This window comes from Budorcas taxicolor, chromosome 7, assembly GCF_023091745.1.
Source record: "Budorcas taxicolor isolate Tak-1 chromosome 7, Takin1.1, whole genome shotgun sequence".
Classification (NCBI taxonomy): Eukaryota; Metazoa; Chordata; class Mammalia; order Artiodactyla; family Bovidae; genus Budorcas; species Budorcas taxicolor.
This window is the reverse complement of record NC_068916.1, coordinates 5,227,046-5,370,707: the sequence shown is the minus strand read 5'-3', so window position 1 is coordinate 5,370,707 and position 143,662 is coordinate 5,227,046. Positions and strand designations below refer to the sequence as shown.

Genomic DNA, 143,662 nt, shown 5'->3' with positions numbered 1-143,662 from the left:
ATCAAGAAGGCAGAGGGCTGAAGAACTGATTCTTTTGAATTGTGGTACTGGAAAAAACTCTTGAGAATCTTTTGGACTGCAAGGAGATTGAAAGGTTGTTGCTGAGCCATGAAAGATGCTGGGATTCTTGGCCTTTGGGGGAGAGGAATTTGATCCAGGGCCAGTGACAAGGCTTGATCACTCAGAGTTTCTGTGTAATAAAGTTTTATTAAAGTATAAAAGATATAGAGAAAGCTTCTGACATAGACATCAGAAGGGGGCAGAAAGAATGCCTCCCTGCTAGCCTTTAGCAGCATGTTATATACCTATCAGCAGGCTGCTAATTAGAGAAAGGAAATATCTCAAAACTCAGAGTGGCACAGACCCCTCACCCACAACATGCATTTTGAGATAACATTGGCACAAGGTGAGTTGTCCCAGGCAATAAGACGATTGACGTGGATCTTGAACAAAGGCGGGTTTCCAAGCAAATACATAGTTTCGTTAATATAGATTAGGAGAACAATTGTATGAATAAAACATACTGGTTTGTTGAGCCCTTACAGGTTCTGAGTCTTAAGCGAACCGACTTCGTGTCGGACTCTGTGCGACCCCATCGCAGCCCACCAATCCCCTGTCCCTGGGATTCTCCAGGCAATAACACTGGAGTGGGTTGCCATTTCTTTCTCCAATGCATGAAAGTGAAAAGTGAAAGTGAAGTCTCTCAGTCGTGTCCGACTCTTAGCGACCCCATGGACTGCAGCCCACCAGGCTCCTCCATTCATGGGATTTTCCAGGCAAGAGTACTGCAGTGGGTGAAGAAAGGCAGAGTCTAGGGTAAATACATAGTTCATTAACATAGCTTAAGAAAAACATTTCCATAAGAAAAACGCATTGGTCAGCTCAAGATCTGAGAAAAGTTAAGTTCAGGTGGAACCAGGAGTCATCATGGCAACACAGAATTTTAAGAGAAACTTCCTTTTAGTTTTGTATAGAGAAGGAAAAAATCTGACACTTGTAGTTTGTTTCCTCCTACTGCTAAAGAGAGAGAGAAAAAATGTCTGACACTTGCAGCCTCTTTCCTCAGTTTGGAGACCCCTAGCCTTCCTGCCTGTTACATTCTCAGAGATCAAACCAGTCAATCCTGAAGGAATCAGCCCTGAATAGTCACTGGAAGGACTGATGCTCCAATATTTTGGCCACCTGATGCAAAGAGGTGAATCACTGGAGAAGACCTTTATGCTGGGAAAGATTCACGGCAAAAGGAGAAGAGGGCAGCGGACGGTAAGATAGTTAGATAGCATCACTGACTCAATGGACATGAGTTAGAGTAAACTCTGGTAGATAGCAAAGGAAAGGGAAGCCTGGTGTGCAGAAATCAAGACAGTTGCAAGGAGTCAGACACAACTTAGAGACTAAGCAACATAACTTTTGATGCTATTGTAAGCGATATCTTTTTAAGTTTCATTGTAAACTACTGGTTTTATGTATAACTTACTGCCTCAAGTCTTATAAATTCCAGTAATGAATTTACTGTGTGTTTCAGATTTTCTGTGTAATGTCATATAACATGTGAACGATAGTTTTGCTTCTTTCGTATTTTATTTCTTTCAGTTGCCATACTGAGTGGGCTATAGTTTCTAGAACTGAGACAGTAACAGGCAGGAAGGCTAAGGGCCCCAGTCAGAGGAAACAGACTGCAAATGTCAGACATTTTTTTTATCTCTCTCTTAAGTGGCAGAAGGAAACACACTACAAGTGTCAAAGACTTTTTTTCCCTTCTCTATATGCAATTAAAAGGAACTTTCTTGGGAATTCCCTGGTGGTCCAGTGGGTAAGACTCTCAGCTCCCAGGGCAGGGGGCCCAGGTTCGATCCCTGGTCAGGGAGCTAGATCTCACATGCTACAACTAAGACCCAGAGCAGCCAAATAAATAAATAAAAATTAAAAAAAAAAAAAAGGCAGTTTCTTTTAAAATTCTGTGTTGCCATGATGACACCTGGTTCCACCTGAACTTAACTTTTCTCAGACCTTGAGCTGACCAATGCGGTTTTTCTTATGGAAATGTTTTTCTTAAGCTATGTTAATGAACTATGTATTTACCCTACACTCTGTTTTTCTTCAAGTCCATTCTGCCTAAGACTCAGAACTGATAATGGCTCAACAAACCAGTGTATTTCACTCATGGAAATGTTCTCTTAAGCTATGTTAATGAGACTGTATTTGTTTGGAAATCTGCCTTTCATCAAGATTCATATCAATGGTTTCATGGCCAAGGATGACTCCTCACCTTGTGCCAATGCTATCTCAAAACGCATGCTGTGGATGAGAGGCCTGGTGCCACTCTCTGAATTTTGAGACATTTCCTTTCTCTAATTAGCACCTTGCTAATAGGTATATAACTTCTTGCTAACAACTAGCAAGGGGGTACTCTTTCTGCCCCCTTCTGATGTCTATGTCAGAAGCTTTCTCTCTTTTATAGTTTAATAAAACTTTATTACACAAAAGCTCTGAGCAATCAAGCCTTGTCACTGGCCCCAGACTGAATTCCTCTCCTCTGGAGGCCAAGAATCCTGGCATCTTTCATGGCTCATTGCAACAGCCTTTCAGAACAATGTTAATATAAAAGAGCCAAAGTAGAGGGCCATCAGCAAAAGTTGACTCAGCAGGGAACTCCAAGCCCATATCCCCCCAACCCATGTAAACATAAAAAAAAACCAGAAACTAACTGAAATAACCATATGAAAGCTCTGCAAAACAGTAGATCTACGAAGAAAAAAAAAAGAAAACTCAGTCAAAGAGAAAGCCACATTTGAAATCATGGGAAATTTTGTGGGTTTTACTTACCCTTGCCCCATCCCTGTCTCATTTTAGCAAAATCTTTGCCTGGAGTAGCCAATTCCCTTGCTCCAACATAGTGGGAACAAAGGAGCTTTTATTGTAAAGTTCCACCCTGTCTGAGGGCTGCCCAAAGTACTGGGCTCTGTCCTGTCTATCTCAGAACACAGGTGAGGAGAAGTGGCAGGCACTGCTCATGGAAGATGTGGGTGGACTACCCATAGACTACCCATAGACACTTGGGGCAAGACATTAAGGATAGAAACATAAGATAGACCATCTAAAACTCTGAGGAGAGGCTGTGGTTGTCCTTGTTCAGTTCAACTCTTTGCAACCTCATGGACACGAAGACATTTGCACATTAGGATCCTCTGTCCTCCACTATTTCCTGGAGTTTGCTCAGATTCTTCTTGATTGATACAGTGATGCTATCTAACCATCTTATACTCTGCCACCCCCTTCTCCTTTTCCCTTTGTCTTTCCCAGCATCAGGCTTCTTTTCCAATGAGTCAGCTTTTTGCATCAGATGGACAAAGTATCGGAGCTCAGCAACAGTGTTTCCAATGAATATTGAGGCTTGATTGCTATTAGGAGTGACTGGTTTGGTGTCCTTGCAGTCCAAGTGACTCTCAAGAGTCTTCTTGAGCACCACAGTTTAAAAGCAACTATTCTTCCACACTCGGCCTTCTTTAATGACCAGCTCTCATATTCATATGCAACTATAGGAAGAACCATAGCGTTGACTTATATGGACCTTTGCTGGCAAAATGATGTCTCTACTTTTTAATACACTGGCTAGTTTTGTTGTAACTTTCTTTCCAAGGAACAGTTCGTTCAGTTCATTCTCTCAGTTGTGTCTGACTCCACTTTGTCTGACTCCAGGTAGCTCTTGACTTCCTACTTTTGCATTCCAGTCACCTATAATGAAAAGGACATCTTTTTTGGGTATTAGTTCTAGGAGGTCTTGTAGGTCTTCATAGAACTGTTCAACCTCAGCTTCTTCAGTATTCCTGGTTGGGGGCATAGACTTGGATTACGGTGATATTGAATGGGTTGCCTTGGAGACGAACAGAGTTCATTCTTTCATTTTTGAGACTGCATCCAAGTACTGCATTTCAGACTCTTCTGTTGACTATGCTGGCTACTCCATTTCTTCTAAGAATTCTTGCCCACAGTAGTAGATATAATGGTCATTTGAGTTAAATTCACCCAATCCAGTCTGTTTAAGTTGACTGATTCCTGAAAGGTTGATGTTCACTCTTGCCATTTCCTGTTTTACCACTTCCAATTTACCTTGATTCATGGACCTAACATTCCAGGTTCCTATGCAATATTGCTCTTTACAGAATCAGACTTTATTTCTATCACCAGCCACATCCACAACTGGGTGTTGTTTTAGCTTTGGCTCCATCTCTTCATTCTTTCTGGAGTTATTTCTCCACTCTTCTCCAGTAGCATATTGGGCACCTACCCACCTGGGGATTTTGGCTTTCAGTGTATTATCTTTTTGCCTTTTCATAAACTGTACATGGGGTTCTCAAGGCAAGAATACTGAAATGGTTTGCTATTTCCTTCTCCACTGGACCATGTCTTGTCAGAACTCTCCACCATGACCCGTCCGTCTTGGGTGGCCCTACATGGCATGGCACACAGTTTCATTGAGTTAGACAAGGCTGTGGTCCATGTGATCAGTTTTTATTAGTTTTCTGTGATTGTGGTTTTCATTCTTCTGCCCTCTGATGGATAAGGATAAGAGGCTTGTGGAAGCTTCCTGATGGGAGAGACTGACTGAGGGGAAAACTGGGCTTCCCTGATATCTCAGTTGGTAAAGAATCCAAGGAACAAGTGCCTTTTAATATCATGGGTGTATTCACCATCTGCAGTGTTTTTGGAGCTCAAGAAAATAAAGTCCTTCACCATTTCCAATTTTTTCTCTTCTATTTTCATGAAGGGATGGGACCAGATGTGATGATCTTCATTTTTGAATGTTGAGTTTTAAGCCAACTTTTCCACTCTCCTCTTTCAACTTCATCAAGAGGCTGTTTAGTTCCTCTCTACTTTCTGCCATAAGAGTGATGTCATCTGCATATCTGAAGTTATTGGCATATTTCCCAGCAATCTTGATTCCAGCTTGTGCTTCATCCAACTGGGCATTTCACATAATGTACTCTGTGTAGAAGTTAAATAAGCAGGGTGACGATATACAGCCTTGACATACTCCTTTCCCAGTTTGGAACCAGTCTGTTGTTCTATGTCCAGTTATGACTGTTGCTTGTTGACCCACATAGAGTTTTCTCAGGAGGCAGGTAAGGAATTCCTATCTCTTAAGAACTTCCCATAATTTGTTGTGATCCACATAGTCAAAGGCTTTAGTGAGTCAATGAAGCAGAAGTAAATGCTTTTCTGGAACTCCTTTACTTTCTCCATGACTCAGCCAAAGTTGGCAATTTAATCTCTGGTTCCTTTGCCTCTTTGAAAACCAGCTTGCACATCTGGACATTCTTGGTTCACATACTGCTATCAGTTCAGTTCAGTTCAGTTCAGTTCAGTTCACTCACTCAGTCGTGTCCAACTCTTTGTGACCCCATGATTCGCAGCATGCCAGGCCTCCCTGTCCATCACCAACTTCCGGAGTTCACTCAGACTCACGTCCATCGAGTCAGTGATGCCATCCAGCCATCTCATCCTCGGTCGTCCCCTTCTCCTCCTGCCTCCAATCCCTCCCAGCATCAGAATCTTTTCCAATGAGTCAACTCTTTGCGTGAGGTGGTCAAACTTCTGGAGTTTCAGCTTCAGCATCATTCCTTCCAAAAAAATCCCAGGGTTAATCTCCTTCAGAATGGACTGGTTGGATCTCCTTGCAGTCCAAGCGACTCTCAAGAGTCTTCTCCAACACCACAGTTGAAAAGCATCATTCTTTGGCGCTCAGCTTTCTTCACAGTCCAACTCTCACATCCACACATAACCACTGGAAAAACCATAGCCTTGACTAGACGGACCTTTGTTGGCAAAGTAATGTCTCTGCTTTTGAATATGCTATCTAGGTTGGTTATAACTTTTCTTCCAAGGAGTAAGCGTCTTTTAATTTCATGGCTGCAGTCACTATCTGCTGTGATTTTGAAGCCCCCCCCCCCCCCCCCCCCCCCCCCGCCCAAGTAAAGTCTGACACTGTTTCTACAGTTTCCCCATCTATTTCACATGAAGTGATGGGACCAGATGCCATAGCCTGACTCAAAAAATTTTGAGCATAACCTAGCTAGCATGTGAAATTAGTGCAATTGCATGGTAGTTTGAACATTCTTTGGCATTGCCTTTCTTTGGGATTGGGATGAAAACTGACTTTTCTCAGTTCTGTGGCCACTCATGAGTTTTCCAAATTTGCTGACATATTGAGTACAGCAGTTTCACAGCATCGTCTTTTAGGATTTGAAATAGCTCAGCTGGAATTCCATCACCTCCACTAGCTTTGTTCATTGTAATGCTTCCTAAGGCCCACTTGACTTCACAGCCCAGGATGTTTGGCTCTAGGTGAGTGAGCCAAGTCATTGAGACCTTTCCTGTATAGTTCTGTGTATTCTTGCCACCTTGTCTTAATCTCATCTGCTTCTCTTAGGTCCTTACCTTTTCTGTCCTTTATTGTGCCCATTCTTGCATGAAATGTTTCCTTGATCTCTCCAGTTTTCTAGAAGGCATCCCTAGTCTTCCCCATTCTATTGTTTTCCTCTGTGTACTTTTTCTTTTTTAAATTTTTTTGGTTTATAACTACCCTTTCATTTTATTTAATTAATTTATTTATTTTCTTGTATTGGTTTTCCCATACATCACCATGTATCTGTCACAGGTATACACGTGTTCCCCATCCTGAACCCCCCTCCCTCCTCCCTCCCCATACCATCCCTCTGGGTCATCCCAGTGCACCAGCCCCAAGCATTATTCATTTAAAAAGGCTTTTTATCTCTCCTGCTATTCTCTGGAATTTTGCATTCAGTTGGGTGTATCTTCTCCTTTCTCCCTTGCCTTTTGCTCCTCAGCTATTTGTAAAGCCTCCTCAGATAACTACTTTGCCTTCTTGCATTTCTTTTTCTTGGGGATGGTTTCGTCACCAACTCCTATGCAATGTTAGGAGTCGCTGTCCATAGTTCTTCAGGCACTCTGTCTACCATAACTAATCACTTGAATCTATTTGTCACTTCTGTATAATCACAAGAGATTTGATTTAGGTCAGACCTGAATGGCCTAGTGGTTTTCCCTATTTTCTTCCATTTAAGCTTGAATTTTGAAATAAGGAGTTCATGACCTGAGCCACAGTCTCCTTCAGGTCTTGTTTTTGCTAACTGTATAGAGCTTCTCCATTTTTGGCTGCAAAGGACATAATCAATCTGATATTCATATTGACAATCTGGTGATGTCCATGTGTAGAGTCTTCCCTTGGGTTGTTGGAAAAGGGTGTTTACTATGACCAGTGTGTTCTCTTGACAAAACTCTGCTAGCCTTTGCCCTGCATCATTTTGTACTCCAAGACCACACTTCCCTGTTACTCCAGGTATCTCTTGACTTCCTACTTTTGTATTCCAGTCCCCTATAATGAAAAAGACATCTTTTTTGGTGTTAGTTCTAGGAGGTCTTGTAGGTCTTTGTAGAATTGGTCAGCTTCATCTTCAGAATCAGTGTTTAGGACATAGATTTTCATTACTGTGATGTTGAAAGGTTTGCCTTGGAAACGAACTGAGATCATTCTCTCATTTCTGAGATTGCATCCAAGTACTGCATTGTGGACTCTTCTGTTGACTATGAGGGCTACTCCATTTCCTGTGGAGGGTTCTTGCCCATGGTAGTAGATATAATGGTCATCTGAATTAAATTCACTAATTCCTGTTCATTTTAGTTCACTGATTCCAAACATGTCAATGTTCACTCTTGCGATCTCCTGCTTGACTATGTTCAATTCATCTTGATTCATAGACCTAACAATCCAGGTTTCTATGCAATATTGTTCTTTACAGCATCGGACTTTACTTTCACCAGCAGACACATCCACAACTGCATGTTGTGTCCTCTCTGGCCTTGCTGCTTCATTCTTTCTGGAGCTGTTAGTAACTGCCTCTGCTCTTTCCCAGTAGTACACTGGATACCTTCTGACCTGTGGGGCCCATTTTCTGGTGTCATATATTTTTTCCTTTTCATACTGGTCATGGGGTTGTCTTGGCAAGAGTACTGCAGTGGGTTACCATGTCCTCCTCCAGTGGACCATGTTTTGTCAGAACTTTCCACTATGACCCATTGGTCTTGAGTGGCCCTGCCCAGCATGGCTCATAGCTTCACTGAATTATGCAAGCCCCTTTGCCATTACAAGAGTGTAATAGATTAAGGGGTGACTGCAATTAGCCTTGGGAAATCAGTACATTTAAAAGCAGCTGAGAAAGCAACACAAGGCTCAACCGAGATTCATGTGCACAGGAGACATAAAAGGATCTTAAGTTTTCACCTCCATCTGATTCCTAGGCTGAGAGCAAGCCAGATAATTAGTAAAGGACTTCCCTATCACAGATCCAGTCTGCAAAGACTGGGACTGGTGACTAATTTCTTGTTTTGCTCCGTCCCCCCCCCCCCCCCCCCCAAAGGGTAATTGCTTTACAAAGTTGTGGTGGTCTCTATCGTATATCAATATGAATCGGTCATAATTTTATCAAAGGGCAGACACACTGCAACCATAATCACGGAAAGCTAGCCAATCTGATCACATGGACCACAGCCTTGTCTAACTCAATGAAACTAAGCCATGCCATGTGGGGCCACCCAAGACGGATGGGTCATGGTGGAGAGGTCTGACAGATTGTGGTCCACTGGAGAAGGGAATGGCAAACCACTTCAGTGTTCTTGCCTTGAGAACCCCATGAACAGTAGGAAAAGGCAAAATGATAGGATACTGAAAGAGGAACTCCAGGTGCCCAACATGCTACTGGAGATCAGTGAGGAACGAATCAAGGGAAGGAGCAAAAGCAAAAACAGCACCCAGTTGTGGATTGACTGGTGATAGAAGCAAGGTCCAATGCTGTAAAGAGCAATATTGCATAGGAACCTGGACTGTTAGGTCAATGAATCAAGGCAAATTGGAAATGGTGAAACAGGAGATGGCAAGAGTGAATGTCGACATTCTAGGAATCAGCAAACTAAGATGGACTGGAATGGGTGAATTTAACTCAGATGACCATTATATCTACTACTGTGGGCAAGAATCCCTTAGAAGAAATGGGGTAACCATCATAGTCAACAAAAAAGTCTGAAATGCAGTACTTGGATGCAATCTCCAAAACAACAGAATGATCTCAGTTCATTTCCAAGGCAAACCATTCAATATCACGGTGATCCAAGCCTATGCCCCAACCAGTAACACTGAAGGAGCTGAAGTTGAATGGTTCTATGAAGACCTATAAGATCTTTTAAAACTAACACCCCTGAAAGATGTCCTTTTCATTATGGGGGACTGGAATGCAAAAGTAGGAAGTCAAGAAACACCCGAGTAATAGGCAAATTTGGCCTTGGAATATGGAATGAAGCAGGACAAAGGCTAACAGAGTTTTGCCAGGAGAACGCACTGGTCATAGCAAACACCCTCTTCCAACAATGCAAGCGAAGACTCTATACATCACCAGATGGTCAACACCGAAATCTGATTGATTATATTCTTTGCAGCCAAAGATGGAGAAGCTCTATACAGTCAGCAAAAACAAGATCCGGAGCTGACTGTGGCTCAGATCATGAACTCCTTATTGCCAAGTTCAGACTTAAATTGAAGAAAGTAGGGAAAACCACGAGACTATTCAGGTATGACCTAAATCAAATCCCTTATGGTTGGAAGTGAGAAATAGATTTAAGGGACTAGATCTGATAGATAGAGTGCCTGAGGAACTATGGACGGAGGTTCATGACATTGTACAGGAGACAGGGATCAAGACCATCCCCATGGAAAAGAAATGCAAAAAAGCAAAATGGCCGTCTGGGGAGGCCTTACAAATAGCTGTGAAAAGAAGAGAAGCAAAAAGCAAAGGAGAAAAGGAAAGCTATAAGCATCTGAATGCAGAGTTCCAAAGACTAGCAAGGAGAGATAAGAAAGCATTCCTCAGCGACCAGTGCAAAGAAATAGAGGAAAAGAACAGAATGGGAAAGACTAGAGATCTCTTCAAGAACATTAGAGATACCAAGGGAACATTTCATGCAAATATGGACTCAATAAAGGACAGAAATTGTATGGACCTAACAGAAGCAGAAGATATTAAGAAGACATGTCAAGAATACACAGAAGAACTGTACAAAAGAGATCTTCACAACCAAGGTAATCACAATGGTGTGATCACTCACCTAGAGCCAGGCATCCTGGAATGTGAAGTCAAGTGAGCCTTAGAAATCATCACTACGAACAAAGCTAGTGGAGGTGATGGAATTCCAGTTGAGCTATTTCAAATCCTAAAAGATGATGCTGTGAAAGTGCTGCACTCAATATGCCAGCAAATCTGGAAAACTCAGTAGTGGCCACAGGAGTGGAAAAGGTCAGTTTTCATTCCAATCCCAAAGAAAGGCAATGTCAAAGAATGCTCAAACTACTGCACAATTGCACTCATCTCACATGCTAGTAAAGTAATGCTCAAAATTCTGCAAGCCAGGCTTCAGCAATATGTGAACCATGAAATTCCAGATGTTCAAGCTGGTTTTAGAAAAGGCAGAGGAACCAGAGATCAAATTGCCAACATCTGCTGGATCATGAAAAAAGCAAGAGAGTTCCAGAAAAACATCTATTTCTGCTTTATTGACTATGCCAAAGCCTTTGACTGCGTGGGTCACAATAAACTGGAAAATTCTGAGCGAGATGGGAATACCAGACCACCTGACCTGCCTCTTGAGAAACCTATATGCAGGTCAGGAAGCAACAGTTAGAACTGGACATGGAACAACAGACTGGTTCCAAAGAGGAAAAGGAGTGCGTCAAGGCTGTATATTGCCACCTGCTTATTTAACTTCTATGCAGAGGACATCATGAGAAACGTTGGGAAGAAGCATAAAGTGGAATCAAGATTGCCGGGAGAAATATCAATAACCTCAAATATGCAGATGACACCACCGTTATGGCAGAAAGTGAAGAGGAACTAAAAAGCCTGCTGATGAAAGTGAAAGAGGAGAGTGAAAAAGTTGGCTTTAAGCTCACCATTCAGAAAACGAAGGTCATGGCATCTGGTTCCATCACTTCATGGGAAATAGTTGGGGAAACAGTGGAAACAGTGTCAGACTTTACTTTGGGGGGCTCAAAATCACTGCAGATGGTGACTGCAGCCATGAAGTTAAAAGACGCTTACTCCTTGGAAGAAAAGTTATGACCAACCTAGATAGCATATTCAAAAGCAGAGATATTACTTTGCCAACAAAGGTCTGTCTAGTCAAGGCTCTGGTTTTTCCAGTGGTCATGTATGGATGTGAGAGTTGGACTGTGAAGAAAGCTGAGTGCTGAAGAATTGATCCTTTTGACTGTGGTGTTGGAGAAGACTCTTGCGAGTCCCTCGGACTGCAAGGAGATCCAACAGTCCGTCCTAAAGGATACCAGTCTTGGGTGTTCATTGGAAGGGCTGATGCTGAGGCTGAAACTCCCAATCTTTGGCCACCTCATGCAAAGAGTTGACTCATTGGAAAAGACTCTGAAGCTGGGGGGGTTTAGGGGCAGGTGGAGAAGGGTTCGACAAAGGATGAGATGAATGGATGGCATTACCTACTCAACGCACATGAGTTTGGGTGAACTCCGGGAGTTGGTGATGGACAGGGAGGCCTGGTGTGCTGCAATTCATGGGGTCGCAAAGAGTCAGACACGACTGAGTGACTGAACTGAACTGAACTGAATTGATATATATAATATCCCTTCCCTCTTGAGCCTCCACCACCTGCCCCCCGATACCACCCCTCTTGACCATCACAGACTGACAACCTGGGCTCCCTGTGCTAATCAGCAGCTTCCTACTAGCTATCTACAGCTATCTGTTTTACACATTGTAGTGTATACCTGGCATCACTGACTCAATGGACGTGAACTGGAGCAAGCTGCAGGAGATGGTGAAGGACAGGAAAACCTGGTGTGCTGTAGTCCATGGGGTCACAAAGAGTCAGACACGACTGAGCGACTGAACAGTGACAATGACAAGTGTATGCACGTCAGTGCTACTCTCTCAATTTTTCTTATCCTCCTTCTCCCACTGTGCCCACCAGACCTCTGGTTTTTTTTTTTTTTTTTAATTTTGAAAAAAGACAAATAAGTATTAAAGAGCAGTTTTAGGTTCACAGAAAGATTGAGAGGAAGATAGAATAATTTTTCACTTATTTTCTACACCAATGTATCATAGCTTCCCTCAACATCATTTGCCACAGTGGTATGTTTGTTACAACTGATAAACCTACAGTGACATCCCACTTGCTCAAATTCTGTAGTTTACTTTAGGGTTAACTCTTGGTTTTGTATATTCTATAGGTTTGAACAAATATGTAATGAATGACATATCTATGGTTACAGAGTAGCTTCACAGCTTTAAATCCCCTGTGCTCTGCCTGTTTATCTCTCCCTGTCCCCTAACTGGCAACCACTGATATTTTCACTGTTTCCATAGTTTTGCCTTTTCTAGAATGTCACAGAGTTGGCATCACACAGTATGAAGCCATTTCAAACTGGCTCCTTTCATTTTGTAATACACATTTATGTTTCCTCTGCATCTTTTTGTGACTTCATTATGACTTGATTTTGTTCACTGAGTTTTAAAGCTGAATGATATTCCATTGTCTGAATGTACCATATTTTTTTTTACCTTTTCACCTACTGAAGAGCATCTATATTGCTTACGAGTTTTGGCAATTATTAATACAGCTGCTCTAAATGGCCAAGTGCGAGTTTTTGTGTGGACATAGCTTTCAAATTCTCTTTTGAGCATGACTCTTTGGTCATATGAATAAGGAAATGGCAACCCACTCCAGTATTCTTGCCTGGGAAACACCATGGACAGAGGAGCCTGGCAGGCTATAGTCCATGGGGTCATGAAGAGTCAAGCATGACTGAATGACTATTACTTTCACACTTGGATCATATGGTAAGAGTATGTTTAGTTTTGTAAGAAACTACTAAACTGTCTTCTAAAATGGCTGTCCCACTTTGCATTCCCTTCAGCAAAATATGAGACTTCCTCTTGCTCCACATCCTTGACAGCATTTGGTATTGTCAGTGTTCTGGATTTTGGCCATTCTAATAGGCATGTGAAGGAACCTCATTGTTATTTTAATATACATTTCCTTAATGACATGTGATGTAGCGCATATGATGATCTTTTCACATGCGTATTTGCCATATATCTTCATATGCTTATTTGCCATAAAAGTCTTTGGCCCATTTTAAAAAATCTTATTATTTTCCTACTACTGAGCTTTAATGGTCTTTGTATATTTTGGATAATATCTGATAAGTCCTTTGTGAGGATTTCCTCCCATTCTATGACTTTTATTTTCATTAGATTGATGGTGGCTTTCACAGAACAGACATTAAAAAAAATTATATTATTTTTGGCTATACTAGGTCTTCATTGCTGCATGCAGGCTTTCCCTAGGTGCAGCAAGCGAGGGCTACTCTTCATTGCAGTGTGTGGGCCTCTCATTGTGGTGGCTTCTCTTGGTGCAGAGCACAGACTCGAGGTATGCTTCGGTAGTTGCGGTACTCAGGGTCAGTAATTATGGCCCGTGGGCTATAGTTGCTCTGTGGAATGTGGAATCTTCCTGGGCCAGGGATTGAACCCATGTCTCCTGCACTGGCAGGTGAATTCTTATGCACTGTACCATCAGAGCAGACATTTTTAATTGTGATGAAGTCCAACTTTACAATTATTTCTGTCATTGATCATGTCTATGGTGTTGTATCTAAGGTTATTACCTTACCCAAGGTCGTCTAGGTTTTCTCCTATGTTATCTTTAAAAATTTTACATTTTGTGCTTTCATATAGGTTGATTTTGAGTTGATTTTTGTGAAGGATGTAAGATCTGTGTCTAGATTCATTTTATTTGTGCATGTGTGGATGTTCAGTTCTTCAGCACCATTTGTTGAAGAGACTGTCATTGCTCCACTGTATTTCCCTTGCTCTTTGTCAAACATCAATTGGCTGTATTTATGTGGGATTTCAAGAGTGAACATCAACATTTTAGAAGTCAGTGAACTAAAATGGACTGGAATGGGTGAATTTAACACAGATGTCCATTATATCGACTACTGTGGGGAAGAATCCCTTAGAAGAAATGGAGTAGCCATCATAGTCAACAAAAGAGTCCAAAAGTCAGTACTTGGATGCAATGTCAAAAATGACAGAATGACCTCTGTTTGTTTCCAAGGCAAACCATTCCATATCATAGTAATCCAAGTCTATGCCCCAACCAGAAATGCTGAAGAAGCTGAAGTTGAACAGTTCTGTGAAGACCTACAAGACTGTCTAGAACTAAGACCCAAAAAAGATGTCCTCTTCATTATAGGGGACTAGAATACAAAAGAAGGAAGTTAAGAGCCCCCTGGAGTAACAGGCAAATTTGGCCTTGGAGTACAAACAAAGCAGGTCAAAGGCTAACAGCATTTTCCAAAGAGAATGCACTGATCATAGCAAACACCCTCTTCCAACAACACAAGAGAAGACTCTACACATGGGCATCACCAGATGGTCAATACTGCAATCAGATGGATTATATTCTTTGCAGCCAAACATGGAGAAATTCTATACAGTCAGCAAAAACAAGACTGGGAGCTGACTGTGGCTCAGATCATGAACTCCTTATCGGCAAATTCAGACTTAAATTGAGGAAAGTAGGGAAAACCACTAGACCGTTCAGGTATGACCTAAATCAAATCCCTTATGAAGCAACAAATAGATTCAAGGGATTAGACCTGATAGACAGCGTCTGAAGAACTATAGATGGAGGTTCATGACATTGTACAGGAGGCAGTAATCAAAACCATTCCCAAGATAAAGAAATGTAAAAAGGCAAAACGGTTGTCTAATGAGGCCTTGCAAATAGATGAGAAAAGAAGAGAAGCTAAAGGCAAAGGAGAAAAGGAAAGATATAAGCATCTGAATGCAGAGTTCCAAAGGATAGCAAGGAGATACAAGAAAGCCTTCCTCAGTGATCAATGCAAAGAAATACAGGAAAACAATAGAATGGGAAAGACTACTGATCTCTTCAAGAATATTAGAGATAACCAAGGAAACGTTTCATGTGAAAATGAGCACAATAAAGGACAGAAATGGTATGGACCAAACAGAAGCAGAAGATATTAAGAAGAGGTGGCAAGAATACACAGAAGAACTGTACAAAAAAGATCTTAATAACCCAGATAACCACGATGATGTGATCATTCACCTAGAGCCAGGCATCTTGGAATGTGAAGTCAAGTGGGCCTTAGGAAGCATCACTATGAACAAAGCTAGTGGAAGTGGTGGAATTCCAGTTGACCTATTTCAAATCCTAAAAGATGATGCTGTGAAAATGCTGTATTCAATGTGCCAGCAAACCTGGAAAATGCAGCAGTGGCCACAGGACTGGAAAAGATCAGTTTTCCAGTCATTCCAAAGGTCATTCCAACCCCAAAGAAAGGCAATGCCAAAGAATGTTCAAACAGCTGTACAACTGCAATCATCTTACACGCTAGCAAACTAATGCTCAAAATTCTCCAAGCCAGACTTCAACAGTACTCAAACCGTGAACTTCCAGATGTTCAAGCCGGATTTCGAAAAGGCAGAGGAACCAGACATCAAATTGCAAACATCCACTGGATCATCGAGAAAGCAAGAGAGTTCCAGAAAAACATCTACTTTGGCTTTATTGATGAGAGGGTAACAGGCAGGAAGGCCAGGATTCTCCAAACGCAGAAAATAGCCTGCAAGTGTCAGACATTTTTATCTCTCTTAAGTGGGAGGAAGAAACAAACTAGCGATATTTTTCCTTCTCTATACAAATTTAAAAAGAGGTTTCTCTTAAAATACTGGGTTGCCATAATGACACCTGGTTTCATCTGAAGTTAACTTTTTTCAAACCTAGAGATAACCAATGCCTTTTTCTTATGAAAATGTTTGTCTTAAGCTATGCCAATGTACTATGCATTTACCCCAAACTCTGTCTTCAAGTCGGTTCTGCCTTTTGGCTCAGAACCTACATGACAAACCAGCATGTTATACTCAGATATTGTTCCTCCAATCTATGTAAATGAAACTATTTGTATGGTGATCTGCCCTTCTTCAGGATTCAAGTTAATCATTTTATGGCCCAGGATGAACCATTTGGTACCAAGATTATCCCAAAATGCATCTTATGAGTGAGGGGCCTGGTGCCATTCTGAGTTTTAAGACATTCCTTTCTTTCATTAACAGACTGCTAGTGACTATATTTCTGCCTTATTGACTATGCCAAAGCCTTTGACTGTGTGGATCACAATTAACTGTGGTAAATTCTGAATGAGATGGGAATACCAGACCACCTGACCTGCCTCTTGATAAACCTATATGCAGGTCAGGAAGCAACAGTTAGAACTGGACATGGAACAACAGACTGGTTCCAAATAGGAAAAGGAATACGTCAAGGCTGTGTATTGTCACCCTGCTTATTTAACTTATATGCAGAGTACATCATGAGAAACGCTAGACTGGAAGAAACATAAGCTGGAATCAAGATTGCTGGGAGAAATATCAATAACCTCAGGTATGCAGATGACACCACCCTTATGGCAGAAAGTGAAGAGGAACTAAAAAGTCTGTTGATGAAAGTGAAAGAGGAGAGTGAAAAAGTTGGCTTAAAGCTCAACATTCAGAAAATGAAGATCATGGCATCTGGTCCCATCACTTCATGGGAAATAGATGGGGAAACAGTGGAAACAGTGTCAGACTTTATTTTTTGGGGCTCCAAAATAACTGCAGATGGTGATTGCAGCCATGAAATTAAAAGACACTTACTCCTTGGAAGGAAAGTTATGACCAACCTAGATAGCATATTTAAAAGCAGAGACATTACTTTACCGACTAAGGTCTGTCTAGTTAAGGCTATGGTTTTTCCAGTGGTCATGTATGGATGTGAGAGTTGGACTGTGAAGAAGGCTGAGCACTGGAGAATTGATGCTTTTGAACTGTGGTGTTGGAGAAGACTCTTGAGAGTCCCTTGGACTGCAAGGAGATCCAACCAGTCCATTCTGAAGATTAGCCCTGGGATTTCTTTGGAAGGAATGATGCTAAAGCTGAAACTCCAGTACTTTGGCCACCTCATGAGAAGAGTTGACTCATTGAAAAAGACCCTGATGTTGGGAGGGATTGGGGGCAGGAGGAGAAGGGGACGACAGAGGATGAAATGGCTGGATGGCATCACTGGCTCAATGGACATGATTCTGAGTAAACTCCCGGAGTTGGTGATGGACAGGGAGGCCTGGCATGCTGTGATTCTAGGGGTTGCAAAGAGTTGGACACGACTGAGTGACTGAACTGAACTGAACTGAGTGACTATATAACATCCAGCTGAAGACTAGCAGGGGAGTACTCTTTCTGCCCCCTTCTGATGCTTATGTCAGAAGATTTCTCTATCTCCTTTATACTTTAATAAAACTTTATTACACAAAAGCTCTGAGCAATCAAGCCTCATCTCTGGCCCCGGATTGAATTCTTCTCCTCCGGGGGCCAAGAATCCCAGCGTCTTTGCGTGATTCAACCTCAACCTTTCATTGACTATGTCAAATCCTTTGACTCTGTGGATCATAACAAACTCTGGAAAATTCTTCAAGATATGGGATTGCCAGACCACCTGACCTGCCTCTTGAGAAATCCGTATGCAAGTCAAGTAGCAAAAGTGAGAACTGGACATGGAACAACAGACTGGTTCCAAATTGGGAAAGGAGTACATCAAGGCTGTATATTGTCACTCTGCTTATTTAACTTCTATGCAGAGTACATCATGAGAAACGCTGGACTGGAAGAAGCACAAGCTGGAATCAAGATTGCCGGGAGAAATATCAATAACCTCAGATACACAGATGACACCACCCTTATGGCACAAAGGAAAGAAGAACTAGAGAGCCTTTTGATGAAAGTGAAAGAGGAGAGTGAAAGAGTTGTTCAACATTCAGAAAACTAAGATCATGGAGTCCGGTCCCAACACTTCATGGCAAATAGATGGGGAAACAATGGAAACAGTGACAGACTTTATTTTTGGGGCTCCAAAATCACTGCAGATGGTGACTGAAGCCATGAAATTAAAAAGTGCTTGCTCCTTGGAAGAAAAGCTGTGACCAACCTAGATATCATATTAAAAAGCAGAGATACTCCTTTACCAACAAAGGTCTGTCTAGTCAAAGCTATGGTTTTTCAAGTAGTCATATATGGATGTGACAGTTGGACCATAAAGAAAGCTGAGCGCCAAAGAATTGATGCTTTTGAACTGTGGTGTTGGAGAAGACTCTTGACAGTCCCTTGGACTGCAAGGGGATCCAACCAGTCAATCGTAAAAGAAATCAATCGTGAATATTCATTGGAAGGTCTGATGCTGAAGCTGAAACTCCAATACTTTGGCCTCCTGATGCGAAAAAATGACTCAATGGAAAAGACCCTGATCCTGGACAAGATTGGAGGTGGGAGGAGAAGCGGATGACAGAAGATGAGATGGTTGAATGGCATCACTGGCACGATGGACATGAGTTTGAGTAGGCTCTGGGAGTTGGTGATGGACAGGGAAGCCTGGCGTGCTGCTGTCCATAGGGTCGCAAAGAGTCGGACACAACTGAGCGACTGAACTGAACTGATGTGAGATTTCTATCATATTTCATTGATTCCCTTCTTTCACTAAAATGATGCTATATGGTTACTGTAGTTTACACATGCACATCTTGCTTTATTGTGCTTTGAAAGTGAAAGTGAAGTCGCTTAGTCTTGTCTGACTCTTTGCAGCCCCATGGGCTGTAGCCTACCAGGCTTCTCAGTCCATGGGATTTTCCAGGCAAGAGACCTGGAGTGGGTTCCCATTCCCTTCTCCAGGGGATCTTCACGACCCTGGGGTCAAACCCGGATCTCCCACATTGTAGGCAGATGCTTTACCCTCTGAGCCACCAGGGAAGCCCCCTACAAGAGAATGTACTTACCATCTAGAGAAAGTGAAAGTTGCTCAGTCATGTCTGACTCTTTGCGACCTCATGGACTCTCCAGTCCATGGAATTCTCCAGGCCAGAATACTGGAGTGGGTAGCCTTTCCCTTCTCCAGGGGATCTTCCCAACCCAGGGATGGAACCCAGGTCTCCCGCATTGCAGGAGGATTCTTTACCAGCTGAGCCACAGGGGAAGCAGTTTATTGCAATTTGCAGATATTTTTATTTTTTACAAATTGAAGGTTTGTGGCAACACTGACTGAAGCAAGTCTATCAGTGGCATTTTTCCAACAGCATTTGCACACTTTGGATCTGTCACATTTTGGTAATTTTCACAATATTTCAATTCATTATTAATTCACATATTCATTATGATTATATTTGTTATGGAGATCCCTGATTAGTGACATTTAATATTACCATTGCAAAAAGATTATGAATTATTGGAGGCCCAGATGATGATTAGCATTTTTTAGCAATAAAGTATTTTTTACTTACATTATTTACATTTTTTAGACACAATGTTATTGCAGACTTTTGGACTACAGTATAATGTAAACATAACTTTTATGTACACTGGAGAACAATAAAAGTTCATGTGACTTACTTTATTGTAGTATTCAGTTTATTGCTAGGGTCTGTAATATCTGAGATATGCCTGTTGTAAGTCTTTAAGTCAGGTAGCATCAGTCTTCAAACTATTCTTCTCCTTCAATAGTCTGTTAGCTATTCTGGATCGTAAGCCTTTCCATATAAAGTTCATAATCAGCTTATTAATATGCACAAAATAATTTGCAGTGAGATTGCATTGAATCTATAGATCAATCTGGGAAGAACTGATAACTTGACAGTATTCAATCTTTCTATCAATGAACTGAACAAGAAATATTTCTCCATTTATTTAGTTCTTCACTAATTTTGTTCATCAGAGTTTTATAGTTTTTTTCACACAGATATTACACGTATTTTGTTAGATTTATACCTTGGTATTTCATTTTGGGGATGTTAATATAAATGGTATTATATCTTTAATCTCAAAGTTCGTGAGTTCGTTGCTGGTATAGAGGCAAGCAGTTGCCTTTTGTATGTTAACCACACATCCTGTAATCCTGCTGCAGTTGCTTATTCTACGAGCTGTTTGTTATTTCTTCCAGATTTTCTACATAGATGGTCATGTTGGGGGAGATCATCAAGAGGATGTGACTGCTAATTGACCTATGAACAGGAATCAGGTGATCAGAGGCTCCTTAACCTCTCCCCTGTCCTTGGAAGGTATGTTCCACCTACTATTTCCACACCAGCAGCCACTTCAAGGATGCAGCCTTGAGAGAGTAGTGTGTTGTTGAGACCATCTGAACTGGATGTGTGACTAGACCCTATTGTAGGACTTCTCTGGTGGTTCAGTGGTTAAAAATCCACCTGTCAATGCAGGGGACACTGGTTTGACTTCTGGTCCAGGAAGATTCTACGTGCCATGGCACAACTGAGCCATCACACCACAACTACTGAAGCCAGACCATGTTAGAGGCTGTGATCTGCAACAAGAGAAGCCGCCATAATGAGAAGCCTACTCATCGCAACTAGAGAGTAGCTCCCAATTGCCACAACTATAGAAAGCCCACGCAGAGCAACAGAGACCCACCACAGCCAATAAATAAATAAATAAATAATAATTTAAAGGCCTCTCTACAAATTTTTAAGATTGTGGCAGGAGGATGGAAAGATCTACTTGTCTTGAGACTGACAAAGACAAACCTTGTATGTAAGCCCCTTTATTTATTAAAACTGCCTCCTACTAGCCATCCAGCTGCTCAGCATAGCTGGATGACATGCCCGGTGCCCTGGTTGTCCCAATGCTGGTCCTTGTTGAGCGTGTAAACCTTCACTGGCCATGGGATGTCGGTCAATGTGTGGCTAGGGGACAAGGAAAAGACCCTGGTGGAGTGGCTGGGAAGGGGGTCTGGGAAAAGCTGGAGCTGATGTTGGAGGACACCCAGGAGTGGAGGGCACCCTGGCCTTACCTCTGCCCACCCTGGAACCTGTCCACCACCCAGGAGTCACTGCCTGCCCGTGGAGCCATTCTGCCACCCAGGAGTCTATGTCTGCCCACGGAGCTGATCCGCCAGTGGTGGTGGCAGACCCACCACAGGGAGACCAACGCAGAGGAGAGGCCGGGGTACTGTCCACTCCTAGGTGGTGGATTGGCTCCAGGTCGGGCAGTTCGTAAGGCCAGGGTGCCCCCTCGGATGCTCCTGGCATCGTCCAACACTGGCTCCAGCCTTCTCCAGACTTGCTTCCCAGCCACTCCCGCAGGGGCTTTTCTTGACCCCCAGGTATATGTCGACTGACACACTTCAGCCGTGAAGATTTTCACACTCAACAAGGACCAGCATTGGGACAACCAGGGCACTGGGCATGTCATCGAGCTACAATGAGTAGCTGAAAGGTATGTCCCTGTTCAGTTCAGTTCAGTTCAGTCAGCAGAGTCCGACTCTTTGCGACCCCATGAATCAACATCTGCAGTGATTTTGGAGCCCCCCAAAATAAAGTCAGCTACAATGAGTGGCTGAAAGGTATGTCCCTGTTCAGTTCACTTCAGTTCAGTTCAGTTCAGTTCATTTCAGTCACTCAGTAGAGTCCAACTCTTTGCAACCCCATGAATCACCATCTGCAGTGATTTTGGAGCCCCCCAAAATAAAGTCAGCCACTGTTTCCACTGCTTCCCCATCTATTTCCCATGAAGTGATGGGACCGGATGCCATGATCTTCGTTTTCTGAATGTTGAGCTTTAAGCCAACTTTTTCACTCACTTCTTTCACTTTCATCAAGAGACTTTTTAGTTCCTCTTCACTTTCTGCCATAAGGGTGGTGTCATCTGCATACCTGAGGTTATTGATATTTCTCCCAGCAATCTTGATTCCAGCTTGTGCTTTTTCCAGCCCAGCATTTCTCATGATGTACTCTGTATATAAGTTTAATAAGCAGGGTGACAATACACAGCCTTGACGCACTCCTTTTCCTATTTGGAACCAGTCTGTTGTTCCATGTCCAGTTCTAACTGTTGCTTCCTGATCTGCATATAGGTTTCTCAAGAGGCAGGTCAGGTGGTCTGGTATTCCCATCTCTCTCAGAATTTTCCACAGTTTATTGTGACCCACACAGTCAAAGGCATAGTTAATAAAGCAGAAATAAATGTTTTTCTGGAACTCTTTTGCTTTTTCGATGATCCACCAGATGTTGGCAATTTGATCTCTGGTTCCTCTGCCTTTTCTAAAACCAGCTTGAACATCTGGAAGTTCATGGTTCACATATTGCTGAAGCCTGGCTTGGAGAATTTTGAGCGTTACTTTACTAGCATGTGAGATGAGTGCAATTGTGCAGTAGTTTGAGCATTCTTTGGCATTGCCTTTCTTTGGGATTGGAATGAAAACTGACCTTTTCCAGTCCTGTGGCCACTGCTGAGTTTCCCAAATTTGCTGGCATATTGAGTGCAGCACTTTCACAGCATCATCTTTTAGGATTTGAAATAGCTCAACCAGGATTCCATCACCTCTACTAGCTTTGTTCGTAGTGATGCTTTCAAAGGCCCACTTGACTTCACATTCCAGGATGACCGGCTCTAGGTGAGTGATCACACCATAGTGATTATCTGGGTCATGAAGATTTTTTTTACCATTCTGTGTCTTCTTGCTCTTCTTAATATCTTCTGCTTCTGTTAGGTCCATACCATTTCTGTCCTTTATCGATCGAGCCCATCTTTGCATGAAATGTTCCCTTGGTGCCTCTAGTTTTCTTGAAGATATTAGTCTGCTGCTGCTGCTGCTAAGTCGCTTCAGTAGTGTCCGACTCTGTGTGACCCCATGAAGTGACCCCCACCAGGCTCCCCCATCCCTGGGATTCTCCAGGCAAGAACACTGGAGTGGGTCACCATTTCCTTCTCTAATGCACAAAAGTGAAAAGTGAAAGTGAAGTCGCTCAGTCATGTCCGACTCTTAGTGACCCCATGGACTGCAGCCTACCAGGCTCCTCCATCCATGGGATTTTCCAGGCAAGCGTACTGGAGTGGGGTGCCATCGCCTTCTCCAAGATATTAGTCTAGGGTGTCCCAATTTCCCAGACTTGGCCTTGGTTGCTGGGATTTCAGGTTGACCACTTATCAGTCTTGCGGTATCATGGAACTTGGCCTTGTCCACCAGGTCTTGGGGTTCGCCAGCTGTCAATCTCTGGCATCCTAGACTTGGCTTTGGATGGCAAGGGTATTGAGTTGACTAGCTTACTCTCCAAGGCATCCAAGAATTGGCTACCAGCATTGGGTTATTGACTCCATTGGTTGTCCATCCCAAACATTTCAGCCTTTTCATATTTGTTTTCCAGTGTCAGGTTGCTGTATCAACTAACTGCGTCCTAGGCATCTTGGTTGTCTCAGACTTGGCCATGAAGAGTGGGTTGCCTGGTTAACCAGCTATCTGTTCAGAGGATCCTGGATTTGGTTTCTCAGTGGGCTGCCAGGTCAAACAGCTGTCCATTTGGGGGTTCCCAAATGTTGCATTGGGAGAAGGCAATGGCACCCCACTCCAGTACTTTTGCCTGGAAAATCCCATGGACGGAGGAGGCTGGTAGGCTGCAGTCCATGCGGTCTCGAAGAGCTGGACACAACTGAGCAACTTCACTGTCACTTTTCACCTTCATGCATTTGAGAAGGAAATTGCAACCCACTCCAGTGTTCTTGCCTGGAGAATCTCAGGGACGGGGGAGCCTGGTGGGCTGCCGTCTATGGGGTCGCATAAAGTCGGACACTACTGAAGCGACTTAGCAGCAGCAGCAGCAAACGTGGCATTTTGCATCTGTCTGCCAGGTCAACCAACTGTCTACCCCTAGATCACTTGGCCTCTGGCACTTGCTGTCAGGTTGACCATCTGTTCCTCCAGGATCCAAGACTTGGCCTCTAGCATTGGTCTGCCACATCATCCACCTATCTGACCCAGGATGTCATAGACTTAGCCTCATATATTAGGCTTCTGGGTCTACCAGCTGTTAATTTGTGGCAACCCAGACATGGCTTGCTGGGTCAAACAGCTGTTTGTTCAGGGTTTCCCAGTCTTGGTCTTGAATGCCAGTGTGCTGGGGTGACCAACTGTTCATCTCAGGCATCCTTGACTTGTCCTTTAGCATCACGCTTGTGGGTTGAACATCTGTCCAACTTAGTGATGTCCATGCATCACTGACTGGCCTCAAACACTGAGCTGCCAAGTCAACCTGCTGTCTATTTGTAAGGTCCCAGCCTTGGCCAATATTTTGGTCACCTGATGCAAATAGCTGTCTTATTGGAAAAGACTCTGATGCTGGGAAAGATTGAAGGAAGGAGAAGAGGGCATCAGAGGAGAGATGGCTGGATGGCATCACTGATGTAATGGACATGAACTTGGGCAAACTAGGAGATGGTGAGGGACAGGGAGTGCTGCAGTCCATGGAGTCACGAAGAGTTTGACTTAACTGGGCAACTGAACAACAACAAGCCTTGGCTTAGGGTGTTGACCTACTATGTTGACTAGCTGTCCCTTACGGAGGTTCCTGATTTGATCTCCATGGTTGCAATGCTGGGTCAACTGACTGTCAGTCCAAGGTTTTCTGGACTATGCCTCAAGCACTGAGCTTCTGAGTTGACCAGCTGTCTGTTTGGGGTGGCCCAGAATTAGCTTTGGTTGCCAGACTGCCTGACTGACAAGTTGTTTATTTCAGGCATTCCAGATGTCCCAGATTTAGTCTTAAGGCTCCAGGTTGCAGAGTCAATCAGCTGTTCTTTTCAGACATCCCAGATTTTGCCTTGGGTGCTGGGGTGACCAAATATTCATCCTAGAAGAGCCAGGCTTGACCTTGGGGGGTGGTAGCCAAGTCAACTAGCTGTTCATTCAGGAACTTGGCACCAGGCTACTGAACTGTCCAATTATTCATCCCAGGTGACCTGAGCTTGGCCTTGGATTCCAAGCTTCCAGCTCAATTAAGTGTCCATTTCAGACTTTCCAGATTGACCTCTGGTGTCAGGCTGGCAGGCCCACCAACTCCTTGATCCAGGTATCCCAAAATTGGTCTCAGGTATCACTCTGCCAAGTAACTAGCTGTCTTGTAGGGCATCCTGGATTTGGCCTCAAGTGTCAAGTTTCTGGATCAACCAGATATGAATCCCAGGCATCCCATGTCTAGTACTCAGACTCGGCCTAGCGTACTAGACTGTCAAGTAAACCAGCTGACAATCCTAGGAATCCCCGACTTGACATCAGGCACTGGGCTGCCGGGTTGATTTGTTATTCATCTTGGATGTCTCATGTGTCTTGGAAGGTCCCAGACTTTGCCTTGGGCACTGAGTTGTCAGGTCAAGCTATCACTGGTATCTCAGGTTTCCTGAACTCACCCTTGGACATTGTTGGTCAACCAGTGTCCTGGACTTGGCCTCTAGTGCCAGATTTCAGTTGATCATCTGTATGTCTTGGCCTCTCAGACTTGATCTTGGGTGCTGGATCATCCAGCCCTTTGTCCTAGGTGTTCTAGACTTGACCTTGGGCACTGAGCTGCTGTGCCTACCAATTGTTTTCCCCAGGCCTCCCAGACTTGGATTTGGGTGTTAGTCTTCTGGTTTGAAGAGCTGTTCATCCTGGGCACCCTAAACTTAGCCTTGGCCATCAGGTTGCTGGGTTGGCCTTCCCTTTCCAGGGTGTCCCAGACTTGGTCTTTTGTGTCAGGCTGCCATGTCAACAACCAATCTAAAGTCTCAGGCATCCTGACCTTGACCTGTAATACTAATGTGCCAGACCAGCTGTCCTTCACAGGAGTCCTGGAGTTGGCCTCAGGCATTAAGCTGCCGTGTTGACCTTTTGTCTGACCCGATCATCCTAGACTTGGCCTCAAGCACCTGGCTACTAGCTCAGTCACCTGTCTTTCTAAAGTGTTTCAGCCTTGGCCTTGGCCTAGGATGCCTACCTTCTGGGTTGACTAGCTGTCTGTCTGAGGTATCAGTGACTTGTCCTCAGGTTCTGAGTTGCCATTCAATTAATTTCTATAACAGTTGTCTCAGATTGACCTTGGCTGGAAATAAAGATGTTTATAACAAGCTACTTGCAAGGTGCCTTCAGTACAGTGTTCTTTCAATGAATTAAATAATACCCATTTTGTAATGCATGTGGTGAAATGTTTGAGACTTCAAATGGTTTTTAAACAGTCACTGAAATCTGCAATCGGTATAGTGTTCCATCAGTAAATGGAAGTGTTATCCATTCTATAATGCCTGTAGTGAAGTATTTAAGGGACTTGAAATAAAGGTGTTTCTAGAAGCTACTTACAAGCTGTGTTCCAAAGAGTGTTTTGTTAATGGAAGTGATATTCTGTAATGTGTGAAGTGTTTATAGAAACTTGAAATTGTTTCTAAACCTAACCCTGACCCTAATTCAAATCCCTAACCCCCAATCCATCTCCAAATCTAAAATCTAATCCAAACTTTGACTCTTCTCCTGATCCTAACCCTACGCTCAAAGCCAAAACCTGACCCTGACTTTGACCCTATTATTAATTCTGACCCTAACCTACATCCTGACCCTGACCCCCAACCCAATTACAAACCGAAACCCAAGCATAAACACAAACTCAAATCTTAATCTCAGATCTCAATCTTGATCCAAATTTCAAGACTGACCCTGACTCTAATATCCTACACTTGATCCCTAATCCCAACCTCTTAGGTCCAACTCTTATCCTGATACCCTTAATCAACCACTCCCATGGGTTATGTTTTAAGAATGAAATTCCATAGGAATCTGGTGGATCCCTGTTCACCCTCTCCTTAATGGGCCATATTCCTTCAAGTATCCTTCCAATACACACAGAGACTTCCAGGTGGGCACCATAAGTATGGGGGCAGAGGAAGGGTAGACACCTGAAGGTGGTAAGAGGAAAAAGAGGTTGGGGGAAGCTCTCTCATGGGGTAGGGACATTTAATCTCCTAGTAGCATGTCCACAGGCCCACAGCATGGGGAGGGGGAGTGATACCAGGCTGATAGGCAGAGGTCCCCCAGGGTTCTGGAATGGGACACTGGTAGAGCATCCTGGACAGGACAGTGCCTGGGGTCTTGTGTCTACTGATATAGGCACTTGGAACTCTTGTTGTTGGGGTCTTATGTCTACTGATATAGGCATCTGAGCAAAATCCCTTAGTGTGGAGGGGATACAGAAATCTTTAGTTTCCTCCTCTATAAGTTGGGTGCATGGAGTGACCCCAAGAGTTCCACTTCCAAGAGAAGTATCTTTTGGACTTGGTCCTTCATTGATGGTCCACTGTGCTGAGGACACTGGCAATCCTCCAAGCAGAATAGCTTGAGGGCATGGGTGGTTGAGGACCAGATGTAATTCATAACATAGTTAAGTCCAGAGACATGACCACCTTTGCTGGAGGCTTGGGGTCCTCATTTGGAAGTGGAGTTAGGTTTACCATCCAGGCTTGGTGAGGTGTCATGAGTGAACTGGACATCCAGGGACAGAGGAAGCTAATACGGAGACAAGGGAGGACTGAGGTTCTCACCACTCCTGGAGTCTGTGAAGGGCCCAGGGAACCACTGTCTGATGACATCCAAAATTGTGTTCTGTTCTCTGGTTTCTTGTCTGGATTATAGTTAGAGCACTGACTTTACCAGTGGAATGGGCTGTACCCACTGCACTCAACAAAGCAACAGCAGCACGGATGGGACACCCAGGGTCATTCTGGGTAACCCCAAACTTTGTTTCTGACTTTAGTTGAGTCTTCTCTACATTTTTCTTAGTCAATTTATCTAAATGTTTGTCAATGTTTTCATTTCTCCAGAGAAACAAGTTTTAGTTTGTTGACTTTTTCCATTGTTATGTTGTTCTCTTATTATATTCATCTCTGCTCTTAAGTTTTTAGCCTTACTTTGCTCTTTCTCTGGTTCACAAAGGGCATCTTCTGACTCCTGACACTAGCCAGCCTCAGGGTCACCCTCTCCAGAGTGAATTAAAAACTTCCAGACTGAAGTGGCCCAGTCAACCAGACACCGTGCTCCCAACCTGACAGCCCAAGCCACCTCCAGGCTTGTTTCACCACTGAACCTGTTTTCTGGCTGGGAAGTTCACAGGCTAACCTGGCTTCCCATGGGTTTTACTGCCTTAGGTGCCTTCTGCTCTCTGGGAACCAGAAGGCTAGTTAACTTTAGCTGAGCACTGCCAATGGGCACAGTGCCCTGCCTGCTGCCAGACACTGCCCTCTGTACAGTGCCCTTCACAGTACCACTCACTGCTAGCTGTGCCCACAGGCTGCCCAGAACCCCATTCACCCACTGGATCAGACGACTGCAGTTCTCTCCTGTTTCACAGCACCTCCCTACGACCTTCCCAGGGATCCTGGTCCTACCTCCCTCCACTTTCTCAGGCTAGATGGAATCTCAGAGATTCCATCATCAGGGCCAACTGAGAGTGACAGTCTTACCCACTCCCCTTCCCCAGGAGAGGAGAGACCCCACTTCACATACCTTGCTCTTCATCTTCATCCCACTGATGTTGTCTGGTGCCACTGCAAGTGCCAAGCACCAAGGACTTACAAGACCACAGGAGAAGGGGTCAGTGGGAAGATTTCAGAGGAGGTGAGAGAGTAACTGCTTTTTTTGTATAAAAGGTGAAAAAAAAAAAGTTTACTATTGTAAATAGCCAAAGCTGCACTTGAATATTGTACTAAAACCTGATTTTCTACTATAGCCTAGGAGTTGTGATTCTTTCATTTTTGTGTGTGTTTAGAAAGAGACAGAGACTCTCATTCCTCATTCAGTAAATCTTGCAAGGCCATCAGTTTATTGTATGTGGAAGAAGAAGCAACAGTTATCCTTCTCTGAAGGACATGTCCACATCCATCTTTCACAGAGATGTTTGTTTCAGTATCATTAAACTGAACAAGGAGCTGAGAAAGCCCCTCAGAACTTGGGAAATTTGGAAGCTGAGGGTATTTTCACAGGCATACCAACAACCACTGAAATGTGGGCATCTTTGAAAGTTAACTCTTGCCAGGATCACTTCCTACCCCAGGACAATGGCTGATTTCTACACTATGGAGGGAGAGCTTTCTGCTTCTGTTATTGAGGTATCTTTTGACCACCAATTAGGAAACTGTTGGTCAAACTCTGCAATTCTGTAAGCCCTAAGTGGAGAAACTTGTGAAAAAGAGAAAACATACAACATGGAAAAGAAAAAGGCAGAGGAAGGTTATTAGCAAACTGAGGGTAGGCAAGATTTTCCATCACCTCACTTTCCCAAGGTCAGTATTTCAAAAAGGCAGAGGAAGGTTATTAGCAAACAAACTGAGGGCAGGCAAGATTTTCCATCACCCCACTTTCCCAAGGTCAGTATTTCACATAAATTGGAATACTCCTCTGACCTCAGGATTCCTTTCCCTGCTTATTTCTTTTCCAGGGAAAGATCTGTGATGTCATTCTACCAGCACTCCTGCTGCCTGTGTACAAGGATTCCCAGCATCCCTGCAGTGCCCTGCAAACTTTTAACGCAGAAACGTCCTAGATGGTTTCCAGTCCCATATCAGGCACATTAACGGCTGCTCTTCTCTGCCTGGGGCTTGGTTATATCATGGAGATGTCAACCTTTCCTGTAGGAAGGGCTCAAAGATGCAGCCTGATAGGCAGGGAGGAGGTATACCACCAGGACCAACAATCCATGGACAGCGCAGACACAGCTCTACCAATTAAACACTAGACTGCTTCCAACCTGGATGGGAAACACACATTGCCCTGCCCTCACCTGAGTCCCCTCCTGAGGCTTCTCCTAGGACTGGAAACTAAAGGGTTAATGTCAGGCACAGTAAAGGAGCCACTGGGACCCTACACAGCCTTCAGACTACACTGTCACGGATTTTCAATACCCTCCTCTGAATATATAGGCTTTAAAGGCAAGAAACAGATGAATTGTGGGGCAATTCTGAGTTACCTTTTCCTTTCTGATGGTTCTGTCACTCAGACACACATTAGGGCTCACCTCTGGCAGGCCCTAAAGGATTTGTGCAAGTGACTGCTGAATGCAAGTGGGAGTGCAAGACACAGGATGAGCAAGAGAGCTCATTCTATGTCTGATGGTTGAACTATATATAATGACCGTAACGGAGTTGATTATTGATGAATCTGGATGGTGCAGAATTAATGTGCAAGGAAAGACTTAATACATTCACAGAAATGTGCACAGTAGTTGTTTTGCAGTGAGTGTGCAAGCATTGTTAGATGGCACACAATGGCTGTGTAGGAGGGGAAGCTGGAAGAGTGAGGGGCATGAGGGGAAGTTGATAACCTGGCCCCAGTGTGTGTGCAGTCTTGCACAATGTGTGTGCAATAATTTTGTGGACGCACACAGTAGTGTGTGAGAATAGAAAAATTTGATGGTGAGCATGGGAGGAGCGGTTGTTAATGTTACAAGAGTGTGCTGGAGTGAAAGTGGGACGCATGTGCATAGACTGGTGAACTGCACGTGGAGTATGCAGTGACTCCAGATGGCAAATAGATGTGCAAAGTGACCTGGAAATGAGTCACTGGCTCTTTAATTACATAGTGAGTGTGCCAGGAGGTACTGGTGAGTCTGGATGGGCATGTAAGAACTGGGCACTGGATGAAGCAGAGTGACTGTGAATATATGAGGAGTGATTACAGTGGTCCGTTTTATGTGCCAGTGTGGTTAGGCCATGGTGCAGTTACTTGGCTAAATGCCAGTGTCTGGATGTTGCTGTGAAGGCATTTTTAAAATGTGGTTAACATTCAACTCAAGAGATTTCAAGCACATGACCCTCCAAAATGTGGGCAGACCTCATTAAATCAGTTTAAGATCTTAACAGCAAAGGACCTTGGTTTCCCAAAATTCTGCCTCTAGATTGGATCACAGAAGCCCTGCCTGAGTTCCCAGCCTCTAGACTCAAGACTGCAGTGTCAGCTCTTCCCTGGGTCTGCAGCCTATCATGCAGATTTCACTCACCAGCCCTGGTTCCATTTCTCTGGAGAATCCTGAAACTGTGACTACTGCATATAATATAGGTGTGCAACAAGTGGAAACTGGATGGTACAGGCACATGTGAAAAGAGTGCAATGATAAATTCTGGACAGGGCAGAATGAGTGCACAAAGAGTGGTTGCTCACTCAGTTTGCAAAGTGACTTTAGATGGCCAATAGTGGGTGTGCAACAAGTTGAAGTTGGATGGAGACCCAGGTTCCAGCTGGCCTTTGGGTCCTACCTGGCCTGCAGGGAGACCTCAGACAAGGCATTCTCCCTCACTGGGTGTGCAGCTGCAAGGGTAGGCTCAGTCTCTGCAGGGGAAAGGTACTGCTGTAGCAAGCAGGAGGGGGACAGACTTTGCCTTGCCCTATTGCCAGGGCCCAAAGAGCACCCGAACGATGTACCTATGACATCTGGGAGACCTGCAGGAAGGATAGCACATGAGGCCTGGAGCTCTGACTAGCAGACATCTCAGGATCCTGCTGGGGAGAAGAGGGTCACAGGCCAGAAGAGGGAAGGGATGCTCTAAACAGTGATTCCAATGTGGGACGGAGACACAGGCCTTGGGTCTGCCTTGGGCCCCAGTCTTTGCCCTACACTGAGGGCCCTCTTCTAGTGGGAGATCTGTGGACTCATGCAGGGATGTGGTGCTACTGCAGAGGGGGCCCTGCACTGCTGAGGGTGGGAGGCTGTCAGCATGGGTGCTAGCCTTTGCTGAGGGAAGGCTGGTGGGGGGAAGAAAACCTGGCCATATGCCACCCCCACCCCTCAGTCCCCAGCACATTCCTAACCTCCTTGCTCTGGGTCCAAATGACCAATACTTCCCCATGCACTCCCTCACAAGATCCAGTTCCCAGTCCTGGCTGAGCCTCACAAGGACAAGGAGCCTGGACCTTGTGGACAGGCGTCAGGGCCCCAGGGATGCCAAAAGAGAGCCAGGACACACCAGACCCCTAAGAGCAGGAACTCTGCCTGGGACACTGAAGTGACAGTTCAACGGGGAGGTGACAGATCCCAGGCCACACAGGAGGGCAGAGCTTTATTTCCAGAAGGGATCCTGGAGCAGGCTAACCGCCTTCCGCACTGGTGCCTCCAGCATCCCCCAAAGACGTGCTTCACCCAGTCCTCAGAGCATGCACTAAAGGCACGTGGTGGCAGCTACAGCCTCTTCCAGCTGCCGCAGTAGTACCTCTGGCTGTGGTGAGAATGTACTAGTATCCACCCTCTGGAAGTCAGGGTGGACCACCACGGACTCCAGCACCTCAGCTATGCGGCCAATGTCAAATGCGGCCTGCTGGGGGCCCAACCCAGTGTCCTCGCCACCCTCTACCTGGCCAGGGCTCATCCCCTTCGCGAGGAGGAGAAGCCTCCTTTCAGCAATGATCTTCAGGAAGTGATAAAATTCTTCGAAATTAATCCCAGAGCAGGACTTCATGATGACCTGGGTCAGAAAGAAACAGCCAGTGAGCTGCTGCTCACTCATAGCTCTGGGCAAGCTCTGTTGACCCTATACTGAGTCTAGGCTACAAAGGGCCCTGACACACAGTCCAATCCTTGAGGATGTGGAGACACACCTGGGGGTCGGCCAGTGATCAAAGGGGTCTGAGTGCTGCAGCCTGGAAGCCCCAGACCCTCACTCACATAAGTAGGCCCAGTTGCCACTGGGCCCCTAAGACTGCAGCTCTGACCTCAGAGACCACACCTCCCTTTAGATTGCAGGCTGTCCCGGGGTTTTTTCCACACCTTTCCCTGACTGAGGCCTTGGCCTAGTAAGCATATTCTTGCCCCGACTGTGGCCCTACCCAACTCCTACTCCTACATAGCTGTGGCGAGCCTCACTCACCCCGTGCCCCCCTACAGCTCAGACTAGTTGTCCCACCTGGCAGTGGTGATGCCAGTCAGGCATGGTGTCCCTCCACTCAATGACCTCTTGCTGCACGGCACTGAGCTCCTGCTGCAGGAAGTGCCACATATTGGCCAGGTTACAGCCGTTGACCCAGTTGTGGTTGATGGAGATGGTGTCCTCCTGGAAGGGGCAGGGTGCAGGCTGTCCTCATGATCCCACAGGGGGCACTGTCCCCTCCCCCTGTCCTGAGATCCGCTCAGACTTCCTCAGCTGGGAAAAGGCACTCCTATCTCCCAGTGGGAGCCAGCAGAGAAAGGGAGCTGGGGGTGGGATCATTCTAATCCACAATTACTAACCCATAGTGGGGCTCCCCAAAGGCTGGGACAACCCCACGTGTATGGATCCCTTGCCCACTGTCACCCAAGAAAGTAACATGTAAGGGAGGCAAAGAGGCTGGGGGCCGTCAGCAGCGCTGCGTGCAGGAACCAACATGGCTACATGCAGCCATGTCTTGCCCATGGCCTGCCCCATCCCATACCCAGGCTCTCCCTGCCCACTCCGCAGGAACGCATTCAGGAAGGTGCTGAAGGCAAGGAGAGCTGCTGGGCAGGCCAAACTGCCCAGCTCAGTGGGGGAAAGAGTCAGCCCAGTGTAGTAGCGTGGCCTGTTTCCCTGACCCGTCTGGCATAGGTCATGGGGTGTGGAGTGCCATCCTACCAGGTTGTGGACTTGGTGGTGCCACCCACTGGGCACAAATACCATCTCGCCTGCCTCCTGTGTGACCTCCAGTGGCGGGCCACAGCGATCTCGCATGGGGTGCAGGCGGCTATCCAGGAGGGTGGGGGAGGTCACGTCGTAGGGTAGGCCACCATGGCAATCCCGCAGGGCTTCTTCTTGCCCTGGTGGGAAGAAGAACCACTTTTTCCTCCCGCAGATGTTGACGGACCAGCTGAAGGAGCGGAAAATGTCGGCATGGAACGGCGACCTGTGCAAGAGCTCCTGTTGGTGCCATGTGGCTCGGGTGTGGACTACACTTCTTCTGAATAGACTGGCCAGGCTCAGAGGCCTCAGTGGTCCCCAGTTCTCACACCTGGCCTGTTGAGCCAGGTGGGAGGACCAAACCTCCCCAACCCCAGAACATCACAAAGGAGGTGCAGGAGCTCTTTCCATTTGGCTAACGGGGACCTCTGAGAGGCTTTGGGCAAGAGCCAACAGACCAACAGGAAGGTTCAGGAGAGTGACCGGGGACGGGGTGTAGGACGGTGGATGGGAGCAGACAGGCAGTTACCAAGTGCCGGTGGGCCCCATGTAAACGAAGCGGTAGTCATCCACGTCTAGGGCATCCCAGTACTCGTTGAGCCAGTCAGATGAGAAGTATATGGGCAGGGTGAACACGCCTTCTGCCGAGAAGTCCCTTTAGAAAGTGGCATGAAGCTGCAGCGTAAGTGGCTACAAGCCAACCTCCCAGCACCCACACCCTGAGTACATGAAATACCATGAGAGTTTTGAAATTATGTACATGACCCTGACCTGCCTTCTGGAGTCAGCACCAACCACCAGGAGTGGGGCCACCTCAGACCATCCAGCCATCAGATGACTACAGCCCCAAGTGACCCTAGCTGATCCCTGCCCAAATGACTGAACCAGAGATGTAAGCAGACAAAATGGCTTTGGGGGTGCTATGACAGAACCTAGACAACTTGTACAGGCAGTGACCTAGATGTTCAGGGCCCCTTCCACACCCATTCCAGGATTTCAGCCTCTGGCTGAGCTGGGGTTATAAATGCATCATTTGCATCACGGCAGCTTCCCAAATTTGGGGGCTTCCACTTTTTTACCCACACCAGTGACCATGACTATCAAGCAGATTCAAAGCCATAAGCCCAGACATGAAGACAGCTCAGGTACACCAAGGTCCTTTTTGCCTTGTTTCTCCATCCCTCACTCTCCTGGTTCACCCCCACAACCCAACCAATGGGATCCCAAATAAAGGAACATTCCAAACCAGCGCAAGGGAGAGTGCGCATCTATCTACAGTCATACAACACTGTGGGTCAGAGGCCATGCTATGGAACAGCCTTAGTAGTACCAAACCACTGGTAGTTTCCCCACCACCATGCAGGTTTCTCCGCTGCCATGCCTCTGTACACTAACGGACGCCTGCTTACCCTTCAAAACCCTGCTCAGATATTATCTCCCCTGTGGCTACCCCTGCCTACCTGATGCAGGTCTTCCTCTGCTCTTTTTATTTTTGGGTTGCCCAGGAAAACGCAAGACACTCTGTCAAAACTGAATTTCAAATAAACAGTGAACAAGCTTCTAGGATAAGTATGTAAAAATCACTCATTGCTTATCTGAAGCACAAATTCACAGGACATGAGCGTCTGAGTCTATGAGTCCATCTGGGCTGCTGGAATATGAATCCCTGAGGCCAAGGCCAGCATTTGGTTGCATCTTGGCTTCTGTCTGTCAGGTAAGAAACTGTGTGGCAGGTAGTACCAACGCAAGCTATGAGCAGAATGCTGCTGATGCTTTTCATGGGAATCACAAGGGCCTGAACTCATTTTTTTTTTGAGTCTTAATTCCTGTGTCAGTGAAACAAGAACTCAATTGTTCACTCACTTATTAAATGAGCACCTACTCTGTGCCAAGGCCCTGTGCCAGAGAGTGGGGGTCTGGGTAGGACCCCTTCTCTGCTTGTGAAAAGCATAACCCTGGCAGGGGAAATGGCTACAAAACCCGAGGACCACCTCAGAGCATGGGAACACCACAGAAGGGGTGGGGTTGCCCACATGAGTGAGATGTTTCTGAGGACAACATCCTTTGAGCTCTCCAGGTGGAAGAAGTGTGCGGTGGGTGGGGACAAACCTTGGAAGCCCTCATGAAACAGTTGCCATTGCTTGTTAGTGATGGAGATTTTTAAATGGGAGGGACACAGTCCTGCTGGAAAGCTCATCTGGACTTTAGTGAGCCTAGCAGTGGAGTGCAGGACTTGAGGCAGGGCAGTCTGGTGACTGGCAGCAACCAAGGTGAATGACAAGAGGCCCGACGTGGAGAAGTAGGTTTGGACACGGGAGGCTGGTCCCAGGGGCGCCTGAGCAGACAGGCAAAGGCTGGGTGCTGCCAGTTAGATGGAGGTGAAGCTGACAAGAAAGGTTCTGGGCAAAACTGACAACAAAGAGGTGGGTAACCACAGCCATAGGCACCTCTGCCAAGCCCACATTCTTCACAGCAGCCAAGCCTGTGATGGCATAGTGAGATGGCTATGACTGGAGAGAATGACACTTTCAACCAAGTTGAAGAGGTCACCTTAAATTCCTAAATGGGTTAAAGCCCAGTTCCTCTGTGTGCAGCCAGGGCTCACTCAGAACTGAGAAGCAGTGCTGTGGCCAGCATTCCAGGCCCCTTTACCTGCACAGATGCCAGTCTTTGAGATATAAACAGCCCCGTGAAGAGTAGTTTCCCTGAATGTACTCTTTCCAGTAGCTGATGTAGTCTCTGAGGGGCATGTGTTCTTTGGGGTTGGAGTTGTATTCCTGGACCCCACAGTTTGCAACAGGTACAACCACGTCTCCTGAAAGGAAAGGTTCAGGCACAAGACTTTTCTGAGAGTCCTCCAGCCTGTCCATCCTCCCTGACCCTGTCCGCCCTCCAATTCACTGCTACACCGTCTCCAGTGAATTCTTCTCACGCCCTGCCTCCCTCAAGCCCTCTCTGGCTCTCCTCATCTGCGCCCTCACAGTCTGACTTAGGCCAGAGTCAAGGCCCGTGCTTGCACTCCAGGGTGTTCCTGCCCAGTCCTTACCATAGTTCTGAAGCAGATAATCGAAGTTGGGCTTTCCGCTGGGTGTCACCCAGAGCCTCCTGCTGCCCCAGTCCTCGGTGAAGGCGCTGGAAAAAACACAGGGCAAGTTGGGGAGCAGGTAGCCCTTGAAAAAGTCGGCGTAGGAAAAGGAGTCCGGCTTCTCGATGAAGTCCACGCGGTCCAGTTTTGGACAAACCCTGCCGGGGAGACGCCCCTCGAAGCCTCTGAAGTGGCTCTCGGCGACCACGCGCGTCTCCCTGTCCATCCCGGGCCAGGTTCTGCGTCCGTGGGATGCAGGGTACCCCGGGCTGGGAGTCTGCCGCGGGGGGACGGGGAGTCTGGAGGGCCGCTGGGAACCGGGCACGGCTCGGGGGATGTCGAAGGAGCAGCGGGGACAGAGGGGCTGGTACGGACGATGGAAACAGCGCTGAAGCCTCCCGGCTGCGGACCCGCGAAGGGCGGAAGCCCGGAATCCCACTTGCGCATTCCCGTCTCTGCTCTTCAAACTGGGAGGAGAAAAAGGAAGTGTTCGCTAAAACTGCTTCCGGAGTGAACGCTCTAGGCGTCCGTGGCTCACAGCCCACAGCCGGCCAGAGAGAAACCGGCGAGGTACAGACAGCAAAGCCGGCGGTAGCCCCAGAGCAGTCAAGCGGAACCAAGAGTCTGCACTCGGAGTTCCTGCCGGAGCCTGAAACACGGCGAGCCAGGCCCTGCGCGCATGCTCGCTTCATGCTGCGGCCCGCACCCGGTACTGGAACGGCCTGTGGCGGCTTCGACCCAGCTTCGGGTACCCCAGGGCTTCAAAGGTTGTCGAACGGTGCTGGCCCCGAGTCTCGCTGTTTTCTCGTCTTCCCAGCGACTCAGGTAAGCGGTGTCTCCAGTCTGTAGCTGGGCTTGTGCCTTTCCGGCATAATCCCTCCTGACGCTCCCAGCGAGGCAAGGACTCCTCTTCTTTCCTTTCTCAACCTTCAAGGACTGCGGAAGGTTGATGGGATGTGGGCAGGGCTAACAGAGAGGTACAAGGGCCAAAGGTGGGATCTGAGGGATGCTGGGGGTCTTTAAGGGATGCTGGGGACCTGGAGGGGATGGAGAGGCCCTGGCTAGGGAGATGGTGGAGGCCTAGGGAGATGATGGGGACTTGGAAGGAATGCTGTAATTTGCCGGTGATGGTGGCACCTGGTGGGGATGCTGAGGGTTAGGGGAGTGCTGAGGGCCTAGGGCGATGCTGGGAACATGGAGGGGATGTGCAGACCAAGATAGGAAGATGGGACCTGGAGTGGGTGGTGGGAACCTGGAGGGGATGCTGGGGGAATAGCGAGGGTCTGAAGTCAAGGTGTGGGGGTTCAAGTGTGGCAATAGGAGGCTGTGCACACCAGCAGACCTGAAATGAGGGACAAGAAAGGGGGACTTGAGTGGGGATGACACGTCAGGGTCTCAGCATGTTGGAGAAGCATACGTCCTTCCAACTGAAATCTACCCGTATCAGTATGGAGAGAAGAAAACAGTTTCATTAGTGTGTGAGCAGATACATTTAAGGCATCTGCAAGAGAGTAGAGTTGGGCAGAACTCCACACATTGCACACACAAAAAGCAGAGAAAGAATTGTGAAGCCCTCTGTCATCGCCTTGAGGGAAAAATAGATGCATCTGTGTAGTCTGTGCCTGACGAGAGACTCCTGCCTGGGTTCTGGAGGTCCCTGTTTATTTACAGCTCTGAGTCAGCAGGTGGTGACTGTGCCCTGTAAAATCTGAACACTGAGTCTGTTTCATTCCTGACCAAAAGAAACACTCAAAGGGTAGAGAAGGGCCAGCTTCTTCCTCTTTATTGAACAGTGAAGATGTAATCTTGTTTATCCTTATAGGTGGCGTGAGGGGAACTGGGGATATTGGGGCTCTGAGCTTTGGAGAGGGGTTTGGGGGTGGAGACTCTTCTCCAAGGGGTTTAAAGCTTATGCAGGAGAACAGCAAGGACCAGAAGTGGGGTAAGGCAGAGGAGAGGACTAGGAAGAAAGTGAGTTAGGGAGAGTCTGAAGTCCAGGTAGAGGATGGGTCTAAAGTGGGAGCTGAGAACACGGGTGAGATGGGACAGGTGGTGGAGAGTTTGTGGTGAGCAGAGCAGTGTGAGGGGTTGTGTGATTCTGCGTGCACTGTGCGCTCTTCCCAGTCTGTCTTACTGTACCTCACATGGTCAAGCTGTGGAATTCTTCATTGGGCCAGAGTTGGGCAGAAAGTTAGAATGCCTTGGGAAGTTAAAATGGAGAAAAAGAGTCACCCTTAATGCCATCCAGAGATGAGCATTTTTTCGTTTCTTGATATAGAGTTATCCTTCCAGGCATGTACTCATTCATTCGTTTTTTTCCCTCTATGTCCCTCTCTGTACACACACACACACAGTCTTTCTTTCTGTTTTACCTATAAGTGAATTTAAATATGTAAGCTTTTGCTGCTTTTAACTTTTTAAAAAAGATTAACAGTTGTCAGTTTTTTTTTTTTTTGCCACATATTGACTGGATGATCCTTAGTTATTTGATTTTAGTTGTGATAAGTGCAGATCATGGAAGGCAAATAGGAAAAATATGGGAAGCAGAATGTTCATAATTATCTAAAGATTTGGGAAATATGGTTCAAAGTTTGCCTCATAAGGGAAATATGGAGTTCAGAGAGACATTGCCTGGGAAGAATTCCAGAATTTCAGCTTCTGAAGCTGTGTGGTTGTGACTAAGTTTTAAAAGTAAGGGGACGCTTTAGGCCAGCAGGTCCCCATGCTTCCCAGGATTGTTGGGGCAACGGAACGAGTAGCTCAGGGTAGGAGAGAATGTCTCCTTTCTTGAGCATGTGCCCAGGGCCAGGCATTTTGTCCTGTATTTTCTCTAGTTTGTATGATGGCTCTCTAGTGTTGACCCTATTACCACCACTGTATGCATGAGTTTCTGACATAGCTATTGAGAACAGGATTGGGACTGGAACACAGGTCTGTGTTCCTCCAAGGCCCCTAGACAACAGCCCTGGTATCACCTGGGCACTGGTAGGGAATGCACATTCCTGAGCCCCACCCAGACCGGAATCAGATCTGGGAGCGTGGCATGCCTTATCACATCCCAGTGACACACCCCACAGAGGACCAGAGGAAAAACAGCAGGAGGGGAGTTTAAAAGTTAGCATTCGTAGAAAATGCAGTGGGAATACATAAACTCCTAGTTCTCGGCTCTGAGAAGTTCCGAAGATGGTGCATGCCGTGTGAATAGGCTGTGTTATTGCAACGAAACACCCCAAACCTCCCAGGTTGAAAGTGGGAGCCTCTGAGGAGCAGGAGGTGAAGGTAATGGAAAAGGCTGACTGCTGGTGCCTGGAGACACTGCTCCCACTGTTCTGACTCTAATCCTCCTCATGGCCAGGAGTTATTGGAAGGTGTGTAAAACGTTGCTTGGTCTGTTACATTGGAAATTAACTAAAAATAGGGTGTTTACTTGATACTGAGTCTACCCCAGGACACAGGTCTGATGGAAGTGCTAAAAGAGATCCATTATACCAACTGCAGTGTGCTGTAAGTTCAGTCCCTGTGACCGTTCATTTCTTCCCCAAGAGCATCACTGTGTGGGTTAGTCTCAGACACTCTTGAGGTGCCTTGGTGGGACCGCCCCTCCCTAATTCAACTCTATCCATAGGTCAGCAGGTGTGTTGTGTTTTCACTGGAGATGTGGGTTCCAGGTTACAGCAGGCGAGGACCAAGTAAGGACTCCAGGAACTTAGCATAGAATGGGGACCTAATTTAGCATACAGAAAGAAGAAGACTGTCCCCAGTGGACACAGCTGGTGTTTTCACATCATATGATTTGTAGTTCCCTGGTTCCTTTGACGCACCAGTATTGTCCCCAAGGCACCCTCCTTGTAGTGTTTGCCTTCTCCAGTGTTTTGACCCAGCTGGTCAACATGTAAACACATTCACAGGCTCTTTGGAATTATCGTGAGTGCTGTGGTTGGTGAAGAGGCAAGGATGCCACTGGAACAGAGACCTGGAGAGGTGGAGTTGGCCATTCAGAGTCCAAAGAGCAGCAGGTGGGGAGCCCTGAGGAAGAGAGCAGAGAGAGAGAGGCTGTCTCTACTGGGCCGGGTGCTGTGGCTGTAGTCACTAAAGCCTACCTGGTGACTTTGCTCAAGGAACATGGGGAAGGGTTTCAGCAGAAGAGTGACGTTTTCTCATTTTATTTTATGGTGTTCGCATTGGCTGCTGGATAGAGAATGCGTGGTGGGGGCAGAATGAAACAAGGAGGTCAGTTGGGAAGTTGTCCAGGAGAGTAGTGACAACATTGCCTAGTGGTGTGGCTGTGGGGGTGGGGAGTGCAGAGGGCAGGTGTGAGGTACAGCTGCCAGGACGTGGTGATGGACTGAGAGGGATAAGGGAGAGGGCATCTATGAGAACTCACCTGGCACTGCCTTCCCTGAAATGCAGGAGCAGATGGAGGGGCTTGCTGAGTTGGAAATGTCTATTAGATGGTCAGGTGGAAATGCCCAGGCAGTACTCAAGTCATAAGAGAGTCTGGGCTGGACAGGAAAGTTTGCCAGGCAGCAGCTGGAAGGTGTATTTAATGCCATGAAACTGTGTTGTCTCACTTAAGAACAGAGTATTGATGAAGAGGACCAAGGTTGTGACTGGTGATTCCGGCATTTGGCAGTCAGGTAGAAGAGGAAGAACCAGCAGAGCAGACTGAAAACACGCTCTGGGGGTGGGGGACCAGGGGAGCTTGGTACCCAAGAGTCCAAGACATGATGTCTCTCGGGAGGTGGGCAGGCGTGTTGGGCAGAGGTTAGAGCAGACGTGTGCATTAGATTTGGCCACCTGGAGGCCTGGGCTGAGAAGTGTCCGTGAGCAGTGGGGATAGGAGCCTGGCTGGAGGGGGAGATTCCTGGCTGGTGGCCAAGCACGGGGCCGCATTTGGAGTCTCTTGGAGGAACAGTGCGTAGACTGTGGGGATTGTCTGGCTACTTATAGTCTGCAACAGCAGAATAGTTTAACAGAGACCATGTGCTCACAAAGCCTAAAATATTTACTACTTGGCCCTTAGGGGGAAGAAAGTGTGCCCTCTCCTAGTGGTAAAGGGACAGAGAAGTTATTGCTGCTGGAGAGGGAGGGAGTTGGGATCAAGAGAAGTAGAACCTGATCTTTGAGAGAGTGGGGACACTGCTTCCTACAAACTGTGCATGGAGAGAGGAAGGGCAGGCACCCAGGGACAGGTGTGGTATCCGAGTCCTAGCTGAGGCAAAGGGAGGGTGTCTGTGGGGTCATTCTAATGCACACGGGAATGTTGTTCCTTTGGCTCTTCCACTTCTTCGTCATTTATTTTGGTCTGATTGGAAGGCTTCCATGGAAATCTGTTGTAGGAAAAGTTGTGGCCACAGGTTTCTCCTTTTGCTTTTTCCTTGGTATTTGTCAAACCTGAGTATTTTTCTCATATTTCTTCTATATACTACAGGAAAGAGAGGTGTTTTTGCTCTTCTCTTAAACTTTCTTTCCTCTTTTCTCTCTCTTTGAATTTTAGAATAGTTTAGAGCTGCTGTTGTCCTTGGGTCTTTTAGTGATTTTAATGGTTAACAGAGACCCAGAAGGTGAAATAACTTTTCCACAGTCATTAAGTTTGTGATGGAGCTGGCATTGGAACTACAGCATGGTTCCTTGGATGCTGCAGTGCCAGACTCAATAATTCTTTGGGGGATTTGTGCATAATCTCAGTGTTCAAGGAATACCTCCCAGAGTACGTACTCAGGAATGACGGCTCAGGTCAGGTAGCTTGTTAATGTGAACTCAGTTTTCATGCTGAATCAATCTCTTAAGAATGGGGAGGAGCAGTAAACAAGCTCCGGCCCCTCATCAGCTCTCTTGGGGCTTATGGCGGTCACAGAGTGGCCAGGTGGCGGGAGGCTGTTTCCAGTCAGAAGGTCCAGGGTCCTGCCAGTTTTCAGAGCTGGAGCCTGACCAGAGCTGTGAGCACACTGGTGACTGAGGCCAGAGGCACCTTGTTTTGGGCGTGGAAACACTGAAAAACATGGTTAAATTGTTGGGGTTAGTCGTCCCCTAATTCTCAGAGCAAAACTCTTTTCTCTTATTCACATCTGAATGACTGCTCAGTGGCTTCAGGGCAAGATGGTGCTAGCGGGTTGTGCAGGTGGCTTGCCAGGGTCCTAACTCAGGAAGGACGGCAGATGTATCAGTCGTAACAAGCTGAAGGTCTGCACCTCCCTTGCTTCCCTGTCCTGTGAGAGGCCCCAGTCAAGCGATGCTCTGTAGTCTGTTTTATGTCTGTTTCAGAGTGCTTGGGTGAGTGTCCTTTCTAGGGAGAAAGGTCTGATGAAGACCCTTTGGGTTTGCAGTTCCTTTGTCCGGTGGGAACCACTGTTTAAGAGGAAAGGCACCCTCCCAACTGCTCTGCCCCTTGCATTCTGCTTCTCCACAATGCCAGCGTGTGCCGGGAGGACGTGGGAGGGAGCTCACGGATAAAGCCTGCAAAGAAGATGACACCAGTCTTTGGTACAGAAGGTCAGGAGTTTCAAACAGCTGAGGAGATCTTCGTTAGCTTTCCAGTGACATAAGAGCATGGATTTCCTGGATCACTTACAGAGCCCTGCCGAGTTGGGAGTATGAGCTTGTTTGTTTGTTCAGTGTGTTTTTAGTGTTGGTCTGGCATTCATCATCATGTTGGCTGAGAAGATGGATTCTTGGGCTCATGTCTCCTTAGATATGTAGATCATAAGGCTATTGCTTTCTCAGAATTGACACTCTGAGAAAACACTTGAAGATGCTAATACTCCTGAAAGTATTAGCCAAGCCATCAGTGGACTTTGAATATTTTAAACAATTATTTATTTATTTATTTTTGGCTAAACTGAGTCTTCCTTGCCGTGTGTGGGCTCTCCCAGTTGTGATGGGGGTGGGGGCTACTCTTCGTTGCTGTGCACAGGCTTCTCCCTGCAGCGGCTTTTCTTGCTGCAGAGCATGGGCTCCAGGCACAGTCGTTGTGGTGCTCAGGCTGAGTTGCTCGTGGCATGTGGGATCTTCCCAGACCAGGGATCGGACCTGTGTCCCCTGCATTGGCAGGTGGGTTCTTAACTACTGGACCTCCAGGAAAGTCCGGTCAGTGGACTTCTAGAGCTTTTGCCATGATAGGACTGTGTTCATTCATTTGCTGAATGAAGTGAATTGGAGGTGACCTCTGTGGTCCCTCCAGCCCTGATACCTTTATATTTATTACTTCCAAGTGCCATGTCTTCTTTTGTAGTGATGACAAAATTCTCATCCTTAGTGTGGCAGCTTTCTTCTAGGGTTGTCCTAATTGCAGGTTAGTAATTAGCAGAGCTAGTAAACTGGGCTGCTTTGTAGTTGTAACAGGGCTTGATTGGCAAATACGCATATCTGGGAAGTTTGGGCCAACCCTTGCTGTTGTGATTAAGAGAAGTTCCAGAATACATTTGGAAAGTGCTTCAGTTTGCTTCACATAGTAAATGTATTCCTCTTGTAGTGGAATCAGGTTGTTTTGGCACCTTACTTAATTTTGTGTGTCTATGCACGTCCTCCTTTCTTTTCTTCTCCCCTTTTCCACTATCGTGTTTGTCTCTCTGTTCAGATGCTGTCTGTAGCCAGCTCTGATCAGATGGTGAAAACTGGTGAGACCAAATGACAGCTTCCGAGTATAGTGATGTTTTAGCGGTCATTCAAGAGGCGGGCTCAAGAGAAATCTGTAGACTGTTCACACCTAACAGATGAACTGAGTGAGTTCTGTAGATACTTTGTAGTATTCGTAATCACACTTACAGCGAGTATTAGGTGCCAAGTACTCGTCTAAGCACCTTTCACATATCGGTTCAGTTAAGCCTCACCACTGCAGTATGAGATAGCTACAGTTACCTCCATTTAGAGACCAGGAAGTGGATGCAGGAGGGCTGAGTCATGCACGGAAGGGGTCACACGCAGATGAGCGGGAACTCCGGCCATTGTCTGTAGGAGAGGCTGGCGTTGTAGTCTTCCAGGTGTACTGCTACCAAGGCAGTGGTTTCAGATGTTTTTCAAATTGTGATACCCAGCTGAAATTTAGTTTTGGTACATCTCTCGTGTGTACGTACATTTATTATTTTTAATAGAATTTTATTTTATTTGTAAATCCTTCATTGAAGTGTTAATGCAGAAAAATTAGCCAATCATAAGAACAGAAAAAGCACAAATCTTGAATTATCACAAAATGAATACACTCGGGGCAATAAGCAGAACATTACCAGTACCACAGGCTCCTCCTCAAGGCCTCCTTCTCCCCGGCTATTGACGCCTGTGTTTGAGCTTTTCGTGTACTTATTTTTAAAATGAGTTAATGTTTGGGGAAAGTCTTGATTCTCTTAAGTCAGATAGAAACATCTTAGGGTGTTATGAGTTGATAGAGTTGACTTGTGGAATTTACTTCCTAAATACTTATTTTTAATAGAGATTCTGGTATGAAGAACCCGTACCCCAAAGTAGAATGATCTTGTGGTGCACATCACTGCCGGGAATCAAGAAGGGTCTGAGACTTTGAGGTTTAAGAGTGAGCCTGCCTTAGTTTTGCAGATGTGGAAGAAGACAGGAGGCCCTTGCTCAGAGAGGAAGGGCCTGTTGTGTGTGGCACAGCAGGATTCTTGTGTACAGCTGCCCCCTTTGCCCCTGTCTTCTAAGGCCCAAGTGGATGCTGCACATTCCGTGGGTTTGTGTCATAACTTACACGGGGACTGCTAGCAAACCTGCCTAACCCTTGCCTCAGAGGGGACACTCACTTACTATCCTGGTCAGGAAACAAATCTCTCAGCCAGGAGGAAGACACTGTCCACAGTTATAAGGAAGATACTCCTGGACAGTTTTCATGACATCAAATTTCATATCAGTTTTTGATATAGTATGTGGAGAAACACCGTGAAGAATTCCCTCTCAGTAATGTCCACACCTTGTATGGAGAGCATTAAGCAGCAGGGTGAGGCCAGCCTGAGCGCCGACCACAACCATGCTGAGGGCCACAGCTGGACAGACGCCATAAGCCACGAGTGTCTGCTGCGCTCGTTCAGTCTCAAGTGTGTCCTGAGTCAGGGTTATGAGTAAAAGACGACCGTTGCCCTTTGAGAGCCTGCGGTCAAATAACAAGCAGTCATCCTACCATTGAACATGTACTATAAGTGTGCATAAGTTCTGTACGCCTCTGCAAGGTAGAAAGAGGGGAGGAGAGGCCGAGGGCGGGTAGGGCCTCTCTTACTCTGCAAAGAAGATTTCAGCAGCAGCAGCTGGTGTTTTGGAGTACCAAAGGCAGGAGACCAATTAGATGCCACTATAGTCCAGTTAAGACTTCCTTACGTCTCTTTTTATGCCTGTACCCTGTGAGCTTTGGGTTTCTTGTTTTCTCGCATTAACTCACTTCATAGTTGATGATGCTCTTCCTAATCTCAAGCCACTTTATTTCTTTATAACCGGGACTCTCAATTCAGTGCAGCCTCTTCAGGTGCAGCTACTCCCTTTTTCGGTGTCCAGCCTTGTGGTGTTTGATGTGGCATGTAGTGCAGTAATTGCTTTGAAGAGTCTTGAGTCTTTAGAGTATAACTCAGTGAGGAAGTTTATAGAATTCCAGTGGACTCTTAAGCTCTGTGAACCAAGGATGTTGCTGTTTCTTTTCTACTTGCAGCCCAGTGTAGTATGTTGGGGGACTTAAAACTTGTGGTTTGACCCTGTACAAAGTCTTCATCCTTTTTCGGCCTTATATTCTTTATCTGTATGATGAGAGGGTCGGACTGAGTGTTCTACAAGGGCTGTTCAGATCTGTCATTCATGACTTTTAAATGCTTTGATAACAAATTCCCTGCTGGTCCAGTGGCTGGGACTCTGCACTCTTCACTGCTGAGGGCCTGAGTTCAGTCCCTGGTTGGAGAACTAAAATCCCACAAGCTGTGGGGTGTGTCCAAAAAAAGAAAAAAATGTATTGATAAGGAATTCCCTGCTGGTCCAGTGGTTGGGACTCTGCACTCTCACTGCTGAGGGCTTGGGTTCAGTCCTTGGTTGGAGAACTAAGATCCCACAAGCTGTGCAGTGTATCCAAAAAAAGAAAAAAATGCATTGGTAAATGCAAACTGTAGATATGAGTAGTATCCCTTTGTTACCTGTAACTATATAAAACCATATATAAATATGTACATATGATTATATGGAACTCTATAAAATTAGTTGGGATTACACAGATGACAAAGTTTGTAGGATTATTTTCTATATGAACCAAACTTAGAGAAGTGTCTAAAGAAGAGTGTTGGTTTGAACACGCGTAGAACGTCTAGCGGTGGTCCTCACAGCCAGAGTGGTGTTCTTGTGAAGACTCCTCGGGCAGTCGTTCCCAGTGATTTTCTCCCCTCGGTCGCATCCCCACAGATGAGCACCGAGAGTGCTGTGGTGCAGAGCCCCCGGGGACCGTGGTGCTCTGGGACCGCTACAGGCCTGGCCCCAGCCCTTGCTTCTCTTCCAAGTCGGGCGCAGTCTTCATCCTGCCTGTCACGGGCGGTGTGAGAGCCTGGCCCCTGCTGGAGTCTCCCGTGGGCTCGAAACCCGGATCACGCCCTCAGCATCTGTGTCCTGCTGTCTCTGATCCAAGTGTCCAGGTCCTGTTTCAGGCTCGTCCGCCCACTAACGTGTGCCCTTTCCTTCAGAGGCAGAGCAACCTTGGCCGTGGTGCAAACCGACCCGGGAACCAGATGAGCAGAGACACCTGCGTCCAAACCTGGCCGTGCTCCTATTATTTAGAGCTTGAAAAGCGGTGGGTCCCTGGAAGACTGTCATTAACTCCTCTCTCACTAAAGTTTACGACTGATAAAACTAGAGAGACCCTTGTCAGCTTTCCCCTCTCTAGTATAAATGAGGTCAAGAAAGAAGCTTCTCATTTTATCTTCAGTTCCATTACCATCCTGGAGAGGGACCACAGGAAGCACTGGTTCAGTTCCTTGCAGCCTAGTCGAAATGCCGTTTTCAGCGTCATTGAGCATTTCTGGAGAGAGCTGCTGTTGTCTGAGTCAGGAGCTGCCGCTGAGGCCTCCTCCTCCTCCATGACCAAGGGGAAGGAGCTGACTTGTCTGATGGCCTGTACTCAGAAGCGTCTGGAAGACACAGCCAAAGTCCTCCACCATCAGGGCGAGCAACTCGACAGTATCTCCAGAGGCCTGGACAAGATGGAATCTGATCTGGATGTGGCTGACAGGTAAGCAAACACTGTAATCCTAACCTGACCTTGGGATGGCTGTGGTATGATATCTTTTCCATCCTCTTCTATTTATTTCACATTCAGCTTCTGAAAACACAAGCTGTACCCCTGTTCTGGGCAGTTGTGCTGAGCTGACTGCTGAGGGCATACACATAAGTGAGGGCCAGCATTCACTGAGCGTGCACTCTGTGCCGAGTACAGTTTCAGGCGTTTATGGGGATTACCTCATTCCGTCCCCAGACAAGCCAAGAAGAGCATGTGGTTCCTCATTTTGTCCATGGGGAAACTGAGGCTGAGAGGCCAGGTAATTTGTTCAAGGTCACATACACTAAGTTTGTTAGCACAGTTTATCTTAATTTCTTTTTCATACCTATACAGCAGCAAGGTTTGAGCTAAAGCGTTTTGCTTCAGAGGCTGCCATCGTAGCCACTGCACCAAACCACTCTCAAACCTTCAGTCTTGGGGGTCATCTCATCTTCTTAAAAATTGAGTACCCAAAGAGCTTTTGTTTATGTGGGTTGTATATACCAATATATACCATATTTTTTTAAAAAACTAAGGCATTAAATAATTATTCCCTTAAAAAGTACAATGATAAATGCATGTCCTCAGTTCAGTCGCTCAGTCATGTCTGACTCTTTGCGACCCCATGGACTGCAGCATGCCAGGCTTCTCGTAAAATAACATTTTTTTTTTTTATGAAAAATAGCTTTTATAAAGCAAAATGTGTAGTGAGAGGAGTGTCACTGTTTAAGATTTTTTGCGCCTCTCTTTAAAGTAAAGCTTAGTATAAAACAGCTGGATTCTCATGCCTGCTTCTGCAGTCAGTCTGCTGTGATATCACAAGTCACCTGTGATATCACAAGTCTCTGGAAACGCCACTCTACACTTGTGAGAGAATGAGAGTCAAAAGCTACATAGCATTGTGGTATTGTATGAAGTAATTTTGACCTCCCAGACTCTTTTGGAGGGTCTCAGAGACCACACTTTGAGAAGTGCTGTGCTAACTATATGACCTGTAAAATATGTCAGGGATCTTTGAGTCTAGTAGGAGTAACCTCTCCCTCCCTGATGTCTGGAATTGTTGCTTGAGAGCTCAGGATGAGGTAACAGTCTCATGATGGACCCTGAGTGTGGGTCCTCTGTCTCTCAGACCAGGGGTGCATGGCTGCTATTTGTGAGACCCTTGTTTCTGAGTGACCACACTCTGGACTCACCACCTGTTGCTACTTCTAAGCCCTATGTGGTAAAGGGCTTCGTGCTGGAGCTACAGGGAACTGGGCCCTGCTTCTTATTCTTAAGAGGAGGTGCTTATGGTGAATGAGATGTATCATCATCAGACCTCTGTGAGCTTTCCTCATGGGAACAAGGCTAGACATTTTCCCACTCTTCCTCCAGGAGTTATACGACTGAGTTGTAACTGAAGTGATGTTGGTCACGTGCAGGCCTAGACTCTAAAAGCCCTCCTACCCAATCTCTAAGACTGTCTTCCCCTTTATCTGCTGGAATCCTCCAGGGCTGGAAGGCGCTAGGACAGGAACATTAGTTAGATAGAGTTTAGGGCCCCAGGTGGCCTCCCAGAGCAGAACCCTGATCTGAGCCCTCAATTGGACTGCAATGTGAACAAGCGATAGTCCTTTACTGGGGCTAGGCCCTAAAGATCCTGGGAGTTGTTTGTTGGAGCAGGCAACCCTCGTAGACTAACACAACAGTCCTGTAGGAAAGAGAGACACCTATTAAATAGCTTCAACATAGAACATTGATTTAGAACATAGATCAGAGATTTAGAAGAATGTTCATCTACACTGGAAATCAAAGAAATGTACTCTAAAATAATGGAAATCTAGGTTTTAATGATCAGATTAGTAACAACTAAAAGTAAGAATTTTGTTGTTCTGTTGCTAAGTAGTGTCTGACTCTTTGCGACCCCATGGACTATAACAGGCTGGGCTCCTGTGTCCTCCACTGTCTCCCAGAGATTGCTTAAATTTATGTCCATTGAGTTGGTGATGCTATCTATCCATCTTATCCTCTGCCGCCCCATTCTCCTCCTGCCCTCAATCTTTCCCAACATTAGGGTCTTTTCCAGTTACTTGGCTCTTCGCATCAGGTGGCCAAAGTGTTGGAGCTTCAGCTTTAGCAGCAGTCCTTCAGTGAATGTTCAGGATTGATTTCCTTTAGGATTAACTGGTTTGATCTCCTTGCAGTCCAAGGGACTCTCAAGAGTCTTCTCCAACACCACAGTTCAGAAGCATCAATCCTTCAGCACTTCTCTGGTAGCCCAGAAGGTAAAGAATCTGCCTGCAATGTGGGAAACCCAAGTTTGGTCCCTGGGTTGGGAAGCTCCCCTGGAGAAGGGAATGGCTACCCACTCCAGTATTCCTGCCTGGAGAATTCCATGCACAGAGGATCCTGGCAGGCTACAGTCCATGGGATTGCAAAGAGTCAGACATGACTGAGCGACTTAACACTTTCTCACTTAGCCTTCTTTGGGCTTCCCAGGTGGCACTAGTGGTAAAGAACCAACCTGCCAATGTAGGGGGCATAAGAAACATGTGCTTAATCCCTGAGTCAGGAAGATTGACTGGAGGAGGGCACTGCAGCCCACTCCAGTATTCCTGCCTGGAGAAGCCCGTGGACAGAGGAGCCTGACAGGCTGTAGTCCATGGGGTCGCAAACAGTCCGGCACAACTGAAGCACCTTAGTACACACACGGGCAGCCTTCTTTATGGTCCAGTTCTCACATCTGACTACTGGAACAATCATAGCTTGTGGACCTTTGTTGGCAAAGTGATGTCTCTGCTTTTTAATACGCTGTCTAGGTTTGTCATAGCTTTCCTTCTAAGGGGCAAGCACCTTTTAACTTCATGGCTACAGTCACCGTCTGCAGTGATTCTGGAGCCCAAGAAAGTAAAAATCTGACACTGCTTCCACTTTTTCCTCTTCTGTTTGCCATGAAATAATGAGACAGAATGTGATAATCTTAGTTTTTTGAATGTTGAATTGCAAGCCACCGTTTCACTCTCCTCTTTCACCCTCATCAAGAGGCTCTTTAGATCCTCTTTGCTTTCTGCCATTAGAGTGGTATCATCTCCATATCTGAAGTTGTTGATATTTCTCCCAGCAATCTTGATTCCAGCTCGTGATTTATCCAGCCTGGCATTTCACACGATGAACTCTGCATGTAAGTTAAATAAACTGAGTGACACAGTAGAACCTTGTCATACTCCTCTTCCAGTTTTGAACCAGTCCATTGTTCATGTCTGTGTTGCCTCTTGACCTGCATAAAGGTTTCTCAGGAGACAGGTAAAGTGGTCTGGTATTCCCATCTCTTTGAAAGTTTTCCACAGTTTGTTGTGATCCACACACTCAAAGGATTTAGTATAGTCAGTGAAGCAGAAGTAGATGCTCTGCTGGAACTCCCTTGCTTTCTCCATGATCCAGCAAATGTTTGCAATTTGATCTCTGATTGCTCTGCCTCTTCAAAACCCAGCTTGTACATCTAGAAGTTCTCAGTTCATGTACTGCTGAAGCCTGACTTGAAGGATTTTGAGCATAACCTTGCTAGCATGTGAAATGAGTGCAGTTGTAGAGTAGTTTGAACATTCTTTGGCATTGCCCTTCTTTGGGATTGCAAAGAAAACTGACCTTTTCCAGTCCTATGGCCACTGCTGAGTTTTCTAAATTTGCTGACATACTGAGTGCAGCACTTTAACAGCATCATCTTTTAGGATTTTAAATGACTCAGCTGAAATTCCATCAGCTCTACTAGTTTTGTTCATAGTAGTGCTTCCTGAGACGCAGTTGACTTCACACTCCAGGATGTCCCGGTCTAGGTGAGCAGCCATACCATCGCGATTATCTGGGTCACTAAGAGCTTCCTTGTGTGGTTCTTCTGTACTGTTGCCACTCCTTGCTCTCTGCTGTTTCTGTTGGGTCCTTACTGTTTCTGTCCTTTATCATGCCCATTCTTGCATGAAATGTTCCCTTGATATCGCCGCTTGTCTTTCCAATTCTATTGTTCTCCTCTATTTCTTTGCATTTCTCATTTAAGAAGGGCTTCTTATCTCGCCTTGCTATTTTCTGGGACTCTGCATTCATTGGATATGTCTTTCCCTTTCTTGTTTCTCTTCTTTCCTCAGCTATTTATAAAGCCTCTTCGGATTACCACTTTGCCTTCTTAGATTTGTTTTTCTTGGGGATGGTTTTGGTCACTGCCTCCAGTACAGTGTTCCAAATCACCATCCATTTTCAGGCACCGTAATTTTCAGGCACTCTTTGTACCAGATCTAATCCCTTGAATCTGTTTGTCACCTCAACTGTGTAATCATAAAGGATTTGATTTAGGTCATCCTGGAATGACCTAGTGGTATCCTCTACTTTCTTCATTTAACCCTGAATTTTGCCATAAGGAGCTCATGATCTGAGCCACAGTCAGCTCCAGGTCTTGTTTTTATTGATTGTATGGAGCTTCTCCATTTTTGGCTGCAAAGAATATAATCACAACGGCAATTGGTATAATATTTTTGGAGAACAGTTGGGTGGTTTGTAAATCTTCTTTTGACAAAAGACAAAGTGAAAGGATGACCCTGAGGCTGGAAGAAAGTACTTATGATACCTACCCGTATCCCAACAAAAGATTAACATCTGGTTCGTTAAAGGCCAAATGAGAAAAAGACAATTCAACAAAAAAGTTAGGAAAAGTAGTTGATTGGATTTTAGACTAACAAGCCACTATAACAGAGATCCAAAAATATTGTAGTTGATAAAAGCTAGAAGTTTAATATAATGGTCCAAAGGAAGGTAGGTATCCCAGGCAGATATAAAGCTCTGCTTTACCCCGTCACTTGGGGCTGCATGTTGACTAGAACGTCCTCCTATCTTATCACATGGCACCATTACTACATCAGAAGTTGGTGGCATTAGTTATTCCCAGCCAGTGGGGAGCGGGGACAGAGAGGGAGCCCAGGGTGTGCAGCCGTGTCTTTAAGAAGATGACCCCAAAATTGCCCTTATCAGTTCTGCTCATATCCTACTGGTAGGGCTTAATCTCATAGCTGCACTTATGAACAAAGAGGCTGGGTGGTCATCAGAGGTTGCTCAGATATTCACTCTCAAAGGGAAAACAGGAGAATGGATAATAGGGGTCATGAGTAGTCTCTGCCACAGTGTCTCGCAATTTTGAAATCCCAGAAGACCAGTGAAAAGGGAGTTCATCATCCCTAGTAATAAGGAAAGGTAAACCAACAAGTATATTAGTGGGTAGCCGCAGCTGTTAGTTCAGATGTGGGGTGATAATAACTCTGATTTTTATGTCAAGAATGTAAATTGGCTCAGCCACTTAGGAGAGCAGTTGTCAATACCTGGTGAAGCCAGAGGTGCACAGACCCCATACTGTGACCTTTCCCTTTCAGATGTGTAACCTGGGAAATGTTGGCTCTTGAGCACAGCATGTGTGGACATGAACTTTCATAAAAGACTCTGGACAGTAGTGAGCAATTAGTCAGTTGTTTCTCAAGGGGATTGGGTATATAAGCTATGTCACAAAATAGACTAATTTTTCATATTAACTGTTATATATTAGATACCAACTTCAATAAATCCCAAAGCACTGTTTGAAAAACAAAGCAAGTTGCAAAGAGATGTGTACAGCAGGATACCATTTATATGATTTTTTAACATGCAAATAATACTGTAGGAAAAATATAGAATTAAAATATGAATACCTGAACAGGAAGGGTGCATGCAGGCACCATACTGTGTAGCTCTGTGGTGGTTTACCCAGAGAGCAGCTGACTGGTGTTCCTAGAGTGGTGGTCTTGTGCTTCCTGATTCTGCTCGGCATGGGTCCTTTCAAGCTGATTGTGGTAGACCCTCAGGGAGCCTATTATTTCCGGTATTATTTCTTTGAGTTTTTTTTCACCTCAGTTTCTGAAGTGTGTTTCTTTTGAAACTCCCCCTTTTTTGTTTCTGACTTCTTGAACTCTGAACTGATCTTCTAATATTGTTCTCATTTTTCCTTTTCCTCATCCTTTTGTTCTGCCTTTTTTTTTTTTCCACATTTTAAACTTTTTGTTTTGTATTGGGGTATGTGTGTGCTAAGTTGCTCAGTCATGTCCAGCTCTTTGTGATGCCATTGACTAGCCTGCCAGGCTCTTCTGTCCATGGCATTCTCCAGGCGTGAATACTAGAGTGGGTTGCCATTTCTTTCTCCGGGGGATCTTCCCAACCCGGGTATTGAACCACTGTCTCTTACATCTCCTGCATTGGCAGGCAGGTTCTTTGCCAGTAGTCCCACCTGGGAAGTCCTACTGGGGTATAGCCAATTTAACAATGTTGTGGTAGTTTCAAGTGAACAGTGGAGGGACTCAGCCATACATATACATGTATGCATCCTCCCCTAAACCCCTCCCATCCAGACTGACATATAACTTGAGTAGAGTTCCATGTGTTATACAGTAGGTCTCTGTTGGTTATCCATTTTGAATATAGCAGTGTGTACATGACCTTCCCAAACTCCCTAACTATCCTTTCCCCCTGGCAACCATAAGTTCCTTTTCTGTCTGTGAGTCTCTTTCTGTTTTGTGAGTAAGTTCATTTGTATCATTTCTTTGTTGTCCTTGTTGTTTAGTCACCAAGTTGTATCCAACTCTGCAGCCCCATGACCTGCAGCACACCAGGCTTCCCTGTCCTTTACCATCTTGCAGAGTTTGCTCAAAGTCACGTCCATTGAGACAGTGATGCCATCCAACCAACTCATCCTCTGTCGTCCTCTTCTCACCCTCAGTCTTTCCTGGCACCAGGGTCTTTTCCGATGAGTCGATTCTTTGAATCAAGTGGCCAAAGTATTGGAGCTTCAGCTTCAGCATCAGTGCTTCCAATGAAGGACTTGTCTTTTTTGATTGTACACATAAGGGGTGTCATGCAGTGTTTCTCGCTCTCTGTCTGGCTTCCTTCACTCGGTGCGACACTCTCTGGGCCCATTCACGATGCTGTGATGGCACCATTTCATTCTTTGTGGCTGAGTAGCACTCAGTTGTGGATGCGTGCCACACCCTCTTTATCCGTTCTGCTGTTGGGGGACATTTAGGCTGTTTCCAAGCCTTGGCTGTTGTAAACAGTGCTGCAGTGAACGTTGGAGTGCACCTATCCTTTGGGGTCATGTTTTTCTCTGGATATATGCCCAGGAGTGAGATTGCAGGGTCATATGGTAGCTCTACTTTTAGTTTTTAAAGAAAGCTGCATGCTGTTCTCCCAGAGAAGGCAATGGCAACCCACTCCAGTGCTCTTGCCTGGAAAATCCCATGGTGGAGGAGCCTGGTAGGCTGCAGTCCATGGGGTCGCTAAGAGTCAGACCCGACTGAGCAACTTCACTTTCACTTTTCACTTTCATGCATTGGAGAAGGAAATGGCAACCCACTCCAGTGTTCTTGCCTGGAGAATCCCAGGGACAGGGGAGCCTGATGGGCTGCTGTCTATGGGGTTGCACAGAGTCAGACACGACTGAAGCGACTTAGCAGCAGCAGCAGCATGCTGTTCTCCATGGTGGCTGTACCAATTTATATTCCCACCAACAGTGTAGGTATTTACATTCCCACTTCACTCTCCAGCATTCATTGTGGATTTTTTGATGATAGCCCTTCTGGTATGAGGAGTAGCTCCTTGTAATTTTGATTTGCGTTTCTCTAGTAACTAATGATGTTGAGCATCTTTTCGTTGCCTTTTGGCCATCTGTACGTCCCCTTTGGAGAGATGTCTGTTCAGGTCTTCTGCCCATTTTTTGAGTGGGGTGTTTGTTTTGATGCTGTTAATCATCATATGCTGTTTGTACATTTTGGAGACTAATCGCCCATCGGTCACATCATTTGCAAATCTGTGGGTTGTCTTTTCATTTTGTTTGTTGTTTCCTTTGCCATGCAAAACTTTTGAGTTTAATTAGGTCCCATTTGTTTATTTTTGTTTTTGTTTCCATTATTCTGAGAGAGAGATTGGAAAAGATGTTCCTGTGATTTATGTCAGGGAGTGTTCTGCCTATGTTTTCCTCTAGGAGTTTCATAGTGTCTGGTCTCACATTTAGGTATTTAATCCATTTTGAGCTTATTTTTGTGTATGGAGTTAAAGAGTGATCTCATTTCACTTATTTTACTTGTGGCTGTGCAGTTTTACCAGCACCATTTGTTGAAGAGATTGTCTTTCCAGCGTTGCATAGCCTTGCCTCATTTGTCATAGGTCAATTGACTGTAGGTGCATGCGTGTATTTGGGGGTGTTCTATCCTTTTCCATTGATAAATATTTCAATATTTCTATTTTTTTGCCAGTACCATATTGTTCTGATGACTGTAGCTTTGTAGTATAGTCTGAAGTCAGGGAGCCTAATTCCTCCAGCTCTGTTTCTCTTTTTCAGGATTGCTTTGGCTATTTGGGGTCTTTTGTGTCTCCATTAAATATTGAGGTTTTTTTGTTCTAGTTTTTTGAAAAATGCCATTGATAATTTGATAGGGATTGCATAGAATCTTTAGATTGCCTTGGGTAATATAGTCATTTTGACAATGTTGATTTTTCCAATCCACAAACATGGTATTTCTTTCCATCTGTTTATGTCCTTTTTGATTTCTTTCATCAGCATCTTATGGTTTTTGGAGAACAGGTCTTTTGTCTCCCTAGATAGATTTATTCCTAGGTATTTTATTCTTTTTGTTGTGATAGTAAATGGAATTGCTTCTTGAATTCCTCTCCCGGATCTTTCATTGTTAGTGTATAGAAATGCGACAGGTTTCAGTGTATTGATTTTGTAACCTGCAGCTTTACCAGATTCGTTGATGAGCTCTGGTAGTTTTCTGGTAGCATCTGTAGGATCTGCTATGTATAGTATCATGTCATCTGCAGTGGTAGTTTAACTTCTTTTCCCATTTGGGTTCCATTTACTTCGTTTTCTTCTCTGATTGCTGGAGCTAGGACTTCCAAAACTGTGTTGAATAAAAGTGGCCAGAATGGACACCCTTCCCTGATCTTAGAGGGGACGCTTTCAGCTTTGACCGTCGGGCGCGATGCTAGCTGTACGTCTCTCATATATGGTCTTCATTATGTTGAGGTATGTATTCTCTATTCCCACTCTCTGGAGAGTTTTCTTTTATCATAAATGGGTGCTGAATTTTATCAAAAGCTTTTTCCGAATCTATTGAGATGATTATATCGTTTTTATTCTTCAGTTTGTTGATTTGGTGTTTCACATTGATTGATTTGTGGATGTTGAAAAATCCTTGCATCCCTGGAATGAATTCCTCTTGTTCATGGTGTGTTATCTTTTTAATGTATTGTTGGATACACATTGCTAGTATGTTGTTGAGAATTTTTGCATCTGTGTTCATCAGTGATATTGACCTGTAGTTTTCTTTTTTTGTGTGGTATCTTTGCTTTTGGTTAGAGTGATAGTGGTCTCGTAAAAGGAGTTTGGAAGTTTTCCTTCTTCTCCAACTTTTTCGAACCATTTCAGAATGATAGGTAGGTATTAACTCTTCTCTAAATGTTTGATAAAATTCACCTGCGAAGCCATCACGTCCTAGACTTTTGTTTGTTGAAAGTGAAAGTGAAGGCCACTCAGTCATGTCCAACTATTTGCAACCCCATGGACTATACAGTCCGTGGAATTCTCCAGGCCACAATACTGGAGTGGGTAGCCTTTCCCTTCTCCAGGGGGTCTTCCCAGCCCAGGGATTGAACCCAGGTCTTCTGTCTTACAGGCAGATTCTTTACCAGCTGAGCCACCAGGGCAGCCCAAGAGGTTTTTTAATCACAGTTTCAATTTCAGTGGTTGTGTTTATTATATTTTCTATTTCTTCCTGGTTCAGTGTAAGGAGACTGTACCTTTCTAAGCATTTGTCCATTTCTTCCAGGTTGTCCATTTTATTTGCAAACAGTTGTTCATAGTATTCTCTTATGATGTAACTTCTTTTTCATTTCCAATTTTGTTGATTAGAGTCTTCCTTTTTTTCTTGGTGAGTCTTGCTTAGGGTTTATCAATTTTGTTTATCTTTTTAAAGAACCAGCTTTTAGTTTTCATTGATCTTTGCCACGTTTTTTGTCTCCATTTCATTTATTTCTGCTCTGATCTTTATGATTTCCTTCCTTCTACTAACTGTAGGTTTTGTTTGTTCTTTCTCTAGTTGCTTTAGGTGTGAGGTTGTTTGAAATTTTTCTTATTTCTCGAGGTAAGATTGTATTGCTATAAACTTCCCTCCTGGAACTGCTTTTGTTTCTTCCGGTACATTTTGGACTGCTGTGCTTTTGTTTTCGTGTGTGTGCGCGCGCGCACGCGTTTTATCACTCAGTTGTGTCTGACTCTTTGTAACTCCGTGGACTATAGCCTGTCAGACTCCTTCGTGTAATTCTCTAGGCAAGAATACTGGAGTGGGTAGCCATTTTCTTCTCCAGGGGATCTTTCCAACCTAGGGGTCAAACAGTGGTTTCCCACATCACAGGCACATTCTTTACCATCTGAGACACCAGGGAAGCCCTTCCCTTTCTCTAGGTGTTTTTTATTCCTCTTTGATTTCTTCAGTGACCCAGTGGTTGTTGAGTAGCATATTGTTTAGCCACCATGTGTTTGTGGTTTTGAGAGTTTTTTTTTTTCCCTCATAATTTTTTTCTAATCATGTAGTGTTGTGATCAGAAAGATGCTTGATGTAATTTTGATTTTCTTAAATTTACCAAGGCTCACCTTGTGGCCCAGGGTGTTGTCGGTCCTGGAGAATATTCCGTGTGCACTTGAGAAGAATGCATAGTCTGCTGCTTTTGGGTGAAATGCTCTATAAGTATCAGTTAAGTCCGGCTCATCCAAAGTGTCATTTAAGGCTCGTGTTTCCTTGTTAATTTTCTGTCTGGATGATCTGTCCATTGATGAAAGTGGGGTGTTAAAGTCCTCCACTATTACTGTGTTACTGTTAATTTCTGCCTTTATATTTGTTAGTATTTGCCTTACATACTGAGGTGCTGCTATGCTGGGTGCATATATATTTATAGTTGTTACATCTTTTTCTTAGTTGAACCCTTGATCGTTATGTAGTGTCCTTCTTTGTCTCTTACAACAGTCTTTGCTTTAAAGTCTATTTTGTCTGATATGAGTATTGCTGCTCCAGCTTTCTTATGAATTCCATTTGTGTGGAATACCTTCTCCTATCCCCGTACTTTCAGTCTGTAAGTATCCCTAGGTCTGAGATAGGTCTTTTGTAGACAACTATACATATGGGTCTTGTTTTTGTATTCACTCAGCCAGTCTGTGTCTTTTGGTTGGTGCATTTAATCTATTTACATTGAAGGTGATTATTGATATATGTGATCCTATTACCATTTTCTTAATTGTTTTGGGTTTGTTTTTTGAAGATCTTTTCCTTCTCTTTGTTTCTTGAGTAGAGAAGTTCCTTTAGCATTTGTTGTGAAACTGGTTCGATGGTGCTGAATCCTCTTACCCTCGCTTGTCTGGAAAGCTTGATTTCTCCATTAGATCTGATCAGGAGTCTTGCTGGGTAGTGTTCTTAGTTGTAGTTTCTTCCCTTTAATCACTTGGAATATACCATGCCATTCCCTTCTGGCTTGTAGAGTTTCTTTTGAGAAATCAGCTGATAACTATATGGATTTCTTCTCTGTGTTATTTTGTCTTTTTTCCCTTGTTGCTTTAAATATTTTATCTTTGTCTTTAATTTTGGTCAATTTGATGACTATGTGTCTCGGTGTGTTCCTCCTTGGGTTTATTCTTCCCGGGACTCTCTGTGCTTCCTGCACTTAGTTAACTATTTCCTTTCCCATCTTCAGGAAGTTTTCAGCTATTATTGTCTTCAGATGTTTTTTTGGGTGCCTTCTCTCTCTCTTCTCCTTCTGGCACCCCTGTAATGTGAATATTGGTGCATTTAATGTTGTCCCAGAGGTCTCTTAAGCTGCCTTCTTTTCTTTTCATTCTTTTTTTCCTGTATTCTGTTTTGGGGCAGTGACTTCCAGCGTTTTGTCTTCCAGATCTATCCTTTCGTTTGCCTCAGTTATTCTCAATGTATTGTGTATCTCTGTCTGTTCTTTAGTTCTTCTTTGGTAGACATGTCTTGCATCTTGTCAGTCTTTACCTTCATTCTTTTTCCGAGATCCTGGATCATCGTCACTGTCATTATTCTGGATTCTTTTTCTGGAAGCTTGCCTATTTCTACTTCATTTAGCTGTTTTTCTGGTAATTTATCTTGTTCCTTTACCTGGGGCATAATCCTATTTCTTTTCACTTTGGTTAGCTTTCTGTGATTGTGGTTTCTAGAGGCTATGGGATTGTAGTTCTTGCTTCTTCTGTCTTCCCTCTGGTGAATGAGGATGAGTCTTGTACAAGCTTTTAGATGGGAGGACTGGCTGTGGGGAAAACTGGGTCTTGCTCTGGCGACAAGGCCATGCTGTGCTCCGCAAATCTTTAACCCAGTTGTCTGCTGATGAGTGGCACTCACCCCCTCCTTTTTAGCTGTTTGGCCTGAGGTGACCCAGTGTTGGCGTCCACAGGCTCTAAGGTAGGGCTAATGGCCACCTGTAAGAGGACTCGGACCAACACGCACCTCCCAGGACTGCTGCTGCCAGTGGCCCTGTCCCCGCGGCAGGCCACCCTCACTCACTCACAGCTAGGTCTGTCTCAGTCTCTTGTGGGGCCACTGCTCCAGCCCCCTGGGTCCTGGTACACACAAGGTTTTATTTGTGCCCTCCCAAGAGGGGAGTCTGTTTGCCTCAGTCTTGTGGAAGTCTATCTCCTTTGTCCTTGGACATAGGGTATCTTTTTTCGGTGGGTTCCAGTATCCTCCTGCTGATGGTTGTTCAGCAGCTAGTTGGGATTTTGATGTCCTCTCAGGAGAAAATGAGCACATTTCCTTCTACTCTTCCATCTTGAAGCAGTCTCTGTTCTGCTTTTGTTTCTTGCATTTTATCTTCCTACCTTTTATTTCTGTTATCATATTTTTAATTTCCAAGAATTGTTTTTTGTTTTCGAAGTGTTTCTTTTGAATAGCAGCCTGTTATTACTTCATGGATGCCCTATTCTCTTTTTTCTTGGGTTGTTACGGATAGCCTTGTCTTATTTTTCTGTGTGGGAAGGCCTGGGGTGTACAGTGAAATTTTTGGTTCTGCTGAAAGGAGCGTGGTCACAGTGTTTGAGAGCAATGCTTTGTGGTCTGAGAATGTCAGGTTATCTTCCCATGACAGTCCTAGATCTATGCAACCCACTCCAGTATTCATGCCTGGAAAATTCTGTGGACAGAGGAACCTGGCAGGCTGCAGTCCATGGGGCTGCAAAGAGTCAGACACAACTAAGCCCATAGGGCAGTGCCTTCAGCAGTCTTTCCAAAATGCGGTCCCTTCCCTTTTTCTCCCCCATGGCCGCCACGTTTCTCTGCCCCTCTCTGCCTCCCTTTCTCTCTCCCTGTTCCCCTTCCTCTTTCATTCTCTTTTTGTACTGAGGGAAGATGAGTTTTCAGAATTCTACAGATTTTGAAATATAGTCTGGTTAGATTTAAAGTGACTAATGACCCTTATTTCAAATGGTATAGGAGGCACTGATGATGCGGCAGTGGCGATACATAAAATATCATCATGGGCTGTTCATAATCAGATATTCGTAAAAGGCTCTGAGTGACCATGTGTTTAATACCTAATAACTTTTGTTTTTTTCCTAATAACATTTTTGACACGCTGATAGGTAATGAGCTTGGCTGGCTGCTCTAACTGCACTGGACGAAGTATGGAAAGGAAGGGATGAGTTCAGGTGCCCCATAGTGACCTGAACACTGCTATATCTGCCCTGAAAGAAAACCTTAGCTCCCAGAGCTGCACAGCTGAGATCGCTGAAAATCAGATCCAGAGTGTCGTCCTGTGAGTGACTGAATCATAATGTAAATTGAAATCCCAGTTTAGCATGGTGTCTGCTGTTAAACCAAGAGTATTAATAGGAATGAAATGGGATCCTGAAAATTAGAATGTGGACACATGGAAAGGTCCTGATGAAACTGAAAGAATAGAACCCCTAAATTCTGATGAGTCTTCTTTGCCAGTAAAAGCAGCTCTTCCATCCCTATCTGAGGTGATTAACCACACTTTGCCTGGGGAATCCGTAATGGCCTCCCCTGAGGTAATTGCTTTGCAGGACAGTGCAGATTCTCCTCCAGACCTACCCTCACCATCCCTCTTTGCTTCTAGGTATATTGTTAGGCTTAAGTCTCAGCAGATCCCGAAAGATGAAGCACAAAGTGTGACCTACAAAAGGAGGTGCACGATACTTTAAAAGAACTACATGATTTTTCTAGTTTTTACAGACAGAGATCTTAAGAATATGTGTGGGGATATCTTGGGTGTGGCTCAATGGTGAGAGGCATATGAAGTTGGAAGAGAGGAATATGAAGTTGGATGTGGCTGAGTTTACTGAAATGGGGGCTTGCTAAACAGAGGTCTTAGATGTGTTGCTCAGCTCGAGAAGTTAAGAAGGCTCTAATGGTTGGTTGCATGAGATGTGGACTGAAAGGCAGCCTAGACTAAGTGAAGTTTGGAATGCCAGAACTGCCTTGGTGTACTCCAGAGGAAGCATCTCAGAGGCAGTATAGGGAGTATACTCAGAGGAAGACTGAGGGGGATTGGAACGGCAAGTAGATGTATCATGTGAGATCTCCTCATCTACCCTGACAGGGCCCAAGAAGACACACTTTTCACCTTGATGGTGGGAAGTAGATTTTTAAGAGGAGTCCCAGCGTCCTTGAAGAACTGTGTGGTTGCTCTTCTCTGCAGGCCAGAAATTACAGTGGGGACTGCTGCCACTGCCTTAAATGAGCAGGGATAATTGGATTTGGGGGTGACAGGGCAAAGTGATAGCACTTAAATCACCAAAGACACGTGGAGGTGGTTACCATAATGGACAGCAGAGTGAAAACAAGCAATCAGAATAATCTGATTCCCAGAGACCTGGGAATCAATTGGCCAATTGATCATGTGCCCCTAGAAGAGAAATAGTTGGGCAGTTGACTCAATTCTTTTTTTTTTTTTTGCCTCTTACAATTTATTTATTTATTTTTAAAAATTTAAATTTATTTATTTTAATTGAAGGCTAATTACTTTATAATATTGTATTGGTTTTGCCATACATCAACATGAATCTGCCACGGGTATACACGTGTTCCCCATCCTGAATCCCCCTCCCACCCTCCTCCCCATACCATCCCTCTGGGTCATCCCAGTGCACCAGCCCCAAGCATCCTGTATCCTGCATCGAACCTGGACTGGCGATTCGTTTCTTATATGATATTATACATGTTTCAATGCCATTCTCCCAAATTATCCCACCCTCTCCCTCTCCCACAGAGTCCAAAAGACTGTTCTATCCATCTGTGTCTTCTTACTCGATCTGTTAAGCAGAAGAGCTGTAGGTGATGTGAACAACATCTAAATTGAATTTTAAAAAAAAGTCATAGCTTCTTAATCGATATCTAGACTTGAACCACCTTGAATGATGGGGAAGGTGGGTCCATCACCTTGTGGAAGGATCTCAATATGCTATCAAATTGTATACTGTTCATCTTTATTCCAGCTTTCCCCCCGAGAGACCTATGGCATTTTACCAGAGTGACCGTGCACTGGAGAAAAGGAAATAATCAGATTTTCAGGGACTACTAGACACTTAGAGAAGGAAATGACAACCCACTTCAGTACTCTTGCCTAAAAAATTCCATGGACAGAGGAGCCTGGCAGGCTACAGTCCATGGGGCCTCAAAGAGTCGGACATGACTGAGAGACTCAGCACTTTCACACTAGACACTAGCTCTCAACTAAAACTGATTCTAGGGGACCCAAAACATCACTGTGGTTCATCTAGGGGCTCTTGGAGGTCAGATGATCAGTGGAGTTTTAGCTCAGGTTCATCTCGCAATGAGATGACCCCGACCCATTCTGTGGTAATTTTTCCTGGTTCTGAAGTATATAATTGGAATAGACATATTCAGGAACTGGCAGAATCCCTACACTGGTTCCATGACCTGTGGAATGAGAGATACTCTGGTGGAAAAGACCTAAGTAAAAACCAGTAGAACTGCTTATACCTAGAAAATTAGTAAACCAAAAGCAATTTTGCTTTCCTGGAGGGATCATAGAGATGAGTACCACCGTCAAGAACTTGGATAGTAAGTCCTACCCCATCTCCATTCAGTTCACTTATTTGGCTATGGAAAAGAATATGGGTCTCGCAGGACATCTTTACTTAACCAGGTAGTGACTGTAATTGCAGTTGGCATTCCGGATGTAGTTTTACTGCTTGAGCAAATGAACAAGCATATCCTCTGATGCCTGGTATGCAGCATCTGATCTGGTAAGTTTTTTTTTCCATCCCTGTTAGTAAAGACCACGAGAAGCAGTTTTTATCAGCTGACAAGGCCAGCAGTACACCTCCACTGTCCTACTTCAAGGGTATACCAGCTTTTCAGCCCTGTGTCATGATTTAGTTCACAAAGGTCTTGATGCCTTTCTCTTCCACAAGATGATGATGTTAATGCTGATTGTTCTTAGTGAGTAAGAAGGAGCAACTCCTCTAGACTCAGAAGACATCTGCCTCTCAGAGGATGGGAGATTGGACAGAAATTCAAGGGCCTTCTACTTCAGTGAAAGTTTTAGAAATCCCATGGTATATGGCTCACTGAAGTGTTTCCTCTACGGTGAAGGGTAGGTTGTTGCCTCTGACTCTTGCTACAACCAAAAAGGAGGTGCAGTGCTTCTTAGCATTTTTGAAGCGACATGTTCCTCATTTGGATGTCTTACTCTGGCACGTTTACCAAATGACTGAGAAGCTGCTGGTTTTGAGTAGGGCCTAGAACAAGAGAAGGCTCTGAAACAGGTCCAGAGCTGCTCTGCCACTTGGGTCATATGATCCATTGGTATATGATGTGTGAGTGGCAGACAGGTGTGCTCTTTGGAGCCTTTTGCAGACCTTTATAGGGAATTTCTGTACACACCTGTAGGATTTTGGAGCAAAGCCCTGCTATCCTCTGCAGATAACTACTTTCCTTTTGAGAATCAGCTCTTGGCCTGCTACTGGGCATTAGTAGAGACAGAGCACAGCCACGGGCCACCAAGCTACCATACAAGTTCAGCTGCTCATCTTGAGTGGTTGTTATCTGACTCACCATTCATGCAGTTGGGCATACTTAGCAGTACCCCATCATCAAATGTATCCCACAAAAAGTGGGATACAAAAGATTGGGCTCAAGTAGGCCCTGAAGACACAGGTTAGGATACAGGAGGAGTCGGCCCACACGCATGCTCCTCGCACCCTTTTCTGGTACACTGCCTTCTGTTACCCAGCCGTTTGTAATTCATTCCCCGCTTGGGGAGTGGCCTGCAATCAGTGGACTGAGGAGGAAACACTGGGGCCTGGTTGCCAGATATGTGGGCACTACCCCGAAGAGGAGAGTGGTAGCAGACGGTTTCTCTCTGGGTCATCCTAAAGGACAGTGGTGAAGGGAGATCCTCCCAGTGGGCAGAACCGCAAGCAGTGCTGCTGGCTCATCTGCGCGGGGAAGCGCAGTCTTGTGTATGCGGTCTTTTCACCCCTGCTTTGCCTCCTAAGAGTGGGCCTTGGGCTAGAACACTTTATCATCAAGAGGCAAAACAACCCCACAACCCATGCCATGCTTTTGGGGGAGTAACTTTCCTTGTTACAGTCTCTACCAGTGATCTTTTATTCTGCTCAAGCCTGTACATTAGTGGTTCTCAAGCATACCCAGTCTTTTGAGTGTTTCAGACTCCATGGGGGAAGGGGAAGGGTCCTTCCACTGTGGTACTGAGGGGTGTGCATGAGCCAGTTGCTGTCCATTGGCTGCTGGAGGGACCTGCTGGCCATGAGGGACCTGTGCCCATTATTGGAACTGATCTTGCTCTGTCTCTTTCCTATGTAAATAAAACTCAGTAAGGCGTTGCTCCATCCGGCGCTTAACTGTGTTGTGTTTCATGCTGACTCCAGCACCACGGTGCTGTGGGGAGGTGTTTGGAGTCCTCTTCTGGCATTAGTGATGATAAGTAGTATTCTGGTCAACAGTCTGCTTGGAAGGAGGGATGGCCAGAGGCTGAACTGTGTACTGATTGGTTGTGGCAAAGTGGTTTGGCTGGAGGTTCAGGGACTGGAAGAAACATGATTGGAAACTTGATGACGAGGAGGTCTGGGGTAGAATTGTATGAATAGATCTTTCTGAATGGGCAGAAAGATGAAGATATGTCCCACGTGAATGGTCACCAAAGCGTCTCCTCAGCAGAAGAGAATTATAGTAACCAAACGGATAGGAAGACCCATTCTCTGGACCCCAGTGAGCCTGTCTCTCCAGTCCATCCTGTTATTGCCCAGCGGGCCCATGGCCACAATGGCCATGGCAACAGGGTGGAGGAGGCTGTGTTTGGGCACTGAAGCATGAGCTCCGCTTACCAAGGCCAGCTTGGCGATTGCCACTGCTGTGCAGTCCAGTGGCAGCAGAGGTCAACACTGAGTCTCCAACATGGCGTCTTTCTCCAGGGGGTTGAGTCAGCTACTTGGTGGGTTGATTACAGAGCACTATTACTTATTGTGAATTCTTTGTATATGGCGAGTCACTCTTGCTGCTTTAAATTTTTGTTTTTGTCTTTAAGTTTCAGCAATTTGATCATAATGTGTTTCTTTTTTATTCTCCATGGAGTTTGTTGCACTTCTTGGATGTGTCTATTCATGGTTTTCACCAGATTTGAGAAGTTTCAAATCAAATATATTTTCTGCCTCTTTTCTGTCCATCTGGAATTCCTGTAATACATGTGTTGATCTGCTTGATGGTGTCCCATAGTTCCTTTAGGTTCTGTTCATTTTTCTTCCAGAGAAGGCAATGGCACCCCACTCCAGTACTCTTGCCTGGAAAATCCCATGGACGGAGGAGCCTGGTAGGCTGCAGTCCATGGGATTGCTCAGAGTCGGACACAACTGAGCGACTTCACTTTCGCTTTTCACTTTAATGCATTGGAGAAGGAAATGGCAACCCACTCCAGTGTTCTTGCAGGGAGAATCCCAGGGACGGGGGAGCCTGGTGGGCTGCTGTCTATGGGGTCTCACAGAGTCGGACATGACTGAAGCGACTTAGGAGCAGCAGCATTTTTCTTTTTTCTTTCTGCTCCTCAGACTAGAAAATTTCAAGTGTTTGACCTTCAAATTTGCTTATCCTTTATTCTCCCTGCTCAGATCTGCTGTTGACTTCCTGTAGTGAGTTTTTTATTTCAGTTACTGTTACTTTTCAGCTCTAAAATTTGTTTGGTTTCTTTTCATAATTTCTATCTTTTTATTGAGATTCTTTGCTCATATATTGTTATTCTGTTTCTTTCAGTTCTTTGTCCATAATTTCCTTTAGCTCTTTGAACATATTTAAGACAGTTGGTGCAATGTCTTTGACTGATAATTCAAATGTCTGGGCTTTCTTTATTTTCTGTGAATGGGCCATATTTTCCTCTTTCTTTGTATATTTTGTAATTTTCTCTTTAGAACTACACATTCTAAAGATTATGTTTTTGGAACTCTGTTATGGACTGAATGTATGTGTCCCTGAAATTCATGTATAAAGTCTAAACCACCAGTGTGATGGTGTTAGGAGGTGGTGCCTTTGGAAGGTAAAGTTTAGATGAGGTCATGAGGGTATAGCCTCCAAGATGGGATTAGTGTCTTTACAGAGGAGGAAGAAGCTAGAGAGAAAGTGACTGAAAGCCAGGGAAAGAGCTCTGAGCAAAAACCACATCTGTTGTAATGCTGATCTTGGACTTTTTAGCCTCTAAAACTGTAAGAAATGAATACTTGTTGCTTAAGCTAGCAGTCTGTTGCAGCCCAAGCTGACTGATGACACTCTGGAAATCTAATTCTGCTATACCTCAGGGGTTGGTGGTTTTTGCTTGTTGAGGGTTGGAACTGACTTTTTGTGACTACAGACTATTTTTGCAAAGTGTGTATTCCTTGTTAAGTGTGGCCACTGAAGCTCCCAAGAAAGAAAAAATAAATAGGTCTTGTTTCTTTAAATTCCCTCCTGACTGGGGAGCACTTCAGCCAATGGTGGTAGAGATCTCTGTGCCAACCTCTCAGCAATCGAAAGCCCCAGTCAAAACTCAACAATCTCAGTTTTTGGAGGAAAGGTCATTGTTGCCCACCCTGGCTCCAACAGGCCACACTGGGAATACTTGCTGCTGTTCCACAGCTGTGAGCTATGGTTTTGTGGGGTGGGAGATTCAGTGTCTCTGCATCAACTTCCTGCTGGATGCTGCAAATGTTCTCCTCAACCAGAGTTCCAAGGTAGTTGCTTCAGACAGTTCTGCCAGTTTTATTTGTTTTGCTGGAGGGACAGATTCCTGCAGCTTCCTATTCCACCATCTTCCCTGTACTCACTAACTATATGGCTTTTATGAATAGATGATGTCCTTCATGTGACCATTTCATTCTAGAGCAAATTTCGTTGTTTTTCTGTGTTTAGCAGTTTTCAAAGTAATGATTTTCTTCTTTATCATCATCAAAAAGTGTTGTTATAATTTTTAATATCCTTTTGAATTCCTGGATCTAAAAGTATTTGATGAGTTTCAGTCCATTGCAATTACTATACTACTGAACTTTAAGCTCTTCCATCTTTAAGCATGTTGTGACATTTTTAATCCAATAATTTAGCAGGTAGTAATATCTAGGATTGTAAACCTTAACTTATATAATCTCAGGTATTCAGGGACAGCTCCTGTCACCTTTTATTACCTTTTAAATATGACTGTTGGGTGAATGGTCTGCAGACAAATTCCAGGAAAAGCCTACACTGTAGAGCAGAAGCAAGGGGAGGCACAGAAGCTCAGAGTCACTGGAGAAAGTCTCGTCAGTGCAGTTGCCGTCCAGAGCCCTGGTTCCCTAATACTCATTTAACAGCCATGCCATTCGTCAATCAGATCTTTACCACTTCCTCACATTCTGTGGTAAAATAAGGATTACATAATGAATTTTTAGAATTCATAATGTTTTCATTGGGTTCTATGGGTAAGTAGCATTGTCTCAGTCTTCATATATCGGAATATGCCTTTACTTTACTGACACTCTGAATGGTAATTTGGCTCTTCACAGTTGAGCCAAATTTAGCTCGACATTTTGAAGATGTTTTCCATTGTCGTCTTTGCATATGTTATTACTAAAGAGAATTTATTGTTCCTTTGTGGCTAATGTGTTTTTCTCCCTATTCTAAATGTTCTAATGTTTTACTGCTGTTTGTCTGTTGTAGATGTTTTAGGACAGCTTTCTAACTTACATACCATAAAATTCACTCATTTTATGTGAACGATTCAGTGATCTTTAGTTACTTTACAGAGTTAAATGAATGTCACTAGAGTCCAATTTTAGGACACTTCTGTCACCCTCAAAGGTTGCCTCAAGCCTAGTTGCTGTCACTCTCTGTTCTTAACCATGGCCCAGGTCACCACCAATCTGCTCTCTGTATATTGTATGGATTTGTCTCCTTTCAGCTAGCATTATGGTTTTTGAGATTCATTCATGTTGTAGGATGCACTTTATTACTTTGTATTTCTGGGTAATACTCTGTTTTGTAGATCTGTCACGTTTTGTTTACCCATTGACTAGTTTTTAGTCTTTTGTGGGGGAGGGCACCACGTGGTTTGTGGAATCTCAAGTTCCCAGACTGAACCTGGCCACGGCAGTGAAAGCGCCGAATCCTAACCACTAGACTACCATGGGACTCCCTACCCAATGGTACACGCGTTGTTTCTACTTTGTGGTTATTATTAATAATGCTGCTATGGATACTCATGTACAAGTGTTTATGTAGGTACATATTTTCATTTCCCCTGGGAGAGAAGTTGCTGGGTCTTTGTTTAACATTTTTAGAAGCTGAGAAATTGTTTTCCAAAATAGTTGCACCATTTTGCATTCCTGCCAGTAATGTATGAGAGTTCTGTTTTCTCCACATCCTCACTAATACTTGTTATTGCCTTCTTTTAAAATTATAGCCATCCTAGTGGGTGTGAAGTGGTATCTCATTATGGTATCCATTTTCATTTCCTCACAATAGTGAGCATCTATCTTTTCATGTGCTTTTTGTTCATATGTATATATTGTTTTCAAGTCCTTTGACCATTTATTATTGTTATTCTAGAGTTATAAGAATTGTTTATATACTCTGGATATAAGTCCCTTTATCAGATATATAACTTAAGATATTTTCTCCTATTCTGTGGATTGCTGTTTCCCTTTCTTGATTGTTTTTTGAAATATGAAAATTTTTAATTTTGGTGAAGTGTGATATATCTATTTTTTCCTTAATATTGCTTCAGTATTGGTGTCATATCTAAGAATCTCTTGTCTAATCCCAGGTTGCAGAGATTTACTCTTGTGCTTTCTTCTAAGAGTTGTGATAGTTTTAGCTCTTATATATGATTAATTTTGAGTTCATTTTTGAAAAAGGCATAAGAAATGGGACCAGTTTCTTTTTTTTTGCCTATGGATATCCAGTTGTATCAACAACATTTGTCGAAAAGACATGTTTCCCCACTGAATTGTCTTGTCACCCTTGTTGATAATCAATTGCCCATAAATGTCAAGGTTTGTTTCTGAACTCTGAATTATATTTCATTCATATACATAACTTTAGACCAGCACTACACCATCTTCATTTCTATAGCTTTGTAGTAAGTTTTGCAATCAGGTAATAGGAATCTAACTTTGTTCTTCTATTTCAAGATGGTTGGCTGTTCTGGGTCCCTTGCATTTTCATGTGAATTTTAGGATCAGCTAGCCAATTGCTACACAAAAGCCAGTTGGGCTTTTGATAGAAATTGGGTTGAATGTGTCATTTTGGGAGAGTTTTGCCATCTTAACAATGTAATAATTGATGAATATAAAATTGCATAAGCCAAAATCAAAGAGGACATTAATAGATGGAGAAATATACTGTGTTCACGGATTGGAAGAATCAATATAGTGAAAATGAGTATACCACCCAAAGCAATCTATAGATTCAATGCAATCCCTATCAAGCTACCAATGGTATTTTTCACAGAGCTAGAACAAATAATTTCACAATTTGTATGGAAATACAAAAAACCTCGAATAGCCAAAGCAATCTTGAGAAAGAAGAATGGAACTGGAGGAATCAACCTGCCTGACTTGAGGCTCTACTAAAAAGCCACACTCATCAAGACAGTATGCTACTGGCACAAAGACAGAAATATAGATCAATGGAACAAAACAGAAAGCCCAAAGATAAATCCACACACTTATGGACACCTTATCTTTGACAAAGGAGGCAAGAATATACAATGGAGAAAGACAATCTCTTTAACAAGTGGTGCTGGGAAAACTGGTCAACCACTTGTAAAAGAATGAAACTAGAACACTTTCTAACACCATACACAAAAATAAACTCAAAATGGATTAAAGATCTAAATGTAAGACCAGCAACTATAAAACTCCTAGAGGAGAACATAGGCAAAACACTCTCCGACATAAATCACAACAGGATCCACTATGACCCACCTCCCAGAATACTGGAAATAAAAGCAAAAATAAACAAATGGCCATTAAAAAGAATACATTTGAATCAGTTCTAATGAGGTGGATGAAACTGGAACCTATTATACAGAGTGAAGTAAGCCAGAAAGAAAAACATCATTACAGTATACTAACACATATATATGGAATTTAGAAAGATGGTAACAATAACCCTGTATGCGAGAGAGCAAAAGAGACACAGATGTATAGAACAGTCTTTTGGACTCTGTGGGAGAGGGAGAGGGTGGGGTGATTTGGGAGAATGGCATTGAAACATGTATAATATCATATATGAAACGAATGGCCAGTCCAGGTTCGATGCATGATACTGGATGCTTGGGGCTGGTGCACTGAGACAACCCAGAGGGATGGTACGGGGAGGGAGGAGAGGGGGGCGTTCAGGATGGGGAACACGTGTATACCTGTGGCGGATTCATGTTGATGTATGGCAAAACCAATACAATATTGTAAAGTAATTAACCTCCAATTAAAATAAATAAATTTAAAAAAACAAATGGGACCTAATTAAAATTAAAAGCTTCTGCACAACAAAGGAAACTATAAGCAAGATGAAAAGACAGCCTTCAGAATGGGAGAAAATAATAGCAAATGAAGCAACTGACAAAGAATTAATCTCAAAAATATACAAGCAACTCCTGTAGCTCAATTCCAGAAAAATAAATGACCCAATCGAAAAATGGGCCAAAGAACTAAACAGTTCAGTTCAGTTCAGTTGCTCAGTTCTGTCTGACTCTTTGTGACCCCATGAATCACAGCACGCCAGGCCTCCCTGTCCATCACCAACTCCCGGAGTTCACTCAGACTCACGTCCATCGAGTCCGTGATGCCATCCAGCCATCTCATCCTCTGTCGTCCCCTTCTCCTCCTGCCCCCAATCCCTCCCAGCATCAGAGTCTTCTCCAGTGAGTCAATTCTTCACATGAGGTGGCCAAAGTACTGGAGTTTCAGCTTTAGCGTCAGTCCTTCCAAAGAAATCCCAGGGCTGATCTCCTTCAGAATGGACTGGTTGGATCTCCTTGCAGTCCAAGGGACTCTCAAGAGTCTTCTCCAACACCACAGGTCAAAAGCATCAATTCTTCGGCGCTCAGCCTTCTTCACAGTCCAACTCTCACATCCATACATGACCACAGGAAAAACCATAGCCTAACTAAGCAGACATTTCTCCGAAGAAGACATACAGATGGCAAGCAAACACATGAAAAGATGCTTAACATCACTCATTATCAGAGAAATGCAAATCAAAACCACAATGAGGTACCATTTCATGCCAATCAGAATGGCTGATATCCAAAAGTCTGCAAACAATAAATGCTGGAGAGGGTGTGGAGAAAAGGGAACCCTCTTACACTGTTGCTGGGAATGCAAACTAGTACAGCCACTATGGAGAACAGTGTGGAGATTCCTTAAAAACCTGGAAATAGAACTGCCTTATGACCCAGCAATCCCACTGCTGGGCGTACACACTGAGGAAACCAGAATTGAAAGAGACACGTGTACCCCAGTGTTCATCACAGCACTGTTTATAATAGCCAGGACATGGAAGCAACCTAGATGTCCATCAGCAGATGCATGGATAAGAAAGCTGTGGTACATATACACAATGGAGTATTACTCAGCCATTAAAAAGAATACATCTGAATCAGTTCTAATGAGTTGGATGAAACTGGAACCTATTATACAGAGTGAAGTAAGCCAGAAAGAAAAACACCAGTATTGTATACTAATGTATATATATGGAATTTAGAAAGATGGTAACGATAACCCCGTATGCGAGACAGCAGAAGAGACACAGGTGTATAGAACAGTCTTTTGGACTCTGTGGGAGAGGGAGAGGGTGGGATGATTTGGGAGAATGGCACTGAAACATGTATCATATGTGAAACAAATTGCCAGTCCCGGTTCGATGCATGATACAGGATGCTTGGGGCTGGTGTACTGGGATGACCCAGAGGGATGGTATGGGGAGGGAGGTAGGAGGGGCGTTCAGGATGGGGAACACGTACACCCGTGCAGATTCATGTTGATATATGGCAAAACCAATACAATATTGTAAAATAAGCCTCCAATTAAAATAAATTTATATTAAAAAATAAAATAAATTTACTTAAGCCTATTTTATCTTTTAGGTTGTTTGTTCCCTGTCTTGTTCAATTTTTTTCTTTATTATTTCTTGCTAGGGGTTTAATTTTTAAAATTACTTCAGAGAAAATGTTTTGTAATTTTTCTGTTTTCCTTTTCATTGTTTCCTACTTTTCCTTCTACTTTCTTTGTGTATAATTTATAACTTTTTGAGGTAGAGGCTTAGACCACTGATTTTTAACCTTCCTAAGAAGTTTTCATCATCTCCTGATTGCAAAATTCAGGCTTAAATTGAAGAAAATAGGGAAGAACCGCTAGGCCATTCAGGCCTGGCCTAAATCAAATCCCTTATGATTATAAAATAGAGGTGATGAATAGATTCAGGGGTTAGATCTGGTAGACAGAGTGCCTGAAGAACTGGGGGTGAACTGTGGGTGGAGGTTCCTAGCATTGTACAGGATGTGTTGATCAAAACCATCCCAATGAAAAAGAAATGCAAGAAGGCAAAGTGGTGGTCTGAGGAGGCTTTACAAATAGCGGAGAAAAGAAGAGAGGTGAAAGGCAAGGGAGAAAGGGAAAGATATATCCAACTGAAGGCAGAGTTCCAGAGAATATGAAGGAGATACAAGAAAGCCTTCTTACGTAAACAATGCAAAGAAATAGAGGAAAACAATAGAATGGGAAAGACTAGAGATCTCTTCCAAAAAATTGGAGATATCAGGGAACATTTTATGCAGAGATGGATAGGCATGGTAAAGGACAGAAACATCAAAGACCTAACAGAAACAGAGGAGATTAAAACGAAGTGGCAAGAATACACAGAAGAATTATACAAAATAGGTCTTAATGACCTGGATAACCATGGTGTGATCACTCGCCTGGAGCCAGACGTCCTGGAGTGTAAAGTCCAGTGGATCTTAGGAGGCATCACTGTGAACAAAGCTAATGGAAGTTGTGAAATTCCAACTGAATTATTTAAAATCCTAAAAGATAGTGCTGTTAAAGTGCTGCACGCAATATGTCAGCAAATTGGAAATCTCAGCAATGGCCACAGGACTAGAAAATGTTAGTTTTCATGCCAGTCCCAAAAAAGGGCAATGCCAAAGAATGTTCAAACTCTACAGTTGTGCTCATTTCACATGCTAGCAAGGTCATGCTCAAAATCCTTCAAGCTAACCTTCAACAGTATATGAACTGGGAACTTCCAGATGTATAAGCTGGGTATAGAAAAGGCAGAGGAACCAGAGATCAAATTGCCAACATTTGTTGGATCATAGAGAAAGCAAGGGAATTCCAGGAAAACTTCTGCTTCTGCTTCATTGACGATGCTAAAGCCTTTGTGTGGATGACAACAAACTGTGGAAAACTCTTAAAGAGATGAGAATACCAGGCCACCTGACCTGTCTCCTGAGAAACCTATATGCAGATCAAAAAGCAGTAGTCAGAAGTGGACATAGAACAATAGACTGGTTCGAAATTGGGAAAGGAGTATGTCAAGGCTGTATATTGTCACCCTGCTTATTTAACTTAGATACAGAGTACGTCGTGCAAAATGCCAGGGTGGGATGAATCACAAGCTGGAACCAAGATTGCTGAGAGAATTAGCAACAACCCCAGATAGGCAGATGATTCCACTCTAATGGCAAGAAAGTGAAGAGGAACTAAAGAGCCGCTTGATGAGGATGAAAGAGGAGAGTGAAAAAGCTGGCTAAAAACTCAACATTCAGAAAACTAAGATCATGGCATTTGATCCCATCACTTCATGGCAAATAGAAGGGGAAAAAGTGGAAACAGTAACAGATTTTTCTCTTCTTGGGCTCCAAAATCACTGCGGACCATGACTGCAGCCATGAAATTAAGATGCTTGTTCCTTGAAAGGACAGCTGTGACAAACCTAGAGAGTGAAAAGCAGAGACATCGCTTTGCCAACAAAGGTCTGTATAGTCAAAAGCTACGGTTTTCCCAGTGGACATCCTTGGATGTGAGAGTTGGATCGTAAAGAAGGCTGAGCATCGAAGAACTGATCGTTTTTAATTATGGTGCTGGAGAAGACTTGTGAGTCCCTTGAACTGCAAGGAGACTGAGTAGTCAATCCTAAAGGAAATAAACTCTGAATATTAATTGGAAGGACTGATGCTGAAGCTGAAGCTCCAATATTTTGGCCACCTGATGTGGAAGAGGCGACTCGTTAGAAAAGACCCTAATGCTCGGAAAGATTGAGGTCAGGAGGAGAAGGGGGCAGCAGAGGAAGAGAAGGTTGGATAACATCACTGACTCAATGAACATGAGTTTGAGCAAACTCCAGGAGACAGTGAAGGACAGAGAAGCCTGGGGGTGTGCTGCAGTCCGTAGGGTCTCAAAAAGCCGAACGTGACTGAGCAACTGAATTACAACAAGAGGTTTTCAAATATATGCATTGAGAGAGATGAATTTCCCTCTCATGACTGCTCTGTTTACATTCCACTATATTTTTGTATATCATGTTTTTAGTTTCATTCACTTCAAATATTTTATAGTTTGCTGGTAGGTGGTGTCTGGTCCCAGTACAGTTGACTTTGGGGCCTACGAGCCTTGGACTGCTGTCTGCAAGAGCTGGCAAGTCCCAGTAGTTGCTAGTATGTGAAGCAAGGACTCCTAAGGCTGGTGCCTGCCTGATTGAGTGGAACCTGTGCCCAGTATAGTTGCCTGTAGGGCCTGGGGTCCCAGAGCTGATTGTTATCCTTTGGTGGGTGGTGCCAGATTCTTGTGTGGCTGGCTACAGCTCTGTTGGTCCAGGACTGGGGTCTCTGCCTGCAGGCCTGTCAGGGTCATGGCTGTGCAGTGTGGGAGGTCCCAGGACTGTTGGCCACCTGCTGGTGGGTGGAGCCATGTTCCAGTGCTGATAGTCTAGACTCCAAAGAAGTACAACCACTGATGCACTTGCCAGCTTCAGTATCCTCATGATAGACCCTAACCAGCTCCCATAAATGGCTGCCACCAGCATCTGTGTCCCCAGAAGTTTTGGTGGCCTCCTACCTCCCTGGCAGTCTTCTCCAAGTGTAACAGGTAGGTCTGATCTAGACTGCTTTGAAATTACTCCCTCTTTGCTTGGTCTCTGAGCATGTGATACTTTGTATCATTTAAGAGAAGCATTTCTCTTTTCCTAAGCAATGGCACCCCACTCCATTACTCTTGCCTGGAAAATCCCATGGACAGAGGAGCCTGGTGGGCTACAGTCCATGGGGTCGCTAAGAGTCAGACACGACTGAACGACTTCACTTTCACTTTTCACTTCCATGCATTGGAGAAGGAAATGGCACCCCACTCCAGTGTTCTTGCTGGGAGAATCCCAGGGACGGGGGAGCCTGGTGGGCTGCCGTCTATGGGGTCGTACAGAGTCGGACACAACTGAAGTGACTTCGCAGCAGCAGTGGGAGGAAGTAAAGGTGTTCATTTTGTGCCATCTTGACCACTCCATTATATAACATATTCTTTTTGTTGTTATTGTTTATGTTCTGAATATACTTCAAAGAGTGCTTCCAGCATTTGGAGGTATCAGTTGAGATGGTTGAATAGTATTGTTCAAAATTTCTATCTTCTTACTAATTACCTTTGTCTTCTTGCTGTATCAGTTATGGAGAGAAATTTGTTAAAACCTGCAACTGCTTTTAGTTTTGTCAGTTTTTGCTTAATGGATTTTGAAGTTCTGTTTTTAGATGCATGATATTTACTGTCATCAAGTCTTTGTTTTTAGATTGACCCTTTTATTATTATGCACTGTCCCTCTTTTCCCAGTTACATTTCTTGTCTTAAAGTTTATTTCTGGCATGCTGTTTTTTATTTTACTTTTCCAGTCCCTTTACTTTCAGTCTGTTGTGTGTCTTAATATTTCATGTTGCTTCTTGTCGACAGGATAGAACTGTGTTTTATTTAGCCTGACCATGTGCCTTTTAGTTAGAGGATTTAGTCCACTTACATCTGGTATGATTACACATATGGTTGTGATAATTCTACTGTCTCGTTGTTTGTTTCCTGTCCACTTGATCTGTTCTTCTGTTCCTTTGCTTTTCCTTTCTTCCTCTCACTGTTTTCCTTTCTGAATGACTTTTTAGATACATCTCTTGATGTATTAGTGGTTAAGTTAGAGCTGTGTTGTCCAATATGATAGCCACTAACCACATTAAAATTAAGTTTAAAATTCAGTTCATCATTGCTTTGGCTATATTTCAGGTGCCCAGTAGCCACGTGTCTCCATTGCTGGATTAGGAAATACAGATTACTGCAGAAAGTTCTATTAGATAGTTCTCTAAAGGTTATGATCAGGATTTATTTTGGTCAAACTACCCCAGGTCAAGAGTGAAAAGAACAGTGTTCTAGTCAGAAGATGTTTTTGTTGTGTATCTACTCCTGGTTATCTATGTATCTGTAGACAAATGTCCCACTGCTCTTAGCCTCAGTTTTCTTTTTTTAAAACATGAGGATAATAATTCCTGCTTTTGCTGCTTCTTGGAATGCTTGTGGAAAAGAAAACTATAAAATGGTAACATTCTTTATAAAGGTCAAAGCAATTTTCCAAAAAGAAAAAAAAAAATTAACAACTGATTTTCTGCTTTCTGTGTGTTGTTTGCTTTTTTAGGTTGCTGACCGAACTGGAGTCTCCTTCTTGGTGGCCCTTTAGCTCCAAGCTTTGGAAGACGCCATCGGAGACAAAGCCCAAGTGGGACACCTCCATGGCTGATTCCAAAGCTCTCGGAAAAGAAGGGATAGTGATCCAAGTTCCTGCTGTTATTTCCCAAAGAACAGAATCTCATGTTAAACCAGGAAGACTCACCGTCCTTGTTTCTGGGTTGGAAATCTATGACTCAGATTCTTTGCTCATGCACAGATTCGAAAGAGAAGATGTGGATGATATCAGGGTCCACACACCTTATGAAATTAGCATCCGCCAGCGGTTCATTGGGAAGCCAGATATAACTTATCATTTGATATCTGCCAAGATGCCAGAGGTTATCCCCATTTTGGAAGTACAGTTCAGCGAGAAGATCGAGTTATTAGAAGTTGCCATGATGCTCAGAAGCACTAGAACCTCTTCCCTAGCAGAGAAAAGCTACTCAGTCTGGCAGGCAGGTGAGTGATCATCAAAACAGTCTGTGCACAAAACCTGTAAAGTCACAGTCGAACTCAGCCCACCCATGGTGCGTACTGACCACGATGCATCACACAGCAACTGCTGGTTTCAGCTCACTAGCGACTGCCCATTTGCTTGCAAATAAAAATATTTTCAGACCATTTTTCTTGGTATTTACCCTCTGAATATCAGATCACTCAGTTTTATCATTTCCTTTAGAGGTGTGGTTTCCAAGCAGGTCAGAAAGGTTTTGGTGACACTCTCAGAAGAAGGAAAGCTCCCAAGTTAGATGTTTTCACCTCTTTCCTCTGTTTGATTTGAGAACCAACACTTTCGGGTCTTAGCTAGCATCATCTCCACCTGCTCTGGTGTGTCTCCACCCGGACCCCACATCACTCTTGGTTTTCTTGGCACTTAGTTGAGGTCTTCCAAGCCCACCTTCCAGATGTGTGTTTGGATGTCAGAATTTTTGATAACTATGCAGCATAGTTTTTGTGTGATTTTTAGCGTCTACAAAGATTGTGAAAAACCTTTGCTTTTCTTGGCAGTGTGGCTTCAGTATCCTCTTGCAGGTCTCTGTGGGGTGTGGAGGGTACAGCTGAGTCTTGCCCCAGGGTCCAGTGTGGGTGGCAGGACACGTGGATGTGAGGGTGTCAAGTGGTATCTTGATGGCATTTTTATTTTTTTGATTTTGAGATGAAATATCAGACACCTTTTAGTTGCTTTTTGGCCTCGCAGATTTTTCTCTGTGGGTTGCTCGTTTGTTTTTGTTTTTCTACTAGGCTTTTTTTTTCTCTCTCTGATATAATTATAGGGGTTCATCATTCATTCTAGATATTCATCCCTCGTTGATTTAGAAACGACAGATATGTCTCCCAGACTGTCAGCCTCCATTACAGAAACCTCTAATCTTGCTGTAGTCAGATCCACCACTTTTCCCCATAAGTTTATTTTTGAGCCCTGCTTAAGAAATCCCAAAGTCATAAAATATTCTTCTATTTTCTAATACTAACATTACAGGTGACATTACTTCCTTGTTATAGTGATTTTTCTAATAAGTAATAATCTTTTCTTATTAACTTCAGTTGTTAGAGTTTGTTTGTAAGAGGTATGTTTGTTACTATTCCAGTTCCTTTCATTTCCTTTTCCTCTTAAGTGATTGATTTCAGTATGTAATCTGTTTACATAAAAGGGCCTAAAAGGGTAGATTGTATCGGCCAACATCAGATCCTGAGCAGAAGGACCCTTCAGGAAGGGCCATCTGCAAGCTCAGTCTGGTTAGCTCCTCTGATAACCCAAGTCTTTGAGTCCTCATCACTGCTGTTTTCCCCTGGGGAGCCTCAGCAGGGAGAGGAGGAAGGAGGGCCTGGCTGGTGGGACCAGATGCAGAGCACTGTGGGCTACTGGTTTTAACAGTGCTGTTGAAGAATCCATCTATACCAGGTATGATGCCAGGTACCTGTAGTCCTGAAAATCATCCTTCTTGTCATGGAGCTCTACCGCATTCGATTCATTGTTAGGCATGGTGGTTTCAGAGAGAGAACGTGGCACAGAATGTTACAAATGAGATGGCAGGTGGGAGCGTGTCTTGTGTGGCACAGAACGTCATACTGTGCAAGTGAGAAGAGGGCAAGCTTGCTGGGCCTTGCTGTCACGGAGGGCAGACCCCGAGGAAGGTGGGATGATAAGCTCTGGCTCTTGGTATACAGGTGGCAGATGGGGCTAGAGAGCAGCAGGGAGTGAGCGCCAGGGGCTCTGCAGCTGTGACCAGACTGCAGGAAGCTAAGCGACTGCAGATTTGCAGGGCCGCCCGTCTGGAAGGGGAAAGTGGACCTCTTGCTCACAAACTGAGGCTGCGAGCAGAGACTGAATGTCTTTCTTCTCAAGGAAGCTGCAGACATTATACCTTTAAGGTTTTTCAGCTGATTGAACCAGGCCCACCAGATTGTCTAGGAGAGACCCCCTCCCCTAAAGTTAACTGATTGAGAGCTTTCCCCACATCTACAAACACCTTCCCAGCAACAGCTTGACTAGGGTTGGATTGACTAACTGGGGACTATGGCCTCACCCATCCCAGCAACGGATTGTATATATATGGAATGAGCTGAGCCGCATCCACCGTGACAGATTGGTTTTCATTTCAGTGCTAACTTTAGCTTCTGAGTGGTATCCCTACAATGTGTCTGAGTCTGGACTGAGCGTGAAGTGCCATCCTCCCCTTGTGAAGCTGCCTTGCCCAGCAAGGCAGGTGTACCTTACAGCTGTGGATTTGGAGGAAGGCAGGGGATGAGGAGTTACGTTTGGAAGAAGCCAGCATGCGGAGTTCAGTGAGCAAGCGATATCTCATTTGCTTGGAACTTCATGGAGGTCCTGTCGAGCCCAGGATGAGAACTTACTTCTCACTGTTACCCTTCTTGGTGTTGCACCTGTCAGCACCTCTGTTTTTACTGTTCTATATGGGAAACAGCAGGAACAGCGGAGATAGAAACCATGACTTTGACATCTCAGGAACGTCCCTCTGTCTCCTCAGTGAGCTATTTTAGTACAATGTGTGGCCAGAAGGTGGCGGTCTAGTAACAGTGGACCAGTGTTTGTTAAGAACCAGAGTCCAGAAGAACTTTCCAGAGACCTTTGTTGTAATGCATAGTGTAGACAGATTGAGACCCTAGGTGGCCCGGCTGGGACTGGGGGAGGAGGAGAGTCTCCCGGGCTTCAAGGGCTGGAAACGATGCAGGTGGGAAGATTCCACCTTAGGAAAGAGGAGTTGCAAATTGCTGTTTGCTTGCGCAGTATCTTTAAAATAATCTTTTAAAGTTTCGAATAGTTTCAGACTTGAGAAAAGTTTTGAGGATAGCACAGAGTACCCGCGTCTCCTACACCCAGTTCCCCCTGTTCTTGCCATCTTACGTTAGTACTGTTCATTGTCTGAAGCTGTCTGTATTGATACATCTTTACTCACTAAATTCCCTGGTTTATCCAGATTTCCTTAAGTTTTACTGTTCCAGAATCCTATCCAGGATCCCACATGATATTTTGGAGTCTCATCTTGGACTCATCTTGCCTATTACGGATTCTCAGACTCCCCTTGTTTGATGATCTTGACAGTGGTCAGGTTTGTAGCCTTTTCCCAAGCTGGACCTTGTCTCATGTTGTCTCATGACCCACTGGGGTGATGGGTTTGGGGAGGAAGACCACAGAGCTCTTATCATAAGAACAAGGTCCGTGCGTGGCATTCTTAAGGAGTTTTTTGGTCCTGAGTTTTGTTTTTACTGTTTGCTAACTGTTGCCTTCTGAGAGGGGCCTTCTCTGACCATCTAATTTAAGAAGACTGGTTTCCCATTCACTGACCCTGTAGAAATCTTGCTTCGCACATGCATCTCTGTAAAATGGTAAGTAAACTTCTGGGGCATTGAAGTCTCTGCACAGGGCCATTAATGTAGGACCGTCTTTTGAAGCAGTGGGGTTCTGACCCTGGGACACAGCACCGTGCTTACCGCCAGCAGGGCTCCACGTGGCTTATGGGCCATGGCTGTCAGGGTCTGACCACCGACAGACCCCCATGTGCCCACTAGGACACGAGCACTGTGCTGACTTCAGACAGGCCCCGTGTGGTTATTAGAGCATGATGACTCCCGACTTAACAGGCCCTCAGAGAGCTGCTTGACCCTCAACCCCTTGATCCCTTCCGAGGACCCACAGGTCCAAGCCGTGTGCCATATAATTTTGTAAATTTGCAAAGTAAGTTTTTTTTAAATTGTAATTAGTTGAGACTACTTTCTCTCTCCATTTCAGCTTTCTCTCTCTTATACCTCCCGTTACATTGAGGACATGGGGCATTTTTTTCCTGAAAGGGCTTCCCACTCCAGTTATATAAGCTGCTGGATAGAGTAGGCATCCTGTGTCATCAGTGGGGCATTTGGGGCCCAAGGACAGGGAGAAGGATTTGCTCGTAACTGGACAGACTTGAAGCAGTTTTTCTGCTCACAGGGCAGGCCCTGGTGGTCTTTGCTCTGAACTTGCGTTGAGGTGACCAGTTTGTGTCTAATGCACAGAGGTGACTTTTGCGTCTGGTGCTGCCCCTGCCAGCCCGGTCCCTGCTCAGGGCTCCCCCTGATGCCTCCTTGTCCTTAGAAAGTGGGATCATCTGTAAATTCTCACGTAGCTGAACAGTTTGTGCTTATTTTGTTTAACTATTAATGCTGTTGACTTCTGAAATAAAAACCATCTTATACTGCATCAAATTAATTTTTTTCAGAAGATATTTCAAAGCATTAAAGTAACTGAGTCAGCAGCCCAGGTCTCAGCACACAGTTCTGAGGGTGGCTGAGTTTTGTCCTAGGCGGGACCCTGGTGATGCCAGAGCTCATTGTGAGAAACATCTCTGATTAGCATATTCCAGGAAGAAAAGTCCTCAGTTGTGATTTTCTGGTTTTCAGTCCCACTTGTTAAAAATTTAAAAGTAGTATGCTTCTGCCTGTCGTGCAGCTGTAGCTGTTGGAATGGAAACCAGGGTGATAGTGAAGGACCACAGCGCTGGGCGCAAGCGCACGAGTGTGGATCAGACGTGGGCCTTGCTCCTGGAGAACCCAGCTGGGGGGAGCCCAGTTCCAGCAGATGCCGAAGGAGACAAATAGCAGTGCAGCACCTAGCGAGTCACTGTCACTGTGCAAGCTGAATTGCACCAGGACAGATGACGGGAGAGTGCTGTAATTAATGAAAGGGCTGAGTGGAGAACATGTCTCCAGACTCAGGCTAGGGGACATCTGTCTGCATGGCATGTGCAGTGGGGTGCATGGTGGGCAGGGCCGGTGTGCGGGGTCCTGCCAGGGTGGCAGGAACAGGAGTGTGCAGGGTCAGGGAGCAGACTAGAGAGAAGGGTGCAGGCTGACCGAGGAGTTCACTTTCACCCACTAGGCCAGAGAACCACTGTTACATGGACACATGAAGTGCACTTGGCCGTCATGTTGCCACTGAGAACATTTTAAGGTCATGTGCATTAGTTCGCGTTTCCTTTAGGCTGATAACAGTTAGCAGAACACATCCTCTGTTGTCCAGTTTAGCTCTGATGGTGTTCTGTTGCTAATATCTTAGAAAAGTGCTTTTTATTAGGTAACCTCTTAGTGACATTTATGTCTTGTAAGACCAACCAACAGTGAGTTGTATGCTGTGGAAAGTTCTCTATTTAATAAGCCCTTAGGAGGATGGAGTAGTGGCACTTTGGAGGTTGTAGAACACGGGTTGTGAAATCAATTTGGTTGATTGCAAGCAGCTTTTATATAAAGAATAGAAAAGCAACCCGAGTGCATGGTATGTACTGAGGTTTTTGTGTTGTGACTCCCAAGGTATATGTGACGGTGTAGCAGTTCTGTGTAGGTTGCACTTCTCACAGGTGTGCACAGTTAAAAGGCAAGCAGCCTCGCATAGGGTCTTCCTTCCCAGGGGAGTGCTCGGGTCTGCAGTGTGGAACCCCTGCCCTTGCCTCCATGCAGGTTTTGCTTTGCATCAGCTGGTTCCTGAGCTCACTCTATCTGACCGAGACTCTAGTAAATACACTCTCATCCTCATGTCTTCTCTGCTCAGTTAGGGAATTTCAAGGAGTGTTAGTTTGTAAGAATTTTTTAAAGAAATAACAATAAGGGGATACTTGTGTACCTGTTGGAGGTGGCTGTTCTTTCCCCCGAGCAGGGACTTGTACAGGTAGCATACCCTAGAGTTACCAGCTGTATTATTCAGGCCCAGCAGGAACTGGGCCCCAAGATGAATTTCCTTTCCTAACAATGTACTTATCAGCTGCTCTAGGCCACTCTGCCAGAAGGCAGCGCTGCTTACTACCCTGACGGTCCTTGGAAGGAAGTGGGAGTGTCCCATCTCTGCCCTCCCATTCTGCTGAAGCAGAGCAAGCTGCTCAAAGGAGTTGGTCCTGGAATCCAGATGCTGGTTCTCAGACCAATATGCTTTCATCTTTCCACCATCCTAATAAACTGGAGAAGGAAATGGCAACCCACTCCAGTGTTCTTGCCTGGGAAATCCCATGGACAGAGGAGCCTGGTGGGCTACACAGTCCATGCGGTCACAAAAGAGTTGGACACAACTTAGTGACTAAATAATATATACTCCTGGGTAAAAGATCTTGCTTCTCAAAGTCAGTTATAGAACAAGATCCCGAGTATTTACTGTGTTGTACACTCCGATCAGTGTTGGGTAAGGAAGCAACCCTGGATTGGGATAGAAGGCAAGGCTCAGGCAGGTCCCACATTCAGTCAGCTAAGCAGAGGCTCAGCCAAGTGAGTTCACCACACTTACTGCCCTGGCAAGCACAGAGGCTCTGCGCACATAGATGACTGTGAAAACACTCTGTCAACCTAAAGAGCTCTGACGGTCTTAAACACCACTTTTTCTAAAGTTCTGAATGTGCTTGTGTTGTTCACACCTTCTGGAAGATGCCTCTGTGTTTGACTTTACATTTCAGCATCTGGACTGATGGACCAAGCCACGCACTGTGAATCCTCCTCAGGGAGTCAGGAAGGGAGGCCACTTCAGCTACAGACAAGCGAACCAGTAATTTCTGAGGAAGACACCCAGGAACTGGGACAGGTAACATGCATTCATAGTGTTATATCCTCCCCTGCAGGCAACTTCTCTTTCTTGCGTAAAAACAACTTTCCAGTGATTTATGCTTGCCCCTCACCTACACAGAAATGTTGGGATATCCACCTGATTTGCTCAGCTCCCTGTGGCTCAGAAAAGGAGAATAAAGGCATTGCCCATTCTGATTCCTTTCATTTTGTGGCATGCAGATACACATAGCATTCCTGTGCACACACAGTAGTCTTGCTTCTTGTATGTGTGTGTGTGCACACATATGCTCTGTACATGTACATGTATGCATGTGTATACTGTGTGCACACATATGCAGCACCCGTGTGTGTGCTCTCTGTGTATGCACTGCCTGGGCATGTATAGTTGAGGGCACTTGCCCTCAAGTGTTGGACACTGGTTCTTGAGAAGGCTTGCCACTGTTTGTCCAGGAAATTGAAATTTAAACAATATTTGATAGAAATACTTTCAATTTACCTTCCTATGTTAGTGCTGGACAACACAGGGGCCTTTTCTTCCTCCTTTTTTAATAATTATGTAGCAGATACCTAGACATTGTGTCATTTCATTCATAAATATTTCAGTAGCTTTAAAAGAAAGAACTGTTTTAAAAAATCAGCACATATATATGTGTTAGTATACTTATTGGTGTTTTTCTTTCTGGCTTACTTCACTCTGTATAATAGGCTCCAGTTTCATCCACCTCATTAGAACTGATTCAAATGTAAAGCAAAAGAAAGTAAAAATAAAAATTAAAAAATAAATAAATAAAAAAAATAAAAAATCAGCACAGTACCATACTCACCTTAAAAAAGTAAAAGGTAGATTCCTTGGTGTCATCAGACATCAAGCCAGTGCTCAGGTTTCCCTTAGTTCCCTCATTTAGAAAAACGGGTCACATGTTTGTTCCCATTGGAATCCTCATAAGGCCCCTGTGTTGCATTTAGTGAAGTGCCTTTAATTCACAACTTTCCTCTGTCATCTCTTCTTTTGCGCTTTATTTGATTAAAAAAAGCTGAATTGTTTCTCTGTCAAAATTTTGCAACCTGCAAGATATTACTTCCTTGATCTCCCCACCTCCCAGCAGGTGGTGAGCTGTCTACTCTCTGCCTTGGCGCTCCTGTAGGTCAGTTTGTAGCTCTAGAGGCTCCATCAGATCCAGGCTCCGTTTTGGAGAGACTATTTTGTTGATGGCACCCCACAAATGTCATCAAAGCCTTGTATGCCTTTTAAACCTGTTTTTAGATAATTTTATTCTGTGTGTCTACATAGGCATAGACTGCTTTAAGCTCAGCTTTTTCCTTTTGGGGGAAAAAAGTGTTCATCTTTTACTATGGGGTATTTTAAACATACATCATTTGTCACTTATTCCTTCTGATCTAACTGAATTGCTTTTAGTAATGACACGTAGACAATCTGTTTTCTAGCTGCAACTAGCAAAATTTGCAGCTTACTAATCCCTTCTTTGGATAGGCTTATTGACTCCAGAACACTGCAGATCTTGTCTATCTTGGGACTTGAGAAAGCTTTGTACTGTGAAGGCAAACTTAACCTGTTCTTGTGAAAGTGAATGAGAGTACATATAGGCCTCAGACTGGTAGGATCTGGGTCCCTTCTCTCACTCTCCAACGAAGATGTCTGTGGCTGAGATGAGCTCTCCTGTGTCCCACCGTTGTGCTGAGACTGGAGCAAGAACATGGCTTTTTCATGGGAAATGTAACAATCTTATCTGTTAATTCTACTGGTGGCCATGTAGTTGGAGAGGGCCCTTCCAATTTCAAATAAACAATCTCTGCTGTCATGTCCAGTGTGCCCTTCCCCTAAAAGCTGGATGGATAGAATGGAAGAGATGGAGATGGAGGCACCAACAGCTAAGAGTAGAAGATCCCTCAGTAACCACTGAAGTCGCCATTCTTCCCCACGAAAGCTGGTGTCTGTGTGGTTGGTCCTGACTGTCATCAGCAAGTCTCTGTGGGCCCTGTGGCGTCCGTGCTGGGAACAGCAGATGCCGTGGTCATGAATCAGGATGCTGGCTTTGGGGCAGAGGACGTGGTGATCCCTGAGCGGTTGGGCTGCAGGACCTACCCACAGGAGGGGCGGGACTTTGTGCTGGTTAGCGGTCTCATTCTCCTTCCCTGCAGGGAGAACGTAGTTTCATACGAGGTTGTCTTTTTGAGGTAAAACACATGTTTCATATTTAGAGAAGAATTTTGAGCTGTGTAGCTGAAGCTCGGGCATAGGTAGGAATGAGTTAAATTTCTAGGGAAAATGAAAATGCAAGAAAATCTCCGTCCATTCATCTGTGGTTTCTGCTGCAGATGCTATTAAAGTCATTACGTGAAAATGGATTTTGGTGACTTAAAGTGCAGTTGGGGTGCTAGAGAGAAGACGCACCGTGATTTCCTCATGGAGCAGCATGCTCAGCGCAGTGTGCCAGCTCCCTCTGTGCTGGGCCTCTGCAGCAGGCATGTGGGCTACAATTGGGCCCCATCTGCTGCGTAGCTGTGGCTGTCCACCATCCGCTGTGGGAGGGCACGTGGTGGAGGAGGCCGGGAGAGGAATCAGAGTCCCTCAGAGGGGTTTGGCAGAATCCCGTGAATCATTTCCAATGTCTGATGTGCTAACCTTTCCTGCCTCAGAACTCCTGCTCTTTCGTTACTAACTCTGTGGCTCCCGTGTATTTGATACAGCATTTGGAAGTGATAAGACAAAAACGGCACGGTTCTGTCCTCAGACAATCACTGTTGTATAAAGTTTCTTCATAACTTCTTAATCTCCACTTCCGTGTCTTGTGCTTGCTGTTTTTTCACCCTTTCTCCGTCTTTCACCAGAGGAGGGATCAGGGCGGAAAGCTGGCCCGGCTCTGGCCTTCCGGTTCATCGGGCTCTTCAGTGTCCCCGGCCGCGGAACAGCAGTGAAGGAAGACTCGCCCTGGGCGCATCGTCATTTCCAGGAAAAAGGGCTGCACACAGTGTGGGTTCATGGCAAGAGTGGAGGGCATAGTTTTGAACTTTCTGTTTGATTACATTTGGGCATTTAGCTTGCCTACTGTATGTGGTATCTTTATAAACAATAAGTGCAAAACACAAAAATGAAAAATGGAGGTGATTCATTCAGTTCAGTCAGAAAGTTGGTTTACTGGAAAACTTAGCTCGTCAGCTGGCATGAGGAGAAGAGTTTATTGAAAAGGCAGCCCTGTGGATGCCTGTGCTGGGGAGATGACTGAGGGCCAGGCCTTTTGTCTCTGCGTTGATTAGCCGAGCCAAGTTCCACACGTATCTGCACTGGTAATTCACTGGATCGTTCCTGAAATAATTCAAGGGCAGGAAGGATGCTGTGGCTCTCTCCTTGCTAACTATCTTAAGAAACTAGTGTCCTTTTCTCTCTCTCTTTCTATATGTTGTGTGTGTGTCTATTTATATTCTTTTTCACATTGTTTTCCATTATGGTTTATTACAAGATAATCTTATTTTCTTTTTCTTTTTTCTTTCTTTTTTGTAGAATTTATAAAATACATTTCGTCTTCAGTAACTCCACCTTTCTGGTCTTTTTCCTTGTACTTTCCCCCCAGTTATTTAAATTTGTCCCAATTCATGTCTCCTTTCCTAGTTAGGAAAAAAAAGAATCTTTCATTTCTTGCATAACTGATCTTTAGCCTAAAATAAATGTCTGAATTAGTGGGATTGTATAGCCCTGGCTTCAGTGTATTACTTGTTTATTTGGAGAAGACAACACATCTGGGTTTCCTTGAATAATTGTCAGGACAAAGTCATGAGATAATGAGTGAGGGGTGGTAATCCATGATGCTTCTCATCAGCTGTGGCGGTAGGCTAAACCACACCTCAGAAATGCACATTCTAGAACTGATACTTCTTAGGATGAAGGTGGGAATGGCTAAACTGGCAGGCCTTCAAAAGTAGAAAAGCAGTAACACATTCCACCAGCTAAAGGACCACTGACCAGTGCTGGGAGGGCGTGCCAACACCTTTGTTGGAGTGGGCTCTGTGGAGGGGTCTGGGGAGAGGGAGCTGGACATGTCCACTCAAAGGAGTCTGGATTTTGTCCTGTAAGTAACTTGGAATCATTGAAGATTTTTAAATAAGGAGAGACGAGATGATTTCAGGTTTTTACTCATTCTCCTCAGGTTCTCTTGTTGTCCTCTGCTTTCTTCTGAATCTTTTTCAGACAGTTCATTTCATTGTTAATTATGAGGCACAGTTAGAAGGTTAGTATTTTTATTTATGGTTTTGATACCAATCTGAATATTGGAAATGAAGTAGGCTGTTTATTTAAATATATGTTACTCTAATTGTGAATTACTAATAAATGTTTCTGACATCATATCCCATGTCATTTCTAAATGTTAAACCATTAAAAGAGGAAGAGGTACCTAGTAGCTTTTGTTGTCCACATACAGGGGGCATTTCAGTGGAAGGTCATGTAGCCTAGGATGAGCCCTGGCATAGGAAGCTGGCATCCCGGCGCTGGCCCCAGCCCTGCCTGTTCTCTCGAGTCCTGGGAAGTCTTTGCTCCCCTGGCCCCAGTCTCCACTTCTGAAAAGCAAAGGCACTGACCTGCAGTGTGTTCCAGCACCTACCATCTAATGCAGAATCTGCCGCAGTGAAAGGAAAGCTGAGCTACAGGAAAACGCCATGCCTTACTTACTCATTTCTGGTTTTCCTGTCTGCTCTGTTGGTTAGCTGGGTCACTGGTAACCATGAGCGCTGCTTTGACAGACAGACAGACACGTGGTGCCCCCACTGCCTAGCCCAGCCCTGCTTGCTGTGGTTTCATGTGCCTCCCACTGGTGGCCTCTGTAATTGCCTGGGACAACCAGCTCTTCTCCGTAGCAGCCTTTGGAATTCCCATCGTGTTGGGTATGGTCACCGTTCTAGCAGAGGCCCTTGTTGTTGTCTGCGACAGTGACTGTTCATAATGAGAGGGCCAGTCCAAGTGTGTGGCTATGTGTCCTCTGCAGTTGACAGAGAAAGCTATGTGGGCACATTGGACCTCCTCCACATAGAGGCTGTGGTGTGAACCTGAGCTGCATGGGGGAGACGCCTGTCCTTTGGGTCCAGATACCCACGCAGATGAATCTTGGGGATGTATTCTGTACTTTGTATTACCCCTGGGAGCTGTGGATAGGGAAGAAGCTGCAGATAAGGAACCCTAAGATTTTGTGATTCCAGAATGTACCAGCATCTCAGGGAACAAATTCTAGAGCAGCTGCTTGGTGGTGCAGAAAATAGAATGCCAAGGGGCAAGAAACAGATGGTCAGGCATTTCATTTTGGAGGATGACTTGTTCACCCTTCAGAACATTTTCCTGTGTTCTTGGTCAGCTTTTGAATGAACCTCAAGTCTTAAAGTCAAGTGTTTGATTATACTGTTATTGAGTACCTGCCTGTGGAAGGTTATGTATATTATAACCATGTTTTTTTATTGTGGTAGAATATGTAGAATAAAATCTTGTCATTTTAACTATTAAAAAAATTTTTTTTCTCTATTTTAACTATATAAATAGTATTAATTACATTCAAAAATGTTTCACAACCATCACCACTGATGGTTTTATTTCCAGAGCTCTCTTATCACCCCCAACGGAATCTGTTATAGTGAAACAGTAACTCCACATTGCACCTCTCTCCACTTCCTGGTAATGTCTAATCTTCGCTCTGTCTCTATGAATTTGCCTATTCTAGGACCCTCCAATGGGCTTTCCAGGTGGTGCAGTGGTAAAGAATCCACTTGCCAGTGCAGGAGATGCGGGTTCGATCCCTGGGTGGGGAAGATCCCCTGGAGTGGGAAATGGCAACCCACTCCATATTCTTGCCTGGGAAGTCCCATGACAGAGGAGCCTGACAGGCTACAGTCCATGGGGTCGCTACTAGTCGGATACGACTGAGCGACTTCACTTTCACTTTTCACTTTCATGCATTGGAGAAGGAAATGGCAGCCCACTCCAGTGTTCTTGCCTGGAGAATCCCAGGAATGGGGGAGCCTGGGGGCTGCTGTCTGTGGGGTTGCACAGAGTCGGACACGACTGAAGTGACTTAGCAGCAGCAGCAGCAAGGTGATGGTAAAGGACAGGGAAGCCTGGAATGCTGCAGTCCATGGGGTCACAAAGAGTCAGACACGACAGTGACTGAACACCAACCACCACATATGAACAATATCCTATGAAGTGTCAAAGAGAGACATTTGTCTTTGCTTCTCTGACTTGACTTAGTATAATAATCTCCAGGTCCATTCATGCTGCTGCAGGTGGTATTATTTCATTCTTTTCAATGGCTGAGTCATATTCCATTGTGTGTATATGTGTGTGTGTGTGTGTGTGTGTGTGTGTGTGTGTGTGTGTGTGTGTGCATATACAGATGTGTTCCACATCTTCTTTATTCAGTTCTCCGTCAGTGGACATTTAGGTTGCTTCTGTGTCCTGGCTGTTGTGAATAGTGCTGCAGTGAACTTTGGGGTGCATGTGTCTTTTATTTATTTTTAACTGGAGGATTATTGCTTTGCAAGGTTGTATTGGTTTGTGCCATGCACCCGCATGAATCAGGCATGAGCATACGTGTGTCCCCTTCCTCTTGAGCCCCCTCCTGCCGCCCTGCCCAAGCCCCCGTCCTTCCAGGCAGTCACAGCACACTGGACAGAGCTCCCTGTGCCATGCCGCAGCTCCCTACTAGCAGTCTGCTTTGCGCATGGCAACGTATAGATTCACTGCTCTTCTCAATTCATCCGGCTCTCTCCTTCCCCTGCTCTCTGCACACATCCGTTCTCGTCATCTGCATGTCTATTCCTGCCCTGTAGATAGGCTCGTCGGTACCATTTTCCTAGATTCCATATACATGTGTTGATACACAATAGTTGTCTCTTTCTGACTTACTTCACTTTGTAGAACAGGCTCTAAGTTCATCCACCTCAGTTCAGCTGACTCAAATTCATTCCTTTTAATAGCTGAGGTATTACCGTTCTGTAATATCAGTGAGCTGTAATATTAATATTAATTATTAATATTAATGAGCTGTAATATTCTATTACATATATGTACAACTTAAAAAACTTTATTTTGTATTGGGGCATAGCCAGTTAACAGTGTTGGGACAGTCTCAGGTGAACAGGGCAGGGACTCAGACATACATGTGCGTGCATCCATTCTCCCCCAGACTCCCCTCCCGTCCCCGCTGCTGCGCCACGTGGAGCAGAGTCCCCTGTGCTGCACAGAAGGCCCTTGTCGGATCTCTGTTTTAAATATGGCAGTGTGTTACCACAACTGTAACTGTGTCTGTATCTGTCAGTGGACATCTAGGTTGCTTCCATGCCCTGGCTATTGTAAACAGTGCTATAATGAACACGGGTTCACGTGTCTTTGTCAGTTGCGGTTTTCTCAGGGTATATGCCCAGTAGTGGGATTGCTGGGTCATATGGATGCCCACTCTTGCCACTGTTATTCAGCATGGTTTTAGAAGGCCTGGCTATGGCAGTCAGAGAAAAAAAAGAAATAAAAGGAAACCAGATTGGAAAAGAAGAAGTAAAACTCTACTGTTTTCAGATGACATTATACTACACATAGAAAACCCTAAAGATACCACCGGAAAATTACTAGAGCTAATCAGTGAATTTAGTAAAATCACAAGGTATAAAATTAACACATAGAAATGCCTTGTACTCCTATATACTAACTGAAAAATCAGAAAGAGAAATTAAACAACCCCGTGACACCACTGCAACAAAAAGAGTGAAATACCTAGCGATAAACCCGCCTAAGGAGACAGGAGACCCGTGTGCAGACAACGGTAAGGCCCTGTTGAAAGAACTCAAAGCCACACAAACAGATGGAGAGAGAAGGTCATGTTCTTGGGTTAGCGGGGTCAATATTGTCAAAATGACTGTGCTTTCCAAAGCAGTCTACAGGTTCGGTGCATCCTCGTCAAATCACCAATGGCAGTTTTCACAGAGCTGGAACCACCAATTTTAGAATTGTATCTTTTAGAGTTTTGATTCTTCTCCAGGCATGTGCTCAGGAGTGGGATTCCCGGATCATATAGTATCTCTGTTTTTAGTGTTTTAAGGAACCTCCAAACTGTTCTCCATAATGGCTATACCAGTTTATATCCCCACCAACAGTTGGTGGCGGGGCAGGGGGTTTCCTCAGTGGCTTAGCGGTAAAGAATCCACCTGCCTCATAGAATTAGTTTGGAAGTATTTCCTTCTTCTTTTTTTCTTTCTGAAGTGTTTCTTCCTCTGCAGTTTTTTGGATAGTTTCAGACGGGTAGGTTGGGTTTCTTTTATCAAAGAAGGAAGTTCTCTTTTAGTCCTGCTTTTCTTTTTTGTGTGTGTGTGTTTTAAGGTTTTTATTTTTATTTATTTTTTAAAATTTATTATTATTATTTACTTTACAATATTGTATTGGTTTTGCCACACATCAACATGAATCTGCCACGGGTGTACATGTGTTCCCAATCCTGAACCCCCCTCCCACCCCCACCCCCACACACCATCCCTCCGGGTCATCCCAGTGCACCAGCCCCAAGCATCCTGCACCCTGCAACGAACCTAGACTGGTGATTCATTCCTTATATGATATTATACATGTTTCAATGCCATTCTCCTGAATCATCCCACCCTCTCCTTCTCCCAGAGTCCAAAAGACTGTTCTATACATCTGTGTCTCTTTTGCTGTCTCGCATATGGGGTTATCGTTACCATCTTTCTAAATTCCATATATATGCATTAGTATACTGTATTGGTGTTTTTCTTTCTGGCTTACTTCACTCTGTATAATAGGCTCCAGTTTCATCCAACTCATTAGAACTGATTCAAATGTATTCTTTTTAATGGCTGAGTAATACTCCATTGTGTATATGTACCACAGCTTTCTTATCCATTTGTCTGCCGACGGATATCTAGGTTGCTTCCATGTCCTGGCTATTATAAACAGTGCTGTGATGAACATTGGGGTACATGTGTCTCTTTCAATTCTGGTTTCCTCGGTGTGTATGCCCAGCAGTGGGATTGCTGGGTCATAAGGCAGTTCTATTTCCAGGTTTTTAAGGAATCTCCACACTGTTCTCCATAGTGGCTGTACTAGTTTGCATTCCCAGCAACAGTGTAAGAGGGTTCCCTTTTCTCCACACCCTCTCCAGCATATATTGCTTGTAGACTTTTGGATCGCAGCCATTCTGACTGGCGTGAGATGGTACCTCATTGTGGTTTTGATTTGCATATTTCTGATAATGAGTGATGTTGAGCATCTTTTCATGTGTTTGTTAGCCATGTGTATGTCTTCTTTGGAGAAATGTCTATTTAGTTCTTTGACCCATTTTTTGATTGAGTCGTTTATTTTTCTGGAATTGAGCTGCAGGAGTTGCTTGTATATTTTTGAGATTAGTTGTTTGTCAGTTGCTTCATTTGCTATCATTTTCTCCCATTCCGAAGGCTTCTTTTCACCTTGCTTATAGTTTCCTTTGTTGTGCAGAAGCTTTTAATTTTAATTAGGTCCCATTTGTTTATTTTTGCTTTTATTTCCAGTATTCTGGGAGGTGGGTCATAGAGGATCCTGCTGTGATTTATGTCAGAGAGTGTTTTGCCTATGTTCTCCTCTAGGAGTTTTATAGTTTCTGGTCTTACACCTGCTTTTTTAAGGTTTTGATCATGAAAGGATGTTGGGTTTTGTCCTTGCTGTTTCTGCATCAGTTGAGTTGATTATATACGTTTTTTCTGTTTGTTCTAACAATATGGTATATTGCATGACTTGATTTTCTTTTTTTTTTTAATATATTTTATTTATTTTTAAATATAAGTTTATTTATTATAATTGGAGGTTAATTACTTTACAATATTCTGTTCTAAGTCTGAACCACCCTTGCATCCTGAGATAGATTCTACTTGGGTTCAGTTTGCTACTATTGTAGTATCTTGTGGTTTTATTTTCATTTGCCTTAGAGAGTTTACTAATTTCCCTGTTTGACCCATTGGTTGTTAAAGGGTGTTGTATTTCTACATATTTGTGAGTTTTTTTTTAATTTTTCCAGATTTCTAGTTTCATTCCACTGTGAAGGTACTTTCTATTACTTCGGTCTTAAGTTGAGGCTTATTTTGAGGCCTGCCATGTGGTCTGTCCTGGAGGATGTTCTGTGTGCCCTGGAGGAGACTGCGGGTTCCACTGATTCGAGTGGAGTATGCTTTGTACATCTGTTGGGTTCAGATGGTGTTCAAGTCTTCTGTTTCCTTATTGATTTTCTATCAGGATATCTCATCATTGCCAGCATCTTTTTTACCTTTTAAAAAATGGTTAACTAGTAGTAGGTGGTTTTTGGTTCAGGCTGGAAAGTTGGTCTTAGGCAGTATTTAAATGTAAAATTGGATGAATACATGGACACAGTATTGGGGAAGCTTCATGGCCTTGGGCAGCGTGCTTTGCCCATCCCATCTGTAGCACAGGGCTGGAGACTAATCGTTGGAAACATAGCTTCTCATGGCCAGTAAGTGCCTTTGGCAAGTGAGCTGTGTGGCCTTCAGCAGGCTGCACATTTCCCAGAAAACGTGCTGCTATCACGGTTTACAAAACGGCCCCTGCTTGAGGTTTGCTTTGAAGTGAAGGTGAGGCTGGTACTATATGGAGCAGAATTCTGTTCTAAACAATTTACCAGTGGGGCCCCAAATGTTTGTGACCCAGTCAGCTCTGAAGAACTTCCAAATTAATGCATTTTCTCTTTATTTCATATCCTGAGAAGTCCCCACTGAGGCATTTCCTTCAGTTTATCGAGCATTTCACTTGGTAGGGATTCCATTCCTCTCTTAAAAACATGGTTCTTATCATGGGAAGCTCTGTTTACAGTCTGATAGCAGCTTGGTTCCCAGGACTTCTCTATAGTCCTGGGAGGTGCTTTCCTTGCCCAGGCCGTAAGCTAAAGGGGCCATCTTTGCTGTGGGCCATTGCGGGTGTCTATAACCACACTATTCAGCAGACTTCAAGTGAGGGCTAACAGATCCCTGAAGACTCAGCTCTCAAAGTCTTGTTGTACAGACACAGCCCTGGTGCGTAAGGCAGGTTTCTGCTCAACTCTCTGTGCTGCGAGGGGGTTGTGAAGAGGGGTGCTCCTTAAAAGAGAACCCTTTCCTGCCCCTGTGCATCACAGGTCGCCCTCAAGACCTCAGGGAATGCAGAGAGGACAGAGTGGGGCACAGGGGTGGCTTGTGACTGCTGAATGTGACCGATTGTAGCCAAGAATATTCTATACGCCTCCAGAGCTTTGGTTGAGAGGGAGCCAATTTTTCCCTCTTTGACTTCTCTATAGCATGTTAATAGTCCCAAATGGTAGAACTGCAGACAGCTTGATTTATCCCAGCTCTATTCGTAAATGGTTGCTAGTTTCTTACTGCAAGAACATGCAGTCTTTCAGTGGGCCAGCCTAATAGCAAGATCAAGGCAGGCAGTCTAGCTAACATCAAACTGACTTTGTTCTGTTGTTCAGTCGCTAAGCCGTTTCCGACTTCTTGGTTGAGACATCCCCTCACGCCCATGGACTGTAGGCCACCAGGCTCCTCTGTGTATGGGTTCTCAGGCAAGAACACTGGAGTGGGTTGCCGTTTCCTTCTCCTACTCATTTTAGGGACTAAAATATACTAATAGTCTAAATCCTGGAGTTTTATTGTGAGGTAGAACAAAGCACTCTCTTTTTTCAGACTATAAGTGAGGCAGCAGCTAGCGTGTTACAGCTTTGTGGAAACATTAAGGCCATGTCCTGACGCAGTGAAAGCACAAGCCTACGTGTTCCAGGCCCTGCGTACAGCAGAGCTTGGGGCCTCTGATTCCCAGGCCTTCACACCTTGAGAGCTGGCGTGAGGCATATGTCTGTTTTGGTAAGGGAGCCTCCTCTACTGGGTGAGCCATTTTTCCATAATTTATTTTCTTTTTTTATAAACAAAGTGAAAATGGCTGGAAAGCTAAAGGATCTCTGTATCTGCTCTTCTGTCGACCCAGATGGTGTCTGTGCCGCCGTTCTGAGGTCTGTGACATTGCAGAGATGGAGGTCACCGTAGCATGTGGCCGAGCAGCAGGTCTTCCTCTTCCAGAGAAGACAGAAACTTCTGCTCTGTCCTGGGGACCATGTGGTGCCTCCCACTTCCTGCCTGAGTCATCACGGCTCTCCCACTTCCTGGTTCCTGAGGCTCATGGGTGAGGCCAGCATCCTGCCTGTGGGGAACCAAGCCTCCTGCTTTGGCTTTGTTGAGCGCCTGTGACCCCTGAGGAAGAGCACGGAGCATTTCTATGGTGTTTTCTCAAGATGCTGCTCCCAGAGATACTGGCATACATGTTATTTTGTCTTAACTTGTACTTATGTGCACTGTATATTTCTTGGGAATTTATCAAAGTTCTCCCTAAAATTCACTGTACTATTAATCACATAATTTCTGTGTAGGTACAAATGTAGCTGGATGATGGCTGGCTGCTGGGTTTATTTATTAGTGGAGCAGAGACTTGGGGAAGAGTCCATTTTGACCCTAGTCTTTGAGTCAGAGCCCAGTGAAGGTTCGTCTGAAAGCCCCGTTGATATTCCAGAGGCTGGCAACATCATGCATTGATGACTAGACAGCTTGTCATCCTGGGCCACAGAAGTAACAACTGTTTTACGGTTTGGCCAGACTTCATATTCTCCATTCTTTCCATCCCATGTTATATGGAATGCACACGATGCCGTTTAATTACTTCAATCCCTTTCTTAAAGGAAAAAGACACTGAACCAATATTCCAGAGGTACTAGTAGTTTGAAGGTTTACTCAGTAATTTTCTTTGCAGACTTAGTAGCTTTAAAGATCTCACTTTTGTTTTTGCAGTATTAATTAATTTCAAGTGCAGTTTTGGCAGACCAACCAAGGGTCTCAACAGGCTGCATAGAATGAGTGCTATTTTTAAGACCATCTCAGTGAAAATTTTTCCAAGTGAAACTCAACAGGAACCAGCCTTTATTTGGACTCATATACTCAGTTAAAATGCTCAACTTTTGTAGGCATGTCAGCTGTTCTTGTTCACAAAATAAGTTGTATGTGCCTTTTACTACTGTGTTTATTAAGCAGAGAATCAAGAATATAGGTGTTCTTGCTTTTGCCACTGTTTCATTTTGGAAAAAAGGCAGTTGATTCATCCGCTAGAGAAAGCTGGCTGTAGAAGTGTAGGACACACAGCATCTGTCACATGAAGTGGTCCTTGGTGAGAGTGCTGTTGCCTGGCGACACGGGCCTGAGCCGCCTGCAGCAGCCACTGGCCACGCGTGGGTCCTGAGCACTTGAAAAGCAGCGGGCCCAAGTTCTCGCAAGTAGCTTGTGAGAACTTCATATAAAAGAAGAATGCATATAAAACCTCTCATTAATGTTTGTTGACTTCATGTTTAAATGGGGGGCTTCTCAGGTGGCGCTCGTGGTAAAGAATCCACCTGCCAATTGCAGGAGACACCAAGGGCACGGGTTCAATCTGTGGGTTGGGAAGCTCCCCTGGAGAAGGGAATGGTAATCCCCTCCAGTATTCTTGCCATGAAGATTCCATGGACAGTAAAGTCTGGTTGGCTGCAGTCCTTGGGATTGCAGAGTTGGACGCAACTGAGCACCCACTCACGTGTTTAAATGAGAATATTTCGGGTTATTTGGTTTAAATAAAATATATTATTAATTATACTATTTACTTTTTATTAGAAAATTTGAAATTTCGAGTATGGCTCTCCCTAATTGGATATCTTTCCATAGTCACCCAGGGCTCTCAGAGCTGCGGGTGCTAAGATATGTGAATTGCCCGCCTATCCCTGACGAGAGCCCTGTCGCCATTTTCTAAGGGTCTCACGCAGTTTCTTTCATTGTCTCAGTGATGCGATTTCTGAGTCATGGCCATGACATCTCTTGTCCGTGCAGCGGTTGTAAGGGCCACAGCACCCCACTCCAGTACTCTTGCCTGGAAAATCCCATGGACGGCGGAGCCTGGTGGGCTGCAGTCCATGGGGTCACTAAGAGTCGGACACGACTGAGCGACTTCCCTTCCACTTTTCACTTTCATGCATTGGAGAAGGAAATGGCAACCCACTCCAGGGTTCTTGCCTGGAGAATCCCAGGGACGGGGGAGCCTGGTGGGCTGCTGTCTGTGGGGTCGCACAGAGTTGGGCACGACTGAAGCGACTTAGCAGCAGCAGTAGGAGCTAGACCCCAGGAACTCAAGCAAGTCACCCACCCTTCTCAGCTTCATCTGTGAAACAGAGTTAGATTGAGGATTAACAGAGAATAGTTAGGGCACATGGCAGGGGTCCCCTAAATTCTATTCTTATTTCAGATAACAGGGGAATGAGAACCGAGAACACAAAACCATATACACACACACATGCCTATAGATCATATGTCCATGTGGCTTCCCCAGTGGCTCAGCAGTAGGGATCTGCCTGCAGTGCTGGCTCAGTCTCTCAGGCAGGGAGATCCCCTGGGGGAGGAGTGGCTGCCCACTCCAGTGTTCTTGCCTGAAAAATCCCATAGACAGAGCAGCCTGGCAGGCTACAGTCCAAAGGACTGCAAAGCGTCAGACCCAGCTGAGCTCACACGCATATATATACATACACACACTCTAATCCCCAGTTTTACTTTCCTCTGAGAGTGTTTGGATGTTGGGACGAGAAAGCAATATTATCAGCAGTGCTTGTCTAACAGGCACTAATTTGGATTTGGGTTTTGGAGGACTTTTATCATCTCTTCTGAGTTCTGGTTCCTGGTTTTCTGTGTACACTGTTAATATCAGAACAGAACAGTTGACTACCTGCAGTGAAGGGAACATGTGGCTCCCTTGCCGAAAGCCCATCTCCTGCCGTCAGTGCATGTGCAAACAGTGCTTGTTTACAGTTTAGAACCTGGTAGTCCTGGAAAACAGTTCAGTTGAAAATAGACCTGACCACGTTTTGATGTGATTGACAAGGATGTAGAGGTTGCAAAGAGAGGGGTCTGTGTGGCCTAATCACTCAGCGTAGGAGAGAGACCTCCTCAGAGGCGTCAGATGGGACGCAGGTGTCTAACAAAGGGGGCCTTTTGTGCAAGTTTCTGGTAGAATGGCCTTGTTATCACACTGAAATGGAGGTAAGAAGGAGGAACCGCTGACCAGAGAGAACAGCATGGAAGGGCCTGCCTGACACAGTGGTGAGTGGCGACTTTTTTATTATGCTGTCTGGGCCTCAGCCATATGAGATCATAGAAGTGAGGGATGGAAAAGACCTCCTGTATGAGGTCATCCGGCCCGTCCCCTCCAGAGCTGACTGACCCCACAGGATACTTTCCAGAGCTCTGTCCAGCTTTTCAAGTGACTCAACGCGTGGAGTTTCCACCAGCTCCCAGAGGGCGCAGAAAGGCAGTGTCTCAGACTGCTAACTTGGATCAGGATTCATTCTTCTTTCTCATGACGAAGGTCCCTGTGATGATGCTTTGTTTGAAGAGAGATGGGGTAAGTCCTGCCTCTGTCACTGACTTGCGTATAACTGCGGATGACCTCAGCAGGCCTCATCTCCACATCGCCCTCCAAAAAGCGGGGGTGTTTTGCTGGGTTCCTTCAGTCTGAGCGCTCGAAGACTTGGCGGCAGCACCTTACATAGCACTTTATAGTTTTCACAGCTTGTTCACATTTGTGATCTCATTTGAGCCCCACCGTTCTTAGGGAAGGAGTTGATCTTATTCTCCTCCTGACCATCTCCCTGCCTATTCTGTTTCTTGTTAATCAAACGGAGGAGTTCTCCCAGGCAGTGGGTGGTGGGCCAGGTGCTCAGGCATTCCTTTTTGATTCGTTTGACCTCACAGGTACCACTGTGCCTTCTGAGACACCATGTGGGTGCTCTTTACTCTCCTTGAGGTGTGGCCTCCTTTCCCAGGCAGTAGCACTGCTCAGAATTATCCCAGGCCGCCTCTGGAACCCAGAGCTTTCCTGCCCGTGTCTCTGGGTGGGACCTGCGGGGGGAGTGGCTCTCGGGTCTGGAGTGTGATATGTGATCGGTAGGACTGCATTCGGGGTCCTCCTCTGGTGCTCACCCGGGCTGCTCATCGTCAGACCCACCCTCCTGTGATAAAGGACTTTGCATGGATCCATAGGCAGGCTGGTCCATCGGGAGTTAGTAAACCGGGCACCAAGGGCTCGTCTTAATTCAGATTGGGCAGTTCCTTCCTTCCCTGAACCTTTCTCTAAAAGAGGAACAGTATTGATGTTTATTGCAAGTAGTTGGTCATTAAGATTTCTCTCAAAATCATTTCTTTTTGTTGTCAAAACATTAAATTTTTAAACCCTGGTTCAGTAGGTATATAATTAAAGTCATTTCACGGTGCAACTACTCTCAGATAGAGTTGTAATACAGTGTTGCTCTCAACTAGTTTATAAAACTATGTGAAGTATGACAAGAGTCCCAGAAACGGGGCAAGGAGCTGCCGTCCAGCCTGGGCGACTCCCTTGGTCTGGGACGCCGTCCTTCCCTGTGGCGTCACTGCGCGCTCCTGGCGTCTCTGCGTGTCCTCCTCCGTGTCTGCGCTCACTGGTGCCTCCTTTGCCTCCCTGGAGGACGCCAGGGCCTGCACCTACAGGGCTGTCTCCCAGCACTTCTGAGTAGGCCCATGGGGCTGTGTTGAGTACCTGCTTCATCACCTCTGGCTATTTCTCCTGTTTTGTTCTGCCTTTTGCATTTGTGTGTGAAATATATCAAACATACAGACAAAAAAGGGGGCTTGCCTTTCTTTTTAAACTTCGGTTTTCCAGCTTCAGTCTGCAGTTAGGCCCTTGGATGCGGAAAGGCGAATGAATCAGTGATCAGGTGAGAGCTGGAGCTCAGGCCTGAGTTCTGGCCTCGGGATTCCCGGTCCTGCCCCGTGCCACTACCGTTGCAGGAATTCCATGTGGATGTGGTAACATTCTCAGCAAGGCGGTCAGCGTCAGAATCGTGGGTTAGAAGCAGCAGTGCCTCAGGGACATATCTCCTGGGGCTGTGTGGTCAGTCTCCTTGTTTATGGCCTGGAGCAGGGCCAGACAGCAGATGCATCATCTCCCGACAGCCCTACCTCGCTGAAGGTCAGTGCCAGAAAACAGCAGCGCTGAGACCCACAGCCGGGTCAGAGCTGGAGGCTCTGTGCTCAGAGTGTGGTTATCCCCATCAGCTACACATTTTCTGAAGTGTTATGAAAATAATGGAAAGATATATTATCTATTTTTGAGAGCATGAGAAAAGGCAGCCCCTCCTATCATTTGTGCTTCTCTTGCAGATCCTGAGGAAGCTCAAAGGTCTTGCGTTAGACACCGAGACAGAGCTGGAGAGACAGGATGAGGCCTTGGATGGCATCACTGCAGCTGTGGACCGGACAACCTTAACCATCGACAAGCATACCCGACGAATGAAAAAACTGACTTAGAAGAATAGGAAAGCCTAGGGATGACTGCTTCTGATGAGAATCACTTCTGAGTGCATTGTTCTCAGATCCTGCATGCTTCCTTTGAGATGAAGACCCTGGGAAGTCAGTCCAAGTGCCTGTCCCGGGAGGTGCACAGCTGCCTCAGGATGAAGGGCTGCCAAGAAAGCGGCTTGGGGTGATTGTAGCTGCCGCCAAGGGATTCCCTTGTAGGGAGCTGAAAGTGCACAGGAGGAGTTCTGCCTACAAATGCAGGGACCTGCCTACCCGCAAGGCCCTCCCTGGCTGCCTGGGGAGTCAGGAGCACACACACGTTCACACAGGCTGAGCCCTACAAGGAGGCCACGGCAGCACGGCGTCTTCATTCTGAGGGTGAAGCTGGACCCAGGCCTCAGGGACCACTTTGCCTGGCCAGAGTCCCGGGTCTCCAGTGCACAACTAGCTGTATTTTCATCCTGTCTCCATTCTTGATAACCATAAAAAGGATGATTTATGTCTCTATGAAAGAAACTGCTTATTTCTAACCCTCTGCCTGTTTGAACACTGCAGGCATATCCTTTGTCAGGAAAATCTCTTCTCCAGAATCACATTCAGTCCTGAGCCTGCCTCTCCTGCATGCCCTGCTCAGCACAGACCCCAGTGCCTTCACATTGTTCCATTTTTCTCTGATGGACAGGTCAGTTTCTTTTTGGTTGTACTGTAAGTTCTAACAAAAGCTAAGAGTACACCTGGTACACCTGGAGCTCATCCTGTAGACACCTGAAATATTCTTTTACTGCTCAGTTTTTAGTCAAACATGAAAGCAGTACAAATTGCACCTATTTTATTTTTTTATTTGTTATTATTTTTTAATATATATTTATTTTAATTGGAGGCTAATTACTTTACAATATTGTATTAGTTTTGTCATTTATCAACATGAATCTGCCACGGGTGTGCACGTGTTCCCCATCCAGAACCCCCCTCCCACCTCCCTCCCCGTACCATCCCTCTGGGTCATCCCAGTGCACCAGCCCCGAGCATCCTGTATCCTGCATCGAACCTGGACTGGCGATTCATTTCTTATATGATATTATACATGTTTCGGTGCCATTCTCCCAAATCATCCCACCCTCTCCCTCTCCCACAGAGTCCAGAAGGCTGTTCTATACATCTGTGTCTCTTTTGCTGTCTCGCATACAGGGTTATCGTTACCATCTTTCTAAATTACATATATATGCATTAGTATACTGTATTGGTGTTTTTCTTTCTGGCTTACTTCACTCTGTATAATAGGCTCCAGTTTCATCCACCTCATTAGAACTGATTCAAATATATTCTTATTAATGGTTGAGTAATACTCCATTGTGTATCTGTACCACAGCTTTCTTATCCATTCATCTGCCAATGGACATCTAGGTTGCTTCCATGCCTTGGATATTATAAACAGTGCTGTGATGAACATTGGGGTACACGTGTCTCTTTCAATTCTGGTTTCCTTGGTATGTATGCCCAGCAGTGGGATTGCTGGGTCATATGGCAGGTCTATTTCCAGGTTTTTAAGGAATCTCCACACTGTTCTCCATAGTGGCTGTACTAGTTTGTATTCCCACCAACAGTGTAAGAGGGCTCCCTTTTCTCCACACTCTCTCCAGCATTTATTGTTTGTATACTTTTGGATAGCAGCCATTCTGACTGGTGAAATTGCACCTATTTTATTTTATTTTATTTTTGCACCTATTTTAAATAGTGTTAATTTTTGCTTTTCTGCCCCATTTCTATCCAGAGACAGAAATGCTAGTTTTAGAATGTTGTTTGAAGCTATACATTGATGCCTTTTCACTTGGTTTGGGGTGCCTTAGTGTGTTCCCTGGTGGATCAGACAGTAAAGAATCCACCTGCCATGTGGGAGACCTGGGTTCAACCCCTGGATTGAGAGGATCCCCTGGAGGAGGGCATGGCACCCCACCCCAGTACTCTTGCCTGGAGAACCCCATGGACCGAGGAGCCTGGCGGGCTGCAGGCCGCGGGGTCGCACAGAGTCGGGCACGACTGAGCGACTGAGCGCAGCACAGCGCAGTGTGTGCCTGGGAGAGCCCCCATGGGAAGACGAGGGGAAAGCAGAGAAGTGGGTGGTGTCCTCCCACTCTCACAGCAAGCCACGTTCAGGCTGCTTTGAAATAGCATCCCAAGGAGGCCGGCCCGGAGAAGCTCACTTAGGCCTTGCATGGGTGTTGCTGTGAAGCGCCGTTGCTGCAGCCCTCCTGGGATGGCGCCTGCAAGCCCCGTGCTGCCATGGTGCACCACTCCCCTTGCGCACTGAGTCCTGGGTGGTTTTAAGAATTAATTCGCAGTGTGTTTTCTGGGGCTGCCAGGAGGCTTACAGCAGTAGGAATGCACGTTCGGAGGCCACAAATTCAGGACTGAGGTGTGGGCAGTCTGCGACCCTTCTGGTGTCTCTAGGAGAGGATCATTTGTGCCACTTCAGGTCACTGGTGCCTCCAGGTATCCCTGGGCTTGTGGCCACATCACCCAGGTCTCTGCCTCCATTGTCATGTGGCCATCTCCCCACGTTTCTGTGTCTCAAAACTCCCTGTCCTTTCTCTTACGAGGATCCATCCTAATCCAGGGTCATCCCACCTCAAGATCTTTTTACCTTGATGATGTCTACGGAGACCCCATTTCCACATTAGGTCTGAGGTTCCCAGTGGGCATGGATTTTGGGTCACCTAGGGATGCCCAGCCTTGTGACAGCTGATCCATTCCAAAAAGATATGGAAAGTAGCATTTCTAGAAAGTAATGGTCATAAGGGTCTTTCAGTTCTTTTCTTTATTCAGTTTGGTAAATTATATTCCTAGTCTCTGTCTTACTTGGTTTGTACTTACTAACCTCCAAAGTGAGAAGTGGGCCTGTTCTCAAGGTTTCTCATACCAATGCAGGCATGTGAAGAGTTGCTCTTGACCTTTCCTGTGCATCAAGTGATGGATGCGCTCAGAGCTCATGCCCATTCCATGGGGTCTGAGCCCCATGCCGCACTTTCTTGTGCATGATACCAGGGAAGTCAGGGAGAACACAGCAGATGTGAAGGGGTGTCAGCAAGGACAGTTACTGAGAGTTCATGCCTAGAAGCAGCCGCAGCAGGATCACATCCCTGTGGAACTTGGAGGAACACTTGAGGAAAGGCAGCCTGTGCCCTGGGCACGGGCTCCCCAGGTAGTACTAGTGGTAAAGAACCTGCCTGCCTGTGCAGGAGACTTAGGAGAGACGGGTTGGATCCCTTAGTTGGGAAGATCCCCTGGAGGAGGGCATGGCAACCCACTCCAGTATTCTTGCCTGGAGAATCCCATGGACAGAGGAGCCTGGCAGGTTACAGTCCATGGGGTTGCATAGAGTTGGACGCAACTGAAGCGATTTAGCACATGTGGGCATGGGCAAGTGCAGGTGGGCAGGCTGCACCCAAATACCATAGCTTCTCATGGCAGCCCTCGAAGAGTGTGTCCCCTGGGGTAGAGTACGTGGTTCTCACGATGGCCACGCACTGGGCTCATGCCTGGGACTCAGAAAATACAGACATACACGCACACAGCACACACTGACCTCAGGCCCGGAGTCAGGACATCGGAGGGTGCATGCATCAGCCAGATGCCTCTAATGATCAGGTGACTTCCTGCCATCAGACCTGCGATCTCTGCATCTAGCTCTGGAGAGCCCTGAGCAGCGGACGTGAACACGAATCTGTGCCACTCATGATGCTGTTCTGAATACTGGTGGGCACTGGTCAAAGGTCCCCAGCTTAGTCTCCAGCAGCCAGCCAGCCTCTGCTCATCCTGAAAATAGGTAACTCCTCTGGCATCGGGGCCATAGACACCTCGGCTGCTAACAGGCCTCTGGAAAGCAGGGGCCAGGGCTCTGCTGGTGATCCCCTGCCAGGAGCAAGCCCTGAGCTCCGTGGGCCTCACCCTCTCCTTATCCATCACCAGATACTCTTGAGCATGAAGGTGTGTGGCACAGAAGACATTGTACTGTTAGAGGACAATTCTCTGGGCCCTTTCTCGCCCATGAATAGCTAAATTGAATTGATGTGGAGGCTTAGAGGGTTTTTCTTTAAAAAAAGCCCATCGAAGACCATTTCATGCTATTTTTTTTTAAACCTTGACACCTTCCTGTAGCAGAAAATCCATCTGCCAAATGGTTAGTCACCAAGGCCGAAGCAAAATTGCCAAGAACTCTATGAAACCAGGAGCTGACTCCCATGACACACTTCTCCCAGGGGAATAATTCCACCTCCCTCTGCTCCCTGCAGCTATGGTGCACTGGCTCTGCCTCCATGTTCTAGACACGGGGAGGCCACGAGGGGGACAGCTGTTGAGATGCTCCCAGAAGCAGTGCCTAGGGAAGGGGACGAGCAGGTCGGCTGGTGATCGCTCCTGCCATCCACAGGCGGCCCAGGTGGTAAGGGTGACGGCTGGAACCAAGTGGATCCTACCAGGTGAGGAGACCCTCTGGAGAGTGGCAGGAAAGGCGTACCGAGCCCGCTGTCATCACCACTGGTGTTTGGATCAGGACCTGTTGTGTATTGTGTGTTTTATTTTCCTGATGTGGAGTTTGTCCTCTAACACTGACTTTGGGTTTGTGTCGGTGGGTCAGGCTCATGCACGTGAGTAACAGAATCTACCTGCCCTTTAACCTCTGACTGAGGGAATGGATTGGGTTCAGTTTGTTGTTACCCCATAAAGAGTTTGCAGTTCTTAAAACACGTAATTCTTTAAGTTCAGTTTTACACTGTATAAAGGTGGGCAGAGGATTAACCCACATCTAATGGAGCTGTGAGGCCCATACTGAGCTGAAATGAAACTGCTTTGACATTTCATCAAAAACGGCTGATTCTTTTGTTTGTTTAGGGCAGAGGTCAGCAGACTTTTTCAATAAAAGACCAGGTAAAAAATACTTCATCTTTCAAGTCATGTGGTATCTGTTGAAATGTCTCAGGTCTACTGTTAAATGAAGGCAGCCTGGACTTAGGAACAAATGGTCAAGCTATGTCCCATCAAAACTACCTGTGAAGTTAGAATTTCATATATTTCATGTGTCCCAAAATGTTATCCTTGTTCTGATTTTCTTTCAACCGTTTGAACATCTAGACATGTCCCCAGCTTGCAAGCCATAGGAGAACAGACTGCAGGGCTTTGCACTCACCTGCCCACATGGGTGTGTTCCTTTGAAGCTTCACATCAGAGTCTCGGAGCATTGTCTGGAGGGCATCTCCCTTCCCTCCTTAGCCCCAAACTCAAGCGTGGCTTGAGCCCTTCATGTGGCACTGCTGCTGGCGGCCAGCACTGAGCCCAGGGTTTAGGCTGGGAGGGTTTTGGGTATTTTTGCCATAAAAGATAAAAAGGCAAAAACGGCATAATGAAACATGAAAAGCGAACGACAGAATCTTTAAAAGATTTTGTTTTGGAAAAATGAAAATGCTAAAAATGTTTGAATGCCATGGAAGTGTGTAGATTCACGGTTATAGTTGTATTTGGGTATAACTTAGAAAGTGATGACACTTCCTTCTTCACAGTCAGTCATTTAAGGATTCAGGATCTAATGTCAGTTGTAAGTTCTCTATGATATAAAAAACACCTGAAATCTCTTGACGTTTTTCTGGAAGTAAAATGAACAGATGAAAGATGCTATTATCAATATATTGTGTATCATTGGTAGTACATACCTGGACTATATTTAAATGTTCCATTACATGGCCAGTCCTTATATTAATATTTAACCAGATCATCTAAGCCAGATTCTGTGCCAAATTCCAGCTACAGCATGTACTCTGCTATCAAATAACGTCACCATTTTTAAGAAACTTATGCTGATGAGGAATCACATAACCATGTATTTTGGGGTTGGGGGAATAGGAGGTCCTTGATTCTTCTTTCCCTCCAGCTTCTAATATTGGATAATTTGGTTAGGAAAGCATTAGAGAACAAGCTGCTGTATCTAAATTAGCTAAAGAATCGATTATTAATGCTCTGCAAGACTGTAGTAAATTATCTTTTATGGAACAATTGCCTTACAGCCAATTGTGAGACCAAACTGCTCGCAGCAAAGTTGCTTCCAGCACAGGTACCAGTCACAGTCTGGGAGACACCCTCCGGCTTGTTTCCTGACTCTGCTCAGCTGTTCAGAGCTTCAAAGCCTGCATTGATGGCACTAGTCCCGTTCCTTTATAAGGCAGAAATGGGTGGGGGGGTGGGGGGGTTGTAGAGATAGAATGAGATGGGAAATGGCAGGTAATGTTTTCCACAAGTAATATCTGGAGGCTCCAAAACAGTACACACGGATTTTAGGAGAGAAGGAGATAGAAGTCAATCTTAGAGACGTTTTCAAATAACACAGGAAACTTGACTACAGGCAGTTAGTTGGGGTGGGGGGCTTTGGTTTTGGGTTTGATGAAATGCCCTCTTGGAGGAAGTTGTATTGATTGGGATGTCAGCCGTGGCTTGAGACCATGCTTCAAGCTTCCAAGGCCCCACTGGCCTCACCTATGAGGAGCCCCCTCCCCTCTCACTGCTCCTGATTCAATTATTAGTTATGGGTTTGAATACAACTTGCAAATTGTAATCAGTGTTCGCATTTGCAGCTTATTTCCACAGCCACATAGTATCTCAAGCTTTTGGCACCCATCTGGAAACAGAACAGCAGTGGGTTTGCCCAGGAAGTAATTTTCCCTGATTCATATTGAAAGTAAAAAGCCACAAGGTTGGTCCTTCAGCTAATCTGAAGACGAGGGTGGTCCTGCTTCCCAGAAGGACTGCTCAGTCTCATCCCTCAGCCTCCTCAGTGAGAAACAGACCGGCAGGGGCAGAGACGGCATCAATTCAAAGACAGCAGGGGCTGCTTGTCAACCCAGGCGCCACTCAAGGCCCTTGTGCAGTGTCCAGGTGAGGAGATCCTGGCTTCAGGAGTGGGGAGCTGTGAGCACGACCATGGTCAAGGCTGTGTTCTATGAGTCTGGCTCACGTCCTGGGCTCTCGCTGGGTAGACAGCCATATTCAGGCCGTCCCACCATGAGCAGCTACTGTCCTGGGGCGCAGTAGTGCCGCACTGTCCCACATGCTCTCCCACCAGCTCCGAGGCAGCACTGGTTCCTCAGTGACCTCTGGCTTTTCCCTTCATCTTCTATCACAACCTCTGTCCCTCCCTCTCACCCTGGGGAGGGAGGTGTGAGCTAGGGAATGGCAACTCATTTCCGCCATCTGTCCCTTCTGGAGGTTGGAGGGTTAGTAGGTCGAGGGCATGTTCCCTAGGATGAGTAAAGGGCAGGGTGCAGAAGCCCAGCTGTCCATAAAGGAGGCTCGGGCCCTCCCAGGATGCGCAAACAGCCCAAGCCTGCTGCCCATGCCTCTTCCTCCATACTCAGCTGGCTTCCCCCATGCAGTGGCTGTTCTGTTCCCGCTTCTGGTCAATGGAGCTGGTGCTGGGATTAATGAGGCTGGACTCCTTTTTTAGAGGCTCGGGGCAGACGCCCTGGAAAGGAGTGGCAGGTGGGGTGCAGGCACTGGGTTCTGCTACCATGGAAGGTGAGGACAAGCAGAGAATGCACAGCCTTGTGAAGTCCCTTATATGTAGTTGTTTGGGCCTTCTGCATTTTCCAGTGGAAGTGATGCTCTAGAGGGCGGTTTGTTTCCTAAGGTGATGGCAGCATAGAGATACACAGTTTGGGAATGGAGGTTAGGAATGAAGATGATGGAAGTGGGTCAGAAGGCGAGACCAAGGATCCCATTCCGAAGTGCCCAGTAAGTGGTTTGTCTGTGAATCAGACGCACAAGCCCACTGGCTTTGCAGAGTGCTCACAGAAGTTCCCCAGAGAGGAGTAGTTTATCTTTCCGACAAGTGAGGAAACAAATACCTAACACCCACCCAGGGTCTGTAGTCAAGGCTCTGCTGAGACCCTGACTGCCCAACAGGAGTGAACCCACAGGAGGAACAGTGTGGAGAGAAGGGAAGTGCCCCAGCTCACAGGGTGTGGTCTGAACGAACCAGGATTACTTACAGATTCAAACCCACCCATTTTTGCCCCATGTCACAGAAAATTGGTTTCTTTTTGGAAGCAGTAGCTGCTTGCTAAACTTAGAGACCACCTCTCTTCCCAACTGGCTTATTCATGTAGAACATTGCTTCAGCACAGGAGGGTCACAGAGGGGGTTGAAGCAATAGCTGGGGAGGCAACAAGATGCCTTCTCGGTCACTCACTGTCCTGTCAGCTTAACCCAAAACGAGGAGATGCCTGAAGCTGCAGCCTCACTTGCCCTGTGTGCTTGTTGGAGTGGGCTCATAAGAAGAGACACCGTGCATCTTGCTCGAGCCCGCTCTGCCCTCTGGATCCTGTGAGGCAAGCACTCTGCCCTCTTGGCCTCATAAACTAGCCTGAGGCTGCTCACAGATCCACCCACTCCTGCTTGCTCAGCTCTCCCTTGTCGCACTGCCCAGCACAGGAACATCGTCATGGGTGGGGTGCTGTCACAGTCCACAGACCTCAGCGTGGGTGGGGTCTCCGCATCACCCGCCCTTCACTCACAGACCTCACAGCATGGAATAGGGTCTCCCCATTACCTGGCCTGTCTGCAAACTGTACGAAAGAGTAGATGGAGGTGTATGGTCTTCTGGGGCTGCTGTAGCAAAATACCCCAGACTGGGTGGCCTGAAACAGCAGAATTTGAGCTCTCTCAATTCTAGAGTTCAGAATTCTGAAATCAAGGGGTCAGCAGAGGCCTGGTCTCCGCAGAGGCTCTAGGGGAGAATCTTGGCCTCTCCACTTTCTGAAGCCACATTTCTCCATTTCCACTGCATCTTCCCGTTACCTCTTCCTCTTCTGTGTGTCGGCCTCAAAATTCCCGGTGCTGCTTTCTTAAAAGGACGCTTGTCAGTGGATCTAGCATCCACTAAAAATTCCCATATGATCTGGTCATCTCAAGATTTGTAACCTAACTGCATATGTAGAGACGCTTTTTCCAAGTAGGTCGTATTTACAGGTTCCTGGAATTAGGACTTCAACATATCTTTTGAGGGCAATAGTTCAGCCTATTATAATCTGTCCCATGTTCCTCCTAAATTCACATTCATCCCACATAGAAAATATATTTGTCCATCCCAACATCTGCAAAAGTCTCAACCCATTACATAACAGCTCTTCATCCAAAATCTCATCTAAATATCATCAGCTCTGATCTCATCATCTGAATCATTCACATCTAGTATTGGTGAGACACTTGGTACGGTCCATCCTGGGGCAAAATTTCCCTCCGTCTCTGACCTGTGAAGCCAGAAAACAGATCATCTGCTTCTAAATACAGTAGTGGGACAGGCATATGATAAGTGATAGGCTGTTCCTACTCCAAAAGTGGGAGAGGTGATATGGAAGTTAGAAAGGGTCACTAGAGTTCCTGTTTCCTGTCTGGCATGAGAGGAGCTGGGAAGTCAGTTCTCCATCCTAACAAGTTAAAAGCTGAACAAACTGAAAAGAAACAACCCTTCTTATATCTATTAAATGAGTTCACAGGGCAAACTTCCTAACTCATTCTATGAGGTCAGCATTTCCTTAATACGAAACCAGACAAAAGTATTACAGGGTACCAATACATGCAAAAATCCTCAGCAAAATGTTAGCAAACCAAATCAACATGCATAAAGTGATTATACACAATGACCAAGTGGGATTTATCCCATGTTTGCAAGGCTGGTTCAACATTTTAAAAAGTCAATATAATCCATCACATCAACAGATGAAGAAAAAATCACATGATCATGTCAATAGATATAGAAAAACCATATGATAAATCCTATACTCATGATAAAAAAAATCTTCCAACAAACTAGGAACAGAAGGGAATTTTCTCAACTTCATACGGAACATCTATGAAAAAATCTAAGGAAATACTATACATAATAGTGAGAAGCTTGAAGTTTTTCTGCTAAGATCAGGAACAAGGACAAAGTGTTCCTTCTCACAATTCCTGTTCAACATTGTTCTGAAAGTTAATGCAATGAAACTAAAAAAGGAAATAGAAAGTATAGTGATTGGAAAGGAAAAATAAAACTTTTTTTGCTTGCAGAGGTTATGATTTTCTATGTAGAAAATCAGAATTGACCAAAACAAATAAACTGCTGAAACTAATAAACAATTATAGCAAAGTTGCAGGATACAGTGTTAATATGCGAAAGTCAATCACTTTCCTAGATACCATTGATGAACATGTGGAGTTTGAAGTTAACAATGTCATTTACTTTAGCACAGCCCCCCAATATAATACTTAGGTAAAAATCTAACAAAATATATATAAGAGCTCTATGAGAGAAATTACAATATACTAATGAAAGAAATTAAAGAAGAGCTAAATAGACTCTATGTTCATGGATAGGAAGAGTCACTATTGTTATGATATCAGTATTTTCCAACTTGATCTATAAATTCAATGCAATTCCAATCAAAATCCCAGTAAGTCATTCTGTGGATATCAGCAAACTGATTTTACAGTTTATCTGGAGAATCAAAAGACTCAGAATAGGCAACTCAATACTGAATGAGAAGAACAGGGTCTGAGGACTGACTTCAAGATGACTATAATGCGATAGTAATTCAGACGGTGTGGTATTGTTGAAAAAATAGACAAATCAATGAAACAGTAGAGGGCCCGGAAGTAGATTCACCTGAATATAGTAAGTGAATCTTTGACCAAGGAGCAAAGGCGACACAATGCGGCAAATATACTCTTCAACAAATGGTGCTGGAACAACTGGACACCCACAGACCTTGTTCACAAAAATTTAACTCAAAATGGATCACAGGCTTAAATGTAGCACACGAAACTATACCTAGAAGATAACAGGAGAAAACCTAGATCTTAGGAAAGATACACCACCAAAGTCATGATCCATGAGAGGAAGAATGGATAAGCTGGGTTTCGCTACAATTTAAATCTTCTGCTCTGGGAAAGATACTGTCAAGAGAATGAGAAGTCAAGCCACAGACTGGGGAAAAAAAAGTATTTGCAAAAGACATATCTGATAAGGACTGTAATCCAAAGGACAAAACGAACAAATAAACTGTGGTACATCTAGACAATGAAATGTTACTCAGCATTAAAAAGAAATGAGCTGTGAAGTATGAAGTGACATGGAAAAAGCTTAATTGTATATTAACTAACTGAAAGAAAATCTGAGAATATACGTACTATATAATTCCAACTATATAATGTTCTGGAAAAGGCAGGACCAAGGAGGCAGTAAAAAGATCAATGGTTCCCAGGGATTGGGGATGGAGGGGAGAACGGGATGGATAGGCAGGGCACAGAGGATTTTTAGGGCGAAACCACTTTGTATGATACTGCTAAAAAATAGGGTTATGTTTGTCAAAACCCATCGAATGTATAACACCGAGAGGGAACCCTCACGTGAGCTTTGGATGACAGTGACGTGTCAGTGTAGGCTCACTGCCTATAATGGATGTGCCCTCTGTTGTGGGATTGTGGCGGCAGGAGACGCTGTGTCCAGGAGGCCAGGGATTACTTTCTCTATACCTTGCACTCAGTTTTGCTGTGAACCTAAAACCGCTCTAAGAAACAAAGACCACTGGAAAAAAATAAGGGAAAGAGGGAAGGAGATAAAGGAAGGAAAGAAAGCAGTCTCTGGTCCAAGCAGTACTAAACTCCAGCGAGGCAAATCCCACTCCGTTTCAAGGCCCAGCACTCTTCCTTTTTTTTTTTTTTTGTATGGTGCTATTGACTTTGCCTTTTTATTTATTTATTTGTGTGTGTGTGTGCTCTTTATTTTTTATTTATTTATTTTTTTTACTTTACAATACTGAACACGCCAATAGCTCAGGAGCTCTATCAGCCTGTGTCCTGCCTGTAGAATTTTAGAAGTGCAACAGCCCTTTTTTCCCTTCATCCTTTTCAGTCCCAGCTGGCAGTGCTTCTGCTGGTTGACATTCTCAAAACACGTGTGGGTCTCCTGTGTTTGTCATGGGAATCCACACCACAGACAAGAAGATCCCTCCATTAGATCTTTCCCGGGTAACCCCCTCTCTGTTCCTTGCTTCTGCTGAGATGGTTGAGTCACACCCTTAATCTCTTCAGCCACACTCGGCTTTCTCCCTAGTGGATAACTTCCTCACCACGAATCTCCTAATTTTAGCCTCTTTTGCTATCTGAACAGGCTGAGAGTTCCCCACATCATCAGATGCTCATCATTTCTGTTTAACAAGTCTTACTATAAACAACAAGGAGGTACCAGGCTGCACCTTCGAAACTTTGCTTAGAAATCTCCTCGTGTTTGTTTACAAGTTCTGCTTTTCACCCAACAGTGGAACACAGTTCAGCCGAGTTCTCTGCCACTTTATAGTAAGTTTCCTTCAGTTTCCAATAACATGTTACTCATTTCCTTCTGAGTACTCACTGGCAGAGTTTTTAACCTCCGTATTTCTACCAATAGTCTCTTCGAGGCAGTTTACGCTTTTTCTATCATGCGTCTCTAAACTTGTCAAGGCATTACCTAATTCTAAAGCCACTTCCATATTTTTAGGTATTTGTTGCAGTGGCGTACCACTCCCAAGTAATACAATCTGTGTTTGTTTCCCAGGGCTGCCATAACAAAGTGCTACAAACTGGGTGGCTTGAAACAACAGAAATTTCCTCTTACCGTTTTGGAGGCCAGAATTCTGAAATCAGGGCGTTAGCCAGGCTGCATCCTCATATGGGCTCAGCTGGGGCTCTTCCAGGCTCATCCAGGTTGCTGGCAGAGTTCGTCTCCTTGCAGCAGTGAGACCGAGGTCTTTGTTTCCTTTCTGGCTCTCAGCTGGGCTGCTCTGAGCCCCTAGAGGTGACCCATGTTCCTTGCCCCATGGCCTCCATCTTCATACCAGCAGAAGCAGGCCAAATCCTTTTCATGCTGTGAACCTAGGACTCTTCTGCTGCAACCAGGTAGAGAAAAATACTTTTAAAGAAAGTCATGTAATTGGGTCAGGCCCACATGGATATCTTCCTATCTTAAGGTCTGCTGATCCTATCTACAAAATCTCTATGGAGCAACACCTTATCAGTGTTTGATCAAATAGCTGGGTGAGCCTGTGTGAACACAGGGCAGGAATGTTGAGGGTGTCTTAGGATTCCCCTGTCTGTTTCCTGCATCCAGGGAAGCAGTGGTGCAGCCCTCATTCCTCACCCACAGGGCTGATGCATCAGCTCACAGTGCTGGTTCTCCTTGCTGTCTGTCTGTAGGACTTCTGTAAGTTACTTCCCACCTCTGAAGATTCATTTCTGCATCGATAACATGGATTCTAAAGCCCCACTGTTACAACCAGCCAGAGGCCCTGGCCTAAGCCATTACCTCCTATCTGCTTATCTGTGAGACTCCGCCACCCCTGGTGGCTGTGAGATGTCCTCACAGTGGCTTCAGGAGCTAGGAGACAGCGAACAGAGGGCTTTGTGAAGACACTCCTTTTCCAGGAGGTCTTTAGTGCTGAGGTCCTGGGAGAAGTCCCCTTCCTCTCCATCACACATTTGAGGAGACAGAAGGAGCACGAGGAAGGCAATCATAAGCTATGGGGAGGAAACCCCCTCACCCTCTCAGCCTGGTGACCAGGTGCCCTTGTCATCGCAAAAGGAACCTCTTGCTGTGGTTCCAGCAGGCTATTTTCAAGGTGACGGCCAGACCAGAACCTGCAGTGGGCCAGGGAGCTGCAGCAGGGGACTTAAAATGCGAACGGCCAGCTGGACACCAGCCCCATCTATGGAAATGTTCCTGTTTGTTCCCCACGTGCAGCATGTTTTTAGTTTGATGGTTTCTATTGTGGTGCCTGCTGTTTGCAGGAGTAAAGTCAGGAGAGACAGGAAGTAATAGTGGAGCCAGGACCCCATAGGGTGAGTAGGGCGCTGTCCAGTTACCAGTGACCAGTGGAGTAAGGGTCTGAGAGGGGACATCACGGTTTGCTGCCGTTTGTGGGTGCAGCGTGCCCCCTCGGCAGGGGTGTAAAGGGAGACGACAGCAAGAAGAGTGATGAGTGCTCGATGGAGCTCTCTCTGCTCAGGTGGGGTCCCTCCACTCTCTGCACACTGTAGATGTGTGGCTGAGACAGGCAGGCTAATGCTGGCCAAGTGTTTTTGATGCTGCCCGCTTGGAGAGCAAACTCAGAGCACCCTGCCCTCTGGGGCTTGCATCTTGTCTGTTTTGAAAGCAGGGTCCCCTGAGTTTAGTTCCTTTCCTCTAGGGACATTAAGCATTTCTGACATGTTCCCATCACTGGAGGTGTTCCGGAAGCCAGGGCACTCCTGACAGTGCTAGAGATGGTCTCGCTTTTTTTTTTTTTTTTCCTGAGAAATGGCCATAGGGACCTGTACACCATGTAACGTCATGTAATGCTGTGGCCCAATGGCCCATCTTACTGCCTGCTTGTTACCAGAGGGTATTTGTTGTTCAGTTGCTGTGTCCTCCACTATCTCCTGGAGTGTGTTCGAAGTCATGTCCGTTGAGTTGGTGAAGCTCTCTAGGTAACCTAAATGCCCATCAGCTGAGGAACGGATAAAGATGTGGTACGTATGTATATTACTCAGCCATAAAACAGAACAAAATTGTGTTGTCTGCAGAGACGTGAATGGACCTGGAGGCTATCACACAGAGTGAAGTAAGTCAGAAAGAGAAAAATGAATACCATGGATTAACACATATATGTGGAATCTAGAAAAATGGTATTTTTGTTGTTCAGTCGCTAAGTCGCGTCCGACTCTCCGTGGCGCAGTGGACTGTAGCATGCCAGGCTCCTCTGACCCTCACCATCTCCCGGAGTTTGCTTGAACTCATGTCCTTTGAGTCGGTGATGCCATCCAGCCATCCCACCCTCTGTCATCCCCTTCTCCTCCTGCCCTCAGTCTTTCCAGCATCACAGTCTTTTCCAATCAGTCAAGAGGGTCCTTGACTCAAATTGCTCATGTTTAAACCTGAGACAAGTCTGGCCCTCCTGGCTTGTCCTGAGATCAGGAATTTGTTCAGCAAAAACCCTTTGGCTTCCGGGAGGGAAGAGAGGCTCTTCCATCCATGGAGAGAGGGGGCGAGGCCAAAATGGGGCAGAGATCGTCTGATGGCGCCCAGGGCACTAGGAAGCTCCCTCTGAACGATGCAGAATGGAGAGAGCAAGCCGGGGTGTCTGAACTTCTGTGCATGACAACGACTCAGTGCGGTTGACAGATCTTGTGATGAATTGACTGACTGCACGGAGCAAAGCTCACCTGTCCAGTGCCTGGGAGACTTTCTGGAAATTGCCATGAAGCGCGTCTCTGGAAGACAGAGAGGGAGACTCTCAGGCCCTCAGGACTACAGTCTTCCCTCTCCTCTTTGCACCAGGACTACAGGAAATCCATGTTGGGGGGCAGGAGATCGGGCAGGTAGCTTGCAGCTTGTTGGCATTCGGGGTGAGCCCCAAGCAGGCCCAGAGGTGATGCTGGAGCCCTCATTAGGATCCGGATGTATCAGCTATACCTGCCTGCAGCTGGGCTTCTCCACCCTTCCAGTGGGGCCTCCCAGGGGTCAAGTAGGCACCGTTTGCACCCATAAGGGCATGCCTGGCACACAGTTTGTACCCAAACCCATTTAGGGTCCTGGCTACATGAAGTTCAGATGGATGATATAGGGGAGAGCTTCTGAGGGGTATGCCACTGGGAGAGGTTACTTTTTATTGCTCCATGCCTTAAGCCTTCAGCTTGGGTGTGTCTCTGAGCAGGGGAATGGTGAGCATGCAATGGCAGGAGTGAGGAGGCAGAAAGCAGAAGGCCTGGGATAGGGTCCTGGGGAGAGGGCAGGATAGGCATTCCTAAGGCCCCTTCCTGTAAAGAAGACCCATTGCCTGGGACAAGCTCCGCCACAGGAGGATGGGGAAGGATTCCGCACTTGGCTCCCACCTCTGACCAGTCTCTTATTTTAGAAAGAGGGCCAGATATTTTGTGCGTTTGCATGACTGAAGTTGCTGTGCGCCTGGCATGACTAAATTGCAGACTCTCACCAAAAGCAGATGTTTATCTCCAGATGCCATCCCAGCCAGCACATGGCCTGAATAAATAAATAAATTACTCTGCAATTTCACAAGAAAGCGTGCCTGTCAGTTTTGGCTTTTGGTAATTTTCAAGGGAGAAAGTTCCAAAACAAAAATCTGCTTAAATTTGGAAATGATACCTCCTTCAAAGCTTAATTCTTTCCTTATGTTCAGAGTCTGATAAAAATTAGGTACAGTCTGAGGCCTATTTTAATACAGTCCTGCTATCTGTATAGTGCTAACAGATCCAGATGAAAATTTTGTGCGGGGAGTATTAATATTTTCCTCATTCGTATGTTGAGCTCTATCATCTCTGCTTATGAGCTTGCCTGGGTCTCCAGACCACTGGGAAGGTTGAGAGTGAGCTTACAGCCACAGCGAGGCAGAAGGGGCCGAGCAGTGTGGGCTGAGCGATGGATGGTCAGTGGCAGGGGATTGGGGCATGGCAGAGGGAGGGCATCCGAGTGGAGAGAACAGGTGATAGAGGGGCAGCAGGTAGTGCCGGGGTGGCATCTCCCAGCAGCTGGAGTCTGAAGGTGGGAAGGGACGATGCACTGAGCTCCCTTTCTTTAGGAGGGAGGTCTTCGGTAAGCAGCAAAGGATAGGGGGAGGGGGAACAAAGGATCCGCAGCCTCCAGGCACCAAGCCTAGGCAGGGAGACAGGGTGAAACCCTGACGGTGTTCTGGAAACAGTGCCTGAGGTGACACAGTGGTGCCTGAGCACACTCTGGAGCCCTCCCGACAAGCATGTCTGCATGGAGGCTGCCCACAGCCCGGGCAGATGTCAGCTGACCGAAGGAGGCTCCCGCTCCTCCCCGAGGGCCCCACCTCCTGACGAGCCCCGTGGCCTCCTCAGCCTCTGACCTCCAGCCGCTCAGGCTGTGGCCACCAGGATCTGCATAGGATACTGACCAGCAGCCCTGCTCAGCGTTGGCTTCTTTTCCTCCTTGTTCCGGAGCTGGGTTTGGCCTTGGGATGCATGCCTAGGGCTGTCCAAGGACGCAGTGGGAGCAGCCTTGTGAGGCAGAAGAGGAAGGGCTAGCCTGGCTCCAGGGCAGGGGAGCCAGTGGGAGAGAGTGCTCTGACCTGTAGCTCACCAAGCTCCCTTGGCGCTGTTGCTGTCAGTGTTCCTGATCCTGGATGAAGACACACCACAGGACAAGTGGTGTGGATACATGAGCGTGTGTGTGTACACACCACAGGACAAGCGGTGTGGATACATGAGTGCGTGTGTGTGTGTACACACCACAGGACAAGTGGTGTGGATACATGAGTGTGTGTGTGTGTGTGTGAGGGTGTGTGTGTGTGTGTACACACCACAGGACAAGAGGTGTGGATACGTGAGTGTGTGTGTGTGTGTGTACACACCACAGGACAAGAGGTGTGGATACGTGAGTGTGTGTGTGTGTGTGTGTGTACACACCACAGGACAAGCGGTGTGGATACATGAGCGTGTGTGTGTGTGTGTACACACCACAGGACAAGAGGTGTGGATACGTGAGTGTGTGTGTGTGTGTGTGTGTGTGTACACACCACAGGACAAGAGGTGTGGATACGTGAGTGTGTGTGTGTGTGTGTGTGTGTGTGTACACACCACAGGACAAGAGGTGTGGATACATGAGTGTGTGTGTGTGTGTGTGTGTACACACCACAGGACAAGCGGTGTGGATACATGAGCGTGTGTGTGTGTGTGTGTGTGTGTACACACCACAGGACAAGAGGTGTGGATACGTGAGTGTGTGTGTGTGTGTGTGTGTGTGTACACACCACAGGACAAGAGGTGTGGATACATGAGTGTGTGTGTGTGTGTGTGTGTGTACACACCACAGGACAAGCAGTGTGGATACATGAGCGTGTGTGTGTGTGTGTATGTGTGTGTGTGTACACACCACAGGACAAGAGGTGTGGATACATGAGTGTGTCTGTGTGTGTGAGGGTGTGTGTGTGTGTGTACACACCACAGGACAAGAGGTGTGGATACATGAGCGTGTGTGTGTGTGTGTGTGTGTGTACACACCACAGGACAAGAGGTGTGGATACGTGAGTGTGTGTGTGTGTGTGTGTGTGTGTGTACACACCACAGGACAAGAGGTGTGGATACATGAGTGTGTGTGTGTGTGTGTGTGTGTGTACACACCACAGGACAAGCAGTGTGGATACATGAGCGTGTGTGTGTGTGTGTATGTGTGTGTGTGTACACACCACAGGACAAGCGGTGTGGATACATGAGTGTGTCTGTGTGTGTGAGGGTGTGTGTGTGTGTGTACACACCACAGGACAAGAGGTGTGGATACGTGATATTGTGTGTGTGTGTGTGTGTGTGTGTGTGTGTACACACCACAGGACAAGAGGTGTGGATACATGAGTGTGTGTGTGTGTGTGTGTACACACCATAGGACAAGCGGTGTGGATACATGAGCGTGTGTGTGTGTGTGTGTGTATGTGTGTGTGTGTACACACCACAGGACAAGCGGTGTGGATACATGAGTGCGTGTGTGTGTGTACACACCACAGGACAAGCGGTGTGGATACATGAGTGTGTGTGTGTGTGTGTGTGAGGGTGTGTGTGTGTGTGTACACACCACAGGACAAGAGGTGTGGATATGTGAGTGTGTGTGTGTGTGTGTACACACCACAGGACAAGTGGTGTGGATACATGAGCATGTGTGTGTGTGTGTGTGTGTGTGTGTGTGTGTGTGTGTGTACACACCACAGGACAAGCGGTGTGGATACATGAGTGTGTGTGTGTGTGAGGGTGTGTGTGTGTGTGTACACACCACAGGACAAGCGGTGTGGATACATGAGTGTGTGTGTGTGTGTGAGGGTGTGTGTGTGTGTGTACACACCACAGGACAAGCGGTGTGGATACATGAGCGTGTGTGAGTGGTGTGGATACATGAGCGTGTGTGTTGGGTGGTGTGTGTGCACTATGTGTGGAGTCAGATATGTGCAATGGAGGGTGTGTGAGTGGATTTGGAGGTGTGTGTGCAAGGATATGTGTGTGAGTTTAGGCGTGTATGTGTGTGTATGTGTGTGAAAGTGCAAGTCGCTTAGTCATGTTAGACTCTTTGAGGCCCCATGAACTATACTGTCCATGGCATTCTCCAGGCAAGAATACTGGAGTGGGCAGCCGTTCCCTCCTCCAGGGGATCTTCCCAACCCAGGGATCAAACCCAGGTCTCCCACACTGCAGGTGGCTTCGTTACCAGCTGAGCCACAACAGAAGCCCAAGAGTACTGCAGGGGGCGGCCTGTCTCTTTTCCCCCAGATCTTCCCAACCCAGGAATTGAACCGGGGTTTCCTGCACTGCAGGCAGAGTCTTTAGCAACTGAGCTACAGGGAAGCCCTACACGTGCATGTGTGTATGTATATGTGTGTGCAAGAGTTGGCTGTGTGTGTGCATGTGAATGAATGTACACATAAGTATGTACTTGGGTTTGGGTGTGGGATATGTGCATATGAAGGCGCTGGGGTGTGACTGTGTGCACATGTGTGTGTGAGAGTCTGGGTGGGTTGGGAGCCTGGCCCAGGCTGCCCCGTGCCAGGGCAAGGAGTTCTGCCTCCCAATAGCTGAGGTCAGCCGTGCCCCATCCTGTCATCAGGCAGCACCTCCCCTAGAAGATGTGCACAGCCCTGGGCAGGGATAGATCTGGGGCTGTCTGCTCCAAAATTTCCCCTCTACCACCCACAGCACATTAGTCGCAACATCTGAATTAGGAAATGTGAGTGTTCTCAGCCAGGGCAGTAAAGGGACTGGAGCTCTTTTGGGTGGTGTGCCCAAGACGCCTCGCAGCCACCGCTCTCAGCTGCACGTGGTGTCCCTAGGGAGATGGAACCCATGCCTGGGCAGAAGTGCTGCCGTCTGAGGGGCTGGACTGTGGTCTCCACGTGTGTGGCCAACTCTTGCTCCTCGCCCATTTCAGACCCAGCATATGGTGCGTGTGCTCTGGATGAGCCCCGGCTTCTCATCCAGGTGTGTGGTCTGACTGCTGAAGCCTTCCTTTTGGTGATAGCCAGGCTGTGCTGGCGCTAGCAAGCATCATGCTCTTTTTCATCCTCTGTGATTCCCCGTGCAACAGTTAACTAGCACCGCCTCAGCACAGGGTGCAACAGCGAATGCTGGGACTGCGTCACTGCAGCCAAGGGGCCCGGCAGTGTGAGTCCCAGGTCGCAGCGTCCTGTCCCTGTGAAAGATCAGCAGTCTATGCCCTATCCACTAGGCACTAGACAGTGCTCCTTTCACCACATTTGGGGCCACCCTATGACCTTTTTACTCTTCTCCCAGTCTTCTGCTCCAGTCAAAGACCCTGCCCCTTTCACACACCTGGGAGAAGCTTCCCAGCATGTGGGACTTTAACGTGTCATCCTGGGACCTGAGGGACCCTAGTGAATGCACCGTCCACATAGTCCCCCTGGAGGGGCACAGTGGTAAAGAAATCATTAGCCAGAATGACTTCACAGAATTCAAACCTCCCACCTGCGTTTCTCAAGAAAGGCACACCCTCTGTGGGGCAGGCTAGTTTCCTGCGCTCTCCCAGCTCCACCCCAGCTGCTTCCTCCCTCCAAGGGGGAGGGACTGTGTCCTCATCAGAGCACCCGAAGGGTTAGCTAGGAAGGGCGCAGGGTGTGTACACCACGGGGCTGGCTTCGAGAGGCCCAAGGCCCCAGGTGATACCAAGGAGCCCTGTTCTCAACGCACCACCCAGGGAAACTTGGGGCGAGTGGTGAAAGACTGAGGAGGCTGGGTCAGATGTGGAATTTCTCCTGGAAGGACAGGAGCTGTGGCACCCCAGGTTTCCTGCAGGCCAGCAAGAGTCCATCTTCCTCAGTCCATAGAGTGGACTGGCCACAGGCGGCCCAGGGCCTCGCCGTGGTGAGAGTCAAAAACATACAGTCTTAGCTGAGACGGAGCATGGGGCCGACAGCCTCTGAGTCCACCCTCCGTATCATTCTATCCTCCTGCCCCCCCGAGGCGGCTGCCACTCCGAGCTGCTCAGGCCGGTTGAGAAGCAGGGATGGGAGAAGGGAAGGTCCGATGAGGCCGTTACACTGTTGCCCAGACCCAGGCTCCGGTCGAGATGGTGACCGCTACAGGTGGGCCTCCACCCAGCTCCTCGCTTCAAGGGGCGGCAGGACACTCACACCCGCGTCCCTCAGACCCTGTCCTCCCCGAGTGCTGTCAGCTCCTCTCCAGGTCCTCGCTTCAGCCCGTGCAGTGCTTTCTCACAGCCAAAGCAAGGCTTTGGGCCAGGTTTCCACTGAGGAAAGGGAGGCTGCTGCCCACCCTCCTTTCCTAAGCCTGGTTCATCTTGTCTTTGAGTGACGGACAACACTGCAAGAGCTGAAGGAGAGGCCGCCCAGCAGGGTTGAGGGGGCAGAAAGGCACCCGGTTTAACCCCCACCCTTGGCAGCGCTGAGGCTCCGCAGAGGTGGAGCGAACTGTCCCAGGGCGGCCCAGGGCCTCGCCGTGCTGAGAGCCAAACACACAGTCTTACCCGAGAAGGAGCATGGGGCCGATGGCCTCTGAGTCCACCCTCTGGGCACCATCCAGTCCACCGTCCCGCCCTGGTCAGGCGCTGCTCCCAGCCCTGGTCCTGTGTCTTCAGGCCTTCACTGCAAGGGGCCAAATAAGTTTCAAAAAGGGAAACCAGCACTAAAAAGTAGGAAAATTCACAAATACAGAACCTGCAAATAATGAGGGGCCACGATAACCAGATAACGTACCAGTCAACAAATTAATGGTTTGTGTTTACTTTCTCTCAGAAAGGATCATGCTGACTTAAAATAAAAACATGTATATGGAACACTTAAAACTGGAAAAAGGCTTAGGAAACTCTGTCTTGTGGAGAAGGAAACAAACCAGGAAACTGGGTGAAGTCACCTCAGGAGGCTGGGCCAAGGCCAAGTGGGCATGTAAATACCCACTTTTGTCATATCTCTGGATGGATGTGGGCAAGCTGAAGAGTTTATGGGAGAAATGGTTTTTTTTTTTTCCCCCACCTGCCACCTTCCACGCAGAGCTGTCTGGAGTCTTCCTTTAAGGTGCTAACTGCGTGCTGCTTTTCTGGAGCTCTCTTGGTTCTTCCGTGACCCACAAACATTGGAACTAAATGTGTGCATGGATTAGGGATGGTTCCATGGTCCTTGCAAGTGTTGGGTGCTTCTTGCTGACTTTTGTTATTTATAATTAAAAATACAAGGAGCTGTGTGGAGCTTTGCAACACAAGTTTTCCTTCCCTGGAGTTTCTGGATCAGTGTTTTGATATTGCAAGGCAAATTTAAAACACTGAATTTACTGTAAAACCAACAAAATAAATTGTAGCTGAGACTGGCCCTAAAACAGCCTCTTCCTTGACTACCTCTGTGAAAGTCACAGTTTAAACATATGGTGGTAAGTGCATCATTAGATTTATTTGAAATCAAGCTTGAAATCCATAACCTCCTCTCTGGGATTGTTCCTCAGTTGCAATTTTTATCTTATTTATGAGCTGACTATTAAACACTAATTCCCGAAGAACCATCTGCAGTAGTAACCGTGCAGACACATTCTCACCAGGTACCCTTGCAGGGTGGGAGTCTGCACACCTCCTCTCCAAAACTGATGTTTGCTTTTTAGTACACCTTGGAGCGATATTCTCAAAACCTATGTTAGCAGATATTCTTTGTGAAAGGAAAGAAGAGGGGAAATTTATGCTGGAAAAATAGTTTTCTTCCCTAGTTACTTTTTAATCTTTATAAGGAAATGGAGGTTATTTTCAGACAAAACTCTGACTTGTAGACACAGCTAGAGTGTGTGAGTCTAGAAACCCATGCTCCAAGGACCGTAAGAACCTTCTGGCCACGCATGCCCTGGGGAGCAATGGCCACCGTGGGCTGCTGGCCAGCTTCCTGTCTTCCTATGATGTCACGAACATTTGTAATGTTGTGCAATGTTTCTGTGTATTCAAGCTTTTGTCACACGAACTTTCTTCCCTTGGAACTGGGCCCAGAAGGAGGAGGCTGTGTCTCAGTTGCCTTTGGTGGCCACTCCATGGAAGCAAGCCTTCCATCACACAGGCTCCAGGAGCACGTGCTAACTCACTTAGATCAGTGTGGGAGAGTTGCTTGGGGACTTCATCCCCAGCAACTCAGATGTAATTACACAGTTATTTCTTCACATGTGTGTTTGTGTGTGCACACAGAGGCATACATACACAGAGGCACACGTCTGCAGGCAGACTCAGGCACGGGATGCTCATGGAGACACACACATGGAGAGACCTGCAGACACACACAGAAACGTGCAGACGCACACAGACACATGGAGACCTGCAGGGACATGCAGGCAGGCATGCACACAGCACATACTCCACGCACCTTGTTGTTTAGTTTTGGGGCAGCTTGTAAAGGATGCATAAAATATCTCACAAACTAAATAAGTTACAAGAAAGAACATTTGGGGAAAGTATAATGGCATCAGATCGGAGGTAGGAACAAGTTAACAGAAAGCATCACTCACCGTGTGCCTGGGTGAGACCTCCTGTGTGATTATCCTGCATGTCACAGGTGAGAAGCTGCATGCCCAGTCACCTGTCCTGGCGTCTTTAGATGGTGTCTCCATGTGGAGTACAGGCCCCTCCATCAGGAACCGCCCCACCCCCACCCCAAGCCCTGCCGGAGCATGGCACCAAGCAGTGCCTGGCACATGTCGGAGTCGCTTGGTGAGAGAACAGGATTCCTTCCCGAGGGCTCTGTGGGTGCACTTTGCTCCCATAGCCTGTGTCTGGTGTCTCTCGTGCCCCAGATGAATACGGAGGCTTTGGTGTCAACAGAGGCCATTGGTGGAGCATTGTGGGCTGTTCTCTTGGGCCCAGATATGGTTTGGAGATCAGAGAGGGTATTTTAAGGAGGGATGCGGGGGAGCTCATGTTAGGACACCCCCTGTGTTGCCATCTCTGCCCTTTCTGTTCAGAGCAATGATTGGTAGCCAAGAGACCTGTCCCAGCTGGACAGCCCTGTGCCAGGCATTTCCTTCCCTCTCCAGGCCTTCCCAGCCTGGCCATCTGGTTAGTAAGGGCCAGCTACTTCTTGGACCCTAAGTAAGCTTGTTTTCCTGGTCAGGCCAGCCTCCATGCTCACACAGGAAGAATAGAGACCACAGGTAGGACCTCAGACCAGAACAGGTACAAGTTCTCAACTGGCGGAGGCCATCTGACAGCCTGGAAAGTTATCGTAGAAGAGAAGAAAAACTAAGGTAGCTGCCTACCTAGTGAACAGGCTTCTCATGGGGCAGGCGCCTGATGAGGAGCCCGCCAGGGTCTCTGTAGCAATCATCCTGTCTGAGACTCCCCTGTTTGTTTAAATCCTTATCTGTCCTCACCCAACAACTGCAGTGTAAAACCCATAGGATCTGAGACTTTCTCCAAAATTATTGATATTATTTGATGACTGAGTTGGAGGCTCCATCTCAGGTGCACATAGGGTCTCATCGGCAGCCTGAGTGAGGAGGAGCAGCCCAGGTGAGGTGAAACAGGCGGTGAGACAGAGGCCCCAGAAGAGGAGAAGGCCCAAGGCCTGCGCGCATGTGTTTCACTCTCTGAGCAACAGCACGCTGAGCTGAGTCACGGCTGTAGCCCCCCAGGGGCAATATGGAGGTGCTCAGCTGTCCCTTTGGTTGTGTCCTTCCAAAGCTCATCAAACACTCAGTGCCCTTTAATTAGGACAAGAGCAGATCCTGTGAATCTTTCCCAGCCTCTCCAGTGGCCCCCGCGGAGTTGAATCGAACTGATTGTGGTCTCTGTTACCGCTACATACTTGACTGTGCTGCAGGAGAGTAGAAGCAGCCAGTGACAATATGGAAGCAAAGGGCTGCGGTTCTTCCAATAAAATTCCATTTGTGAAACAGGTGGCAGCCAGACGTGGTCCATGAGCCATAGTTCATCAGCCCCAGTCCTAGATCGCCTCATCAGTTTACACACACCCTTAGATCATCCTGAAACAAACACCCTTCCCACACCCTCACAGTCCTCTCCACTTGCGCCTTCTCTAGCCTCCCAACCGCCGCCCGGGAACCTCCCCCTGTAGACATGCTCCTATCCCCGTCATTCACGGATACCTAAGATCTACTGTGAGGTGCTTGGAGGTTCCACTCATGACAGCTACCTGTGATGTCTTTAGAAGGGACTGAGCAACAGGATCAGGATGGGCTCGCTCCTGCACAGAGGTGCACGCTCACAGTTGGGCTCTCTGCAGTGAGGAAGGGGAGGCCTGGGGGCTCCTGACCAGCGTGGGACTCTGGGTGCTGACCAAGGGCTGCAGCCCTGGATGCCCATGAACTGCTGACAACCTGCTGGGATGTGACAGGGCTTGCAGTGGGTGGCAGAGGGGCCTTGGCTCAGGAAGACATGCTGGAACTTCCCTAGTCAGAGACAGCAGGGGAGGCCAGGCCCAGGGACTGGGAAGTCACCTTGAATCCCAGTTCCTCTTGGCAGAATCCAGACTCAGGTCCCCAGATACTGGAGGGGCACCTGGTGGGCTCTGTGGGGGCAGAGCAGCAGCAGTGGAACCTCAGGGTCTGAGCTGTAGTCTGGAGGAAAGAGGGAAAGGCCCAGGTCCCGCCTGTTCCTCATGCCTCCTCTGACCCGGGTGATGGATCCAGAAACGTAATTTGGAAAAATCCTTATGACATCACTGGAACTAGACAGGCCTGCTGCTCCCAGGAAGGGTGGAGCTGCCCTCTTGTCCCCTGGGGTGGGCCAGGACCTTTGGGGCCACCAGAGATGACTCACAGGAGGGCCAAAGGCCCACAGCCAGGCCCAGCCTTGAGTTATGCTGCTTCCTAGGTAATCATGCCTGGGTTCTGCAGTGGAGGGTTTTCATTTGTTTAGGTAACCCCTGGGTTGGCTGGGGCTGACATACACATCACCTCCTTTAACTTGCCCCCTCTTGCTGTTGGAGGGGTTCCCATGCCCCAGGCTGATTGCACTCCCTCTGGGCAGGAATGGGACTCCCGAATGAATGAGAGGGTGGTGCATGAAAAAACCAACTGTACCAGAAGGAAAGTGAAAAGTGAAAGTGTTAGTTGCTCAGTTCTGTCTGACTCTTTGCAGTCCCATGGACTGTAGCCCACTGGGCTCCTCTGTCCATGGAATTCTTCAGGCAAGAATACTGGAGTGGGTTGCCATTCCCTTCTCCAGGGGATCATCCCAACCCGGGGATCGAACCTAGGTCTCCTGCATTGCAGGCAGATTCTTCAGCATCTGAGCCACCAGCTGGAGAGAGGCTCAAGTTTGCTCCAGGCTGTCAGGAGCTGGGATCTCCCAGGTACCCCCAGCATCTCATCCTTTGGACCAGTGGGTCTTGCAGCCCTAACTTGGCCACCATGTTCCACCCAGGCCCTGCCTCACTCTTGACTGGGTTCCACACACCAAGGATGCTAAACTCATCAGCCCCTCTTGGCCCTGCCCCACCTAACCAGAGACCCTTCCCAGGCAGGATCCTATCTCTCTCTACTAGCAGTTCCTGGCCCCCTGCTCCTACCCTCTCCTGCTATAGAGGCTTGGCCAAGACCCCAGCCTACCTGGACAGCTCCTTCTCTCAGAGCTTAGCTCAGATTGTTCCTTCGTGTAACCCCCTGGCCCACTGGACCCCAGAGTCTCATCCCTCAGAAGGCCTGAAAGGAGGTGGGCTGCTGTCTAGGGTCTCACTCAATGCTGCTGCCTCTGGCTCTGTATCATTTCTTGAAAGCCTTGGAAAGTCCTGAATGGTAAGATACTCAAAGTGTCTGATTTCACATATCCTCAACAGACTTCAAGAACAGGAGTGGCAGGACCTCTTCTTGCTTCTCTGGAGTAAGCCTGTCTTAGCATCCAAAGTGGGCTGCCTGAGGGCAGTGGTGGTTTTCTGGGTACCCTTCACTTAGAGAGTCAGTTGAAAGAGGAGGCTGAGCAGCAGCACCCAGCACAGCACCAGGAGCTTCTGGGTCACGAAGGAAAAGGCTTCAGGGATGTAGCGAAGATGGCAGAGGAGGGAGTGACGCCCTCCAGTCCCTGAGGCCCTCCAGTCCCTGAGGCTTAGCCCTTCAGAGTCTAGGGCTCAAGCTGGCCCCACTCCCTTCACATGGGTTTCAAGGTATAAATACAGATTCCTGGGCCCCACAACAGGCCAGGGCCAGAACCCTTGTTGGGACCTAACAAACGCCATGATAGGTTTCAGGGACTAAAGTAGGACTCACGGGAAAAGCTGAGTCATTGCCCAGTGAGGTCATCCCTGTGGATGCCAGGACTTGTCTAATCAGCATACTCCCCGTAACCTGGTTAGAGTTTATCAGGATGTAAAAGACATCCCCCTGCAGCCAATAGCCAATTAGTAAATACCAGGAAACCCCTGCAGCCAATAAAGATTAGCCAATTAATAAATACTAGGAAACTCCTGCAGCCAATCAGCCCTTTCCAACTCTCTATTCTAAAAACCGATGAATACTGCTGTAAATCTGGGCTTGGGGCTCCTTGCTCCACTCCACTGCGTTGGATGTGGCGGGAGCCCTAGCTCGAGCTAGAAATAAAACCCCCTCATGCTTTTGCATTGCTGTGGATGTCTTATTCTTTCAGTTTTGGGGACTCGGACTCTGGGCATAACATTTGGGGGCCCGTCTGGGATCTCTTTAACTGGGAAGAATAACACTCTCCCGGTAGAAGGGGTTTCCTCACTAGGAGGAAAGATATTTGAACACCGGTGTTAAGTCTGGTTAAGTCCAGTGTAAGGCCGAGGCCCAGCATACGCACTGGAAGGCAGCTGGCTCTTTTAAGGCCTAATCAGAGGTGAATTAGTCATCCTAGCCAGTGTAAGACAGAGGCCCAGTGGGCGCGCTGGAAGGCAACTGGCAGCCAGCATAAGACCGGGGCCCAGCATTCGCGCTGGAAGGCAGCTGGTTCTGTGAGGGATTGGGAAGGAACGTCTCTCCCGACTCCGAATCTGGTGGGCAGTGGACGCCCTTCGGTGAGATAACATTGGGAAGCAAGACAGCAGTAACCTGGGATAGACCTAGTTCTGTGTTTTCGGCCGATATTTGTTTGTCTTCTGTCTGTCGCCTTTCTTTGTGTGCTGGTGCCATGTGTTCATTGTGAGCTCCGTCATTATGGGTCAAAGCTCTTCCACCCCTTTGTCTGTAATGACTGACCATGAAGATTGGGAGAGTCAGAAGAAGAAGCTGATACTCCAGGAATCCTCTTTATATCCTAGCCTGATTGACTTAGACACTGAAATCTCACCTCCCCCATATATGCAGCCACCCTTGCCCCCACAGGTACCGCAGGTGTCGTCCATAGAACAAAGGAGGGACCCAGAACCCTCGGCTCTGCCATGGGAGGGGGGGCCGGCCCAAGGAACTCGTGGAAGGACTCGAAGGGGCAGAGACTTGTCTGAGGACGGAAGCCGAGAGGCTCCTTCATCCACCATTCGTGCATTCCCTGTCCGGGTGTGGCCAGCAAATCCTGGTGGGGAGTGAATATACCAGTACTGGCCGTTTTCTATGAGTGATTTATATAACTGGAAAACTCAAACCCCTTCTTTTTCTGAAAAACCCCAAGGTCTTATTGATCTCTTAGATTCTATCCTGTTTACTCACAATCCTACTTGGTATGATTGTCAGCAGCTATTGCAGGTGCTCTTCACCACGGAGGAACGGGAGCGAATTCTATCAGAAGCACGAAAACATGTTCTAGGAGTGGATGGAAGACCCACCACACAGCCCCACCTAATCGAGGAGGGGTTTCCTTTGATGTGACCGAACTGGGATTTTGAACGCGCTGAAGGTAGGGAGCGTCTCCAAGTGTACTGTCAGACTCTGATGGCTGGCCTCAGGAAACCAGCGAATTTGTCTAAGGTAAATTTGATAAGGCAGGAGCCAAATGAGAGCCTGGCAGCCTTTTTAGAGAGGTTAATGGAGGCTTTCAGGCAGTATACGCCCATGGACCCTCAGGCTGATGAGTCACGCGCAGCAGTCTTGCTAGCATTTATTAATCAGGCAGCTCTGGATAACAGGAGGAAGTTACAGAGGATAGAGAGGCTGGGAGAACAGTCAATACAGGATCTGGTGAGGGCAGCTGAGAAAGTGTTTAATAACAGAGAGACCCCTGTGAAGGTAAAGCAGTACCCCATGAGTCAGGAGGCCCAGCAAGGAATCACGCCACACATACAGCACCTCCGGAAGGTAGGGATTCTTAAAAAGTGCTGGTCCCCATGGAACACTCCCCTGCTGCCTGTGAAAAAGCCCGGGGGAATGGACTTTAGACCCGTCCAAGATCTTCATGAAGTCAACAAATGGGTGAGTGACATTCATCCCACTGTCCCTAACCCATACACCCTCCTGAGCGGCTTGCCACCAGACTACATCTGGTATACAATCTTGGACTTAAAAGATGCCTTTTTCAGTTTGCCTCTGGCCCCCCAGAGCCAAGAGATCTTCGCATTCGAATGGACTGACGAAGACAGTCAAACTATAGGACAGCTGACTGGAACTCGCCTTCCACAGGGATTTAAGAACTTGCCGACATTGTTCAACGAGGCTCTAGGCGAGGACCTCTGAGTACTGGACTAGCCACCCCGACGTTGTCCTATTGCAATATGTGGATGACCTCATGCTGGCCGCTACTACCAAGGAGGTATGCCTAGAGGCCACAGGCGACCTCCTTCAGACTTTGGGGACATTGGGGTACCGGGCGAGTGCAAAGAAGGCCCAAATTGCTAAACAGGAAGTCGTTTACTTGGGTTACAAAATAAAACAGGGGCAAAGATGGTTGACTCAGGCTATGAAAGAGACTATTTTACAGATCCCTGAGCCAAGGACTCCTTGGCAAGTGAGGGAGTTCTTAGGGACTGTTGGGTACTGCAGGCTATGGATCCTGGGGTTTGCTGAAAAGGCCCGGCCTCTATATGAAGGAAGTAGAGAAAATAAGAACTGGACTTGGACTGAGCCAATGAGGCGGGCGTTTCAGGAACTCTGGTGGGCATTGCTAGAAGCCCCGGCCCTAGCTTTTCCTGACCCGGCTAAGCCATTTCAACTGTTTGTGGATGAAAAGCAGGGAGTGGGAAAGGGAGTCCTGACACAGCAATGGGGACCTTGGAAGCGGCCTGTGGCATACCTCTCTAAACGGCTGGACCCGGCAGCTGCTGGATGGCCGCCCCGTCTCCGTATCATCGCAGCCACTGCTCTCCTTGTCCATGACGCTGACAAGTTGACTTATGGACAGCGCCTCCTGGTCTACACTCCCCATGCCATAGAGGGGATCCTCAAACAGCCACCGGATAAGTGGATTTCTAACGCTCGCTTAACCCATTACCAAGCCCTGCTGCTGGATGTTCCCTGGATACACTTTCAGACACCTTGTTTTCTAAATCCTGCTACTCTCTTGCCCATCCCGGAGGAGGATGGGCCTCTCCATGACTGTGTTGAAGTATTGGCTGAGGTAACCGCCATACGAAGAGACCTCAGCGACGTACCATTAATGGACAGTGAGCTGATATGGTTCACAGATGGGAGCAGTTATATAAAGGATGGGCAGAGAAAAGCGGGGGCAGCCATAGTAGATGACACTGGGAGGGTCGTCTGGGCCGAGGCTTTGCCCCCTGGAACATCCGCCCAAAAAGCAGAATTGATAGCTGGGACACAAGCACTAGAGAGGGCGAAAGGAAAAAAGATCACCGTTTACACTGACAGCCGGTATGCCTTCGGCACCGCGCATAGTCAAGGCCCTATATATAAAGAACGGGGGTTCTTGACGGCAGAGGGAAAAGAGATTAAGAACCTACCTGAAATACGCAGACTCTTGGCAGCGGTCCACTTGCACCGGGCGGTATCCATAGTACATGTCCCAGGACACCAGAAAGGAGAAGATGCCAGGGCCCGAGGCAACCGTGCTGCCGATGCAGCAGCCCGCGAGGTGGCCGCTGGATACTGCCAAGCTCGTGTGCTGGCTGTAGGATTACCACTGCCGGGGATGGGGACTCTCCCCCCAAGCCCCATATACTTCCCCTCTGATTTAAGCTGGATGCAGGATAACACCAACTGCCCTGTGGGCAAGGACAGATGGTATTGGGACCAGGATGACAACCTGTTGCTTCCTGCCGACCTGGGCAGACATCTCTGTACCCATTTACATCAAACCACCCATTTGGGAGAGAAAAAGACTTTGACGCTTCTACAAGCAGCGCAGCTGTGGTTTCCCAACAAAAGAAAACCATACAGGACATAGTCCGCACCTGCAAGGCCTGTCAGATGATGAGCCCGGGAAAAGGACAGCACACGGGTGTAAGATACCAGGGGGAAAGGCCGGGACAGCATTGGGAGATAGATTTTAGAGGTAAGGTCAGGCAAGTATGGCTATCGTTACCTGTTAATTTTGGTTGATACATTTTCTGGGTGGGTAGAAGCTTACCCCACTAAAAAGGAGACAGCAATAATAGTGGCTAAGATGCTCCTAGAAGAGATAATACCTAGGTTTGGGCTGCCGGCATCTATTGGCTCTGACAATGGACCTGCATTTGTGAGCAAAATTGTTAAAGGACTGGTCTCAGCCCTGGGGACCAAATGGAAGCTACATTGCGAGTACAGTCCCCAGAGCTCAGGACAAGTAGAAAGAATGAATCGGACCCTAAAAGAAACTTTAACAAAGCTGGCAATAGAGACTGGCGGGGACTGGGTAACCCTCCTTCCCTTTGTGCTTTTTCGGGCACGCAATACCCCCTATAAACTAGGTTTGACTCCCTTTGAAATTGTGTATGGAAGTCCATCCCCCCCCCCCCATTTGTTCAGTGTTTGAGGGAAAGACTAAACCATCTCTCTCGCTACGCACGTTCCAACAAGAGATGCTGGCTTTAAGTAAAGTGCATAAACATATCTGGTCACTGGTACAAGAAGTTCATGAGGCCCAGAGTAAAGGAACAATTCCGTCCCATGATATGGGCCTGGGAGACTGGGTCTGGGTTAAGGGACACCAGTCAAAAACCTTAGAGCCAAGATGGAAGGGCCCCTATGTTGTTCTCCTTACCACCCCCACTGCCCTAAAGGTGGACGGAATTGGACCCTGGGTGCACTGCAACCATGTGCGTTGTGCCACCCCAGAGGAACAAGAAAAGGCCCAAAGAGAATGGAAGGCGATGCCGCATCCCACCAACCCCTTAAAAATGAAGCTCGTCCACCAGCTGGCCCCAAACAAATCCCCCTGACTCTCCTGTTGGTGGCCCTCCTTTTCCACTCCGGAACTGCTGGTGCTAACCCACATCAACCTGCTAAGATCACCTGGATGCTTCGTAATGGACTAACCCATGAGGTACTCAATTCGACTACTGGAATCCCCCCAATACTTGGTGGCCAGATTTATTCTTTGACCTTGGACCTTTGTAAAAAGAACATATCAGTACAGTTCGAGTGATGATGCTGAGACATCAGTATCAGGCAATGTCTCAGAATGAAGAGGAGGATTCCTCTCCATGATCAAAGGACAGGGGGAATGTTGGAACCTAACAAACGCCATGATAGGCTTCAGGGACTAAGGTAGGACTCACGGGAAAGGCTGAGTCATTGCCCAGTGAGGTCATCCCTGTGGATGCCAGGACTTGTCTAATCAGCATACTCCCCGTAACCTGGTTTGAGTTTATCAGGACGTAAAAGACATCCCCCTGCAGCCAATAGCCAATTAGTAAATACCAGGAAACCCCTGCAGCCAATAAAGATTAGCCAATTAATAAATACTAGGAAACTCCTGCAGCCAATCAGCCCTTGCCAACTCTCTGTTCTAAAAACCTATAAATACTGCTGTAAATCTGGGCTTGGGGCTCCTTGCTCCACTCCACTGCGTTGGATGTGGCGGGAGCCCTAGTTTGAGCTAGAAATAAAACCCCTTCATGCTTTTGCATTGCTGTGGATGTCTTATTCTCTCAGTTTTGGGGACTCGGACTCTGGGCATAACAACCCTATGGGTCCCAGAGACCTGAATGTGTAGCCTAATGATTCTGAGGCCTGTGACATGGGAACCTCCTTCTCCAGAAGCAAAAGAACCTAGCTGCTAAGACCCATCCCCTGAAGAAAGACCAACAGAAGTATTCCTTGTTCCATATGACCCGCACAGCCAGGGAGTGGTTGCCCATCATGGCAGTGGGCCGTGGCCATGGGCGTCAGCACTGGGGTCAGGGTAGAGTGGGCTAGAGGACTCACTTGCAGTAGGGGGTGGAGGGTGTGGCCTGGGGCCACGGGGTGCAGTGGAGGAGCCAAGGGAGATTGCTGGGAAGGCCACAGAGGGGCCAGGGCCCTGGGAGGGGAGGGCGCCTCAGAGTGCTGCCCAGTGTGGACACCTCTGAGCTCCCCTGAGGGTTGGCCCACAGGCGCTAAGACAGATAGCACTGAACTTCTGTGGGCCAGCTCGCCTGCCTGGGGTGGGAGGTGGCTCCTGGCAGGCCCAGATGGGCCTGACGCGGGGTACAGGGGCCAGGGGCTTCCAAGGCATGGGCCCCACCCTCAGGCAGCAGTCTAGTGTCCACTGGAGGAAGCCAACACTAAGGGAAAGCTGTGCTGACATGCTCCCCCCTCCATTCTGCCCCCTGGCTATCTACCCTACGCTAGGCAGTTGTGGCCTGGCCCTGTCTGACTCTTCTCCAGCTCCTCGCCTGTGGGGTCTGGGGTGCAGAGGTGTTGGTGAGGCCAAGGTGCTCGGGGAGAGGTCCCACCCCTTCTGGGACTCTGGTCCACGCTGAGAGGGCTGTCAGCAGTCTTTCTGAGGGGACCACTGGTGGTCCCCTCGCTCCTGCAGGACAGTTTCTGTTCTTCTCTGGTGCTCTCTCTCTGTGTACCCTGTCTTGGTCACCCCCAACTACCCCACATGCCCTTACATTTCTTATTGAGGTGCTCAGTTCAGTTTCTCACTCATGTCTGACTCTTTGCGACCCCATGGACTGCAGCACACCAGGCCTCCCTGTCCATCACCAACTCCTGGAGCTTTCTCAAACTCATGTCCATCGAGTCGGTGATGCCATCCAGCCATCTCATCCTCTGTGGTCCCCTTCTCCTCCTGCCTTCTCTCTTTCCCAGCATCAGGGTCTTTTCCAATGAGTTAATTATTTGCATCAGGTGGCCAAAGTCTTAGAGTTTCAGCTTCAGCATCAGACCTCCCAATGAACACCCAGGACTGATCTCCTTTAGCTTGGACTGGTTGGATCTCCTTGCAGTCCATTTTGTATAAAATGAAAGTAACTGTTTTTAGGTAACCATTTCAAGGTCAGTAGTATTTGGTGCATTCACAGTCTTGTGAAGCCCCATCTGTATCTAGTTCCAGAACGTTTTGTTACCCCCAGATAAAACACCAATAAGCAGTTTCTCCCTCTCCCTTTCCCTCTGGTCTCTGGCGGCCACCAACTTGCTTTCTGTCTTTGTGGACCTGCCTCCCCTGCACATTTCATATAAATGGAATCAAATAATATGTGGCCTTTTGCACCTGGTGTCTTTCATTTAGTACAATGTTCTTGAGATTCATCCATGTTATGGCATATGTCAGTATTTCATTCCTTTGTGTGTGTGTGTGTGTTAGTTGCTCAGTTGTTTCTGATTCTCTGCAGCCCCATGCACTGTAGCCTGCCAGGTTCCTCTGAAATTTTCCAAGCAAGACTACTGGAGTGGATTGCCACTCCCTTCTCCAGGGCACCTGCCTTACCCAGGGATTGAACCTGGGTCTCCGGCATTTCAGGCTGCTTCTTTACCACCTGAGCCATCAAGGAAGTTCTTTTACAGCTGAATGATATTCCATTGTGTGTTTTATCCGTTGGTGGATGCTAGGCTGTTTTCACTCTTGGCTATTGTGAATAGCGCTGCTGTGAACACGGGTGTATGTGTATGTGCTCAGGTCCCTGCTTTCAGTCCTAAGACTCCATCACCTAGGAGTGAAATTGCTAGATCATATGGTTATTCTCTATTTACCATTTAGAGAAACCGCCATGCTGGTTTCCATGGTGGATGCACCACTTTACCTTCTCACTAGCAGTTACACAGACTCCAATTCTTACGCATTCTTGCTGACACTTATTACTTTCCTCCTTTTTTTGTATCTCAGCAGGTGTAAAGTAGTATTTTGTCATGGTTTTAATTTGTATGACCCTAACCTTGCTTATTTAACTTATGTGCAGAGTACATCATGAGAAACACTGGGCTGGAAGAAGCACAAGCTGGAATCAAGATTGCTGGGAGAATTATCAATAACCTCAGATACGCAGATGACACCACCCTTATGGCAGAAAGTGAAGAGGAACTAAAAGCCTCTTAAAGGCTTAAGTTGGCTTAAAGCTCAACATTCAGGAAACTAAGATCATGGCATCTGGTCCCATCACTTCATGACATAGATGGGGAAACAGTGGAGACAATGTCAGACTTTATTTTTGGGGGTTCCAAAATCACAGATGGTGATTGCAGCCATGAAATTAAAAGATGCTTACTCCTTGGAAGAAAAGTTATGACCAACCTAGATAGCATATTGAAAAGCAGAGATATTACCTTGCCAACAAAGGTCCGTCTAGTCAAGGCTATGGTTTTTCCAGTGGTCATGTATGGATGTGAGAGTTGGACTGTGAAGAAGGCTGAGCACGGAAGAACTGATGCTTTTGAACTGTGGTGTTGGAGAAGACTCTTGAGAGTCCCTTGGACTGCAAGGAAATCCAACCAGTCCATTCTAAAGGAGATCAGTCCTGGGTGATCCTTCATTGGAAGGACTGATGCTAAAGCTGAAACTCCAGTACTTTGGCCACCTCAGGCGAAGAGTTGACTCATTGGAAAAGACCCTGATGCTGGGAGGGATTGGGCGCAGGAGGAGAAGGGGACGACAGAGGATGAGATGGCTGGATGGCATCACGGACTCGATGGATGTGAGTCTGAGTGAACTCCGGGAGTTGGTGATGGACAGGGAGGCCTGGCGTGCTGCGATTCACGGGGTCGCAAAGAGCCGGACACGCCTGAGCGCCTGAGGTGGACTGAACTGGACTGAATGGCTGATGATAATGAACTTCTTATCATGTGCTTGCTGACCATTTGTTATATCTTCTTTAAAGTGTCTGTTGACGTCTTTCGCCCATTTTTAACTGGGTTGTTTGTCCTTTTGTTGGTGAATTGAAAGACATCCTTTTAAATTCTGCATACAAGACTCTTTTCAGGTATATGATTTGCAAAGATTTTCCTATTCTGTGCATTGTCTTTGACTTTATTAATAACATCCTCTGATACACAAAAGTTTATTTTGATGAAATCTTATTTTTCTTTTATTATATATATGTCATACCTAAGAATTCATTGCCAAATCCCAGATCGTGAAGATTTATCCCTGTGTTTTCTCCTATGAGTTTTATAGCTTTACACCCATGATCCATTTTGGTTAACTGGGTGGGTGGTTAATTGAGATTGGGGTCCAACTGCATCCTTTGTGTGTGGCCATCCAGTTGTTTCTGCATCATTTGTGGATGAGATTCTTCTTTACCCTAAATGATCTTTGTATTTCTGGTGAAATCCATTGGCCATAGAGGCTTGGTGTGTCCCTGGACTTGCAGCTCCATCCTATTGGTCCTATGTCTGTCCCTGTGCAATGATCTGCCTTGAGTTTGAACCACGGCTGTTCCCTCAGCCTCACCAGGACTCCCATTCTTCCTGGGTATCTGGGTCCTGAGCTTCTGCTCAGCTTTACCTCTGATTCACTGACCCTGCCTGGACCTCAGTCTTCTGTCTGCAAGAAGAGGGGTTAGACTTGCTTCCCTCTAAGTCTATTCCAGCTGTGGCCTGAGGGTATCTGTGCTGGCTCTTCTCCACCACGGTTGCCTGTGTCCATCCCGAGTAGTGCCCCGCTATGAGGGCACTGAGTTCTCCCCCTGCCCCTCTCCTCCCGCCTTCATGCAGCTGGCCCTTTCCTGAGCAGGGCTGGGCCTGGGTCCCTGCTCCATGCACATGACCCAGAGCACAGGTCCAGCCACCCTCATCCATGACCATCCACTTCTTGGTTGGAAATGTGCCCCATCAAAGCCCTGGGGCTGTGGGGACACCCCAGCTCTGGGAATGCAGCACTTGTTGGTGAGCCTGTGTGTGCATACATAAAGGCTCAGTTCTGACACCCACACCCATGTGCTCAGCTCCCAGCCTGACCATTTCTGTGGTCTGACCTCGGCTGCTCACCCTGTAGTGGAGGGTGACCTAGTGCCATGAGGGGCTGAGCCCATCATTTCTACTCCCATCTGGGCCTGAGCCCCTGGGGAGATGGCAGTCAGGCTAAGTCACTACGGATTAAGCCAGGCAGGTATTTTCTGGGTAGAGTTATATGTCTGGAACACTCCTGTCCTCAAGAGGCATATGGGGACAGATAATCACTGCTATAGGGGCTCACATGAGAGGCTTGGCATTGCACAGTGGAAGCTCTTAGGAACTGGACCCTATGGGCTTACCACAAGCTGACCAGATAACAGGGGACAGGTAGGGTATGGGAAGCAACTGAAACTCAAAGTCCAGAGAAGGAAAGAGGATGGCTTGTATGGGAGAAGGTGGGCACAGCTGGTCTTGCCAGAGCACAAGTGAACCTGAATTCTTATGAGTTCTTGTGAGTGTCATCACATGTGTGTAAGTGGGCCTGTGCCTGTGCAAATGCATGCATATGTGTAAAGTGTGCATATTTGCAGGTGTTTGTGTGTGATTGCATGTGTGTGGGTGTAATGTATACATAGGATGGCATGTGTGCAAGCATGCCAGAGTGTGTGCAGTGAATATGTGTTCAGGCAGGTGAGTGCATCCATGAAAATCCTCACGTGTGTACGCTGAGTATTGTGTGCACTTGACTGCATGTGTGCTATTGTGCCCACACATGCAAGTGTGTTAGTGTGCATGAAGCTTGTGGGAGTGCAAGTGTGTGTGTTGTAAAAGTGCACATACAAGTGCATGTGTGTGCATATGCAAGTGTTCATTTGTTTGCACATGTGTGAGTGCAAGGGTGTGAATATGTGTGCACAGTGCATACATACGAGCATGTGTGTGCATTCCCAAGTGCCTGCCGTGTGTCCAGTATGGACCAATGCGCTAGATGGTTAATAAAGGGTAGGGGCTCCAGCAAAACCCTCCAGGTGTACATCCTGCAACGTCAGTGAGGCCTCCTAGGGTGTGGAGCAGAATCGCTATGGGTTGGTGCAGACAGACACCTAGGAGTCAGGGGGTGGGGACCCGGGTCAGATGGAGGCCGAGAGCCATGGTCCAAACAGTAAGAAGCACCTGCCCAGAGCACAAGTGAAATGGGCAGATAGGTGGGTACCCCAGGGAAGTGGTGATACTTAGTTGAACGTCAAGAGGTCTCAGGACTTGGGAGCTAGAGACCCTGCCCTGCCAGGTTCTGAGTAATCTGGAATCACAGAATGCAATGCCTAGGGTGGACCTGGGCCTGAAGAGTTCCACTCAAGGAGGGGTCCTGACTGGCTTGCATTGTGCAGTACTGTGGGCCAGGGCCAACCCCACCTCCTGAGTCCCTGGTGGTGTCAGCTAACGTTTGGGCCACTCCTTCAGCACAGCCTGGATGGCTCTTGTCTCCAGAGTCCTAAGCCCCACAACCTCCCAGGGTCACCAGTCACCCAATCTGTGCTGCCTCAGGTCCTCCCCTACAGCTATGAGAGCCCTGATGCCTGAAGACGAAAGGTCCCAGGACCTAAAACAGTCTCCAGCTCTCTCTTCCGTGAGACCTAGTGCAACACCAGGAGGCCATGGGGTCAGAAAGCCCTGGGGTTGTGCCCCAGGAGCAGCAGCATGCTTGGCCAGGTGCAAGCTTCATTTCCTGTTCAAGAGAATGAATACTCATGATAGTTTCCCTCGTGGGCCTCAGAAGGAGTGACTGAGGCCTCTGCTCTCTTGGAGGGACATGCCAGTGTGAACTTCCCCATTACCAGGGTCAATCGAGGGGCTGAGAGCCAGGGTCAAGGCACTAACTGCCCCTTCACAGTGCCCCCAAGAACAGCACACAAGGTACAACCCCTGTACCCACACACAGTTCACACATGTGTGTAAAGCATGACCACAATCCCTGCTGTGCACTTATGGCATGTCCTGCTGACCAGCTTCCCTAGGGTCAGTTCTCTGTCCCTTTAACCTTCACCTGTACAATGCCAAAGAGCCCCCACAGGGGTATGGGAAAGACGTAGCAGCCTCCAGGCATGGGGGGCAGGGAGCTCTGCAGCAAGCGAGGACACTGGCTCCTGGTCATTCCAGTCTGGGTGTCCTGGACAAGAGAATGCCCCGTGGCTTGGCCAGGCTGGGGGCAGACACAGGCCAGGTGGGTAGAAAGGGGAAAGAAGGCTGGGGCAGGTGGAGAGGTGGGGCTACAGCAAAGTGTGTGCAGAGCTGAGTTATAACTCTATAGGCACAAGAAGGGTGGGCTTCCAGGGCTCCTGGGGCAGCTTCTGCCCTTCCTTCTCACTGCGTGGGCCCTCTCAGAGTAAGGGGATGGATATATATCTCTCACAGCAGAGGACAGGGCGGTGTTTGTTTCCTGGAAGGGGGGCAAGCATCCCAGCCTCTCTTCAGTTCAGTTCAGTCGCTCAGTCAGGTCCAACTCTTTGTGACCCCATGAATCGCAGCACTCCAGGCCTCCGTGTCTATCACCAACTCCCTGAGTTCACTCAGACTCACATCCATCGAGTCATTGATCCATCCAGCCATCTCATCCTCTGTCATCCCCTTCTCCTCCTGCCCCCAATCCCTCCCAGCATCAGAGTCTTTTCCAATGAGTCAACTCTTCGCATGAGGTGGCCAAAGTGCTGGAGTTTCAGCCTCAGCATCATCCCCTCCAAAGAAATCCCAGGGCTCATCTCCTTCAGAATGGACTGGTTGGATCTCCTTGCAGTCCAAGGGACTCTCAAGAGTCTTCTCCAACACCACAGTTCAAAAGCATTAATTCTTCGGCGCTCAGCCTTCTTCACAGTCCAACTCTCATATCCATACATGACCACAGGAAAAACCATAGCCTTGACTAGACGGACCTTTGTTGGCAAAGTAGTGTCTCTGCTTTTGAATATGCTGTCTAGGTTGGTCATAAATTTTCTTCCAAGGAGTAAGCGTCTTTTAGTTTCATGGCTGCAGTCACCATCTGCAGTGATTTTGGAGCCTCTCTAAGAGCTGTAAAAAAAGTAATCAACAGAAACCTTAATTAAATAGTCAGGAGACCAGAAGGGGGAGCTCTTGTACCCTACAACTCTTCTTTCCTGGCAAGGACTCAGCCAAGGAAAGATCATAGACACTTTGCTTACTATAGCCCTCCCAAGTCCTTTCCCCCTCTATAAAAGTGTTCTCCTGCAGTAGCCATACAGGGACTTCCATGACATGGTTTCAGACCACAAAATTCAATTCCCTGCTGATTCCAAGTAAACATATTTTTGCTGGAGAAATAACTGACGGTCAATATTTTGGTAGCCCATATGGGGGTAGAGAAGGCTCCAGAGCTGGGAAGCAAACAGGTGCAGGACCCCACTGTCACTCATGGCTTTTCTTACTGACCTTGGGGCTTGAAGATACATCTTTCTCCTGGATCCAAATTCATGCTCTCTTTGTATTTTGAAGCTCTCCAGTTTTCATTTGAGATCAATTTAAAGTTTTATCCTTTCTGGTTAAGTCCTGTTCTGTACATGAGTACTCATTTTTGGCATCATGTGCTAGCCTTCAACAAATTCCCTTTGGAACAGGGAATTTTTCCCCTGGAACTGGCTAGTCTTCAACCCATTCCTTTGGGAATGAGGTGGGGATGGGTGGGGGGAGAGCGGGAGGCTAATTCATTGGAGCTGTGCCAGTTCAGCCTTTGGCCCATTCATTTGTGATAGGGGTTGGCCAGTGGGAACTGGGCTAAACCTTCAGCTTGGCTCCTTCAGGCAAAGCTGTTTCCTTAGAACTAGCTGGTATTAGGCCTGCAG

The 143,662-nt window shown here is 46.3% G+C and overlaps 2 protein-coding genes across 2 annotated transcripts; one reads left to right on the top strand and one right to left on the bottom strand.

Moving 5' to 3' along the window:
- Positions 1-28,831: 28,831 nt before the first annotated feature.
- Positions 28,832-37,170, bottom strand: JMJD4 (jumonji domain containing 4). The gene is made up of 6 exons (XM_052642996.1): positions 36,670-37,170; positions 36,276-36,438; positions 34,153-34,278; positions 33,582-33,849; positions 32,898-33,044; positions 28,832-32,459 (listed from the first exon to the last, which is right to left on the bottom strand). Exons 1-6 carry the CDS (start codon positions 36,932-36,934, stop codon positions 32,157-32,159), a joined length of 1,272 nt encoding a protein of 423 aa, XP_052498956.1. The 5' UTR covers positions 36,935-37,170; the 3' UTR covers positions 28,832-32,156.
- A 251-nt stretch (positions 37,171-37,421) lies between these two features.
- SNAP47 (synaptosome associated protein 47) lies at positions 37,422-104,062 on the top strand. Its single transcript, XM_052643466.1, has 5 exons — positions 37,422-37,533; positions 47,361-47,905; positions 78,193-78,683; positions 85,154-85,278; positions 102,540-104,062. Exons 2-5 carry the CDS (start codon positions 47,406-47,408, stop codon positions 102,684-102,686), a joined length of 1,263 nt encoding a protein of 420 aa, XP_052499426.1. The 5' UTR covers positions 37,422-37,533; positions 47,361-47,405; the 3' UTR covers positions 102,687-104,062.
- The last annotated feature ends 39,600 nt before the right edge of the window (positions 104,063-143,662 follow it).

What these genes read in the sequence shown, in the direction of transcription:
- SNAP47 (XM_052643466.1), top strand. Translation starts at nt 47,406, where the DNA reads ATGAGCAGAGACACCTGCGTCCAAACCTGGCCGTGCTCCTATTATTTA. An exon ending in GATCTGGATGTGGCTGACAG is followed by an intron (nt 47,906 to 78,192) that starts GTAAGCAAACAC and finishes TTGCTTTTTTAG; the next exon opens with GTTGCTGACCGAACTGGAGT. An exon ending in CTACTCAGTCTGGCAGGCAG is followed by an intron (nt 78,684 to 85,153) that starts GTGAGTGATCAT and finishes TTTACATTTCAG; the next exon opens with CATCTGGACTGATGGACCAA.
- JMJD4 (XM_052642996.1), bottom strand. Translation starts at nt 36,934, where the DNA reads ATGGACAGGGAGACGCGCGTGGTCGCCGAGAGCCACTTCAGAGGCTTC. An exon ending in AAAGACTGGCATCTGTGCAG is followed by an intron (nt 34,279 to 36,275) that starts GTAAAGGGGCCT and finishes CACTTTCTAAAG; the next exon opens with GGACTTCTCGGCAGAAGGCG. An exon ending in ATGGGGCCCACCGGCACTTG is followed by an intron (nt 33,850 to 34,152) that starts GTAACTGCCTGT and finishes GCTCTTGCACAG; the next exon opens with GTCGCCGTTCCATGCCGACA.